This window comes from Eschscholzia californica, unplaced genomic scaffold (genome assembly GCF_041429995.1).
Source record: "Eschscholzia californica isolate CP2 unplaced genomic scaffold, dmEscCali1.0.p SCAF_1, whole genome shotgun sequence".
Classification (NCBI taxonomy): Eukaryota; Viridiplantae; Streptophyta; class Magnoliopsida; order Ranunculales; family Papaveraceae; genus Eschscholzia; species Eschscholzia californica.
This window is the reverse complement of record NW_028238198.1, coordinates 21313863-21458041: the sequence shown is the minus strand read 5'-3', so window position 1 is coordinate 21458041 and position 144179 is coordinate 21313863. Positions and strand designations below refer to the sequence as shown.

Sequence of the window (144179 nt, the reverse complement as noted above, 5' to 3'; positions counted from 1 at the left end):
GCTCTCGCCATCTGAGCTAATGGACCAATGTAATTATTATTTAAAAATTATTCATGTTATCACTAGCTATATTAGATTAATATAATAAAATTTTAAACAAAATTTTGGCCCATGCAGGTTTCGAACCTGCGACCTTCACTTCATATCAAGTTTAAGTGACGCTCTCGCCATCTGAGCTAATGGACCTATGTAATTCTTAATTATAAATTATTCATGTTATCACTACCTATATTAGATCAATGTAATAAAATTTAGAACAAAATAATGGCCCATGCAGATTTCGAACCTGCGACCTTCACTTCATATCAAGTTTAAGTGACGCTCTCGCCATCTGAGCTACTGGACCAATGTAATTCTTAATTATAAATTATTCTTGTTATCACTAGCTATATTAGATCAATGTAATAAAATTTAGAACAAAATAATGGCCCATGCAGGTTTCGAACCTGCGACCTTCACTTCATATCAAGTTTAAGTGACGCTCTCGCCATCTGAGCTAATGGACCAATGTAATTCTTATTTAGAAATTATTCATGTTAGCAATAGCTATATTAGATTAATATAATAAAATTTAAAAAAAAATTATGGCCCATGCAGGTTTCGAATTTGTGACCTTCACTTCATATGAAGTTTAAGTAACGCTCTCGCCATCTGAGCTAATGGACTAATATAATTCTTATTTAGAAATTATTCATGTCATCACTAGCTATATTAGATTAATATAATAAAATTTAGTACAAAATTATGGCCCACGCAGGTTTCGGATTTGCGACCTTCACTTCATATCAAGATTAAGTGACGCTTTGCCATCTGAGATAATGGACAAATGTAATTATTATTTAAAAATTATTCATGTTATCACTAGCTATATTAGATTAATATAATAAAATTTAGAACAAAGTTATGGCCCATTTAGGTTTCGAATCTGTGACCATCACCTCATATCAAGTTTAAGTGACACACTCGCCATCTGAGCTAATGGACCAATGTAAATCTTATTTATAAATTATTCATGTTAGCAATAGCTATATTAGATTAATGTAATAAAATTTTGAACAAAATAATGGCCCATGCCGGTTTCGAACCTGGGACCTTAACTTCATATCATGTTTAAGTGACGCTCTCGCCATCTGAGCTAATGGACCAATGTAATTCTTATTTAGAAATTATTCATGTTATCACTAGCTATATTAGATTAATATAATAAAATTTAAAAGAAAATTATGGCCCATGCAGGTTTCGAATTTGTGACCTTCACTTCATATCAAGTTTAAGTAACGCTCTCGCCATCTGAGCTAATGGACTAATATAATTCTTATTTAGAAATTATTCATGTCATCACTAGCTATATTAGATTAATATAATAAAATTTAGTACAAAATTATGGCCCACGCAGGTTTCGGATTTGCGACCTTCACTTCATATCAAGATTAAGTGACGCTTTGCTATCTGAGATAATGGACAAATGTAATTATTATTTAAAAATTATTCATGTTATCACTAGCTATATTAGATTAATATAATAAAATTTAAAACAAAATTTTGGCCCATGCAGGTTTCGAACCTGCGACCTTCACTTCATATCAAGTTTAAGTGACGCTCTCGCCATCTGAGCTAATGGACCAATGTAATTCTTAATTATAAATTATTCATGTTATCACTAGCTATATTAGATTAATGTAATAAAATTTAAAAGAAAATTATGGCCCATGCAGGTTTTGAATTTGTGACCTTCACTTCATATGAAGTTTAAGTAACGCTCTCGCCATCTGAGCTAATGGACTAATATAATTCTTATTTTGAAATTATTCATGTCATCACTAGCTATATTAGATTAATATAATAAAATTTAGTACAAAATTATGGCCCACGCAGGTTTTGGATTTGCGACCTTCACTTCATATCAAGATTAAGTGACGCTTTGCCATCTGAGATAATGGACAAATGTAATTATTATTTAAAAATTATTCATGTTATCACTAGCTATATTAGATTAATATAATAAAATTCAAAACAAAATTTTGGCCCATGCTGGTTTCGAACCTGCGACCTTCACTTCATAACAAGTTTAAGTGACGCTCTCGCCATCTGAGCTAATGGACCAATGTAATTCTTAATTATAAATTATTCATCTTATCACTAGCTATATTAGATTAATATAATAAAATTTAAAACATAATTTTGGCCCATGCAGGTTTCGAACCTGCGACCTTCACTTCATATCAAGTTTAAGTGACGCTCTCGCCATCTGAGCTAATGGACCAATGTAATTATTATTTAAAAATTATTCTTGTTATCACTAGCTATATTAGATTAATATAATAAAATTTTAAACAAAATTTTGGCCCATGCAGGTTTCGAACCTGCGACCTTCACTTCATATCAAGTTTAAGTGACGCTCTGGCCATCTGAGCTAATGTACCAATGTAATTCTTAATTATAAATTATTCATGTTATCACTAGCTATATTAGATTAATATAATAAAATTTAAAACAAAATTTTGGCCCATGCAGGTTTCGAACCTGCGACCTTCACTTCATATCAAGTTTAAGTGACGCTCTCGCCATCTGAGCTAATGGACCAATGTAATTCTTATTTAGAAATTATTCATGTTATCACTAGCTATATTAGATTAATATAATAAAATTTAAAACAAAATTATGGCCCATGCAGGTTTCGAATTTGCGACCTTCACTTCATATCAAGTTTAAGTGACGCTCTCGCCATCTGAGCTAATGGACCAATGTCATTCTTAATTATAAATTATTCATGTTATCACTAGCTATATTAGATTAATGTAATACAATTTAGAACAAAATTATTACTCATGCAGGTTTCGAACTTGCGACCTTCACTTCATATCAATATTAAGTGACGCTCTCGCCATCTGAGCTAATGGACCAATGTAATTATTATTTAAAAATTATTCATGTTATCACTAGCTATATTAGATTAATATAATAAAATTTAGAACAAAGTTATGGCCCATTTAGGTTTCGAATCTGTGACCATCACCTCATATCAAGTTTAAGTGACACACTCGCCATCTGAGCTAATGGACCAATGTAAATCTTATTTATAAATTATTCATCTTATCACTAGCTATATTAGATTAATGTAATAAAATTTAGACCAAAATTATGGCCTATGCCGGTTTCGAACCTGGGACCTTCACTTCATATCATGTTTAAGTGACGCTCTCGCCATCTGAGCTAATGGACCAATGTAATTCTTATTTAGAAATTATTCATGTTAGCAATAGCTATATTAGATTAATATAATAAAATTTAAAACAAAATTATGGCCCATGCAGGTTTCGAATTTGTGACCTTCACTTCATATGAAGTTTAAGTAACGCTCTCGCCATCAGAGCTAATGGACTAATATAATTCTTATTTTGAAATTATTCATGTCATCACTAGCTATATTAGATTAATATAATAAAATTTAGTACAAAATTATGGCCCACGCAGGTTTTGGATTTGCGACCTTCACTTCGTATCAAGATTAAGTGACGCTTTGCCATCTGAGATAATGGACAAATGTAATTATTATTTAAAAGTTATTCATGTTATCACTAGCTATATTAGATTAATATAATAAAATTTAAAACAAAATTTTGGCCCATGCAGGTTTCGAACCTACGACCTTCACTTCATATCAAGTTTAAGTGACGCTCTCGCCATCTGAGCTAATGGACCAATGTCATTCTTAATTATAAATTATTCATGTTATCACTAGCTATATTAGATTAATGTAATAAAATTTAGAACAAAATAATGGCCCATGCAGGTTTCGAACCTGCGATCTTCACTTCATATCAAGTTTAAGAGACGCTCTCGCCATCTGAGCTAATGGACCAATGTAATTATTATTTAAAAATTATTCATGTTATCACTAGCTATATTAGATTAATATAATAAAATTTTAAACAAAATTTTGGCCCATGCAGGTTTCGAACCTGCGACCTTCACTTCATATCAAGTTTAAGTGACGCTCTCGCCATCTGAGCTAATGGACCTATGTAATTCTTAATTATAAATTATTCATGTTATCACTACCTATATTAGATCAATGTAATAAAATTTAGAACAAAATAATGGCCCATGCAGATTTCGAACCTGCGACCTTCACTTCATATCAAGTTTAAGTGACGCTCTCGCCATCTGAGCTACTGGACCAATGTAATTCTTAATTATAAATTATTCTTGTTATCACTAGCTATATTAGATCAATGTAATAAAATTTAGAACAAAATAATGGCCCATGCAGGTTTCGAACCTGCGACCTTCACTTCATATCAAGTTTAAGTGACGCTCTCGCCATCTGAGCTAATGGACCAATGTAATTCTTATTTATAAATTATTAATGTTATCACTAGCTATATATGATTAATATAATAAAATTTATAACGAAATTATGGCCAAGATTTCGAACCTGCAACCTTCACTTCATATCAAGTTTAAGTATCGCTCCCGCCATCTGATCTAATGGACCAAAGTACTGCTTATTTAGAAAATATTCATGTTATCACTAGCTATATTAGATTAATATAATAAAATTTAGAACAAAGTTATGGCCCATTTAGGTTTCGAATCTGTGACCATCACCTCATATCAAGTTTAAGTGACACACTCGCCATCTGAGCTAATGGACCAAGGTAAATCTTATTTATAAATTATTCATGTTATCACTAGCTATATTAGATTAATGTAATAAAATTTAGACCAAAATTATGGCCCATGCCGGTTTCGAACCTGGGACCTTCACTTCATATCATGTTTAAGTGACGCTCTCGCCATCTGAGCTAATGGACCAATGTAATTCTTATTTAGAAATTATTCATGTTATACCTAGCTATATTAGATTAATATAATAAAATTTAAATCAAAATTATGGCCCATGCAGGTTTCGAATTTGTGACCTTCACTTCATATCAAGTTTAAGTAACGCTCTCGCCATCTAAGCTAATGGACTAATATAATTCTTATTTTGAAATTATTCATGTCATCACTAGCTATATTAGATTAATATAATAAAATTTAGTACAAAATTATGGCCCACGCAGGTTTCGGATTTGCGACCTTCACTTCATATCAAGATTAAGTGACGCTTTGCCATCTGAGATAATGGACAAATGTAATTATTATTTAAAAATTATTCATGTTATCACTAGCTATATTAGATTAATATAATAAAATTTAAAACAAAATTTTGGCCCATGCAGGTTTCGAACCTGCGACCTTCACATCATATCAAGTTTAAGTGACGCTCTCGCCATCTGAGCTAATGGACCAATGTCATTCTTAATTATAAATTATTCATGTTATCACTAGCTATATTAGATTAATGTAATAAAATTTAGAACAAAATAATGGCCCATGCAGGTTTCGAACCTGCGACCTTCACTTCATATCAAGTTTAAGTGACGCTCTTGCCATCTGAGCTAATGGACCAATGTCATTCTTAATTATAAATTATGCATGTTATCACTAGCTATATTAGATTAATGTAATAAAATTTAGAAAAAAATAATGGCCCATGCAGGTTTCGAACCTGCGACCTTCACTTCATATCAAGTTTAAGTGACGCTCTCGCCATCTGAGCTAATGGACCAATGTAATTATTATTTAAAAATTATTCATGTTATCACTAGCTACATTAGATTAATATAATAAAATTTTAAACAAAATTTTGGCCCATGCAGGTTTCGAACCTGCGACCTTCACTTCATATCAAGTTTAAGTGACGCTCTCGCCATCTGAGCTAATGGACCAATGTAATTCATTATTATAAATTATTCATGTTATCACTAGCTATATTAGATTAATATAATAAAATTTAAAACAAAATTTTGGTCCATGCAGGTTTCGAACCTGCGACCTTCACTTCATATCAAGTTTAAGTGACGCTCTCGCCATCTGAGCTAATGGACCGATGTAATTCTTAATTATAAATTATTCATGTTATCACTAGCTATATTAGATTAAGGTAATAAAATTTAAAAGAAAATTATGGCCCATGCAGGTTTTGAATTTGTGACCTTCACTTCATATGAAGTTTAAGTAACGCTCTCGCCATCTGAGCTAATGGACTAATATAATTCTTATTTTGAAATTATTCATGTCATCACTAGCTATATTAGATTAATATAATAAAATTTAGTACAAAATTATGGCCCACGCAGGTTTTGGATTTGCGACCTTCACTTCATATCAAGTTTAAGTGACGCTTTGCCATCTGAGATAATGGACAAATGTAATTATTATTTAAAAATTATTCATGTCATCACTAGCTATATTAGATTAATATAATAAAATTTAGTACAAAATTTTGGCCCATGCTGGTTTCGAACCTGCGACCTTCACTTCATAACAAGTTTAAGTGACGCTCTCGCCATCTGAGCTAATGGACCAATGTAATTCTTAATTATAAATTATTCATCTTATCACTAGCTATATTAGATTAATATAATAAAATTTAAAACATAATTTTGGCCCATGCAGGTTTCGAACCTGCGACCTTCACTTCATATCAAGTTTAAGTGACGCTCTCGCCATCTGAGCTAATGGACCAATGTAATTATTATTTAAAAATTATTCATGTTATCACTAGCTACATTAGATTAATATAATAAAATTTTAAACAAAATTTTGGCCCATGCAGGTTTCGAACCTGCGACCTTCACTTCATATCAAGTTTAAGTGACGCTCTCGCCATCTGAGCTAATGGACCAATGTAATTCTTAATTATAAATTATTCTTCTTATCACTAGCTATATTAGATTAATATAATAAAATTTAAAAAAAAATTTTGGCCCATGCAGGTTTCGAACCTGCGACCTTCACTTCATATCAAGTTTAAGTGACGCTCTCGCCATCTAAGCTAATGGACCAATGTAATTCTTATTTAGAAATTATTCATGTTATCACTAGCTGTATTAGATTAATATAATAAAATTTAAAATAAAATTATGGCCCATGCAGGTTTCGAATTTGTGACCTTCACTTCATATCAAGTTTAAGTGACGCTCTCGCCATCTGAGCTAATGGACCAATGTAATTCTTAATTATAAATTATTCATGTTATCACTAGCTATATTAGATCAATGTAACAAAATTTAGAACAAAATAATGGCCCATGCAGGTTTCGAACCTGCGACCTTCACTTCATATCAAGTTTAAGTGACGCTTTCGCCATCTGAGCTAATGGACCAATGTAATTCTTAATTATAAATTATTCATGTTATCACTAGCTATATTAGATTAATGTAATAAAATTTAGAACAAAATAATGGCCCATGCAGGTTTCGAACCTGCGACCTTCACTTCATATCAAGTTTAAGTGACGCTCTCGCCATCTGAGCTAATGGACCAATGTAATTCTTAATTATAAATTATTCATGTTATCACTAGCTATATTAGATCAATGTAACAAAATTTAGAACAAAATAATGGCCCATGCAGGTTTCGAATTTGTGACCTTCACTTCATATCAAGTTTAAGTGACGCTCTCGCCATCTGAGCTAATGGACCAATGTAATTCTTAATTATAAATTATTCATGTTATCACTAGCTATATTAGATCAATGTAACAAAATTTAGAACAAAATAATGGCCCATGCAGGTTACGAACCTGCGACCTTCACTTCATATCAAGTTTAAGTGACGCTTTCGCCATCTGAGCTAATGGACCAATGTAATTCTTAATTATAAATTATTCATGTTATCACTAGCTACATTAGATTAATATAATAAAATTTTAAACAAAATTTTGGCCCATGCAGGTTTCGAACCTGCGACCTTCACTTCATATCAAGTTTAAGTGACGCTCTCGCCATCTGAGCTAATGGACCAATGTAATTCTTAATTATAAATTATTCTTCTTATCACTAGCTATATTAGATTAATATAATAAAATTTAAAACAAAATTTTGGCCCATGCAGGTTTCGAACCTGCGACCTTCACTTCATATCAAGTTTAAGTGACGCTCTCGCCATCTAAGCTAATGGACCAATGTAATTCTTATTTAGAAATTATTCATGTTATCACTAGCTGTATTAGATTAATATAATAAAATTTAAAATAAAATTATGGCCCATGCAGGTTTCGAATTTGTGACCTTCACTTCATATCAAGTTTAAGTGACGCTCTCGCCATCTGAGCTAATGGACCAATGTAATTCTTAATTATAAATTATTCTTCTTATCACTAGCTATATTAGATTAATATAATAAAATTTAAAACAAAATTTTGGCCCATGCAGGTTTCAAACCTGCGACCTTCACTTCATATCAAGTTTAAGTGACGCTCTCGCCATCTAAGCTAATGGACCAATGTAATTCTTATTTAGAAATTATTCATGTTATCACTAGCTGTATTAGATTAATATAATAAAATTTAGAACAAAATAATGGCCCATGCAGGTTTCGAACCTGCGACCTTCACTTCATATCAAGTTTAAGTGACGCTCTCGCCATCTGAGCTAATGGACCAATGTAATTCTTAATTATAAATTATTCATGTTATCACTAGCTATATTAGTATAATGTAATAAAATTTAGAACAAAATAATGGCCCATGCAGGTTTCGAACCTACGACCTTCACTTCATATCAAGTTTAAGTGACGCTCTCGCCATCTGAGCTAATGGACCAATGTAATTATTATTTAAAAATTATTCATGTTATCACTAGCTATATTAGATTAATATAATAAAATTTTAAACAAAATTTTGGCCAATGCAGGTTTCGAACCTGCGACCTTCACTTCATATCAAGTTTAAGTGACGCTCTCGCCATCTGAGCTAATGGACCAATGTAATTCTTAATTATAAATTATTCATGTTATCACTAGCTATATTAGATTAATGTAATAAAATTTAGAACAAAATAATGGCCCATGCAGGTTTCGAACCTGCGACCTTCACTTTATATCAAGTTTAAGTGACGCTCTCGCCATCTGAGCTAATGGACCAATGTAATTATTATTTAAAAATTATTCATGTTATCACTAGCTATATTAGATTAATATAATAAAATTTTAAACTAAATTTTGGCCCATGCAGGTTTCGAACCTGCGACCTTCACTTCATATCAAGTTTAAGTGACGCTCTCGCCATCTGAGCTAATGGACCAATGTAATTCTTATTTATAAATTATTAATGTTATCACTAGCTATATATGATTAATATAATAAAATTAATAACGAAATTATGGCAAGATTTTGAACATGCAACCTTCACTTCATATCAAGTTTAAGTATCGCTCCCGCCATCTGATCTAATGGACCAAAGTAATTCTTAATTATAAATTATTCATGTTATCACTAGCTATATTAGATTAATGTAATAAAATTTAGAACAAAATAATGGCCCATGCAGATTTCGAACCTGCGACCTTCACTTCATATTAAGTTTAAGTGACGCTCTCGCCATCTGAGCTAATGGACCAATGTAATTATTATTTAAAAATTATTCATGTTATCACTAGCTATATTAGATTCATATAATAAAATTTTAAACTAAATTTTGGCCCATGCAGGTTTCGAACCTGCGACCTTCACTTCATATCAAGTTTAAGTGACGCTCTCGCCATCTGAGCTAATGGACCAATGTAATTCTTATTTAGAAATTATTCATGTTATCCCTAGCTATATTAGATTAATATAATAAAATTTAAAACAAAATTATGGCCCATGCAGGTTTCGAATTTGTGACATTCACTTCATATCAAGTTTAAGTAACGCTCTCGCCATCTGAGCTAATGGACTAATATAATTCTTATTTTCAAATTATTCATGTCATCACTAGCTATATTAGATTAATATAATAAAATTTAGTACAAAATTATGGCCCACGCAGGTTTCGGATTTGCGACCTTCACTTCATATCAAGATTAAGTGACGCTTTGCCATCTGAGATAATGGACAAATGTAATTATTATTTAAAAATTATTCATGTTATTACTAGCTATATTAGATTAATATAATAAAATTTAAAACAAAATTTTGGCCCATGCAGGTTTCGAACCTGCGACCTTCACTTCATATTAAGTTTAAGTGACGCTCTCGCCATCTGAGCTAATGGACCAATGTAATTCTTAATTATAAATTATTCATGTTATCACTAGCTATATTAGTATAATGTAATAAAATTTAGAACAAAATAATGGCCCATGCAGGTTTCGAACCTGCGACCTTCACTTCATATCAAGTTTAAGTGACGCTCTCGCCATCTGAGCTAATGGACCAATGTAATTCTTAATTATAAATTATTGATGTTATCACTAGCTATATTAGATCAATGTAATAAAATTTAGAACAAAATAATGGCCCATGCAGGTTTCGAACCTGCGACCTTCACTTCATATCAAGTTTAAGTGACGCTTTCGCCATCTGAGCTAATGGACCAATGTAATTCTTATTTATAAATTATTAATGTTATCACTAGCTATATTAGATTAATGTAATAAAATTTAGAACAAAATAACGGCCCATGCAGGTTTCGAACCTGCGACCTTCACTTCATATCAAGTTTAAGTGACGCTCTCGCCATCTGAATTAATGGACCAATGTAATTCTTATTTATAAATTATTCATGTTGTCACTAGCTATATTAGATTAATGTATTAAAATTTAGAACAAAATAATGGCCCATGCAGATTTCGAACCTGCGACCTTCACTTCATATCAAGTTTAAGTGACGCTCTCGCCATCTGAGCTAATTGACCAATGTAATTATTATTTAAAAATTATTCATGTTATCACTAGCTATATTAGATTAATATAATAATATTTTAAACAAAATTTTGGCCCATGCAGGTTTCGAACCTGCGACCTTCACTTCATATCAAGTTTAAGTGACGCTCTCGCCATCTGAGCTAATGGACCAATGTAATTCTTATTTATAAATTATTAATGTTATCACTAGCTATATATGATTAATATAATAAAATTAATAACGAAATTATGGCCAAGATTTTGAACCTGCAACCTTCACTTCATATCAAGTTTAAGTATCGCTCCCGCCATCTGATCTAATGGACCAAAGTAATTCTTAATTATAAATTATTCATGTTATCACTAGCTATATTAGATCAATGTAATAAAATTTAGAACAAAATAATGGCCCATGCAGGTTTCGAACCTGCGACCTTCACTTCATATCAAGTTTAAGTGACGCTTTCGCCATCTGAGCTAATGGACCAATGTAATTCTTAATTATAAATTATTCATGTTATCACTAGCTATATTAGATTAATGTAATAAAATTTAGAACAAAATAATGGCCCATGCAGGTTTCGAACCTGGGACCTTCACTTCATATCATGTTTAAGTGACGCTCTCGCCATCTGAGCTAATGGACCAATGTAATTCTTATTTAGAAATTATTCATGTTATCCCTAGCTATATTAGATTAAAATAATAAAATTTAAAACAAAATTATGGCCCATGCAGGTTTCGAATTTGTGACCTTCACTTCATATCAAGTTTAAGTAACGCTCTCGCTATCTGAGCTAATGGACTAATATAATTCTTATTTTGAAATTATTCATGTCATCACTAGCTATATTAGATTAATATAATAAAATTTAGTACAAAATTATGGCCCACGCAGGTTTCGGATTTGCGACCTTCACTTCATATCAAAATTAAGTGACGCTTTGCCATCTGAGATAATGGACAAATGTAATTATTATTTAAAAATTATTCATGTTATCACTAGCTATATTAGATTAATATAATAAAATCTAAAACAAAATTTTGGCCCATGCAGGTTTCGAACCTGCGCCCTTTACTTCATATCAAGTTTAAGTGACGCTCTCGCCATCTGAGCTAATGGACCAATGTAATTCTTAATTATAAATTATTCATGTTATCACTAGCTATATTAGTATAATGTAATAAAATTTAGAACAAAATAATGGCCCATGCAGGTTTCGAACCTGCGACCTTCACTTCATATCAAGTTTAAGTGACGCTCTCGCCATCTGAGCTAATGGACCAATGTAATTATTATTTAAAAATTATTCATGTTATCACTAGCTATATTAGATTAATATAATAAAATTTTAAACTAAATTTTGGCCCATGCAGGTTTCGAACCTGCGACCTTCACTTCATATCAAGTTTAAGTGACGCTCTCGCCATCTGAGCTAATGGACCAATGTAATTCTTATTTATAAATTATTAATGTTATCACAAGCTATATATGATTAATATAATAAAATTAATAACGAAATTATGGCCAAGATTTTGAACCTGCAACCTTCACTTCATATCAAGTTTAAGTATCGCTCCCGCCATCTGATCTAATGGACCAAAGTAATTCTTAATTATAAATTATTCATGTTATCACTAGCTATATTAGATTAATGTAATAAAATTTAGAACAAAATAATGGCCCATGCAGATTTCGAACCTGCGACCTTCACTTCATATTAAGTTTAAGTGACGCTCTCGCCATCTGAGCTAATGGACCAATGTAATTATTATTTAAAAATTATTCATGTTATCACTAGCTATATTAGATTCATATAATAAAATTTTAAACTAAATTTTGGCCCATGCAGGTTTCGAACCTGCGACCTTCACTTCATATCAAGTTTAAGTGACGCTCTCGCCATCTGAGCTAATGGACCAATGTAATTCTTATTTAGAAATTATTCATGTTATCCCTAGCTATATTAGATTAATATAATAAAATTTAAAACAAAATTATGGCCCATGCAGGTTTCGAATTTGTGACATTCACTTCATATCAAGTTTAAGTAACGCTCTCGCCATCTGAGCTAATGGACTAATATAATTCTTATTTTCAAATTATTCATGTCATCACTAGCTATATTAGATTAATATAATAAAATTTAGTACAAAATTATGGCCCACGCAGGTTTCGGATTTGCGACCTTCACTTCATATCAAGATTAAGTGACGCTTTGCCATCTGAGATAATGGACAAATGTAATTATTATTTAAAAATTATTCATGTTATTACTAGCTATATTAGATTAATATAATAAAATTTAAAACAAAATTTTGGCCCATGCAGGTTTCGAACCTGCGACCTTCACTTCATATTAAGTTTAAGTGACGCTCTCGCCATCTGAGCTAATGGACCAATGTAATTCTTAATTATAAATTATTCATGTTATCACTAGCTATATTAGTATAATGTAATAAAATTTAGAACAAAATAATGGCCCATGCAGGTTTCGAACCTGCGACCTTCACTTCATATCAAGTTTAAGTGACGCTCTCGCCATCTGAGCTAATGGACCAATGTAATTCTTAATTATAAATTATTGATGTTATCACTAGCTATATTAGATCAATGTAATAAAATTTAGAACAAAATAATGGCCCATGCAGGTTTCGAACCTGCGACCTTCACTTCATATCAAGTTTAAGTGACGCTTTCGCCATCTGAGCTAATGGACCAATGTAATTCTTATTTATAAATTATTAATGTTATCACTAGCTATATTAGATTAATGTAATAAAATTTAGAACAAAATAACGGCCCATGCAGGTTTCGAACCTGCGACCTTCACTTCATATCAAGTTTAAGTGACGCTCTCGCCATCTGAATTAATGGACCAATGTAATTCTTATTTATAAATTATTCATGTTGTCACTAGCTATATTAGATTAATGTATTAAAATTTAGAACAAAATAATGGCCCATGCAGATTTCGAACCTGCGACCTTCACTTCATATCAAGTTTAAGTGACGCTCTCGCCATCTGAGCTAATTGACCAATGTAATTATTATTTAAAAATTATTCATGTTATCACTAGCTATATTAGATTAATATAATAATATTTTAAACAAAATTTTGGCCCATGCAGGTTTCGAACCTGCGACCTTCACTTCATATCAAGTTTAAGTGACGCTCTCGCCATCTGAGCTAATGGACCAATGTAATTCTTATTTATAAATTATTAATGTTATCACTAGCTATATATGATTAATATAATAAAATTAATAACGAAATTATGGCCAAGATTTTGAACCTGCAACCTTCACTTCATATCAAGTTTAAGTATCGCTCCCGCCATCTGATCTAATGGACCAAAGTAATTCTTAATTATAAATTATTCATGTTATCACTAGCTATATTAGATCAATGTAATAAAATTTAGAACAAAATAATGGCCCATGCAGGTTTCGAACCTGCGACCTTCACTTCATATCAAGTTTAAGTGACGCTTTCGCCATCTGAGCTAATGGACCAATGTAATTCTTAATTATAAATTATTCATGTTATCACTAGCTATATTAGATTAATGTAATAAAATTTAGAACAAAATAATGGCCCATGCAGGTTTCGAACCTGGGACCTTCACTTCATATCATGTTTAAGTGACGCTCTCGCCATCTGAGCTAATGGACCAATGTAATTCTTATTTAGAAATTATTCATGTTATCCCTAGCTATATTAGATTAAAATAATAAAATTTAAAACAAAATTATGGCCCATGCAGGTTTCGAATTTGTGACCTTCACTTCATATCAAGTTTAAGTAACGCTCTCGCTATCTGAGCTAATGGACTAATATAATTCTTATTTTGAAATTATTCATGTCATCACTAGCTATATTAGATTAATATAATAAAATTTAGTACAAAATTATGGCCCACGCAGGTTTCGGATTTGCGACCTTCACTTCATATCAAAATTAAGTGACGCTTTGCCATCTGAGATAATGGACAAATGTAATTATTATTTAAAAATTATTCATGTTATCACTAGCTATATTAGATTAATATAATAAAATCTAAAACAAAATTTTGGCCCATGCAGGTTTCGAACCTGCGCCCTTTACTTCATATCAAGTTTAAGTGACGCTCTCGCCATCTGAGCTAATGGACCAATGTAATTCTTAATTATAAATTATTCATGTTATCACTAGCTATATTAGTATAATGTAATAAAATTTAGAACAAAATAATGGCCCATGCAGGTTTCGAACCTGCGACCTTCACTTCATATCAAGTTTAAGTGACGCTCTCGCCATCTGAGCTAATGGACCAATGTAATTATTATTTAAAAATTATTCATGTTATCACTAGCTATATTAGATTAATATAATAAAATTTTAAACAAAATTTTGGCCAATGCAAGTTTCGAACCTGCGACCTTCACTTCATATCAAGTTTAAGTGACGCTCTCGCCATCTGAGCTAATGGACCAATGTAATTCTTAATTATAAATTATTCATGTTATCACTAGCTATATTAGATTAATGTAATAAAATTTAGAACAAAATAATGGCCCATGCAGGTTTCGAACCTGCGACCTTCACTTCATATCAAGTTTAAGTGACGCTCTCGCCATCTGAGCTAATGGACCAATGTAATTATTATTTAAAAATTATTCATGTTATCACTAGCTATATTAGATTAATATAATAAAATTTTAAACTAAATTTTGGCCCATGCAGGTTTCGAACCTGCGACCTTCACTTCATATCAAGTTTAAGTGACGCTCTCGCCATCTGAGCTAATGGACCAATGTAATTCTTATTTATAAATTATTAATGTTATCACTAGCTATATATGATTAATATAATAAAATTAATAACGAAATTATGGCCAAGATTTTGAACCTGCAACCTTCACTTCATATCAAGTTTAAGTATCGCTCCCGCCATCTGATCTAATGGACCAAAGTAATTCTTAATTATAAATTATTCATGTTATCACTAGCTATATTAGATTAATGTAATAAAATTTAGAACAAAATAATGGCCCATGCAGGTTTCGAACCTGCGACCTTCACTTCATATTAAGTTTAAGTGACGCTCTCGCCATCTGAGCTAATGGACCAATGTAATTATTATTTAAAAATTACTCATGTTATCACTAGCTATATTAGATTCATATAATAAAATTTTAAACTAAATTTTGGCCCATGCAGGTTTCGAACCTGCGACCTTCACTTCATATCAAGTTTAAGTGACGCTCTCGCCATCTGAGCTAATGGACCAATGTAATTCTTATTTAGAAATTATTCATGTTATCCCTAGCTATATTAGATTAATATAATAAAATTTAAAACAAAATTATGGCCCATGCAGGTTTCGAATTTGTGACATACACTTCATATCAAGTTTAAGTAACGCTCTCGCCATCTGAGCTAATGGACTAATATAATTCTTATTTTCAAATTATTCATGTCATCACTAGCTATATTAGATTAATATAATAAAATTTAGTACAAAATTATGGCCCACGCAGGTTTCGGATTTGCGACCTTCACTTCATATCAAGATTAAGTGACGCTTTGCCATCTGAGATAATGGACAAATGTAATTATTATTTAAAAATTATTCATGTTATTACTAGCTATATTAGATTAATATAATAAAATTTAAAACAAAATTTTGGCCCATGCAGGTTTCGAACCTGCGACCTTCACTTCATATTAAGTTTAAGTGACGCTCTCGCCATCTGAGCTAATGGACCAATGTAATTCTTAATTATAAAGTATTTATGTTATCACTAGCTATATTAGTATAATGTAATAAAATTTAGAACAAAATAATGGCCCATGCAGGTTTCGAACCTGCGACCTTCACTTCATATCAAGTTTAAGTGACGCTCTCGCCATCTGAGCTAATGGACCAATGTAATTCTTAATTATAAATTATTGATGTTATCACTAGCTATATTAGATCAATGTAATAAAATTTAGAACAAAATAATGGCCCATGCAGGTTTCGAACCTGCGACCTTCACTTCATATCAAGTTTAAGTGACGCTTTCGCCATCTGAGCTAATGGACCAATGTAATTCTTATTTATAAATTATTAATGTTATCACTAGCTATATTAGATCAATGTAATAAAATTTAGAACAAAATAATGGCCCATGCTGGTTTCGAACCTGCGACCTTCACTTCATATCAAGTTTAAGTGACGCTTTCGCCATCTGAGCTAATGGACCAATGTAATTCTTAATTATAAATTATTCATGTTATCACTAGCTATATTAGTATAATGTAATAAAATTTAGAACAAAATAATGGCCCATGCAGGTTTCGAACCTGCGACCTTCACTTCATATCAAGTTTAAGTGACGCTCTCGTCATCTGAGCTAATGGACCAATGTAATTATTATTTAAAAAGTATTCATGTTATCACTAGCTATATTAGATTAATATAATAAAATTTTAAACAAAATTTTGGCCAATGCAGGTTTCGAACCTGCGACCTTCACTTCATATCAAGTTTAAGTGACGCTCTCGCCATCTGAGCTAATGGACCAATGTAATTCTTAATTATAAATTATTCATGTTATCACTAGCTATATTAGATTAATGTAATAAAATTTAGAACAAAATAATGGCCCATGCAGGTTTCGAACCTGCGACCTTCACTTCATATCAAGTTTAAGTGACGCTCTCGCCATCTGAGCTAATGGACAAATGTAATTATTATTTAAAAATTATTCATGTTATTACTAGCTATATTAGATTAATATAATAAAATTTAAAACAAAATTTTGGCCCATGCAGGTTTCGAACCTGCGACCTTCACTTCATATTAAGTTTAAGTGACGCTCTCGCCATCTGAGCTAATGGACCAATGTAATTCTTAATTATAAAGTATTTATGTTATCACTAGCTATATTAGTATAATGTAATAAAATTTAGAACAAAATAATGGCCCATGCAGGTTTCGAACCTGCGACCTTCACTTCATATCAAGTTTAAGTGACGCTCTCGCCATCTGAGCTAATGGACCAATGTAATTCTTAATTATAAATTATTGATGTTATCACTAGCTATATTAGATCAATGTAATAAAATTTAGAACAAAATAATGGCCCATGCAGGTTTCGAACCTGCGACCTTCACTTCATATCAAGTTTAAGTGACGCTTTCGCCATCTGAGCTAATGGACCAATGTAATTCTTATTTATAAATTATTAATGTTATCACTAGCTATATTAGATCAATGTAATAAAATTTAGAACAAAATAATGGCCCATGCTGGTTTCGAACCTGCGACCTTCACTTCATATCAAGTTTAAGTGACGCTTTCGCCATCTGAGCTAATGGACCAATGTAATTCTTAATTATAAATTATTCATGTTATCACTAGCTATATTAGTATAATGTAATAAAATTTAGAACAAAATAATGGCCCATGCAGGTTTCGAACCTGCGACCTTCACTTCATATCAAGTTTAAGTGACGCTCTCGTCATCTGAGCTAATGGACCAATGTAATTATTATTTAAAAAGTATTCATGTTATCACTAGCTATATTAGATTAATATAATAAAATTTTAAACAAAATTTTGGCCAATGCAGGTTTCGAACCTGCGACCTTCACTTCATATCAAGTTTAAGTGACGCTCTCGCCATCTGAGCTAATGGACCAATGTAATTCTTAATTATAAATTATTCATGTTATCACTAGCTATATTAGATTAATGTAATAAAATTTAGAACAAAATAATGGCCCATGCAGGTTTCGAACCTGCGACCTTCACTTCATATCAAGTTTAAGTGACGCTCTCGCCATCTGAGCTAATGGACCAATGTAATTATTATTTAAAAATTATTCATGTTATCACTAGCTATATTAGATTAATATAATAATATTTTAAACTAAATTTTGGCCCATGCAGGTTTCGAACCTGCGACCTTCACTTCATATCAAGTTTAAGTGACGCTCTCGCCATCTGAGCTAATGGACCAATGTAATTCTTATTTATAAATTATTAATGTTATCACTAGCTATATATGATTAATATAATAAAATTAATAACGAAATTATGGCCAAGATTTTGAACCTGCAACCTTCACTTCATATCAAGTTTAAGTATCGCTCCCGCCATCTGATCTAATGGACCAAAGTAATTCTTAATTATAAATTATTCATGTTATCACTAGCTATATTAGTATAATGTAATAAAATTTAGAACAAAATAATGGCCCATGCAGGTTTCGAACCTGCGACCTTCACTTCATATCAAGTTTAAGTGACGCTCTCGCCATCTGAGCTAATGGACCAATGTAATTATTATTTAAAAATTATTCATGTTATCACTAGCTATATTTGCTTAATATAATAAAATTTAAAACAAAATTTTGGCCCATGCAGGTTTCGAATTTGTGACCTTCACTTCATATCAAGTTTAAATGACGCTCTCGCCATCTGAGCTAATGGACCAATGTAATTCTTATTTATAAATTATTCATGTTATCACTAGCTATATTAGATTAATGTAATAAAATTTAGAACAAAATAATGGCCCATGCAAGTTTCGAACCAGCGACCTTCACTTCATATCAAGTTTAAGTGACGCTCTCGCCATCTGAGCTAATGGATCAATGTAATTCTTATTTATAAATTATTCATGTTATCACTAGCTGTATGAGATTAATGTAATAAAATTTAGAACAAAATAATGGCCCATGCAGGTTTCGAACCTGCGACCTTCACTTCATATCAAATTTAAGTTACGCTCTCGCCATCTGAGCTAATGGACCAATGTAACTCTTATTTATATATTATTCATGTTATCACTAGCTATATTAGATTAATGTAATAAAATTTAGAACAAAATAATGGCCCATGCAGGTTTCGAACCTGCGACCTTCACTTCATATATCAAGTTTAAGTGACGCTCTAGCCATCTGAGCTAATGGATCAATGTAATTCTTATTTATAAATTATTCATGGTATCACTAGCTATATTAGATTAATATAATAAAATTTAGAACGAAATTATGGTCAAGATTTCGAACCTGCAACCTTCACTTCATATAAAGTTTAAGTACCGCTCCCGCCATCTAATCAAATGGACCAAAGTACTGTCTATTTAGAAAATATTCATGTTATCACTAGCTATATTTGATTAATATAATAAAATTTAAAACAAAATTTTGGCCCATGCACGTTTCGAATTTGCGACCTTCACTTCATATCAAGTTTAAGTGACGCTCGGGCCATCTGAGCTAATGAACCAATGTAATTATTATTTAAAAATTATCCAGGTTAATATAATAAAATTAACCTTCACTAGCTATATTAGATTAATATAATAAAATTTAAAACAAAATTTTGGCCCATGCAGGTTTCGAACCTGCGACCTTCACTTCATATCAAGTTTAGTGACGCTTTACAATCTGAGTTAATGGACCAATGTAATTATTATTTAAAAATTATTCATGTTATGACTAGCTATATATGATTAATATAATAAAATTTAGAACGAAATTATGGTCAATATTTCGAACCTGCAACCTTCACTTCATATGAAGTTTAAGTACCGCTCCCGCCATCTAATCTAATGGACCAAAGTACTGCCTATTTAGAAAATATTCATGTTATCACTAGCTATATTAGATTAATATAATTAAATTTAGAACAAAATTATGGCCCTTGTAGGTTTCGAATTTGTGACCTTCACTTCATATCAAGTTTAAAACAAAATTTTGGCCCATGCAGGTTTCGAACCTGCGACCTTCACTTCATATCAAGATTATGTGACGCTCTCGCCATCTGAGCTAATGGACCAATGTAATTATTATTTAAAAATTATTAATGTTATCACTGGCTATATTATATTAATGTAATAAAATTTAAAACAAAATTATGGCCCATGCAGGTTTCGAACCTGGGACCTTCACTTCATATCAAGTTTAAGTGACGCTCTCGCCGTCTGAGCTAATGGACCAATGTAATTATTATTTCTAAATTATTCATGTTATCACTAGCTATATTAGATTAATGTAATAAAATTTAGAACAAAATTAAGGCCCATGCAGGTTTCGAATTTGTGACCTTCACTTCATATCAAGATTAAGTGACGCTCTCGCCATCTGAGCTAATGTACCAATGTAATTATTATTTAAAAATTATTCATGTTATCACTAGCTATATTAGATTAATATAATAAAATTTAGAACAAAATTTTGGCCCATGCAGGTTTTGAACCTGCGATCTTCACTTCATATCAAGTTTAAGTGACGCTCTCGCCATCTGAGCTAAAGAACCAATGTAATTCTTATTTATAAATTATTCATGTTATCACTAGCTATATTAGATTAATGTAATAAAATTTAGAACAAAATCATGGCCCACGCAGGTTTTGAACCTGCGACCTTCACTTCATATATCAAGTTTAAGTGACGCTCTCGCCATCTGAGCTAATGGATCAATGTAATTCTTATTTATAAATTATTCATGGTATCACTAGCTATATTAGATTAATATAATAAAATTTAGAACGAAATTATGGCCAAGATTTCGAACCTGCAACCTTCACTTCATATAAAGTTTAAGTACCGCTCCCGCCATCTAATCAAATGGACCAAAGTACTGCCTATTTAGAAAATATTCATGTTATCACTAGCTATATTTGATTAATATAATAAAATTTAAAACAAAATTTTGGCCCATGCAGGTTTCGAATTTGTGACCTTCACTTCATATCAAGATTAATTAAGTGACGCTCTCGCCATCTGAGCTATTGGACCAACGTAATTATTATTTAAAAATTATTTATGTTATCACTTGCTATATTAGATTAATATAATAAAATTTAGAACAAAATTTTGGCCCATGCAGGTTTTGAACCTGTGATCTTCACTTCATATCAAGTTTAAGTGACGCTTTGCAATCTGAGTTAATGGACCAATGTAATTATTATTTAAAAATTATTCATGTTATGACTAGCTATATATGATTAATATAATAAAATTTAGAACGAAATTATGGTCAATATTTCGAACCTCCAACCTTCACTTTATATGAAGTTTAAGTACCGCTCCCGCCATCTAATCTAATGGACCAAAGTACTGCCTATTTAGAAAATATTCATGTTATCACTAGCTATATTAGATTAATATAATTAAATTTAGAACAAAATTATGGCCCATGCAGGTTTCGAATTTGTGACCTACACTTCATATCAAGTTGAAAACAAAATTTTGGCCCATGCAGGTTTCGAACCTGCGACCTTCACTTCATATCAAGATTATGTGACGCTCTCGCCATCTGAGCTAATGGACCAATGTAATTATTATTTAAAAATTATTAATGTTATTACTGGCTATATTATATTAATATAATAAAATATAAAACAAAATTATGGCCCATGCAGGTTTCAAACCTGGGACCTTCACTTCATATCAAGTTTAAGTGACGCTCTCGCCGTCTGAGCTAATGGCCCAATGTAATTTTTATTTCTAAATTATTCATGTTATCACTAGCTATATTAGATTAATGTAATAAAATTTAGAACAAAATAATGGCCCATGCAAGTTTCGAACCAGCGACCTTCACTTCATATCAAGTTTAAGTGACGCTCTCGCCATCTGAGCTAATGGATCAATGTAATTCTTATTTATAAATTATTCATGTTATCACTAGCTGTATGAGATTAATGTAATAAAATTTAGAACAAAATAATGGCCCATGCAGGTTTCGAACCTGCGACCTTCACTTCATATCAAATTTAAGTTACGCTCTCGCCATCTGAGCTAATGGACCAATGTAACTCTTATTTATATATTATTCATGTTATCACTAGCTATATTAGATTAATGTAATAAAATTTAGAACAAAATAATGGCCCATGCAGGTTTCGAACCTGCGACCTTCACTTCATATATCAAGTTTAAGTGACGCTCTCGCCATCTGAGCTAATGGATCAATGTAATTCTTATTTATAAATTATTCATGGTATCACTAGCTATATTAGATTAATATAATAAAATTTAGAACGAAATTATGGTCAAGATTTCGAACCTGCAACCTTCACTTCATATAAAGTTTAAGTACCGCTCCCGCCATCTAATCAAATGGACCAAAGTACTGTCTATTTAGAAAATATTCATGTTATCACTAGCTATATTTGATTAATATAATAAAATTTAAAACAAAATTTTGGCCCATGCACGTTTCGAATTTGCGACCTTCACTTCATATCAAGTTTAAGTGACGCTCGGGCCATCTGAGCTAATGAACCAATGTAATTATTATTTAAAAATTATCCAGGTTAATATAATAAAATTAACCTTCACTAGCTATATTAGATTAATATAATAAAATTTAAAACAAAATTTTGGCCCATGCAGGTTTCGAACCTGCGACCTTCACTTCATATCAAGTTTAGTGACGCTTTACAATCTGAGTTAATGGACCAATGTAATTATTATTTAAAAATTATTCATGTTATGACTAGCTATATATGATTAATATAATAAAATTTAGAACGAAATTATGGTCAATATTTCGAACCTGCAACCTTCACTTCATATGAAGTTTAAGTACCGCTCCCGCCATCTAATCTAATGGACCAAAGTACTGCCTATTTAGAAAATATTCATGTTATCACTAGCTATATTAGATTAATATAATTAAATTTAGAACAAAATTATGGCCCTTGTAGGTTTCGAATTTGTGACCTTCACTTCATATCAAGTTTAAAACAAAATTTTGGCCCATGCAGGTTTCGAACCTGCGACCTTCACTTCATATCAAGATTATGTGACGCTCTCGCCATCTGAGCTAATGGACCAATGTAATTATTATTTAAAAATTATTAATGTTATCACTGGCTATATTATATTAATGTAATAAAATTTAAAACAAAATTATGGCCCATGCAGGTTTCGAACCTGGGACCTTCACTTCATATCAAGTTTAAGTGACGCTCTCGCCGTCTGAGCTAATGGACCAATGTAATTATTATTTCTAAATTATTCATGTTATCACTAGCTATATTAGATTAATGTAATAAAATTTAGAACAAAATTAAGGCCCATGCAGGTTTCGAATTTGTGACCTTCACTTCATATCAAGATTAAGTGACGCTCTCGCCATCTGAGCTAATGTACCAATGTAATTATTATTTAAAAATTATTCATGTTATCACTAGCTATATTAGATTAATATAATAAAATTTAGAACAAAATTTTGGCCCATGCAGGTTTTGAACCTGCGATCTTCACTTCATATCAAGTTTAAGTGACGCTCTCGCCATCTGAGCTAAAGAACCAATGTAATTCTTATTTATAAATTATTCATGTTATCACTAGCTATATTAGATTAATGTAATAAAATTTAGAACAAAATCATGGCCCACGCAGGTTTTGAACCTGCGACCTTCACTTCATATATCAAGTTTAAGTGACGCTCTCGCCATCTGAGCTAATGGATCAATGTAATTCTTATTTATAAATTATTCATGGTATCACTAGCTATATTAGATTAATATAATAAAATTTAGAACGAAATTATGGCCAAGATTTCGAACCTGCAACCTTCACTTCATATAAAGTTTAAGTACCGCTCCCGCCATCTAATCAAATGGACCAAAGTACTGCCTATTTAGAAAATATTCATGTTATCACTAGCTATATTTGATTAATATAATAAAATTTAAAACAAAATTTTGGCCCATGCAGGTTTCGAATTTGTGACCTTCACTTCATATCAAGATTAATTAAGTGACGCTCTCGCCATCTGAGCTATTGGACCAACGTAATTATTATTTAAAAATTATTTATGTTATCACTTGCTATATTAGATTAATATAATAAAATTTAGAACAAAATTTTGGCCCATGCAGGTTTTGAACCTGTGATCTTCACTTCATATCAAGTTTAAGTGACGCTTTGCAATCTGAGTTAATGGACCAATGTAATTATTATTTAAAAATTATTCATGTTATGACTAGCTATATATGATTAATATAATAAAATTTAGAACGAAATTATGGTCAATATTTCGAACCTCCAACCTTCACTTTATATGAAGTTTAAGTACCGCTCCCGCCATCTAATCTAATGGACCAAAGTACTGCCTATTTAGAAAATATTCATGTTATCACTAGCTATATTAGATTAATATAATTAAATTTAGAACAAAATTATGGCCCATGCAGGTTTCGAATTTGTGACCTACACTTCATATCAAGTTGAAAACAAAATTTTGGCCCATGCAGGTTTCGAACCTGCGACCTTCACTTCATATCAAGATTATGTGACGCTCTCGCCATCTGAGCTAATGGACCAATGTAATTATTATTTAAAAATTATTAATGTTATTACTGGCTATATTATATTAATATAATAAAATATAAAACAAAATTATGGCCCATGCAGGTTTCAAACCTGGGACCTTCACTTCATATCAAGTTTAAGTGACGCTCTCGCCGTCTGAGCTAATGGCCCAATGTAATTTTTATTTCTAAATTATTCATGTTATCACTAGCTATATTAGATTAATGTAATAAAATTTAGAACAAAATTATGGCCCATGCAGGTTTCGAATTTGTGACCTTCACTTCATATCAAGATTAAGTGACGCTCTCGCCATCTGAGCTAATGGACCAATGTAATTATTATTTAAAAATTATCCATGTTATCACTAGCTATATTAGATAAATATAATAAAATTTAAAACAAAATTTTGGCCCATGCAGGTTTCGAACCTGCGACATTCACTTCATATCAAGATTAAGTGACGCTCTCGCCATCTGAGCTAATGGACCAATGTAATTATTACTTAAAAATTATTCATGTTATCACTAGATATATTAGATTAATATAATAAAATTTAAAACAAAATTTTGGCTCATGCAGGTTTCGAATTTCTGACCTTCACTTCATATCAAGATTAAGTGACGCTTTGCCATCTGAGTTAATGGACCAATGTAATTATTATTTAAAAATTATCCATGTTATCACTAGCTATATTAGATAAATATAATAAAATTTAAAACAAAATTTCGACCCATGCAGCTTCCGAACCTGCAACCTTCACTTCATATCAAGTTTAAGTGACACTCTTGCCATCTGAGCTAATGGACCAATGTAATTCTTATTTATATATTATTCATGTTATCACTAGCTATATATGATTAATATAATAAAATTTATAACGAAGTTATGGCCAAGATTTCGAACCTACAACCTTCACTTCATATAAAGTTTAAGTATCGCTCCCGCCATCTGATCTAATGGACCAAAGTGCTGCTTATTTAGAAAATTTCATGTTATCCCTAGCTATATTAGATTAATATAATAAAATTTAGAACAAAGTTATGGCCCATTCAGGTTTCGAATCTGCGACCATCACCTCATATCAAGTTTAAGTGACACACTCGCCATATGAGCCAATGGACCAATGTAATTCTTATTTATAAATTATTCATGTTATCACTAGCTATATTAGATTAATGTAATAAAATTTAGAACAAAATTATGGCCCATGCAGGTTTCGAACCTGGGACCTTCACTTCATATCATGTTTAAGTAACGCTCTCGCCATCTGAGCTAATGAACCAATGTATTCTTATTTAGAAATTATTCATGGTATCACTAGCTATATAAGATTAATATAATAAAATTTAGAACGAAATTATGGCCAAGATTTCGAACGTGCAACCTTCACTTCGTATAAAGTTTAAGTACCGCTCCCGCCATCCAATCTAATGGACCAAAGTACTACCTATTTAGAAAATATTCATGTTATCACTAGCTATATTTGATTAATATAATAAAATTTAAAACAAAATTTTGGCCCATGCAGGTTTCGAATTTGTGACCTTCACTTCATATCAAGATTAAGTGACACTCTCGCCATCTGAGCTAATGGACCAATGTAATTATTATTTAAAAATTATCCATGTTATCAGTAGCTATATTATATTAATATAATAAAATTTAAAACAAAATTTTGACCCAGGTTTCGAACCTGCGACCTTCATTCCATATCAAGTTTAAGTGACGCTATCGCCATCTCAGCTAATGGACCAATGTAATTCTTATTTATAAATTATTCATGTTATCACTAGCTATATGAGATTAATGTAATAAAATTTAGAACAACATAATGGCCCATGCAGGTTTCGAACCTGCGCCCTTCACTTCATATCAAGTTTAAGTGACGCTCTCGCCATCTGAGCTAATGGCTCAATGTAATTATTATTTAAAAATTATTCATGTTATCACTAGCTATATTAGATTAATATAATAAAATTTAAACCAAAATTTTTGCCCATGCAGGTTTCGAACCTGCGACCTTCACTTCATATCAAGTTTAAGTGACGCTCTCGCCATCTAAGCTAATAGACCAATGTAATTCTTATTTATAAATTATTCATGTTATCACTAGCTATATTAGATTAATGTAATAAAATTTAGAACAAAATAATGGCCCATGCAGGTTTCGAACCTGCGACCTTCACTTCATATCAATTTTAAGTAACGCTCTCGCCATCTGAGCTGATGGACCAATGTAATTATTATTTAAAAATTATTCATGTTATCACTAGCTATATTAGATTAATGTAATAAAATTTAGAGCAAAATTATGGCCCATGCAGGTTTTGAACCTGCGACCTTCACTTCGTATCAAGTTTAAATGACGCTCTCGCCATCTGAGCTAATGGACCAATGTAATTCTTATTTATAAATTATTCATGTTATCACTAGCTATATATGATTAATATAATAAAATTTATAACGAAATTATGGCCAAGATTTCGAACCTTAAGTACCGCTCCCGCCATCTAATCTAATGGACCAGTGTACTGCCTATTTAGAAAATATTCGTGTTATCACTAGCTATATTAGATTAATATAATAAAATTTAGAACAGAATTATGGCCCATGCAGGTTTCGAATTTGCGACCTTCACTTCATATCAAGTTTAAGTAACGCTCTCGCCATCTGAGCTAATGGACCAATGTAATTATTATTTAAAAATTATTCATGTTATCACTAGCTATATTAGATTAATGTAATAAAATTTAGAGCAAAATTATGGCCCATGCAGGTTTCGAACCTGCGACCTTCACTTCGTATCAAGTTTAAATGACGCTCTCGCCATCTGAGCTAATGGACCAATGTAATTTTTATTTATAAATTATTCATGTTATCACTAGCTATATATGATTAATATAATAAAATTTATAACGAAATTATGGCCAAGATTTCGAACCTGCAACCTTCACTTCATATAAAGTTTAAGTACCGCTCCCGCCATCTAATCTAATGGACCAATGTACTGCCTATTTAGAAAATATTCGTGTTATCACTAGCTATATTAGATTAATATAATAAAATTTAGAACAGAATTATGGCCCATGCAGGTTTCGAATTTGCGACCTTCACTTCATATCAAGTTTAAGTGACGCTCTTGCCATCTTAGCTAATGGACCAATGTAATTCTTATTTAGAAATTATTCATGTTATCACTAGCTATATTAGATTAATGTAATAAAATTTAGAACAAAATTATGGCCCATGTAGATTTGGAACCTGCGACCTACCTTCACTTCATATCAAGTTTAAGTGAAAACAAAATTTTGGCCCATGCAGGTTTCGAACCTGCGACCTTCTCTTCATATAAAGTTTAAGTGACACTCTAGCCATGTGAGCTATTGGACCAATGTAATTCTTATTTAAAAATTATTCATGTCATCACTAGCTATATAAGATTAATATACTAAATTTAGAACAAAATTATGGTCAAGGTTCGAACCTGCAACCTTCACTTCATATAAAGTTTAAGAGACGCTCTCGCCAACTGATGTAATAGATTAATGTACTGCTTATTTAGAAAATAATCATATTATCACTAGCTATATTAGATGAATATAATAAAATTTAAAACAAAATTATGGCCCATGCAGGCTTAGAACCTGCGACCTTCACTTAATGTCAAGTTCAAGTGACGCTCTCGCCATCTGAGCTAATGAACCAATGTACATTTTATTTAGAAATTATTCATGTTATCACTAGCTATATTAGATTAATAAAATAAAATTTAAAACAAAATTATGGCCCATGCAGATTTCAAACCTGCGACCTTCACTTCATATCAAGCTTAAGTGACCCTCTAGCCATCTGAGCTAATGGACCAATGTAATTCTTATTTAAAAACTATTTATTTCATCACTAGCTATATAAGATTAATATAATAAATTTTGAACAAAGTTATGGCCAAGGTTTCGAACCGGCAACTTTCACTTCATATAAAGCTTAAGAGACGTTATCGCCATATGATGTAATGGACTAATGTACTGCTTGTTTAGAAAATATTCATATTATCACTAGCTATATTAGATTAGTATAATAATAACAAAATTATGGCCCATGCAGGCTTCGAACTTGCGACCTTTACTTCATATCAAGTTTAAGTGACGCCCTCGCCATATGAACTAATGGACCAATGTAATTATTATTTAGAAATTATTCATGTTATCCCTAGCTATATTATATTAATTTAATAAAATTTAGAATAAAATTATGGCCAATGCAGGTTTGGAACCCGCGACCTTCACTTCATATCAAGTTTAAGTGACGCTCTCGCCATCTGAGCTAATGGACCAATTTAATTATTATTTAGAAATTATTCATGTTATCACTAGCTATATTAGATTAATGTAATAAAATTTAGAACAAAATTATGGCCCATGCAGATTTGGAACCTGCGACCTACCTTCACTTCATATCAAGTTTAAGTGAAAACAAAATTGTGGCCCATGCAGATTTTGAACCTGCGACCTTCTCTTCATATAAAGTTTAAGTGACGCTCTCGCCATCTGAGCTAATGGACCAATGTAATTATTATTTAGAAATTATTCATGTTATCACTAGTTATATTATATTAATGTAATAAAATTTGGAACAAAATTATGGCCCATGGAGGTTTGGAAACTGCGACCCACTTTCACTTCATATCAAGTTTAAGTGAAAACAAAATAATTGCCCATGCAGCTTTCGAACCTGCGACCTTCACTTCATATAAAGTTTAAGTGACGCTCTCGCCATCTGAGCTAATGGACCTATGTAATTCTTATTTAGAAATTATTGATATTATCACTAGATATATAAGATTAATATAATAAAATTTAGAACAAAATTATGGCCAAGGTTTTGAACCTGCAACCTACACTTTTTATAAAATTTAAGTGACGCTCTCACCATCTGAGCTAATGAACCAATGTATGGCTTATTTAGAAAATATTCATGTTATCACTAGCTATATAAGATTAATATAATAAAATTTAATACAAAATTATGGCCTATTCAGGTTTCGAACCTGCGACCTTCACTTCATATCAAGTTTAAGTAACGCTCTCGCCATCTGAGCGAATGGACCAGTGTGCTTCTTATTTTGAAATTATTCAACTTATGACTAGTTATATTAGATTAATATAATAAAATGTAGAATAAAATTATAGCCCATGCAGGTTTCGAACCTTTGACCTTCACTTCATATCAAGTTTAAGTGACGCTCTCGCCATCTGAGCTAATGGACCAATGTACTTCTTATTTATAAACTATTCATGTTATCACTAGCTATATAAGATTAATATAATAATATTTAGAAAGAAAGTATAGTCAAGGTTTCGAACTTGCAACCTTCACTTCATATAGTTTAAGTGACTCTCTCGCCATCTGAGCTAATGGACCAATGTACTGCTTATTCAGAAAATATTCATGTTATCACTAGCTATATAAGATTAATATAATAAAATTTAGAACAAAATTATGGCTCATGCAGGTTTCGAATCTGCTTTCAACCTGCGACCTTCACTTCATATCAAGTTTAAGTGACGCTCTCGCCATCTGAGCTAATGGACCAATGTACTTCTTATTTTGTATAGAGATAGAGAGATAAAAGAGATACAGCAATAAGGTCAAATTTAATACAACTGGAGTGAGACAACTCGAACTTTCTTTCTAGGGTTTCCGTTTCGATGAGGAAGAAGATGAGATCCCTTCGCGTGGTTTATGAAAAATTGTAATACTCAAAAGTTGTAATTCACTTTATTAAGCTTTAATTGATCGTCACAACTACAACTAGTAACCTTCCTCCTTTTATATAGTTTTACTATAACAGAAAGTTTAGAGAGAGAAGAGAGAAGGTTTAGTGAGAGAGAGAAAGAACAAATAACCGAATAAGTTGTAACTAACTATATTAGTTAACAACTAATTCATCTAAGGTACACCACACGTGTGTGAGACGAGTGCTTCTAAAATCTTCAAACAGTTTGTGTAAGACACTCGTGTGAAACTCTTTCTCTTAAGTCTGACCGGTAATTCGGTTATCTTCATCCTTTACTCTTCTTCATTTTCAGCTAGGGTTAACTCTCTTTTACATCCCCCCTCAAACAAATAGTTCACAGCAGACTTAACCATGAGTTTGCTTCTTATAAAATCAAACTGAGAAGAGAGTAATCCTTTAGTATAAATGTCAGCCAAGTTTGCTTCAGATGGAACAAATTTAATGTCCAATGTAGAATCCATGACCAAATCTCTGATAAAATGGAAGTCAATCTCAATGTGTTTTGTTCTTGCATGAAACACAGGATTAGAGGCAAGGTATTTTGCACCCATATTTTCACTAGACAAAACCATTGGTAGCTTAGATGAAATGCCCAATACTGCAAGAAGATATGACAACCAAAGCAATTCTGAAGCGACCAGAGAGAGAGAACTTTATATTCTCCTTCTGTTGATGCTCTTGAAACAGTAGTTTGCTTTTTAGATGACCAAGACACCAGTGTAGATCCCAAAAAAATAAAATAGCCATTAGTAGACCTACTAGTATCTGGGCAACCTCCCCAATCAGAATCGTTGAACCCAGACAGTAAAGCACAATCACCTGACTTGATTGAAATACCTGCTCCAATAGTTCCTTTGAATATCTCATTACTTTCTTTAATAAGACGAGATGACTTGATCGTGGCTGATGCATAAATTGGGATAAGTAATTCACACTGAATGTCAGATCAAGCCTGGTCATTGTAGCATATTGCAAACCTCCTACCATACTCCTATAAAAGAGAGAGTTATCAATAGGATCACCATCTAATTTCGACAGTCTTTTTCCTACTGAAACTGGAGTGAGGCTAGGTTTCGAATCTGAGAGACTAGCTTTTTCTATGAGCTCAAGGATATACTTAGTCTGAGTAAGAAGTAAGGAAGAAGAAGACCTTTGAACCTCTATACCCAGGAAATAATGAAGATCACCAAGCTTTTTCATTGCAAACTCCTGAGCCAAATCAGATAACAATTTATTAAGGAGAGAAAGATGAGTGCCAGTGAGTATTATGTCATCCACATAGAGCAAAAGTATCATCCATTTTCTATTAGAGTGATATACAAATATAGAAGTGTCTGAAACACTCTTTCGGAAACCCCACTGTTGAAGATATTGAGCAATCCTATGAAACCAAACTCTAGGAGCTTGCTTAAGATCATAGAGGGCTTTTGAAAGATGACAAACATAATCAGGACACTGAGCATCTTTAAAACCAGGTGGTTGCTTCATGTATACTGTCTCATTAAGCTTTCCATGAAGGAAAGCATTGGACACATCTAATTGGTGAATAGGCTATTTCTTAGTGATTGCCAAAGTCAGCACAACCCTTACTGTCTGAATCTTGACAACAGGACTGAATGTCTCCAAATAGTCAATACCGTCTTGTTGGTTGAACCCTTGAGCAACCAACCTTGCCTTGTACCACTATAAAGTCCCATCTGAATTGTACTTAACTTTGAAAACCCACTTACAGCCAAGTACATTCATACGAGGAATCCTTGGTGTTAAAGTCCAAGTTCCATTCTTTATAAGAGCTTGGCATTCTTCTTCCATTGCTCTCTTCCAATGGACATTCTGAATAGCTACTTTATAGCTTGTGCGTTCAACAAGCTGAGTTGTAGATGTGTCAACAGATAGGGCATGAGGAACTGAATAATGAGCTACATGATCAGGTATACTCATGGGTTTTAAGATACCACTTTTCAGTCTTGTTTGTATAGGATGTGCATTCAAGGTTGGCACAGTAGAAGTGGATATGGTAGGCGTCTCAATCATTGGCTCAGAAGAACGAAGTGGAAGGGAACTACTTGATGATAAGGAAAGAGGAGGTGGAGATACTGAGGAGGGTGAAGTAGTGGGTGATGGAAGTACCTGATCATCCAAAGAATATGTAGTGTGATAAGGTGGTACTGAGTCATTTACAGTACTTGGTAAAGATGGTAAGTGAAAATATTGATAAGAAGAATGTGATTCAGGTACTACAGGTGAACGAGATGGCATAATAGACTTAGTGGAGAAAGGAAAAGTGGACTCATCAAGAATAACATGCCTTGACACATATTCTTTGTAGGTGTTAACGTCTAGGCACTTGTAGCCCTTGTGAATAGGACTATACCCAATGAACACACACTGAGCTGATTTAGGACTCAATTTATCAGCTTTAAAGTACCCAAATATGGATAACATAGCGACCCAAAGACCTTAATCATAGCATAATCAGGACAAGTCTGAAAAAGGACTTCATATGGTGATTTATAAGAGAGTAATTTACTTGGAGTTCTGTTGATTAGATAAGTAGTAGTAGCATAAGCATGAAACCGGAACTCCTTAGGCATAGATGCTTGAAACAATAGAGTGTTTTTACCTGCCTGTTCTTTCTTTCTGCCCTTTCATTTTTCTCTGGGGTATAGGGACAAGAGCTTTTAATCGCTATGCCATGTTTGTCAAGATGAGTCTTAAACTCTCCTTTCTGTAACTCCAAGGCTCCATCACTCTGGAAACACTTGACTGGGAGAGAGAATAATTTCTCATTTTGAGTTTGAAAATGCTGAAAACATTGAAGGTTTTCTGATCTTAACTTCATAGGGTATATCCAGAAGAATCTACTATAGTCATCAAGAAATAAGATGTAATATCTAATTTCAGATTTTGTTGTAGTAGGTGTTGGACCCCATATATCACAGTGAATCAGTTGCAATGGCATAGATGAGCTGCTGATTGAGATGGGTAAAGGTAACCTCTAACTTTTACCCATCTGACGGGAAGAACAAACATCTTTGAAATTTTTGGAAGTAATTTTAATCTTGTTATCTCTTTCTAGAGAAAGGATAATCTCTTTTGAAGCATGCCCAAGTCGATTGTGCCAAATTTCAGCTGTGGCTTTTGCTAACGCTTGTTCATGTTCCTCAACCTCTGGAAGATAAGGATCCATCTAAAAATTGATGCTATAAAGATTGTTAACCATGGGTCCTTCTACTAAAATATCCTTTGACCATATCTCTGATTAAGAATCCTCATGGTAGGAACTCAACACTATAAAAATTCTCTTTTGTGAACTTTGAGATAGATAATTGATTCTTCTGAATTTTAGGAACATATAGAACTTTTTTCAAATTAAAAGTAGTTGACCCAGATGCTAATGTTGTTGATCCTGTACTAGCTATGTCTAAACACTTACCATCACCAATCATAACACCATTAGAACCTTTATAAGGTGTGTTAGAGATCAAATTGGTTTTGGTATGTGTCATATGACTTGTTGCTCCAGTATCTGCTATCCATCTTTCATCTTTATTGATAGAAGAAGTTAAGTAGGACCTTTCAGAAAAAATATCCTCTATTACTGCCCCAAAGTGAGCTTGTTCTTCCCCATTTTCTTGCTGTTGTTGAAGCTCTTCCTCTTCATCATCATCTTCTTCTTCTTGTAAATGAAGATTAGCAAAATTTCTTTGATTTGATTTGGAAGATTCTGAGAAGTCTCTAAACCTCATTATGCATTGTCTTGCTGTATGACCCCATTTATAACATATTCCACAAGGTACAGTGGAGAAATCAAAGAAATTATTTCTTGCTGAAGTTGAGGGTTGTCTTGAATTGAGTCTGAATTGTGTTTTCTGACTTGATTCATTAGTTGTGAATCTTGGATTGGGTGTTCTTGAAATACCCTTATTTGCAAGTTTCTTGACAAAGTAACTCTCACTTGAATCCTTAACTGGTTCTTGTTCTTTTAACCATTGTTCATGGTGGATTAGTCTGCTTCTTAATTCAGCAAAACTAAGAGCACCATCTCTATTTTGTATAGCAATAACAAACTGAGAGTACTCTTTTTCTAGACCTTGTAGGGCAATTCGACTTAGTTCAGCATCACTAACTCTATCACTAACAGCTACAAGGGAATCAGCAATAGTTTTGATTTTGCTTAAAAATTCAGACACAGACATTGATCCTTTCTTGATATTTTGAAGTTATTTCTTAATGAAGACTTCTGCGCTTCAAATTTTTGAAGGAAAATTGTTTCTAAGTAACACCAAATTTCTCTAGATGTTTTAAGACCTAGAATATCAGAGGCAATGGAATGAGTGATGGTGGCTTTGATACAAGCCTTCACGAAACTATCGTTTTTCCGCCATTGTAGATAAGTTGGATTAGCTATATCTCTTCCTTCCATAACTGTTAATTGAGGGGGTTCACCATAAGTGCCATCGATGTAGCACACTAGGTCATTTCCTATCAAGGCATTTTCTACCTGATCTTTCCAAACAAATTGGAACCATGTAACCTAGCAGATATAAGATTAGTAAGATTTTGATTATAAGAAATTTGACCTTGATTAGTGTTCATTTCTGATGTTTGAAGAACTAATTGGTGATGAAGACTTTATCTGTGATTCTTTGATGACAGAAGATCAACTTCTTCTTCATGTTTCTTGAATCCAAATTGAATTTTGGAATTCGATTTCTTGAATCCAAATTGATGTTTGGAATTCGATTTCTATGGTTCTTTGAACGATACGAACTGGCTCTGGTACCATGAAAATTGTAATACTCAAAAGTTGTAATTCACTTTATTAAGCTTGAATTGATCGTCACAACTACAACTGCAACATTCCTCCCTTTATATACTTTTACAATAACAGAAAGTTCAGAGAGAGAGAGAGAGAGAGAGAGAGAGAAGGTTTAGTGAGAGAGAGAGAAAGAACTAATAACCGAATTAGTTGTAACTAACTATATTAGTTAACGACTAATTTGTCTAAGGTACACCACACGTGTGAGACGAGTGCTTCTAAAATCTTCAAACAGTTTGTGTAAGACACTCGTGTAAAACTCTTTCTCTTAACTCTGACCTGTAATTCGGTTATCTTCATCCTTTACTCTTCTTCATTTTCAGCTAGGGTTAACTCTCTCTTACAGTTTAGAAGGCTCCTGATGCTGCTTTTGATTCCAAGGCATAAACCCTTAATTTTAAGAATCCAACTCATGAGGTATCACAATCAAAATAAACATTATTTAATTGAATTGAGAAACCAATGCTATGTCCCCATGGCGCGTCGACATTCCGTGGGGACCCAAGCCTGTCATAGCATCATTGTTGATATTTATATGATGAAGACCTATTTTTAGTGTTTGTGTTGCCATCTTTATCGTCTAAATTCAAAATCACAATTCAATAAATCTTACCAAAAATATATTCATTTAATATAGAGACAAATCATGTGGAATGGTATTCCAAACATACATTACACTATTTTCAATAGAAAAATATATATTAGGTTGCTGTAAATTGACACAGAAAACCAGACAATACTACTACATTTTTCAACAATTTTTGTCACTAGTAGACAAGTTGAAACCTAGAACATTTGTTTGGAACCATTTGTTTTGAACAACTTAGATCTTTATTAAACTCTCTTAAAGTACTGGTTTGTCTTAGAATAGAAAAATAAAAACAAAGATGTAGAGCTATAACTAAATAGATAGTCAAGAAATGAACTTGTAAAACATTTCTTCAAAAACTTCCAACTCCTTCATAGGAAGAGAAACAAAAACATTAACACCTTTGTGCCTCACTTGTCTCACATCTTCAAGTAATATCACAATGTTGCTCCATTGATGAATTGTTGGACAAGTAGTTTTTGCTTTCCCCCATGGAAACTCAATATCATTTAGCCCTAATTTCCACCAAGATGACAATAATGTATCACCATGAACAAACCCATTATGTAATTCTCTCCAATCAATTACGGATCTCACGTACTCATCTTTCACCCTAGACGATCCTTCCCCAATTTTCTGCACAATAGACGAGAATGCTCGCCCTTCTAGTTCCCCGTACGTTGCTATACTATAGCCATTAATAATACCATTACCTGTATAAGAGGGTGGAAGACGGGGTCGTAGCCTTGATCTTATATTAATAGGAAACAAAATCGACGATAATTTCTCTTGATCTAAATTCTCTTTTGTTTTTCTTATTATTGCCATGCATCGCCAAATATGTGCAGTCAAAACGTTAAAACCAGTGATTACGCCATAACTAAATTTCTTGTTATTGCTAGGCATATTATTTGCTGCTTTTTGTTTTAAATTGATAATGTCTTCGCTACTTACATAGAGACACTTACGAAGTAGGTTATCAGATTTCGATACGAAAATTTCAGCTGTGTTTGTATCAAAACCTCGGGATGCGTTTTGACCTAGGTTGACGAACTCAGGGTGTCCAAATGTGACACGTGGCGGAGATCTAGCATCTAAGAGTTTACGATCATTGCAAGGAAGGTAAATGAGATTAGGTTTGTTTGAAGCATGGGAAGCTAAATGATCAAAGAAAACTTTAAGACCAATTCCATCAAGGGCTGTGTGATTGAAGTATATGCCCAATGCCATTCCACCACACTTGAATGATGTTACCTACAAAATGAAAAAGTAGGTGGGTAAAATTAATCCCACCTATAAAAACATAATGAAAAATCATTTCTAAATGTATAAAATATTAATACAGAGAGATTTATATAAGTTTAAAGTTAAAAAATAATAGTACTTAATAATTACACGAGAGGGTAATACAACCGATATATATGTAAGTGTGTCCTCAAAACATCTTTACCTAATTTGTTTTATCCTCAAAAGCACATTTAGCTATTGCTTTTTTTCGGTGCAAATAAATATCAACTACAATATATGGTATGGACACGATGTGACTTCCTTAAAAAAGACATGATGTTTGGTACTTCAGACATTTCTGCTCATTATACGAATATTTTTCAACTTAATGATATTTTTAACAAAATAATACCTAGTTACCTTCCTAATAGGAAATAACCCTAATGACTTTTGTTTAGTACAAAAATGTGAACAATTTTGAAAAGTTTCACTTAGTATAAAATTATATGCAGCCTTCATGGAATGAAATGGAGTATGATTAATTAGTATAGTTATCTTGTTCTTGGGTATATCATTCTCATAAAAATGAGAAATTTTTAATTATTTGCTCAAGTATTCGCAAGGAATATATACTTTGTATATGCACATCAATATCTCTCTTCAAAATTAAAATGTGTACGACATAAAAGTTCATTATGATGTGCACGTAAAGTGTTGTCGTTTTTCTACGCAAATTTTAATGTTTGCAAAGTTATTATACTATAGGTTCCTCGCATTGATGAACCTACTTTTGGTTTCCTTTTATTGTTATTTTTTTCTTATTATAGAGTTCATCCTTACTTATATGCTTTCTTTCTAAACCACTTAAACCCACCATTTCTTACTCTTTATGGAAACTAGTTAATTTATTGTCGAGTTAAATGTTTTGCAAACGGGAAGGGACTGAAAAATAAAGATATTCTTTTAGAGATTTACTTGTACTCTTACTCAAAGATGATATGGTACTACTAAGACTACGAATGGAGCTCTTAGGTTGTGCTTGATAGTCTTCATTCTCTAGAAGTACGTACTTACATTTAACGCGTTGATGAAATAATAGACGACATACTTTCTCTTGTTTGGGTGTAATTTTAATTTCATGGAAGTGTAGGCCCATTAACTTAAACTGTGACAAAAAGTTTAGTTTTAAGATACTTTTAGGCTTGCATTCCACTTCTCTGATTCCCCACGAAGTCAATTTCACAAAATTCGTGGAAATGAACGCACTTTCGGAAACCACATCTCTTTACTCTGTGTATCAAACACAACCTTAGTCATTTATACTACAGGAGTAATTGGATCACATCCTAGAGATAGTTATATACCTGGAGTATGATGAGTGGCATGTCTTTGGGCCATATCTTGTCCCATTTTCGAGTAACCAGTTGATCAAAATCAGGACTAGGGCACACTATATCTCCAATCTCAACCATTGACAACTTACTCGAAGCTGTAACATATCCAGCTCCTGTTGAGTTGCATTCGATCTCTAGTCGACCTTGCTCAGGATTCCACTTTAACCTTCCTGCCAAAAAGTCATAGTGAACAAGTACTTTTCTATATGCAACTTCAAATCTTTGGGTCATTACTTCTGGTGGAAAATCTGGATTAGCACTGAAAAACATTATTCCACCAGCATATATGTTAACAGCTTGGTCTGTGTTTGAAAGGAACATTGTCCTTCTTGCAGTTTCCCCCTCTGGTATTATCATGGTGGAATTGCGGATTTCGACCTCGAGGTCCATACCAACATGTGTATCCATATCTGTTACAAGGGCCGATAATGGTTCTAAGACTTGGCTCCGACCCGGACGGGCCCATGAAAGTCTAGATGGGTTTGGGCTCCAAACCGACCGACAAGGGTTAGCTGTAGATAGAAGAAGATAGTGTGGCTTTTTAGCCCTAACTAAGTTGCAGTCTTGGAGGGAAGTAAGACATACTTGGCTAAGAGTTCCCATGAGAAGTATCTAGGTTACAAGAATGTTTTGGGTGTGCAAGTACTTAGAGTGAGTTGATTTTTATAGAAGGGAAGAAGTACAAGGCTATATGAGAAGTTGTGGTCACCAAGTTTTGGTTTCTAGTAGGTTAGGTAGAGATAAATGCAGTTGTTGATGAGGCTCTTGCTGGGCCGTGCATGTGAATTTGAGGGTACTGTGCCAAATTTAAATTGAGCCCAAAATCTGCTGCAGTCGGGCTCTCAGTAGACCGACCGTTATGCTGAGAGAGAAATGACCTGCTCAATGGGAGTCAGCCGTATCAACGTTCTGACTATAGTTGGCTCCATTTTTCGGCCCATTTACCATTTCTGTAGTATTTGGTGGGTAATTTGGGGAAATAAGAAAATTATCCGGGGTCGAAAATTTTAAAGGGAAGACGTGAATTTTACGAATTTTTCGGGGTGTAAATTTTTATAAGGAAACAAGTCATCTTCTTCTTCCTCATCTCTTACCACCAACTCGGGCTACCACCACCGACTCCGGCCACCACCTCTAACTCCCACCACCATTTTTTCTTTTTCTTCTTCTTCATCTTCTCTCTTCCTATAAAACAACAACCTCCATTTATCTTTCTTCTCTCTACTCCTCCCTCTCTCAATTTCTCTCTCTACTCCTCCCTCTCCATTTCTCTCTCTACTTCTCCCTCTCTTTATTTAATCCGGCGAAGGGGAGGATCCCCTTTGTCAGAAAGTCAAATCATGCTAGTGGTTTGAGGGTCTCCCAAACATGAATGGTTTGGGAGAGCCCCAAACCACTACACTGGTTGGGGATTCTCCGAACCAGTTCATACTGATTTGGGGAAAACCCCAAATCATAGCTGTTTTTCGGCGATTTTTTCGCCGGAAAACGGCTAGATAGTAAGAGAGAGGGCAGAGAAAGAGAGAGGAGAAGAGAGAAAAAAAAATACTTCACCCAAAATGGTTTCCCTGTAACAATTGAAAAAACAAGTGAGTCAATTAGAACTGACTAATTTTTTAGAAAGTCTTTGCACTCCGAATATTTTTCTTATTTCTCCAAATCAGCCACCTACTATTAACTTTTTTTTTTTTTTTGATGAAAGCACCTACTATTAACTTATTCTACTGCAAAGTTTTAATGATATTTCATGCTAGTAAGCATTGAAATAATATGTCTAATTGTTTTTAGACTATTTTATATTAAAAAGAATTACGGAAATACCCCCATCAAAACTTCACGGCTTCACCTTCTTTGTTCCTTTTCTCTTTCTCCACCTTTTTTAATGGTCTCTCTAAAGAAATCAGATTGATTTTTTTCCCATTATTATTTACATTGTTTGTTCTTGTTGATGATGATTATCTTGTTTCAGATTGATTTCTTACTTTAATATTCTGAACATAAAAGAGATGAGTGGAATTTCACCACGTGGAAATGGGTATAAATTGAGTTTAGAAGATTTGCAAAACCAATTTGCAAAAAATAACTGAAAGAAAATCATCCTTTCTCGGTTTGTATTTATGAGAAAAATGTATAAAAGTTAATTTTGTTTGAAAGATAATGAATTTTTTTCTAAATATATAATTTTTTTACGAAAAATTATCGTTTATATGGGTTTGTTATTCTTGTTTGGAAAAAATATAGAAGTTGGTCTTGAATAACATTGTAGCTCTTGTTTGCAAACAATATTATCTTTTCTGGGTTTATTATTCATTTTTGTACTTCATTTGAATGTTATTTTAGTTCAAATACTTAAAACCCCAATATAAAATTTATCTTCGTGAGTGGTCCAATTTATCCCTACAGAGGCCCCATAATCATTCACAACCACACTACATAGTACTAAATCTACCCCATTTAAAGCAAGTGGTTGATAACTTAAATGTGAGTGAGACTGTGTAGACTCCCCAAGAGCAAACATTTGCAAAATGTTCCAATTTCGACCTTCAAAAACACCAAATCAAAATATTAGGTACCCCTCATTGAGCACTTCATAGAACTGGTAACTCAGACCAATTACTGGACCAATATCTTGGCAATAGATGTACCTGGTTCATTTGGAAAATTTGATGCAAGCTGATCTTAGACAATTCCAGAACTTAACCTATGTTGGAGCAAATATGGTAATCTTCTTCAATGAAATGATTCTTAGGAGATTCCAAACCAAAATTTGAAGTCAAAATCTTACCTAAAATCCTCTAATATATAATCTAATAACTTGCCCAAGAATTTAATTTTTTTTTTTTTTTTTTTGATGAAGAGCCCAAGAATTTAATAAAACTTAATTTTGATGGTTCTTTAATAAATGAAGATTCAGTACATGAGCGGTGTGGTCGTAGTCCTGTAATTGCTAGAAATGAAACGTGTCGAGTCAAGAGGGAATGTTGTTGCACTAGTTGGGGTAACTTATATGAATGTGAGACTCTACAAAATCACATTAGCTGATACCAAAATTTGTATTCCTGGAATAAGTCAGAATGTTGGGACTGCTACGCTGTATCCCGCTTAATTTGCTCCTCACTATCTGGGGTTGAAACCTGTAAAGTACTCAGAAACCTCTCCGACGCTCAAGAAAATGCCCTCCTAGTTAGAATATTGAGTGAACTCGGATTTATGGAGTTGTTGTGTTGTACCTTGCTCAAGGCGAAGCTTTATATAGGCTTCTTTGACCGACTGCTGATAGGCGGTATTGGTGAGGCAATTGAGATCCACCGTGTTGGATTCAAATTACTATTCCATAGTCTGAAAATATTATGATTCGTCTTTGGAATTATCCCGTATCTTTAGTATTTAAAAGTTACCTTTGTCCAATGACACTTGGTAGATTGTGTTTCCGATCTTGTGGATTCTTTAGGAGGTGATTCCTCTTTGCGGGACTCTTGACGTCTAAGTTTAATAAATACTTAAGATCTTCAACAGCAAGATCTAAGTTTGTAGGTAAAACACTAGACGCGCTTCTACCCCCCCCCCCCCCCCCCCCCCCTTCTCTTTCACATGTTTCGCAATAGAGCTATCAACCGTACTTACACGGAGTCTTCTCTTTTAATGCAAACGTGATGGCATTTGAGCCAAGGCAAGCCTTAGGTTCCTAGGAAGATCCACCCCGTAGTATTGGCCTTGAGTGGCAAACCTCTTTTAGATTCAACCTCCATGTTGACTTGATACAGGTTAACTCCGTTGGCCTTTCAGTCAAGGGCGGAGCCAGGATCCACACCTAGACCTGGCTAGCCTATAAATGAAAAAACTGGAAAAGAAAGAAAAGAGGTAAAAGAAAAGAAAAATAACAAATAAAGTAATGGGGATGGAGGGATTCGAACTTGCGACCTAGGACGCGTGCATCCAAGCCTAGGACCAACTGAGCCGAACCACATTCTTGGAAAATATTGCCTTCAAATATACTTATGCGATAGCTAACCCTTGCTTTCAGTCATATCTTAACATATTGACCATAGTCAACTGATCACCAATTTTTGGATCATCAACATCTCCGCGCCTTTATCTTTTGTCAATTTTTTTCTTGTTTGTTTTGCTTCTAAAACTACAAGCAACCAAATGGGTGTCAATGCATAGCTGCAGATAATGCTCCCTCATTTATTACCTCGTCCTCATCCAGTTATGATCTTCACGGCAATCTAATATTTTTTCAAGTATTTGCCTTTGGTCCAAAACCCCATCCCATTTACACCCACAATCTTCAGCAGGAAAAAAGGACAGTTCCTAAGTTAGTGCTTTGTCGATTTTTTGTAGGTCGGATGGACATATTTGCACAGTGCAACTTGTGGTGTAAAATCATGTTCTTCTTCTTTTCTCTCTCTCTCTCTTTGGCCCAAACCCCGTCCCGTTTACTCCGGCGAACTTCAGCAGGGAAAAAGAAAGAATGGGGCAGGAAAAAGAAAAGAATGGGGCAGGTCCATTTAAGTCCATATCCACAACGCAACTTGTGGTGTAAACTCCGTCCAGAATACACTTTTTCTGACGGATGTCTTTCACTGGAAATAGCTTTTCTATGTCGGATCCCTCACAATTTTTTTACAGTACTACTTTCGTCGGAAAAGGCTTGTTCCGACGGAATTCCACTATTCTCGACGATTTTATGCCGTCAAAAATACCCTTCATTTTTGTAGTGAGGACTATCGTTTTATTTTTCTCTCTAAAGTTTCTTCTTCTTCGGTGAAAAACACTAACAAATATATATATATATATATATATATATATATATATATATATATATATACATATATCTGCCCTGAAAACCTAGATCTGAACTTAGAAATTTAGGGACATGGGTTCGTTTTTAGGTTCAATGGAGCTTGAATATGAGAAGAATTAAATCTTTTTTATGGTGAAAGAAGTATATTTGAAAATAAATATTACTAAAATTGTTACCTTAAACCCGATCCCGACTCATTTATTGTAGCAGATATAGCAGGTACTAGCCAATCGGAAAATCAGGTGTTTATCGTGCACTTCATATCTGAAAAACGAATTAGGTATTTAGGTTGATTGTTCGTAGTCTAAAACCGCCCTCCAATTCGAAGTTGTGCCAAAAGCACACAAAATCTAATATCGAGATAACACAATATATGTTGTTAGGAGTCGAGCGAGAAGTGCCACCCATATTGTAGATAGATTGGGATATAGCACGTGCCCATAGGGCACAAGTTTTTTCTATAAGTATGTTATGAGAGAGAACTAAAAATAAATTAAAAATAATAATTGTAATTATTTTAAGTTTGGAGATTTTATTGGGTTGTTTGAAGAGAAAAGATGAAAGAGAAAAAGAATCTTGTGAATTTGAAGTTTTAAGATAGGAAAGAGAAAAATAATGTAAAAATGTATAGAAAGTGTATAGTTATTTTGACTCGTAAATATTATATAAGACTCTTTAAAAAGAAATGTCAAGATTTACTTAAGATATTTAAACCCCCGAAATTTATAGATAGAAGTTATGACATAAACTCACTTGTTAATTGATATGCATTATACACGAGACAATATACTTACCAAATGTGTATTGGTTAGGATGAGGGTTGACTTGTTTTCGGAGAGGCTAAGATCTAAGGAGTGGAGAGACATACATATTACAACTCAACTAAAGGTGAACTTCACAAAGAGAGCCCACTTTCTAGTGTTGTTAAGAAATGGGAACTTCCTATATGCTTTTTCAAGGATTCTTTGTGAAAAAGTGAATTCCTAAACTTCACAAACTGATTACATTACCATATATTAATCTTTAACCAATCAAGTAAGAGATTATATACTTCAAAAAAACAAAGTTGGACACTAATTTCATCTCATGGAAACTTGTGTAGTTGTGTTCATTTCTTGTGATACAAAAAGCATGAAATATCATACTACTATTAACTTCGTGGGTGAACCAATTAAGCTGAAGAATATGGCCGGATGGTTAAGTGCTGGCGTAGACTATTGGGTTGCCCAAGTTCTAAAGGCGCCCACATAATTGCTACAATGCCCCCATTCCACCAAAAAAAATTATTCTCTTGGTGGATGGTCTGATTTTGCCATTTATTTATATAATAATGGGCGAGGGTATCTGTTTTACAGTATGTCCTCTTTGGCTAAGATTACATCTTCCAAATTTATAGTTGAGATTACATCTTCAAAGAAATACTTCTTGACCAAAAGGTGGATATGTGAGATAATAGGGGATACCTACTGAAGACTATGTGGTTTTCCCCACTTGAAGTCCCTCGACAGGGTCGTTGTAACTAGTATGTCAAAATAAGTCATCTAGTATCTTGGGGCAGCTGTTATGGAAGATTTGATGAAGATAGAAATGAGAAAGAAAAAAATGAGAGACAAGAAAAAAAGAGGGAGAGCCTAAGAGTATGAGATGTCAAAGAAAATAGAAATAAAAAGTTTGGAAATACTGAAAACTAATCGTAAACTAAGGAGTCATATGGGAAATTTGTGACAAGATATAAAGCACAACGTTGAGATAGAAGTTAAACTTTCTCGTAACAAAACGGTTACTTAGGGAGCCAAGAAAGTAAAATGCGCAATCTAAGGGTCGAACCTGGTGAGTTGATTACATTAGGGGACCAATTGAGAACTAACCCTTCACCTTGCCTGTAAGATGGCTTAAGCGATCCCAGCTGTTCCATAAATAGGCTTGGGCCCTATAGACCCCCCAAGTTAAGCATATTGGCCCAGCCTAGCCAGTCGAGTGACCAGCCTCTCTCGGGCCGGACTCATCTATCGTGGGCACTGGACGCGACTACATGAAATTGGCATATTTTTGTGATGTGCATCTAACTATTTCGTTCGTGTCGATGTTCTGATTGCTATAACAATTTCAATAAGCTATTCTGATTTTCTTTTAGCATTTTCTATCAAGAAAGTGAGCCATGTGTTCTTTTGAACTTGCTTCATTTATTAAAGTACTAAAAATATCACATTAAGAAAAGATATTAGAAACAAAATTGTAAAAACAAGTGAACTTTTTCACTTGTTAATACTAACAAAAAACTATATCAAACATAAATAGAGATAGAGATTAGCTCTTCTTGCCTTCATCACCACCATCTTCTAAATAAGCTTTCTTTCTTCTATGAGCACCATCAAGTACACAAATCACAAGAAAACACATGGCGTAAATCCCATGAACCTTCCAACTAGTCTTTGGTGATTGATGCAAAATAGCTCTATGAAAAACATTCACATAATAATGTAAGCCCACAGAAAAGCCCACAATAGTTTGGACCAAGCCCAATAACTTAAAGCCCAAGCCCATTTCAACAGAAAATACTACAACCAAATACATAATTAACAATAACAAATAAAAAACATAACCAAATGTTTGTAACACTTGTAACCCAACATAACTTGACCTAGATATTGTGTAAAAAAAGTTTAAAGGTTCAAGCCCTGTTATCAAAGAAGATAGAGAGAGAATTGAGAAGTAAATTGACAAGTAAACTTGAATAAAAATCAAAATCTTTTGGAGAGAGAAATAAGATTTGAATTTGTGAAAGATTAGAGAGACTAAAATAAGAGGAATAAGAATGAAGATACAAGAAATTATTGAAGCAATTGTGGATGCATATTTGTTACCAACAAATGGTTTAAATCCCTCTGTAATTTCTTTGTTTGCTTTAAAAATATAAGCTTTGGAAGTTATTGACATTTTTTCTAGATCAGGTAACAGAGTTTGATGGAATTTTGTTGGTAAATCTCTGAATTCAGAAACAAAATCATCATTAAAATCCATCCAATCTGAAATTATGGGTTTTTTTTGAGTTTTTTTCTCTGTAAATTGGGTTTTGATTTCTGGGTTTTTGGATTTAATCTCAGTGGGTTTTTTCTCTGATGACTTTTTTGGTGTAATTGTAAACTGGGTTTTGTTCTTGGGTGTGGAAATTTTGGTTAGATTTGAAGAATTCTTGGTGGAATTTGAAGTGGAATTGAGTTTCTTAACATGGGTTTTGAGATGAGTAATGGTAGTTGTTGAATTCTTTGATGAATTTTTAATGGTGGGTTTGACTAGTTTGGTTTGATTTTTTATAGCTAATAAGTTGATTTTCTTCTTGGGTTGTTGCACTATTTCATCACCATTTTTTCTCTCTAGAGTATCAAGTTTTAACATTCTTCTTCTCATACCCAGACTCTGTTTTCTCTGTGATTCAATGAATTCAGAAGAAACAGAATCAGAAAGAAAGATAACAAGAAGAAGAATAAGGACAAGTAATTTTCTGAAACAGAGGTAGAACTGATTTGATGAAGAAGCCATTTGAATTTGTATACTAGGTAGCTCTGATTTTAACAGAGGAAACAGAGTTGAACTAGATTTGATAAGTGTAAGAGAGAGAAAGAGACATTTTAGTAGAGAGAGAGAGAAATAAGGGAGAGAAGAAAAGGATTTATATAGAATTGATGATAAAAAGAGAGAAATTGATGAGAGAATTTAATGGTGGAAGTGAGAAGAAGATGGGGGAGGGGAAAGAATCACATGGGTTGCAACTAAATAGGACCCCCCACCTGCAACATAATATTTTCTCAAGAGTAAAAGACCTTTTTTTCTTGCTTCTCCACTTTAGGAGCTTTATTATTGCACCTATCTTATCATTAATAGCCATATATCATGTGGGTCTACATCCATAATCTATGTAACTCAACATGATCTAAAGGCTAAAGGAAAAAAAAGACCGGAGACCAACAAATACAGCGTGAATTTAGCGCGAATCTCCGTCCCGCCATTGGATTCACACCACTCTCTCTCTCTCAATGAAAATATGGTGAATGCAAGCCATTGGATGGAGATTCACGACAAATTCACGCTGAATTTATTGGTCTCTCTATCACGGTTAAAGAAAAAAGACAGGAGACCGACAAATTTTGGGGAATTTGCTACGATTCTCCATCCAACCATTGGATTCACGACACTCTATCTCTTGATGAAAATATGGTGAATCCAAGCCATTGGATGGACATTCACGACAAATTCACGCCGATCTTTCTATCGTGGTTGAAAGGTTAATTTTATGATGCTTTTCCTACCATTTGCTCGTGACATAAACATATTTTGTCTTCAAACTAGGAATCTTGAAACAAGGGAAGTGTAGGTTAGAGTAGTTAAAACATTTCGAAAGACCAAGTGCATTGGAGAAGGACAAGTATGGGGTTTTATATTCGGTGAAAGTTTCAGAAGGTTGAATATATATTTGATCACTTGCCTCCAACAATAAAGAACAAGAAGGCTGAGGTTTGTCGTTAACAATATAAGAGTTTTTCCATCATATTGTTCTCGTTTTTTAGATCTGAACGGTGAAATTGAACAGGTATGTGGTTTATATTTGTTGAAGGTTTCACAAGCCTACCTAAATGGTATTATCACATACTAAGTCTAAGCATACACTTATAGTTTGTACTTTGGATTCTCGCGCAAATGACGTGCCAGTATCACATTACTCCGTTTTTGGTGACGAATTGTCCTCCACCCTGACACATTTGTCACATGAGGCTCCAAAAATTAACAATCATCTATATTATTCTCCTTTGACACTTATGTCCAAACCCAACAACCAAAATATATCATTTTCATACAACACATAACACTATCTTCTAGTGTGAAAGGGGGAAAGTTTGTATCATGTGACCTCCCACTTCAATTAGATTAAATTGATTAATGATCTGACGGTGGTTATATAATCAAAACCGTTAAAGACTATAAAGTCAAAATTGTATTCTCTGAGTTCAGACCAAGAGCTTGTAGTTCAAGCTTAATTTGAATTATCCAACAAAAAACAAGAAAAAGCGAACAAATAATCAAAGCACAAAAAAGTTGTTGCAACCTTGACGTACTAGCATGGGTTTTGTTATAGTTCACGTCATATTCCCATGTCCGAAAATTACGAGAAAAAAAAAATTAAAAATTGAAAATGACATGTAGGTCATGCCTATATGTCCATTGTTTTGCCAATGACACTCTTCAACCCCCAGTTTTTTTTTTTGAAAAGATAAGCAGATTAAAAAAAAACCAAACCATTACAAGAAATAAGTCAAAAGGAAAAACAAACTACAAAGGCTAGTTAGCCCCATCCCTTCCTTAACTTTACCGGTCCTCTCGTTTGTGGCTCTATTATGTTGACTAGATTCGGTGGTAGTCGATCAATAGATAGTCTTTGTTTCTCAATTTGGAAAGTTCATTTTAGTAAAAAAAGGGAAATGATAGAGTGCCCAGCAATTTTGCCCATTAAAATGCCCAACTTTCCTTATTTAGAAATAAAAGCGGTCCCCACCGTAGTCAAACTTTGAAAAACCCTTGTCTTTTAGTGATTCCACATCAGCTGGACAATTTAATGGGCTAAAAACTGGGCACTCTAGCATCTCCCAAAAAAAAATCTGTTGTTTGATTAGTTTCTCTATAAATATTAGAGATCGTAACGCTTCTAAATTTTTTTACTTTGTTCCACAGCCGACGCGCCTTCCATGAGATTGTCTTCAACCCTAGTTACAATAGGGGTCGATAAACATATCCAAATATTTTAAGTTAGGCACGAATTTTAAGAATCTAAAGAACTAAAATCATTTTAAAAATATGAGGGAGTCTTAAGTATTTTATGGTCTTTGGTATAGGAAGAGCAATTTTTAGCAAAGGTAGTGCATTAGATAGGAAGAGCATTCTTTTTAGAATATGGAGAGATAAACTATTTTCTGAAATATCTCAACTTTAAACTTTGGTCCCTCCCCTCAAACTATTTTCGACCAAAAGATAGAGAAGAGAGAAAAATCATGTTTGACCAAAAATCTGTTCGTCGATCAAAGGGAGAGAAGAAAGATAAACACCCTTAAAACCTGTTCAACCAAAAGAGAGAAAAAAACCTAAATCTGTTTGTTTCGATCAAAGAGAGAGAGAGAGAGAGAGATAAAGATGGAAACCTAAATCTTTTAGATGACTAACCCAACACTCATCTCCATAGAAGGTTTGTAATTCTCGTTATTGTTTGATTTTTCCATAGATTTTTAAGATTTTAACAATGATTAAAGTGACTTTTGAAGATTCACAAAAGAAATTTCGTTTAGCATAAATAAAAATTCATGAATGATTATAGTGAAGATTTTCATCCTGAACAACTGAAAATTTAAACATATTTCGTCTAGAGCGGATGAAAAAATAGACAATTTCAACCGGCTCGGCCAAAATTTATTATTTTTTTCAGCGGGCTTGACCGAAATTTGTTGTCTTTTTCAGCCGTCCCGATTGAAATTTGTTGTCTTTTTCAGTCGACCCAACCGAAAATCCTTTACGAAACAAAAACGACCTAACCCCCTAAAACGTTTGTTCAACCATAGAGGAAGACAAGAAAATAATTTTTTTCTTTACTTGAGACATATTATCTTCATTGTATATGTTTTTGTTTAAATCGATATCTTCATTTAAGTCGATATCCTCATTTAAGTCGATGTCCTCGTTTAAGTCGATGTCTTCGTTTAAGCCAAAAGACTCTTCTTTCTTGATGTAGGTTGTCTCCTTCTTCATTAATGGCGGTTCCTTATCCATGAGATCTTGAGGCATCGTTAAAATCTTGAAACTAAGACTATAATGATGGTAAACATTGCAAGTTCTTTAACACTAATGGTGATGTTGATAGTAGTGACGATATTAGGGTTGGGTTGTTTATGTGAGAGAAAACTACAAGTGAATGGAATATTAGATTTATTATTAATTTTTATCAAAATCCTTATATTTTAGCACTATTTATTAAATGACCCTTATAACGCCCTCCTTAAACTAATTTGCTAGAGGAAGAAGAACAAATGCATAAATTGACCTTTCTAACGCACTGCATTTACTAAACATTGATCTTCCTATACGAAAGGCCTATTTTATCGTTCAATCACATTTGGTTAATATACTCATCGAATCCATAAACGGTAAGAAAGATAGTCTAGACCATAATATCTGTTACCATGGATGTTAGATCACAATTTATGGGAAAAGATTCGGTTGAACCACATAGTTTTGATGCTTTCTCTCTCAATTTACATCATTCGGTTTTCAATTTGGATAGACTATTGATATTGGTCTCTATGATGGTGCCTGCCTTTAATAGGGGAGAAATTATTATTTATTTTAAGGGGAGAAATTAGAGGTTTTCAGAACACAACATAATTTTTTGATGAAGGGAAGAACACAACATAATTTACTAGAGATATAGCATCAATACACCATTTGGTTTAGAAAAAATTTTAGAGAAAAATAGGTGCCTGCCTTTAAACACCTAAAAGTCCACTACGAATAATAGAAGTTGATGGCTGGTAAGTTAGATCAACCAACATAAAAGAAAAAGGATTTTTTGACCTTACCCCCTCATCACTAATTGGTAATTAAATCCCCCCCCCCCCCCCCCCCTCAATAATGGGTAAATGAGCGTACCCCTTCAGATTTACTATTTTTAACAAAGACACAAAGATTGGGTTTGGCATACGTGAAATAAATGTGACTATCAAGAGCAATTATCCTTCAATATAATTCCTCGTAGTTATTTCACCTTTATTGTTTGATTTGATCCGTAATATGATTAGCAAGGATTGATTTTGTTTGTACATTTTTAAATTTATGATGTTATTATCCCATGCCAAACATGTCTTTAGTAACTTGCCAAAAAAATTAAATTCAATGAGGTAAACTCAATTACTAATTACTGAAGGGGGTAAACTCAATTACTAATTAGTGTTGAGGGGATAAGCTCAAAAAACCCTAAAAAAAGAACTCAGCTTCCTCTTAATTTTTCTCCCTATCTACCCCTTCTTCACCGTCACCAATCACATGCCCCACAACCATCATCATTCACCAACCTCCAGAACCAACCACACCACCATCACCGACCACCACACACCGTCTCTTTCCACTCATTTCTTTGTTTGTTGTCTCTCTCACATGTATATACATTTTAAATCAACAAGAATTTCCATTCATTTCGAGTTGTCTTTTACAATCCCAAATATGTTGTAGGATGGTGCGGACCAGCCTTCCGGGCTGCTAGTGATACTCTCCGCTTTGGCACACTTGGGTCTCACGATTTTAAAAGGCCTCACTAGGGAAGGGTGCTTAACCTCTTAAGAGGAGCACCACACTCCTGTCTCCCACCAATGTGGGATTGCTTTACAACACGCCCTCCCAAGACCACATCATAGTAGAGCGAATCGTGCTGATAACGTGTTGTAGGATGGTGCGGACCAGCCGTCCGGGCTGCTAGTGATACTCTCCGCTTTGACACACCTGGGCCTCACGGTTTTAAAAGGCCTCACTAGGGAAGGGTGCTTAACTTCTTAAGAGGAGCACCACACTCCTGTCTTCCACCAATGTGGGATTGCTTTACAACAAAATAGTATTTTTTTTGTTTTTGGGGGAGGTGCAGGTGGAGACAGTAGAGGCTCAAATCCTATAATTTGGGAATAGAAACTTATGAATTGTTTTATAATATGTTAAAGGTTTCTAGCAATTCAACCTTTGAATCAAATTCATTAAGCCGTGAACAAGGGGAGATGTCCAACTAGGAACATCCATGCCCAAATCGATATGTGCCTGTCACAAGGAAAATATGCCAGATTCTAGGAGTGTTTATCTCTAATATTAGAAAGTACCAAATAAAAGAAATTGGATTTTCAATTGTTTTTGTTTCATCATTGTAACTATATTTATCTAAAAATATATTATTATTATTATTATTATTATTATTATGTGGTGTGTTCTAAAATGTGTGTGGGCTTTGTAAAAGTCCTATCGGTCTAGTGGGCCTTAATCATGTGTGAGCCAAGTAAGAATCTTGTGTACCCTTAAAATTTCCTTTAATGGTTTTATTGCCTGCTTTTGCCCTATCAAGGCTGAGTAGCCATCCCAAAAGGCCCATAACACCATCCCCCTGTTCTGAAATCCCCTGAAGGACAATCCCTGAATCTTTTCTACAACCTACAACTCCTAGTTTTGAACTTTTGATGAAAAAAGAAAATGAATATTTCACCATGTCATTTACTCGGTAAGGAAGACTTTATTTTAAGAAGTTGGACTTCTCAAGAACCATTTCAAGACCCAAACATTCAGTCAGTAACCTAGAATTGGTAGAGGGGCAGATAAAAATTTAAATCAATAAAATAAATAAGGAAAATGATCTCGTCACAAAAAATTCAAACCAAAGGGAACTCAAATGAACAGTCCATATCGAATCATTAACTTTCTCTAGAATTGTATTGCAAATCGTGAAGAAATCTCGGCCATTGATTTGGGTTTCTCTCAAACTTATTTGAGGCTTCAGTGGTTGTATCATAGTTAAACAAAAGGAGAAGTGTTGTTAGGTAAATTTTGTTTTTGAGAAATGCCAAATATACAAAAAGTTTTGATTTAATTTATGACTTGCTAACTCACTAAAATTCTCCGTGAGAGACTTATGAGGACGATCATTCATCTTTAAGGGTGGCCATATAGGCGCCCGTTATTGCTTTTGGCACCTGCAAAGAGGCTTTATGTATAGTTGGAGGGCCGGGAGCAATTTCACAAAAGTAACACGTGGGACAAGTCGGATCCTTTGTGCTAAATCTTGTGGGTCCCATTCCTTTTCACATGATTACGTGATTTGAAACGAACAGTACAGATTAATTTAATAATGAATTTAGAAACGATTGCCACCATTAGTGGATCATTTGATGGGATAGAGAATCACCGAAAGCTTGGCACCACCATTTTAATGGTTGAGATCTGTCGTAGTATAATTAGTACTGATTAACAGCCGCAGGATTAAACAATAGTGGGACCCTCCATAGGAAAGGCTAGTAATAGTATATGGACGCCACTCAGGTCAACGCCAACAAGTGTGAATAGACTTTTATACGAATTAAAAAAACTCCAAAATTTTTGTTCATTCCAGATTGTTCATCAACTCTAGGGTTTATTAACACTAGTTTGAGTGGTACGAGTGCTATAATGATAAAATTCTTGATTTAACGATTCGTTTTCACTAAAAAAATAAAGTGTTTCAAGGTTTGATTTTGACTGTTTTTTTACCAGTGTGTCCATCGAGTCACCGTTCTGTTACCCGTGTGACCATCGAATCAAGGATTTTGTCAAAAATCCTTTGTATACTTAACATTTCCAATATTCTGATTCAATAATGTAGCTCGCTTGCAGCTGTCCTCATCTACAATAAAGTAATTGTCACATATTCTTTTAGGTCATAGCTAAACTTATCTATCAACAGTCAACCATCAAGGCATCAACAATTGAACTTGACCAAGTTACTTTAACATGCATCAACAATTGAACTTGACCAGGCTACCTTAACATGCATGAAAAGGAAAGGTCGAGATGGTTCGAAAACGTTGTCAGAATATGGCCCTAAAGAAAACGTGATTGTTTGCAGAGTGGAAAATGACCATACTACATTATCAGTCAGATCGTTTTCGATGAAAATTCATAGGCCATGTCGCACCCCTCCCTTGAAAAAGAAAAGTTGGTAGTCAATCCTCATTCTTGTAAAACAATCATCTAATATCGAGTTTATGATGAAGAGGTTAGTGTAAATAAGACATTTTTATAGTGTGGATATATGAGTAATAGTATCAATATGATTGGGATCAAACACTAAGATGTGATTTCTTTGATTATTAAATAATCAATAATACTATAATACCCCTGTGATTACCTAATTATATCCTAATGAAAAGGTTACCCTAGATCAGATATAGTGTTGTCCACTACTGCCTTTACAAAAATATTCCAACAAAATAGAAAATCAATTATATATTTTTATTGCTCCTCTCTTCCTCTAAATTGTCTTAAAGTGGTCCGACATGGACCGAAGTTTTAGCCCGAACAAGGTCCGAGCGATGGTGCTACATGGCCCGAAGTTTTAGCCAGCAGTTCAAGTGGTATATGACAATGCTCCTTTTCTACTCTGACATACCACGTCATCACCAGGGGCACACCCGGTCTAAATTATAAACCAAAATATTACTTCCTATAAAAATTTTGGAAAATGTTATTTGGCCCGAATTCAGATTGTAAAATTATGCCCTTTCCTACCTGAATGTCCTCTCTAATTACTCTTCCTATACCCATCAACAAATAAGGGAAACAATACATATTAATCAATGACAATGAAGAATTGAAGAAGACAAAGAGTGAAAGAGGAAACTAAAACCAAGAAACCCCCTTCTATTCATGCCTTTGAAAGAAGACAAGGATTTTATTTCATTCTTGTATGGGTTTATCTTCTTTCTCTCCCTAGACATTTCAAAAGCTATTAGTAAAATTATAGGACTAAGCAAGAAAAATTAAGGAATTTATCATAATCTTCTTTAATATAATGTTTATATGGATACATGTCAATACCAACAACAACAACAAAAAAAAACACCAACAACAAAAATAATTTCAATTCTAAAATGGCAATATCTGAACCCTAATCTCTCAAGTGATATACCTATATATTTACACATATGACTAGTTAACTAAATTAATTATGTAATAAATGATATTTAAATTAAATATCTTTTCATTCAACGGTGATGCTATGTCCGGGACCTATCACGAGTCAAATCTCAATCGAAGTACGTGTCCAGTCAGGATGTAGAGACTTATCACCTATCTCAATGGAATCCCAACCGAAGTATTTGTACGATCTAGAGAGAAAGTAAGCATTGTGACCAGACACATACTCTTTCTCATTTAATTTTCTCTCTCTCCCAGTCATCTCCCATTTTCTATCCCTACTTATACCTATCAAGAACAGGAAATGGATTCTTCTTAATAAGAAGAACAAGTCCATGAATCAACCATACCTTCCCTCTTTGACTTCATTTATTGTTGAAGACCCTTTTTCTTGATTAAAATCCGACGACGAACCTAAATAATTCATATTTTTACATCCATTAACTCTTTGATGATGTAAATTACTATAGTTTCCATTGAAAGTGCTTAAAAAGTCTTGATCCCCATTAGTAGAATTATGATGATCACTTGTCATCGTTAAGCTCCCGTCCGATGTACCTCCGTTAACCTGCCTTCCAACTGCATTCTCACATCTAAAATCATTTACTACTCCGATTTTAAGCCTCGAATCGACCCGAGAAGGAAGTGTAGTTAATGGGTATTTTGAAGGAGGATTTGATAGTAGAAAAGATTGGTAAGAAAGATCAGGGGGTGGGTTATTATGAATGTTTAGTAGATATTGATTAGATAATTGTTTAGGAAACCCTAATTCAGATAGAAGTTGATAGTTACTAGAAGTTGAAGTATCAGGGTTTATAGTAGTACTATTAGGGTTTGTAGTAGTAGTAGAAGAACTAATAGTATTATCCATGATGGTAGAAGAAGATGACAGAAACAGAGTTGGATTAACAGTATTATCCAGGTGACTGGATCGGAAGGTGGAAGAACTATTGAATAAATCAAGTCGTGTACGAGAAAAGGAAGAAGGAGAAAACGGTGATGCGGGTATACCGGTGAATTCTTGAACCATAGCTCTGAAATTTGAAGTGTCTGTTGTAAGTATAGTTGTGGGTGCCCTACGTGAAGCTCTTGATCGTTTTTTAGGGTTCCGACTTCCGATGACCGGTTGATGGCTGGGTAATTGACTGGAAGTACTAACATGCCCGGGGATAGATCGTGGAGGATCGGAGATTAGTTGTGGTTGACTGGAAGAGGATGGGATTTGATGGTGAGAAGAGAAGTTGTTGGAAATGGAGGAGGGTTCGGATCTTAGGGTATTGGATCCGGGTTGAAGCATATCAAAATTTAGGAAAGAAGATGGGTTGTGGGTTGTTGGTGGTGGAGGGTGAGCTAAGGGATCAACAAAGTTTGAGAGATAATCAAGGTATAGAGAAGGTGATGGTTGGTGGTGTTGGTGTTGGTAGTGGAGGAAAGGAAGTGGTGGTGGTGGTTGTTGGGAGCCACCAACATGGTTAGTAGTGGTGGTGGAAGAGGGTAAGAGAGCAGAGAACTCTTCATCTTCACCACTTGATGACTGCATACTTCCACTATTACCAGAATCCATTTTGAAAAAGAGAGAGAGAGAGAGAGAGGTAGCTTGAATAGACAACAATAACAAACAAGTTTTCTAGGTATTTTCTAGTTCTCTAACATGGAGATGGAGGATTGGAAATTAATTAACAAGGAAACTGGAAGAGGTTGAGTTGTAGAGAAGTAGTTAATTAGGGTTATGGATGAAATGGAGAAAGGGAGACAAGGTAGATGAAAGGGGGTGAAGGAGAGAGATTCTTCTTTAAAACCTTTTTAACTTTTCTTCTCCAAAAGAGAGGCGGCTTCCTCTCAAGTTTCCCACTTAAAAGATCCTCCACAGATTTTTTGTGTGGGGTCTCCATTGTAGAGATGAGAGATAGAGATGGTGAATGTGAGAAAGGAAGAAATTGATAATTGCATTTTTGGTGGTGGGAAAGCAACCAAATTACAGTTGATGGTGGTTTTTTTTTTTTGTTGAAAGAGTTGACGGTGGTTAAAAGTTTTATGTATCCAAGAAACTATTTTATCTGTGTATTGGATGGTTAGCCATCTAGGCTTCTGCCATTGCATTGGTTTTTTCATTAATGATACTATTTTATCTTCTCCAAAAAAAAAAAAATGGTGGTTAAAAGTTGTTTTTTCTACTCTTTGTAATTTTTTAAATTTGAGATAAGTTTAGGCAAGAATGCTAAAATAGTCACAAATGTATGAACAAGGGAAATTTTACATGTCAGCAATTTGTCAGACCATTCTGGTTGAGTTGATCAGGCCAAATAGCCATTTAAGTTATAACAGTCATTTTCCACATGGCTAAATTTCGAATTTTACAACAAAGACATTGTTTGTTGATTCGCTCAAGGAGCGTGGAATAATATTGAGGAAGTTGAGGAGCATCTACTAACATTGAGGAAATTGATTATGACCCCTACGTATATAGAAAGATGGTACCAAATAGAAAAAAAAACACTCAAAAAAATTAACCTCAAAGAAATATATTTTTCAACATTTTTTAAATTATTAACAACGTATATAATTACGTTGTTAACAAGACAGTCTTATTTTTCTCATAATTTCTTTTTTACCCTTCTATGTTGACAACATATATAAATATGTTGTTATAAACTGTTGACAACATATATAATTGTGTTGTTACAAACTATTGACAACATGTGTAATAACTTGTTATAAAATGTTGATAACATATATAATTGTTCTGACTTGTTATAAAATGTTGATAATATATATAATTTGTTGTTAACAACATATATAGTGTGTTACCTAAAATATTACTTGTCCGTTAATGAGTTTGTTAGAGACAAAGGAATGCATAATATTTTAATTTTTGCAAAAGACAAATAAAAAATGCATTAGTCTAAATGTTTGTCGGAAGCAAAACAAAAAATGCGGAAAAAATTTCTTTCTTCACAAGACAAATCGAAAACTGATTTAGCTAAAATGTTCCAGTATGTGTTTTTCAAATACAAAACTTTTTTGCAAACCAAGTTTTGAGCAAAACACAAACTTGTTATAAAATGTTGATAATATACATAATTTGTTGTTAACAACATATATAGTGTGTTACCTAAAATATTACTTGTCCGTTAATGAGTTTGTTAGAGACAAAGGAATGCATAATATTTTAATTTTTGCAAAAGACAAATAAAAAATGCATTAGTCTAAATGTTTGTCGGAAGCAAAACAAAAAATGCGGAAAACATTTCTTTCTTCACAAGACAAATCGAAAACTGATTTAGCTAAAATGTTCTAGTATGTGTTTTTCAAATACAAAACTTTTTTGCAAACCAAGTTTTGAGCAAAACACAAATTTGTTCAGAAATTTACAAAGTTGTTGAGAGCAAACTAAGATTTGTTAAGAAATTTTGAAAAATATTTTTCACGATGATTTCTTAGGTTAAAGGAAAATACAGACCCAATACATGCAAGTCAAAACACAGTTGACCCATTTGACTTTTACCTAATAGGGACACACATGAGGACATCAAAACTAAAATAAAACTATTATAAGGAGATTCGAAAATAGAAGCAGTGGGGCGGAGCAATTTCCATCCTGGGTGGCGCTGCCTACTGGTGGCGGTTTTCCGTCCTAGGGGAAGCGGTTCCAGACGGTTTTTAGGGCAATTTCATAGTATTTTCTGATTATGATCAATCGTCTCTACTGATTCTTCTCCATCATCATTATCACTCCCATTTTCATTCTCTTCTCCTTCAATCTCTGTTATATATTTCAATTTTCTTCCTTTTCTTTGATTTTGGAGAACTCTTGGTAGAAGGTTTCAAGATCAACAGATCCGATGAGGCTTTGAACGGATGCTTGATTCTGTCGAGGGTCCATAGATCCATTACAGATTTGAACCAAACAAGGGTTTGTATATTTTTCCAGTTAGGGTTAGAATCCGGCGAAAAATCACAGATCAAGTGATGGTGGTGCGACAGGATCTGGTGGTAGGTTTCGTGATGGTGGGATGGTGGTGGTGTAGGTTCTGTGGTGGTGTTAGATGATGGTGATGGTATGATGGTGATGGTATGATGGTGGTGGTGTTGGTGAGGTGGTGATGGAATGATGGTGGTGGTGTTGGTGAGGTGGTGATGGTGGTGCGACCAGGATTTTAGGGCTTCTGGATGGTGGTGTGGTGGAGAGTTTCATGGTGATGTTTAATGATGGAGGGGGGTGGTGGTGTGGTAGTGACAAAGAGGGTTGTGGTTATAGGTGGTGGTGGTGAGTTTTGGGAGGTTTGTGGTGGAGATGTGGTCTGCAGTGGCTTGCAATGGTGGTGTTTGATCGTGTGGTCCGTGGCGGTGGTGGTGGTACGGAGTCATATACAAGAGAGATTATTTAGTATCTCCATATACTTAGTAAAATAATTGGCGGTTCCTTAGTGGTGGCGGCGACTTCCTGTAATGACGGCGGCGGCTCGCTCAGCTAGGGTACTTCAGTCTCAGTTATGCTATTGTCGATCTTTAGGGTCTTTTCATTCTCGGCCTTTAGGGTCTTTTCATGCTCGGCCTTTAGGGTCTTTTTTTTGTTTGTGTCTGTATCTTGTCAATTTTATTGAGTCTGTGTCTAGTCAATTTCTTTCTCTTCATGAGGCACTTTACCTTTAAAGGTATGTAACTCTCGTGAAGTTTTCAGAGGAGAGAAATAAACAATATCATCCATGTAACATTGTGATTTAATTACTTATGAATGAAAATGGTTCGCTTGGTTTAAAAAAAAACACTAAAATAAAACAAACTTTTTTTTTATTGAAAGAAAATAAAACTAACTTGGGAATCATTACGATTTCTTCTTCTTCAACAACCAAACAACAACCCCCATTAAAGTTCTTCATATCACAACACTAAAAGCAACCTGAAACATAGAGAAAAAAATGGAAGATCTCTAACTCTTCCATTATTTTATGATCCAAACCGTTAATAATGGACGACAAAAGCTTAATGGATTTGGTTTATTGATCTATTTTGGATTTGTGTTGATTTGTCTTTACACCAATTTCTGTTTGATCTATCTTCCATTTCGAAAACAAATTTGTTATGATCAGTTTTATTTAACACTTTTTGTCTAGTTTGAGTTGTGTTTGATTTATGTGTTAATGCATTGTTTGATTTCAAACGACCTGTTCTACTCCAAATTAACTTTCTTGCCTATGATTTGTGTTTAATTTATTGATACACTTGTAGTACGGTAGAAACAAGTTAATGTCTATTTTTGTACTTTACGTACTTTTAAGTGTGTGTCTAATTAATTCGCTGCAACTGTTAACATTTCGATCAAAGGACTTATGCTTTATTGGAGGGTTAATGAGCCTTGGTCCTCTTCATCCATTTTTCGCATTGGATTTTCTAATTGGATGCAGTAATTCATACGATTTTTTTTTTTCTCTGAGTGCTTTAATTTTCCCTTTGTAATTGCATCCTTAGGAATTCTTGGATACAATTCTACCTTCATCCAAAAAAAGTGCGATATACACTAAACAATCTTATTTTTGGTTTATTCCGAATTTTCAATTACATTAGAGTAAGAGAAGAAATTAACTATTAACCATATTATTCGGCCCTATTGATATGATTGGAGAACTTTTAGATTAAAATCATGAGATCATAAGATCATTGTGGGGTCACGAGCATTTCATCCAAACAATGAACATAAACCCAAATAATTTTCCTATTTATATATAAAAACACAAATATTAAAGTTTTTACCAAATTAATTTTAAGTTATATTTGTGTATATAGTATATTATATTCCTTGAGAATGTGAATGGTTTTGATGGAGATAAAGATTGAACTATGTGGAATTAGAATTTTTCTCAAGAGCCCACTAAAGAATAATGCCCTTTATTAATTTTTTTTATTTTTCTTTTTCGATTAATCGTTCATTTAGAATCAAACAACTCAGACATTGCTAGGAAGTGATTCTCTTTTTATAAAAAAGAAAAGAAAGTTAGATGATATGCCCCCATAACATCAAAGGGCAGGTTTTTCATTCGCAAAACTTATATATGTTTATGTGATTTCAAACAATTGCGGATGATTAGACCTAAAATGTGCAATAACACGATATATTTTTGTCGGTAATCCTCTAGAAAACTGAATTAGGGTTTGCTATTATTAGAATAATGTGTTAAATTTGTGGCATGATTAATGCAGAAATAGCCAAGAAGGTTGAATATGCTAATCAAAGTTTACCTAACCTTGATATTTTCTCCTTAGGTATCATTGTGATGCATCATCATAATTTTGTCTCTTCTATTTTTCCTATCCTTTACCTTTCTCTTTGATGTGTGAAAGTATTTTGATTCTTTTTCATCCTCATGAAATAACCCCTAAAATGAAGTAAATTGCTTTAGGCACGAATATATAAATTCGCAAATCATTTCATGTAAACCCACTAATGTTCCTTTTTAGTTTGACTTATAAAGTCGAAAAGAAAACACCAAAAAGAATTACCCTTTTAGCTTGTTACGCAAATTCTCTTCTATAGTTTTTACGACTTTGAAGTCGAGGATTCTTGGTTATAATGGGCAGACTAAAATTCCCTTACCCAATTTTTTTGAAACTCAAAATCAGAGAAATTAAACAAAACTTATCTCGTTGGTAGAAAGCCTCAAATGAGGCAAAAGGATAAAACCGAAAATATTGTGACTTTATCAAACTATTTGTGTCATGTAATATGACAATGTCATAAAAGGCAAGCCCAAAAATTTAAAGGCCCTCTAACGTATTACTTTTTTTTTTCTGACTCGTTACATCAGAACATGACTGTTTTCACATCATATGCACTGGTTACATGATTACAATGGAATAAACGCATAAATTGGAGTATAACGTTAGACTACAAATTTCTGAGGAACTAATTTTGAGAAGTCATTATAGATACTTACTTTCTTTTACACCGATCAATTACATGTAATAATATTTGAGACAAATTGAGTATATCCCGAATATCTATTCCACAGTCTATTGTGTTTATTGCGTTTTGGGCCAACAGTTCGATCCAGGAGTTATCACTGAGGCTTGTCAGCACAATTATACCTACTACGTTCTTCTCTTGCTGGTAATATCTCTCTACTTTTCCATCGTTACGTTGGTGCGGTTTTGTGTCAGCTTCGAAATTCTTACTTCACGTGTTGATGTGATCCTTAACCTTTTTATCGTTACTTCGGTGCGATACTTATGTGTCAGCTTTGAACTTCTTACTTCAAGGGTTGACGCGATCCCAAGTCCAGGAGTTTTCTCTTTGATCTTGTTTTCAAGATCTCGAAAACTAATGGTCTCTTTATTGAGACGTCTGGGGGATAATCTTTTTATCACTCTTTCTCTCTGCGATGAATTGAGTTTTCACAGTTTGGTAAGAGATTTGACAGTCAAGAGATATCACATGATTGGTTATATTTGTGCTTACAGTGGAGTCCAACTTATGGTTCGTGTTCGGCAACGACGTTCTGAGAAGATCTATTTTGCGACTTTTCTTTTAGTCGTGAGAGCTATAATAAAGAGTGTGTGTTTAATTTGTTCTTATTTTCTTTTCACTCTGACATTGTGTTTGTGTTCTCTTTTTGTAAACTCTGAGTTATAAATAATACGATGTTTACAGATTCTAAAAAAAAACTAATAAAAATGGCATGAATTGCCTAATAACTTGAAATTTGCACGTGACATCATCATGATGATAGTAATTTGGCTTTGTTGGGCCATTTGGACCAATTCTCCCGGTCTTTCGTTTCACCCCTAGTCAAAGTGGCTTAAGGTGCCTATAAGATTTACTACCTAAAATAGAACAATAGATTGGGTCAGAGTTGAATCCATGAACATTAAATAGTTACAGGTATTGCACCAAAATTTCTAACTTGTACATGGACACGTTGACTACACATGCAAACACGTGTCATTTCATGTACAAATTGATAATTCTTTCACCGTAAGAGCAGAAAGCAAGAAGGAACCTACAGAGAGAAAAAAGAGATGTGGAAGAAAGGGTTGATGAAGGATTGGTTTAAGAATGGGTATACAAAATTAAGTAATTTAGTGAATAGAGAAGACCCAAAAAACAGAAACTTCCCAGTTTTAAAAGGTCACCCAATTGCTCAAGAACATGCAGAAGGTGTAGTTGAGATGCATGAAACCCTAAAAGAGAAGTCAACTAGCAGGGATCCTCTTAAGAAGGAATTCAAAATATATAGATGGAACCCAGATGTGGGAGAGAAGCCTTATCTTCAATCATTCTTTCTTGACCTAACCACCTGTGGACCCATGGTACTTAATTAGGGAAAATAATTTAGGCACACTAGCTCAGACAGAAATCTATGTGGTTTGTTATGATTCGTCTTTTCAATATTTCTGATTCACTAAACTACGAATCACGACAAATCACATACAAATTTCAATTCACTGAATTGTGAATCACGACAAGTGTTACAAAGAAATTCTGCCTAGTGTGGGCTTGATTTTTCTTTTAAAGAAAACCAATGTCTTGTTTCTCTCGGTAGAACTTTTTTATCTCTCTGTGGAATACATGACTTAGTATGTATGTAATGAAAGTGGTGCAGGTTTTGGATGCATTACAGAAGATAAAGGGAGAGGTGGATTCAAGTTTGAGTTACAGAAGATCATGTAGGGAAGGGATATGTGGGTCATGTGCTATGAACATTGATGGGACAAATACTGTTGCATGTTTGAGACCCATTGATACTGACACCACTAATCCAACTATTATTACTCCTCTTCCTCACATGTTTGTCATCAAGGATTTGGTTGTTGATCTCACTCATTTCTACCAACAATACAGGTATACCCACTTGCTTGGTTACTCAATTGATCTTTTCAGAGTTTGAACTTTTGTCTGGGCCCCCAAGGGTCTGTCCTGGTCTAAGTCAGTGGCTTGGACCGAGATTGGGGCCTGGACCCGAGCCCGGACATGACCCATGGTCAGGCCCGAGGCTTGGCTCGGGACCTGGCAGTGGCGAGAGGTCGGAAGTCACCGTACCCGCGATAGCTTTCGGACCCATTGGTCGGACAGAAGTGACCTGACCCAGGATACTTGGGGCTCCGGACTCGTTGGTCGGCTTGAAGTGACGACTCGAAAGTGACCCGACGCAGGATAACTTCTGGATCCGTTGGCCAATCGGAAGTGACCCGAACTGGGATAGCTTAGGGCTCCGGACTCGTTGGTCGGCTGGAAGTGACCTGACTCGGGATAGCTTCAGACCCGTTGGTTGCCCACAAGTGACCCGACCTGGGGTATCTTCCGGAACCGTTGGCCGGCCAGAACTTACCCAACCCGGGATATCTTCCGGACCCGTTGGGCGGCCAGAAGTGACCCGACCACCCGGGATAGCATTCGGAACCGACCCAAGATAGCTTAGGTCTCCAGACCCGTTGGCTGGTTGGAAGTGACCCGACACGGGATAGTTTCCGGACCCGTTGGGCGGCGGGAAGTGACCCAACCCAAGCTAGCTTTTGACCCGACCCGAGATAGCTTGGGGCCTGGGGAGGCACCCATCAGGGTGATCGAAAGTGACCCGACGCGGGATAATTTCTAGATCGATTGGCTGGTCTAAAGTGACCCGACCCGGGATAGCTTCCGGACATGTTGGGCGGTCGGAAGTGACTCGACCTGAGATAACTTTTGAACATGACCAGAGATAGCTTGGGGCACCCATTGGTCGGAAGTGACCCGATCCGGGATAGATAGAGGGGGTTTGAAGATCAGTGGTGATTGGTTAGGTGGTGAGAAGAGAGGTTGTTGAAAATGGAGGACAATTCGGATCTTAGGGTATTGGATCTAGGGACGGATCTACAACCAGCCCAAGAGGGGCCATGGCCCCTCTTGGCTGGCTGCAAATCCATTTAAGATGGCTCACTCGGTATATTAAATAAATACTTTGCAAGTCAATAACTAGACAACTATGTGGCACGGGCGAGATGGTTATGAGGGGCGTTGGAGTGTGAGGAACTTGAGTTCGAATCCTTGCGAGACTCAATGTTTCTAATCTTTTAAAGGTTTTTGGTTCAAACCCAACAAAAGCAATTGTTGTTGTTACTTTTTTTTCTTGTAGTTTTTCTTCTTAATGTAATACTTTATTACATACAAATTAATTAATCAATTTTATCTAATGAATCAATTCTAAAATAAATGAAAATTCATATAAAGACACAAATTTTTCATATTTCGATTGTGTTTTTTTTATTCAAGTAAAAAATTTAGACTGTTCATTTTTTGAAAATTTTTGAAGAGACAAATGAAATATAACAAAAAGTTATTTATTTTAGTTCATAAAAAAGTTTGCACTTCCTAGGACCAACAAATTGTGAATTAAATGGTGCTTTAAAATTTAAATTTAATCGTATAAGTCCATGAATATTAAGAAATATAGTATAATATCGGCCCCTCTTGACTTCTAGTCCTGGTTCCGTCCCTGATTGGATCCAATCATCTCGGTAGAAGCATATCAAGATTTAGGAAAGAAGATGGGTATCAAGATTTAGGAAAGAAGATGGGTTTTGGGTTGGTAGTGGAGGGCGAGATAAGGGATTAACAAAGTTAGAGAGAGAATTGACGTATAAAATATGTAATCTGAGAACTCTTCATCTTCACCACTTGATGATTATATCCACTATTGCCAGAATCCATTAGAGAGGGAGGGAGGAGAGGGAGGGAGGGTTAAAAGTCAGATTTGGGTGGTTAGCAGATTTGGGTGGTTAGAATGATGGTACAAACCTAAGGTGTTACTCGTATTGTCCTCACTTTACATAATTACATACCTAGTCCCTAAAGGACACTCTCTTAAAAGATGTGGGACTATCACAATCCCAACTCATTGAAGGCGAATCGTCGTCGACTCTTATACTAACGGCCCAGCCTCCGTAAATATTTTTATATATATATTGTTCCCGCTATGAACTCACAGGTCTCGTCACTTAAGCCTAAGAATACACCTATAGCCTAGGCTCCAAATTCCTCCGGAAGCAATCGATGTAGTAGTATCACATTAATGTCATACCCACATTGGGTCTATGTGCACGATATCGGATGACTCATTCTTTAAAAGAGGCTAAATGCAATAGCATCTCGGTTTGATACAATAAATTGTCCCCCCCCCCCCCCCCCCCCCTACCACTATTAAGACTTGTTCTACTTCTAGGTTCCTGGGTGTATTAACTTCAGACTGATTTTTAAGCACCCCCCACCTCCTTGCACAATGGGTCTACAGCTAAAAGAAACATGCAAATTGCCTTGCCGTAGATTTCTATAGTCAATGTGTGAGATCACTACTCCGGTCTCCCACTCTAGGTAGAAGTAGAGGTAATTGTAGTGAGTTGTATTGATCAGGTCAATAGAGCCTTGGCTAAAGACAAAGAAGGAAGCAGAAGGAGGAAGAGAATATAAGCAGAGCCCTAGAGACAGGAAGAAGCTAGATGGATTGTATGAATGCATATTATGTGCTTGCTGCAGTACTTCATGTCCTTCCTACTGGTGGAATCCTGAAGAGTTTTTAGGTCCTGCTGCTTTGCTACATGCTTACAGATGGGTATCTGACAGGTATTCTAGACCTAACTTGGAATTCATTAAATTAACATTCTTGTTTCTTTGCTTTACGCATGGGTTGGTGTTCTTTTATTGTCCGGTTTAGATCTCTATTTGACTCGAAATCTGGATTGCCTCGAGCTGGATTGTACGATATCTCGTTTTGGAACGCCTGACTCGTCTAAATGGTTGATTCTGAGTTTAATTGGAATTGGCATAAAATTAGTTTGAATTGAGATACCATAGTCTAGAATAGCTTGAAGTAGGACTATTGTGCTCTTGACTGGAACAACTCAGGCTCTATGAGTTAGTAATTTGTTCAGACCTAGTCTTGTATGATGTACATATCTCCAAACAGTCGTGGAGATATCTTTGTGCACACAAGTTGAAGTTTAGGTTTATGTAGTACTCGTAACTGATTGTCTAGAGCGGACCCACCTTTGGGCCATGAGGGGGCACGTGCAGCCACAGCCGAAGGTCGATTTTTGAGGGTACCCTTTATTTGTAAGGTTGTCACCCACAAGTGACCACCCATGAAATTGCCTTTAACGCATATAACGGCGCTTTTAACCTTCCAACTTTCCATTCCTTCAATCGAAGTATCGAACCATATTAGCGTCACTTTGATTTTGGTCCCTAATTTGTGTCCAAGTTAAATATTTCCTCTAATATTTGTCTGAACAGCATATCTAGATCCTAAGCAAACAGATCTGATATTAAGTTTATGATTTAGGTTCCTTCTGCCAGACTTACCCCTATTCTGTACGATTTTTGCCTTAAGTAGTCAGTGTCTTAGAAACATAAGAGAAAAAAGAAAGACAATGAAGTTATAACTACTGTATATACTATTTTCCAAATGTATCCGCCACGGACTCGAGCGGTGTAAATTAAGACAGAAAACAAGATAAGTTACCTTTCGTTCTGTTGAACCGGTTTTCGATTCCGTGGGTGCAGTAAACATTTGTGAACACCTACCTATCCTTGTGCTGGACTAAGTCGAAGTTCGTAAACTTCTAACTGAGATGGGTAGTCTCCCATATTATTGAAACATTTTTTTTTTGTTTGGCAGCCGAGACGATTTTACAGAGGAGAGATTGCAAGCATTAACGGAAGATCAGAAGAAGTTGTATAGGTGCAGGACAATAAAGAACTGTACAGCAACTTGCCCCAAGAGCCTAAACCCTGCTAGTGCTATCAACAAGATGAAATCTATACATCTTCTCTCTCAACCTGTGGACAAGGTCGAGAGTGAGAATATTCATACTCCTTAGGGTCACTTCTAAATCCTTTCATTAAGGTACTTACCTGCCTGATCAGTTCCTGAGTTCTAGTATGTTTTTAGTATAAAATTCTCTGTTTTAGTCAAAAGTGAATTTGGATGTTTAAAAGTTAGGTTGAAGTTTTCTGATTTCCAAACATCAAATGTGAAGTACTGGATGTTCAAACTGTTCAGAATGAGATGTAGAAGGTAATTCAGTTCTAAAGACAGATCCTAAGAGTAATTGGTGTCTGCCCATAATTCAATTTTGCCTTGAAATTATGTTCTCAAACTTTATCATAGCTTTGTTTTGGTCTTTTTGTGTGACTTAACTTTGTCGGTGTACGTATGAATTTACGATTCATGGAGCACAGTTGGTTTTACTTCGAGTCCGTTTATAAATATTTTCTACAAAATGACAAGGAATAGTTGATAGACGTATAAATTTTCGGCAAAATTAGTTGCCTGCATTGTCCAAATTAGTAATGTTTCAAGATGTTGATTGTCCTTTCACTACAATTATTAACTATTTTTAGCAAACCACACATGTAACTACAATTATTCCATATGTACTGAATTTCGTAAGAGTAGAAAATAAACGAAGGAGAGTATTGAACTTGTGACCTCAAGCTTGTTGTACAAAATATTACCAACTAAGCTACATCCACTGCCCTAATTGGTCTCAAAGACCAAACAAATGTATTCAAGCCAAAAGTCAATGGAACATCAAATATGAACTTTTAAGTGGGAAAACAAAAGAACAAAAAGGAAGTAAGAAAAACTCACTCACCATGATGCATGTGTTCCATTAAAGCTGATCAAGTGTTCCAACTCTGACTCATTGAAAATGGATCTGATCTTAATCCACCAACAACCCAAGTCTCCTTCTTTTGATAATTAATATGAGAAGAAATTTTTGGAAAATCAGAAGCATGGCACTTTAAGATCACCCTCTCTTTCTTCTTCTTCTTCTTTTTGGTATTTTCTTGTTCCAAGACCAACTTTACTTTCTTTTCTTTTCCTTGAAATTCTTGTTCTTGTAACCTATTTTTTATAGGCAAAGATTTGCATCTCATTAACAAGAGAGCATTAGAAGGAGGTGGAGAAGGAGGAACAGATCTTGTTCCTACAAATTGATCATGATCAGTATTAAACCCATTTCCATTTTGTCTCTCTTTCTCATGATCATGTTTCTTACTTTCTTGTAATATCATAAACCACTTTGGGAAAACTCTTCTTCTTCTAGATGAAGAACTACAAGTACTACTACCAAGTTCATGGGTTTTCTCTTCTTTTCGATGATCTTCTTCTACTACTATATCCACAGATGGAGTAATACTACTTATACTAACATCTGATTCTGACTGAGGCGAACCGAAACAATGTAAATTTAGTCGAGTTCTTCGTAAATTAGTCAAGAACTGCAATAAATTTGTTGTGGGTTGAATTTTGTTCTTGTGGTTTCTAGTGTTGGGCTTGATTTTGATTTGACCGGCACAGGTGACTTTTGGTGAGCTGGGTTCGTTTACAATCTCAGATTTCATGGTGTGGTTTGTTTTGGCCCGGAAGAGAGGACTGGCTTGACCACTTCGAAAATTGTTGAAGTGGTGGTGGTGGTGGTGAGTGCGAGGGTGGCGCTTGGTATGATCTGTGGGATGACCTGGGCTGCAAATTGGCTTGTTGGGCATGAGGCTTAGGTTTGATCGAGATGGGAAACAGACTAGGAGGTCTGCTGGTGGAGCTTTTTTGCCTTGTCTTCCCTTCATTCTCTCTCCATCCCCCCCTCTCTAAAAATTTTTGTGTGGTGTATATATAGGATTGTGGGGGGGTCAGTCTTCCTAACTACTAGTGATATTGTCTGATATGACACTTAAGTGTGGATAAGACAGATAAGTCAAGGGTCATATTTCCTCTCCCCCAGTGTAGGACTGACTTACAATAGCTGTCGTCAGACCATATCATAGCAGAAACCACGAAGATAAAGTTCTCAGGATTGGCCTGGCCAATCTTACTGTCTGTTAGTGATATTGTTCGTTTCGTCACTTCAGGTGTAGTGCCTTAAGTCTTAGTATCGTCTTCACTTTTGAAACTCGTGCCAAAGTTCAGTAGGCATTATGTTCCGCTCTTGGCGAAGGCTCCAAGCTCATCTTAAAGCTTTTGACACTTTAGTAAGTTTGAGCATGCACTTGTAGTGTGGGACTAACAGTTCTCCATCTTTGGAGACGGCTGTCCGGACTTTGGCACTACCTGTAGTGCTCAAAGACTTAGTGTTCATAATCCCTTATAAGGACAAGTAAGGCACCACTCTTTGCATCCCACCAACATATATGTTGGAGGGGAAAAGAACTTGATATTTTCCTTTTTTGAACTTTACTAATTATTTTACTTACCCACTGGGGAAAACTCGAGTATAGGTTTTTAACTTGTTTGACCCATCTACTATATTCCTTTCAAGAATTATTAATCATGATGTTGAATTGGGAATTTATTAAAGTTGGCCGGTTGTTGAAGATTTAGTGTGAGTTTAATTTATCCTAATCATTTGCAACTAGCTTAAGAATGTAGAATCGTTGAGTGGAACTGTTAAACTCCAAGTATGTAAATTCGGTAAACTAGTATAGTGAACAAAAATTATACTATAAAGAAACACAATTTCTGACGTTTTTATTTCTACTTTGTTGATTTCTTGTTTCTCGTCCCCTGGTAGGTCGGCTGCCTCGGCACTTGTTCTCTCCATATGTTTATGCACCCACATGTTTTGTTACTTGGTTGATTACAAATTTACGTTCATTCAAGTTTGGAGTCGTTCTCTTCCCTATTCTTTATTAGTTGGTCGATTACATCGATTTCAGCTAGTTTAGCCCTTTTCATAAAGCTTTTCTAACTTCTATCTTGGTCAGAGAAGAAGCTACGTTTTATAGACTGCATCGGCATCTCCGGTTTATCGTGAAGCCAAGGTCAAGAAAGTTTCGACTCTCAAGTATTATTGGACTTTTTCAACAACAAAAAAATTATTATTGGACTCTGACTTGTTCGCCTCATGACAAGAAATCTACTGATTACAAATGGAAGTGGATTTCTAAATATTAAGTACGGCTGCTTTATCCAACGTCAAAAAATGCGTCTTGTTGTCAAGTAGTATGCCTTCATTGATTAGAGTTGACTCTCATGACTTTTTCTCACATGTTGCTAAATTAGTTGTGGTGTGTCCTATCCCTTATTTCTATTTGGTGATTTTCTTCTGAATGTAAAGAATTTTGCAACAAAAAAAGAGAGAACTAGATGTAACTAATGGTTTTCCCCAAAGCGATTTGGAAAGGAAGTGTATATATATTCTTAAAAGAGAAAAGGAGGAAGAGTCGAAGCAAATAGAGAGTACTGTAATTTCAGATAATATCGTCTTAGCATTGTTGGAATATGAGTCGATTTCGGATCGGTTCAATGCGTCAAACTCAGAAACAAAGTATGGCATTGCGTTCGTCTCATCAAGCTCTTAAGTTTAGAGCCAAGAATCACTCAAATCCGATTCCGGATGAATGAGATATTCGAGTCTGAAGTTTGGACGGAAATTGGTTAAGTTAGGGACCAAACGGCAATGAAGAAATGTTGGTTTGATGGCCATTTGCGCAAGGAGCAGACGTTGAAATCTAACGGCGTGCGTTGAATCCGCGCTCATCCAACGGTCGATCTAACTCCTGTCGGGCACCATCGAACGGAGGGCGTTCCTCCCGAGCTTTTGAGCAAGATCTGCCGCTCCTCATTGCAGCCGACGTGATCTGTAGGGAATTAAGTGAACCGTCACTTGTTTCTATCAATAGATTTGTCCCTATAAACCAACATACATGTCCCTAATGCATGTGTCTATTCGAAACAAATTACTCAACCGAAAGTAGGACGTGAAAACAAATTACGCCAAAAGAATAAAGTGTCCCAAAGGACTGGAAAATCCTTCCTTGTGGACATCTTGTAGTTATAGCACCAAGTCAATTCATGTGTTCTAGATAATATTTGCATTTCCAATTAGAAATGTCATAGCTCACTAACCCATCTAAACTTAACCCCAATCATGTGGGTGCACGATCCCCCGACGCCCCAGCATTGGTCCACCTCTGACACAAATGGAAGAGTTTTCGCTGTCAACATATTAAGATGGTATCGTGATATTTTAAAAAGAATCTCTCAGGCAAAAAGTTTTTAGGAATATGCCGACTCAATATTAGGCTGAAACCCTGATATATTTTTTTGAAGTGAATCCATCTTCGTGTTGTTTGTCTTCACTTCATCTTCATACATCATCTTCTTCATCTTCTTTTTTTCACCACCACCGCTACATGTATCTCTCCCTTATTCCTCCTCCCTATCCCTTCAGTTGCGGAAGAGGAGTCTTTCCGCTCATAAGTACCACGAGCTGCCAACAACAAAGGCAGCCCATTGTTGTCCCCAAAGAAAGAAATCAAAGATAAAAAGGACCAAAAGTAAAACATTTGTTTACTTCTAGGTCCATCAAGAAGGCTTTTAGCAAAATAGATTCAAATGGTTGATTAAATATTTTAGACAAATCTACCATATACATAAGAATTCCATTATGCATCCCGTGACGTCGTACTTTTTCAGTTAACTCCATTTCGAACGCCCCAAATTGAATCGTCATGGTCTATCTCTATGCTTATTCTCCTTTGACAAGATCAAATAAGTTTTTGCATAATAAAATGATAAATCCAATAAAATAGTTTTAAAGAAGTTGAAAACAAACATAATTACTTATTATAATCAATAAACATATAGTAAAACATAGAATGCTTCTCTCAAGTCTCAACCTTATACTAATTTTATACTACTAATAAGTTTCACAACATTAATATGATGATCTCACCATAGCCGTCGGATCAACAACAATAGTCAAATTTATTAGACAGATGAAACCCTAGATTTAGGGCAATAATTCCTGATAGCAGTAAGATTATAGGGAGACCTATCAAGAGCAAGCCACTGATTAACAGTAAAGAGTTTCTGATGACAAGGAATATGGGCACCCGTTGTTGTAACTTCAACATAATTAACATACCACCCATGACCCGAACCCGATCCATCTGAAGTGAGGTTCATTGCGCACACCGGCGTATTTAAGCATTCACCCCTACCACTGAAAATATCTAAGTTTCCTCTTTCAAAATAATCATGGCCTGGTTCCATTAATCCACCCCATATCTCAATATTAGGTATTTCAATGAAATTACCATGGGAATTGTAGAGTTTAAGGCTTATGATTGAATCTGTCCCACCTTTTATGGTGTTACTGGTTCTTATATACACTGTGTATACACAATCATCCTGTAAACAAAAAAAAGAAAAAACATCAATTCAATTTTAAGTAATCAAATTCAAATTCTAGAGAGAGAAAAAAGAGAGAGAGAGAGAGAGAGAGAGAAAAAAAATGGATGGGTTTTTTTTGGTGTTAAAGGGGACCTGATGATTTGATGCAGTTGTGTGAGTTATACTTTTGGATTTGGAGATGATGGGGAAGGAGAGAAGTAGAAGAGAGAGAAGGAAGAAAGAGAATTGATTCACTTGAATGGCCATTCTTTCTCTCTCTACTAATTCTTTTGGTTGTGGGTGTTTTTGTAGTTGAAGAGAGAGAGGAGAAGATTTATAAGTCAAAAATTGGTACCAACTTTTGGTATAATAGTATCTATTTTTGCCTCACGTTTGGCATTCTTTTTATTAATTTAGAGGGTATATTTTTGTCCAATGAAATGAGTACATATGCCCGAATGAAAATGGATAAGTGGCGTGGAACTAGGATTTCAAATCAGGGGCAGTTTCTATCTAATTTGAAAGCTATATAGTTTCGGGGGCGTGAAGTTTTGGGTGGAAACAAAAAAAAATTGATTTTTTTATTTCCCCCAAACAACCAAATCCTTTTTAGCTTCTTCTTCTTTTCTCCGGCGACTCCACCATCTCCGACGACAATTTTTTGTTTTTTTTTATTCTCCATCTCCGGCGAAGGGGAGGAGCCCCTTCGCCGGAGGTCTGGTTTCCAGACGAAACCAGATCTGGTTTCGTTTGGAAACGAGACGAGTCTGGTTTGAAGAACAAACCAGATGAGCTCCGGCGAAGGGGCTCCTCCCCTTCACCGGAGAGAAAGAGAGAGAAAGAGAAGAAAGAGAGGGAGAAGAGAGAGAGAAAGAGAAAAGATGGAGAAGAGAGAGAAAGAGAAAAGAGGGAGAAGAGAGAGAAAGAGAAGAGAAGATGGTGAAGTCGCCGGCAACATCCGGCCGGCGACTTTTTCCGACGACATTAAAGGAGTGTTTGGTTTAATTTTTTTTGTTTTGCACCGTCTTCCCCGAAAACTTTAATGCTTTCCCCAAAACAGTGGCCTTGAAGTAAAATATTGTGAGTTCAACAAAATAAGAAAGTAAAATATTGTGTGTTTAGGAAGGAGTCGCTAATGTATCATACTTATGGTTGCAATTCATATAGTCTTGTAATAGTCAAGGAAGAAATAGTTTAATTGAGGGGGTAAATTCAATTATCAATTAGTGACGAGAGAGTAAGCTCAAAAAACCCAATAGTTAATTGTGAGGAAAAACTTTACTTATTGAGCCAACTTAGGGAAAAGCCCAAGATCAGTTGAGAGACAAAGAAAGTATGAGACCTTGCCCACGACTAATATCAAAGTCTAAGATTACAAAAGTTTTTTAGATCCTATTTTAGAATGTCTACCAGTCCACTCTGTGAAGGGAAATATTATTAATGTCTAGTCCTACACTAGTTGTGGTAGCAATGGTGGTCGCTTTACAAGTAAGAAGGTAAATCTTACTTCTTGTTTATCACATATTGATGATGTATTAATGTCTTTAACCTTCCAAAAAAGACTTAGGAGAGACAAAAGAAACCCAAAACTACACCGCCATCTTCTACCTCAAAAAGTATGTTACAAAACGGCTTTCAAAAATCATTTTGCACAATTTGACGCGCGAGCGGTGAAGGAGCTATCCAATATGAATGGTTTTTCTTATATTGGAGATGATTTTTATTGTTGTTAAAGTTTAATTCTATCTTTGGTGGCCAAAATAAAGTTTCGTTTTGTTTATTTTAATCCGTGTACTGTCGTTTGCAATCCTAGAATATATGAGGCTTTTATATGTTAATCTGAAAAAACTTCAAAGAGTGTTTATTATGTGCTTATAAAGTGTTGGGCACTTTTTAAATATTGTGATCAATATTGAAGTGTTTGTCTTATCCCATAATTAGTGCATTTTAGTATCTAAAATGTCCACTTAGAAGTATAATTCAAGAAACACTCAATATGACCAAATCCTATAGGTAATATTTCTCTAATAATGCCTTAACAAGAGGCTCCTTACCCAGATTGGATTGGAGTGCTTACACATATGCACTAATTAGTTGTGAGTCATATAAATACAAACACCTTGAACTTTCAAGTTTACTTTTTGTTGAAATTTGAAATTATAAGGTATGAAAAGCAAGCAACATCCACTTATATAGTTATAATCACTTATAAAGGATAAGTACTTGTTAAGCAATGTCAGGGAACATGGTTTTGTCGTATGTCATATCAATAAACTTGGTCGCTATTCGATTGGTATCATGATTTGAAAAATGAAGAAAGAGGGTGCAAAAGTAGACCGACATAAATAAGAATCTGTGGTCTATTGAAGTTGAAGAAATCAATCATATAAGAAAAAAGAGTTTACTCAAAAATTGAGATTGTTGAATTCGTGTAATTATAGTATAGACTTTGACTTGTATTCTCTTCTAGTATTATTCTTATAATTTTTGTTGTACATGAATGGTAGGAACTTGAGTTAATATACAAAATAAGTAGTTGGGCGATTTTAAAAGTGGGTACAAGTGTCAAAATAGGAGTTATTGATATTAATTAGTGGAGAAGATTAAGACACCCATTCACAATTGGTGATCTATATAATTACATGCAACTTCCTTTTATGTGCATTTTATATATATCAGACATTATATTATACTCTATTCATACACTAAAATGATTGACTAAAATAGTATAGTGGGTGCTTACAACGAATGTCTTGTAAGTCAAATCAGATCGACCAAAATTTTTATGTCTTAGAGATTTTTTATGTCTTAAAACCGCGACCTTATATTACATCGTACTGAAATATTAAATCAATAATAAGATCATATGACAATTTCAACAAAGAAAAAAAAAGATCATATGACAAGTGCTCACATAATTAACATTGTAAACTAGTTAAGTTATTATGACGGAAATGAAACTTAACACACATTAGTTAGAAATCCACAACGAAACTGCATAATATTTTGATTCGATCTGAACAATGTATACATCGAATTGGATGGATTTAGATCGGTCAATTTTGTCTATTTTCCCAGACCTATATCCTTGTCTACTTCAGTATGAACAGTTTCGAAAAGTGAAAAATCAGTAGAAACAGATTGGAGTCGGGTTGTGTAACCCGAATCCGTCTAGCTACTTCAACCAGTTGGGTGGGCCTATTTGTTTCAGCTCTAATGAAAACTTTATTAGCTGTGGTGGGCCCGGTAGAAAAACTTCTCTTTCACGTGGGGTCAACTCTCAAGCGTGTGGGGACCCTAAAACTTTAAGATAGGGGAAGAGTACACTGGAAAGTTGGCACGTGTACCAGTAATACGTCTTTGGTGTTTGGTGTTTATATCAAACGAATATTCAACGTGAATATCCCGGCCGACAACTATTTAGCGAGTTATTTGTTCGTCTATTAAAATTTGTAAGTCACAAATTCGATTCACGATAGAAGTAGAATATGTTGTTTTAATCGTGTTATAAGATAAATAAAGTAGTCAACAGTTGGTAGCCCAAATAGTTTTAAGGTGTTAACATAAACTCCAGAAATTTTATGAGGTCCCGCGTTCGAATCCCTATCACGACATACGTAGATCGTAGTCGTCTTCCAAAAAAATAAATAAAATACATAAAGTAAAATAAAAACAGATTTTTATGCCTCTAGGTGTTGGATGACTTTGAGAGTCTTTATATGTGACTTTTAGTGTAAACCGTCAAGTATGTCTTTGATGATATAGTTTTATTCAGTTCATATATTATTCATTCATGGCGTATATATACCATATATATATCTACCTTCATCAAAAAAAATATATACCATATCTAATGTAAGGACTCTTGAGTCTTGAAATCACGTTTTTTTATAAAACATGAATATGCGTCACATGTCTGAATTCTCGAATTAGTTTAGCATTTTTTTATCTCAAACGAATCTTTAGTTAATTTTATAAGAATATAGTTTGTTATCATGTGTACTCTTTGTTCGATAATATCTCATAAAATTCTATGATTATATGTTTCTCTTCAAATATCACGGTTTGAAATAATGAATAATATACACTCACCCTATTCCTTAGACCTAAATATATTTATTCAGAACGTCCTTGTCTCATTTTCTTCAGCCAACTATTTCGATAATAGTTTTTAGCTGACAAGAAAATCAGTACAACTGTCATTTTTATATATTGACAATAATTTAAATCACTTCCATAATAGTAAAGGGATTTTTTATGATCATCCAATTTATTTAGGAATTACTAATCTCAAGGTTACAAATGCAACAGAGATGATATCATGATAGCTGTCGGATCATATGATGAAGATGATGATCAAATCTCTTAAATATTAGAAACTTCAGGGCAATAATTCCTAAAAGCAGTAAGTGAAAAAGGAGGTGCATCAGATGCGATCCACTGATCAACATTGAAGAGTTGTTGTGAACAAGGGATATGGGGCCCCGTTGTTGTTACTTCAACATAATCGCAAAACCACCCGCTACCGTGACCCGACCCGCTTGAAGTCAGGTTCATTGCGCACACCGGGGTACCCAAACATATACCCCTTCCGCTGAAAATGTCTAAATTACCGATCTCGAAGTAATCGTGACCTGGTTCTAATAAACCACCCCATGCCTCGAGATTCGGAATATCAACAAATTTGTTATACGCATTGTATAGTCTAAGACTGATGATGGAATCGGTCCCACCGCTTATTACATTTCCTGTCCTTATGTACACCGTGTATACACATTCAGCTGCCACGTCATTGAAAGTACCATTGACCTGGCCGATAAAATTGAGTCAAGATGTTGGATGAGGAAAAATATCATTGGGTTGGAAAACTAAAGCCGACTACATCCACAAAACTGATGTAACTGACACTCATTGGAGAGTCAATGCATAGAGAAATGATCGTTTTCATAGGTGTCAACAATTTTCGGCCCAATCTATCTAATTATGTCTCGCTAAAGTAGTAATATGCACTCTTGTGTGAAAGAAGAACTTAGATTTAAATCTTCCACAGTTTTTTTTTTTTTAAGAAACCGACTACGATACTACGTTAGTCATAGTAACAGGAGAATTGTCAGTTCTAATAATACTATCGTCGGTACTAGGACGAAAGAGAACCTATTGGTCTAGATAGAATGTGCAATTCCCCTCGAGAATTTGGACAGATTTATTGTTGTTTCTTTGACTATTTACCGATCAATAAATTATTGGGTAAAATATGAATTAAGATTGACACTTATATTTTTCTACTCTATTTTAAACCAATATCTATAAATTTAAAGAGAGAAGGAAAGACGGCTTACGACAATGGATTGAGCACGGGAGACGATGAGGAAGGAGAAAAGTAGATGAGAGAGTAGGACAATTGATGAATGGTTGAATCCAATAGCCATATCCTTTACACTATATTCTTTCTTGATGTGGTGGTGTTTTTGGGTGATGGTTCCATTTAGTTTTAGTTTATATAGACAAAAAGGAGGATATGTAGCTAAGAAAATAAAAGACCATAGAATGGCCGTTTCTTTTGTTACAAATCCATAGAAAGGTTGTTGGGACACTAGGATTATTAGGTTACCTTTTGAATGGTATAGAATGTGGAAATAACATTAGTTGGTAAAAACTTTTTTGTCGAAAGAGTTGGTATTCATTTGTTGTGACATAGGGAAATTACACCCTCTAAATTCTAACCCCAGCTAAGACTAGCAGTAACTCACACAAAGACGCTTATTCTGAGCTTGAACACACACCCATAGCCAAGGCTATGGATTATATCCCCCAAACTCTAACACCTGATACTTAGAGCTAGGGCAACTCTACTGATATAAACAAGTGAAGAAATTTGCAAATCAGTTCTGAAATATAGAGGCTAAACATAAACCAAGATTTCAAGTGTTAAATTGATTCTGCATTCAAAATTTTCAGTACACACGTTTTACATTACAGAAACGATGCAATTCTTTTACAGATGGACGTAAAATATCAGAACAAGATCCGATTAAATGAGTAGCAGGAATGATATTAGGTCATCTACTACCACTGGAGAAGCATTTTCTGTCGTTTTAATTATAACAGGCTCTGGTAATGTAATCTAAAATTTAGCATGGTACTGCAGTTGGATTCACTCCTCCATGTCAGCTTCATCGGTCCGCTTACTTCCATTTACATCTTCACTCTCCGCCATGTCAACTTCATTGCTCGGCTTACTATCATTTACGTCTCCACTTTCAGCCATGTCAGCTTCATCTTTAGGTTTATCTCTGTTTACGTCATCACTCGCCACCAAAGCTTCATCATTCGACTTACTTTCAGTTACTTCTCCATTCTCTGTAGGAGCCTCTTCAATGGCTACATCTTCATCCTCTTCGGGCTCAACATAGGCTGGACCTCCGCCATACTGGGTAATCATGAGTCGGGCCTAATACCAATAAAACTAATCAATTTTCTAACTCAATGAAGAGAGAGAGAGAGAGAGAGAGAGCAGAGGAAGGAGTAAAATAAGAGTACTGCTTTACCTGGTAAATCTGGTGCATTTTGTGATTAACGATACTAGCCATCTCTTCGGTGCTGGTTATCTCATTTGTTCCTCTAACAAAATGGATCCTTCCAGTGTCTCCAACAGTTCGTTCTGTATATGAAGAGGTCTCATCGAGATTCAAGGCGAGTTGATCAGGTCTCTGAAGCAGAAGTTGGAAGGTAGGTTGTAGTTCATAGCATTGTTCGAATAATGAACGACGGCAAAAGACATACATTCCAAATCGTGCTCGAGACATGGCAACGATCAATCTTCTAACATCACGGAGATGACCAACAAAACGAGTTCGAACTAGAGATAGTAAAATAAAGTCATTTTGCTGACCTTGAAACTTGTCAACAGTAGTAACCTGCCAAAAAGATTACCACACAATGCATCATCAGTATGCGTGTCAATTGATATTCGAAAAAACTCTATTTGAATTTGTATATAATTACTAGAAAGTAATCTCGAGAATATTGTTACCGGATATCATCCCTATCAAATTGAGATTCCAATACGACAACATCCGATAATTATCGGTATTCAGTTACAATAGATTACATATTTATAATAACCATAGGCTTAGACTAGTTTCATTAATCTATCGTAGAGCTTAACAAAGCTTATAGACAAAAAATATATATATTATGTGTTCTTCAATCAGATATCAAATTCGAATAAAAGAACTCGGAATCCGTTGGATATCAATTCGAATTCGCATATTGGAGAGCTTATCGGATACAAGGTACGGATACAGTCATATTCGATCTAATACTCTACCTTGTATACCCCTATTTTAAGATATTCAAAAAAAAGAACAGCTATAATGAATTCGTGCACCAATACGGAAGTTTCCAGCAAGAACTTCGACAACTAAAACCCACATGCGTTAATAATAGATTACAAGATAATTTAATTAGCAAGAACTAACCTTGTTAGGTGGACCAATGAAGTCATATGGTGTGCACCGTCTACTGATCACATCACGAATCAGAAGTTTCTGTCCGTTGTAAGTGGTTAAGATCGAAATCTTACTTGCTGGGTATCCCAATAAACGCATATATATGTATACACTGACAACATACTCGGCCTCCCCTTCGTTTTGATAAAACCAAGGAGAAGGGGCACTTTCACCTCGGCCGTGATGGTCAGGAACATCGACCAGCTGATAATCATAAGAGAATCCAGCATTAGCTTTTTGAAAGATAGCTTGATCCCGAACATAAGGAAGGTCTCCTAGTTCCCTATATCTCCAATTATACAGCTGGGCTATCGTTGGTCTTGCTCTACCTTGTGCATTGAGCTCAATGTAAGGGATACCCAGGCGAACAAATCTCGTGAATAAGCTCTGGTCCATATGGCTGTATTTCTGGAAAGCCATGTTCTTCACAACTGGAGGTAACTGGTGATGATCACCTATTAATATGCAGCGTTTTAGTCGTGCATAGCCATCTTCCTGTCTTTGAAGCAACATAGGAATGAAAGTCTCGATTTCCAAGATTTGGGCGCTTTCTTCCATTAGCAAGTTGTCATATTTAAACCCTACTTCAAGGAAATCCTTTCTCTTGAGAGCTGCATGAGTACAAGTCATAGCTACAATCTTTGCTTGCTTAGTCATCAGATAATTGGCTCGGTCAGCTGTTGACTTTAGCAATTCAAATGCCCTACACTCTTCCAGTTCTTGGAACATTGTTTTAAGATGTCGGAAGCAACCCTTAGCTGCACGCATGTCTTTCTCGAATGATTCGCCCAAGAACACTGGTTGAGGAGTGTCTGTGAAGAACTCATTAAAGGGAAATCGGTCTTTGATAAATGTGGGTTTATCTTGATTTTGTGCACAAGCTGCAAGGAATTGCTCCCACCGTGAGTAAACATGGAGCAGCCAAAAGTAACCAGCAGTTTCACAGGTATAGCCCACATCTTCTGGCAACTGGAGAGATCTTGCAAGCCTTTCTACTTCGGCAAGTAGCTCCAAACGTCTAACAAGCATTGCATTTACTCGGCCTTGCCGGCTGAAATCAAGATCAGTTGCTAGCTCTTGCTCTCCTTGACCTAGACGGAGGAGATATCTAGCTGGGACATCCCTCTGGAAGCGGAAGAAAAAAAAATTAATAGAAAGACAAATATGAAGTGAAGAAAGAACTTTCTACTAGGGAACTGGGCGATGTTTCCAATTACAAAGGAATTTAATGTCTCTATTGAATTTGAACAAACAAGAGCACCTGTAGAAACTAGAAAGTCATAAATTTATCAGAGACTATTCAAGACTGGTTTTAATTTGTCCTATAGATGACAGTCTTAGAATCAATGTAGAAATCCCAAGGGAAGCTTCTAGAATTTGGAAGTTCACTTGAGCCTCGATAAGGGAAATGACACTCTAAACTCTTAACCTTACCGCGCAAGCCTACAGACAATAATCCTTACACTAGATGTTTTAAAGAGCATAAACAAACCTGCATTATCTTTTCGAAAAGATCGTTCAGAGCTTGATTTGAATGAGTAATTATCAGTGTTCGCTGAGATGGACAATTATGATAAAGTACATTTAAGATTTGCACGGCTGTATCAGTCTTTCCAGTACCAGGAGGACCAACAACCATTGTTAAACCTGGCTGAATACCAGAGATAATAGCTCCAACCTGCAACACAGAAGAATGAATTTCTTTGTTAGTATTCAGATAAGTTTCAGAACTAGATAATTGATGGAACAACAATAGTTTTCAATAGTAACTCATTTATTGTTTTGATCGTTATATCCAAGTTGCGAGTTAGACAGTTTCCTGTATTGGTGTCAGATATAAATCACTCCAGTAAAAGTCACTAAGTTTACCCTGGTTTTTAAAACTTTACCTCCAACTATCAACATCACCATTGTTCACGCACTTGTTAATTTTTCAAGTTAGTGGAAAGGCGAACTGTTTTTTGAAGAAAAAAACTAAAAGGAGTTCTGTTTATCATTTTTTAATACTAGAAGAGTGAACTGAACACATTTGATTTTACCAATAACCATAGTTCCTAAATAGTGCATGAGAAGCGTACTCAAATATATAACATGAAAATACAGGAAAGTAAGTACCTGGGTAGGTGTAAATCTAACTGAGTTCTTTTTAGGCTGATTTTGGGGATATGGCCCCGGGTCAGGAGGGACATAGGCCTCAACAATGAGGTTTTCTTGCTCAGAACCTGCATCTACCATATTGACATCATTCAATGCATCTATAACGGGTTTTTTATTCCCTGGAAGTGCATGAACACTGCTCTTTAGTGTCTTTGGGAACTTAATCCGGAATGGGGGTTCTGGATGCAAGTGTTCTGTGCCTTCTTGATTCATAAAGGAAACCTATAAAATGGTTTAAACAATTAGAACGCATTCGGCAATAAGCGTAAGTGCATACCCTTCAATGCTAATGGACAAATAGTGAATAACAATATGCTTAAAATCCTTAAACCCACATTGTCAAGGAGATCGGAGATCAAAACTACCTGATAATTTGGAAAACACTCTCTTAGATGTTCGGCATCAATAAATGTGTCTTTGAAATCTACAGTATCGAGCAGATCAGGCATATTCGTCCACTGAGCAGCAGAAGGGTTCCCATAGCCCAAGAATATATTGTGTAACCAATCAGGAACGATACAAGATTCATTCATGAGGTCTCTTATTGACTCCAAAATTGCTTTGAAGTTGTTTTCCTTGGGTTTTCTCCTCATTAATATATTAAATGTCCCATAAACATCGTCCGCCCCCTTTTCTGCGATGTCATTAACATCCATATAGTATTGTGCTGTATCTAGGGCAACTGTTACTGTTCGCAGTTCACCTTTAGGGGGTTTCCATTCATCTCTTTTCACTCGACCAGTGAAATCGTTCATGAGACCTCCTTCCTCGTCACGGATCTCGATAACTTCACACCCACGTACAAATTGAAGACCAAGCCTCTCTGGCACAGTCGACTTCGCCGCTTCTTCTGAGCTTAGAGGCTCAAATGATGGACGAATTGAGAGTAGAAATAACACATCATGCTCCTTAAGTGAATTCCACTCTGATCGAATTTGTGCTTTGTAATTTGAAATACTGAATGTGACTGCTGCTGTAACAGATGATGGCTTGACTTCTCCGATATTTGGCTGCTTTACCTCCTTAATCCTGAATTCTCTGATTGGCACTGCCATCCTTGACCATCCACGAAATGAAGTGTCGCCCTCATTATTTATATACGCAAGAAGGTGAGGGATGGCTTCCTGAATATCTTCTCGAATCTCATATGTTGATTCAAGACGGAAAAGATTGAAATTCCTCAAAAGATAATCATGAAGGGTTAGAAACTGAAGGTTGAGCTTTGGAAGTGCCAGACACCCTTCTCCGGAGTAATTGATACTTGGTACAAGGCTCTCATCCCACATTATCTGCTCATTTGGGTAAAGTGGAAGAGCATTTATAGCTTCCTTCTGGGACTGACGTTTTTCGAAAAAGGAGACCATGACTTCAATAAGAAAATCGACCCTTTCAGCCCAAGGATCTCGAGTGGATACCAATTTGAGCTGTAAAGAAATTGATGTTAGCCAAGACACTTAGAACAGCTTAATGGAAAAAAAACATAAACAACTGTTATATATGCTTTATTACATACCTTATTGCAAACCACATCCTGCAGCACTTCAGGAGAAAGTACAGACAATTTCTTTGTTAGATCAGCACGTTTGTGAATCGAACCAATATTAGCCAATGCAATCTCTCTCATCTACAATTGCCACAAAACAATAAGTGACTAAAACTTATGTGAACTGTGATTTCTACTAAATCATCATCTACAAGTACAATACAATCCGCAAACCTTGGGAATTTTCTTAAAAGCCAATAACTGGAAAGCCTGAAGGCGGTAGTAGTGCCCAAGCAGCACATCATCATCAGACAACTGAGTCCCAACGTGATCATCAATCTCAAAACCTTCATAAAACTGTAGCAAGTCAACCAATTGTCCAAAAAGCCTCCCTTTTGGATGGTTATAAAGAGCACTTAAATGACATTTGGAAACAACAGCAACATCAGCAACAATGGGCCTCAGAAACCTGCAAGATAGAAATGACACTTGAATATAACTACCAATGAAGATCTATGTGACACGGATACTCCTTTTTACAATGTATTTTCGTACCAGATACGTCATACTTATATCAGCTCGGATACTGCATGAACTTCAGCAGGTATTATGCAAGATTTTGTATATGCATGTCGTGTGAACGTTGCACACGATCGAGTAAATTACTACTCTAGATTAACGTCTACAGTTTATAATGTGACAATGGGTGGTTCAGAAGTAAATAAATGTACGCCAAACTGGGGGATCTAACAAGTAACAACTACGACAAGAAAAGATAATGTATACAGTCAAATCTAGGATCCCCATATTGGCCTTTTTCCGCCTACTGTACTGAACGACTTGTACCAGTTTCCAATACTGATACTTGTATGAGGAACCATATGGTTGTTCAGCTAGAATATCCTGAAAATCATTTAGCGACCTATTTCCCGCGCCAACCAAAAAGACTAACAACATCCAGTTGGCAACATGAAATGAGTAAATAGTAATACAGGAGAACATTTTCAAGCAAGAAATTGTTATTCACATAGATAATGAAATTTTTCAGGTCAACAGTCTTGCCTAGATATCATAGATACATCTGTTAACCTTTTCGCAACTTATAGAAGTATACTTCCTCATGCCTCATAGTGAACTGAGCGAAGGGACATCGTGAAATAAATTGTAAAAAGGTGGAGTGCAGGGGAGGGTGTTATATCGCATTTAAGATTTAAATTAGTTTTTTGGCTCATTCAGACAAAAAGTAGCCATTTCAGTTGCGCAAAAGGGTAGACATTTAGACCCTGATTGACGAAAAGCAAAATAACAAAATATAGTTGGCTTAGTTTGCGACAATACCTCCTCGTAGGCAATTGGCTTAACAGATCAATTAGAAATTCCATAAATCTCTCGCAGTACAAGACAGAAGCATTATCAACTTGTCCATATCCACCAAGCAGATTATTTTCATGATCAGATTGCTTCTGTGGGAAGACATCGGAATCGAGTATCTACAAAAAAAAGTAGCATGTATGACAATCTTTTCATTTTAATAATCAAATAATCAGGATTAAGCTTGGGATATCCTCATAGAACTATGACTACATATTACGGCATTAGCTTAGAACATCAAAAAGATACCTCCAGAAATTCTTCAATTAGATTCTTCATGAATTTCACTTCCAGTGTACTTGAAGGGTCAAAAGCCTCTCCATGTTTCTTGGCCTCTTTAGCTTCTTTTTTAGTCATCTTTTTCCATTTCTTCAATAAATTAGGATTGAGGCACAGCTCCATCTTCAGATGAAAAAACAAATTAAATCGTCAACCAAAACCATTATAGAATATGCGGTTAATTTGCATCCTACACTTCCTACTAAACGGAAACCAAGGAATTGATTATACCTGAAATCGGCCATATGACAAGCAATGCCAAGATTGCAGACTTACTAACTTTAATACAGTCTCGCTAACAATCTCATCTTCCAAACTCTGAATCAAGAATCAAGAGTAAAATGTAAAATAAGGTCGTTAGGATCAATTTCTATTAAAGTTCTTCAATTCTTCAATTTAAATGAGCAAAATATTTCCGCCTCCATAGCAACCGAAATTTAACTAAGTTTCTGAACAATGTCTTGTCAATGAAATAAATTTCAAATATTTCGGTCATTTCCATGTTTACCAAAATTTCATTCCTTGGTTAGAGTAACTGTTAATAACATAATTTTTTTGAAACGTTTAACTGTTAATAACATAATGCATCTAAAAATAAAAAAGGCACAAGAAAACAAACTCAAGCATATAAAATGAAACATAAACAGCAAGCAAGTACCAAAAAGGATCAGTTAATGTGTTATTGACCTATAAACTTATGATTTGACGCAATTCTAATTCATCGTCCGAACACACAATCTACTTCAGCTATGTGTAAGACCAATGTCTCTACCAAAGTGTAGAATGTGAATAAATCACCCTCTATAGTTTGATTGCCACTCATTACGAATTATGTTTTTAATCAAAAAATTGATAACAATAGATGGAGCATGTTAAACAAATAATTTTTGGGTTCCTAGTCCAAAAATCTACACCTAAACACACATTTAGTCCACGCTAATATCAATATAGGATTTTAAGCCAAAATTATAATGGATATTTAGTCGAAATTGACCCATCTCTATAGAAAAAACAGATCTCTATCATTTGTATTTAATCATAATACCCATTAACACCAAAACTCATTTTGAAAACCAATCCCCAAAATTCTCTTTCTTTTTTTCTCGGATTTTTTCGATTGATTTCAAACTTACTATCTGTTTCGCAATATACACGTTATTTAGTATCAATTACATATATTCTATAACAAAACACATTTAGTATAGTCAAAGTATGTCTAGATGTCAAAGTTACAGTGTTTTTCTGATTATTGATTCTTGCTTTGTTTTATAAATAACGTGTTATTTATTGTTAAAGTTTCATACTTTATTTCATTTTATTTTATATGTGTCATACATAACACATTATGTATCAACAATGTTTCTTACAAAAGGGAAAGGGACTAAAATCCTATTTTCTGGGAAGATTGGACCTTAATCCCTTTTTGAATTTTATTTGGGCCTAAAACCCGTGGACCCTTAAACAAACTGGATTTTTATGAATTGAACAAACTGGATTTCTATGAAAATTGAAAATCCATTCCTGTAGGAGACTTATGAGTGAAATATCGAAGAGAGAATCACCACCGCGCCGAAGCTATCAATTTGTTCTGAAGAAATTCTTTAATATGTTTAGGATGACTTGATTTTCTTTCTAATTTCCTTACTACCTTGGTCATGTAACCCTCCTATTATCCAGAAGGCAGATAAAGCCAAGCTTATAGGCATTCAAGTCAAATAACAAGCACAACAAATGATCACGGCTTTAGCATAATATATCAACATATAATCACCAAAATCAAAATAACTATGATATATAGACAAACCAGCGTTGCCACAGTTAAAACCTCTATGAACTACATATAGTAGAATGAACTAAAGCATACCTGAAATGCGTTAATCATAAAAAGCAAGTAATTTGTCTTCTCTGCTATACTTAAGATTCTTCCCTACAACAACAAACAAAACCATAGAAACGAATATTTAAGTATCTAACAGAGATTGAGAGTCGACAAAGAAAACTAAATTGAAAATTTAGAAGATAATTTGGAGTCCCTCAAGTTTCTAATTATAATGCATACAATTCACACCTGTTCTTTAAGCGTAAGAACCCTCTCTAAGAATGACTTGAACAAATCTTTTTTATCATAGAAGCACATCCAAGCTGCCACATTCTCTCTAAACTGCAAAACAATAAGAACAAACTCAATTAAACTCAATTAAAACTCAATTAAACTCGCAAAATTGAAATCTTAGCATTAAGAACATTACCTTCTCATTGATCATAAGTATCATAGACATTATATGCTCGAAACCCGCTGTTTTTGGATCAAAATTAGGCCAAAGATAATTCTCCAAGTACTGACTAACCTCTAAAATCATAACCTTTTGTAAAGGAACAGTTTTATGACCTTCTCTAACTAAAAGCTCAGTTTCATAAATCTCTTTAACAAGATCAGGATTAAAAGATGAAGCTTTTGAATCACCCATTTTCGCCCAATTACTAGAAGCTATTTTTGTTAACTTATGCCCTTGGATTTCAACAAGTGAAATTGAATTCGAAATATTAGCACTAGGTTTTTGCTCAGGAGGTCTATCTGGTACAACTGGGTACTCAGCGACTCTGTGTCGCTTGAAATCGTAAGCTCCTGTACCATACACTTTCGTCATTTTGGGGTAAGAAAGTTTTAGGGTTGCTTTGTTATCAGGGTTTTTTCTAGGGTTTTGTTCTAATTTTACAAAACCTTGACTCTGATTCTAAGAGTAACAGTAACAACTCTTTATCTTTCTTCCTCACAACAGCTCCGGCCGCCGCAGTTACTATGGAGGTAAGTTCTCCGCCGCTACTTTCGCCTGCATCACCAGCGGAGAGAGAGAGAGAGAGAGGAGCGGTCAGTGAGAAGTGGTATAGAGAAGGAAAATCAGATCCGCTGGTGAGACTAGTAAATTTCAGTAGCACCGCCAAATCACTTCTATTTTTGACTTGGTCAATTGACCACGACCAAAAGATAAAAAAAGAAAAGAAAAGGGTGTGTGTTCATGTTTCATACTCTTGTGGAGTCAGGACCTTTTCGTCTAGAGAAGCTTAAGTTGTGAGTTATGAGGGAAAATGGCATGTCAAGATGCGCTAGAGCGAATTTAAACTGGAAGGGCGAAACATTAGTAGGGTCTTGAGGATAAAGCACTTGACGGGCGACGGCACACATTGGTTCGGAGGTCTACAAACGATTGCATTCATGGTCACGAAGTATGGGGCCAGATAGACAGTACTCACTAAGAAAACGATGTTTCCATGTGGAAATATTCTAGTGTAAATGTTCGTAATGTGGAGGGAGGTGGTTTCTCTCTTTACATGTGCCAACGGGCATGTCTCCTTGATCTTATGGACGGGGGAGTTCGTTTATCTAGCCAGTAGGTCGTGATTTATGCCAAAAATGGTTGAAACATATGTAGATTAGAGGGTTGAAACACATGTAGGTTCTTCAAGACATGGCAATGTACTAGTCCAGAGGAAAGGTATAAATGGGTTGCACTCGTGCCCAAGGAGTATGGGGCCGAAGGGGCAATATTCACTAAGAAAACAATGTTTCCATGTGAAAGTAGCCAACTTGTGACGTTATGGATGGGGAGGTCGTCTAGCTTAACTAGTAGGCATGAAAGTGAGAAATACTCTAGAGACGACTCCTACAGCCGCCCTAACACATGTGAAAGGGCATGTTGCACACGTTTCGTTGTCATAGGACTTTCATAATGCATTGTCATAATGCATTGTGGCCTCCATTAGTGGGAAAGTTCCACGTATATGGTGCTTAGTGCTTTAATCGAGCGTTATGAACAAGTGATTCTACTATCCGCAGGAGCTATTCAAGGGGGCAGTCCTTGATATACTTGAGTTGGACACAAAGATAAGATGGCATATGAAAAGAAAAATGGTTTTATAGCATAGTTTAAAAACATTGTGTGGTCGACCAAATGGTGTTTGACACTTGGTTGAGATGGAATTTTCTTTGAAAAAATGGAAGTTTAGGTTGCATGCTATTGCATGAACAGCAACTCGAAGTGGTGGAAACCAGAATCAGCTAAAAAGGATATTTTTCAGTCACCTGCATATTTTCTCCCAAGAATATTTTGAGCTGAAACCATGACTTATAGTCAGACATAGACTACAACATTAAGATGGAACATAACTAGTTTATGAAACCCCATAATCTCAAACTAAAGTACAGGCACAGAATAGCCGAAAAATATGTTACATGTCTAAGTTAACTTTCCCCTTTTTAATCGGGGTCTAACTAATCAAATTGTTGACGAAGCTGCATCTCAGTTTCACTCTTCCAAGTAGCATGAGATGATTGACCTTTCATTCGCTTGTTCTTTTCTTTATCTTTGATTGCCGACCCTTTTCTCTTTTCAGGTTCTTCGCTCTTCTCCACTGGAGGACGATCACCACATACAGGACAAACCATCCCTCTTGCATTGGAAAAGGTCTTCGGTATCCCACATTGTAAACACATCCTGAAACAGATTCGTTCATTTTTAGATATAAGAGTGCATAGATCGTTCATAAACTACTGTAGAAGAGTCGATGGATACGATTAGGATGTAGAATGAAGACTCTGTTAACTAGTAGAGTTTTCAGAAAAAGTGCAGAATGTTAGAACTGTTTTGGCCCATAGAATATCAAGAATTCTGATGTTAGTTTTTCATTTCTTAAGCAGAGTCGCAAACATAGTAGTTGGGATTTGCTGATCCACCCTAGTAACTTGTCGCCTAGTTCTATGTTACCGGAATGATTTGCTTATCCACCCTAGTAACTTGTCGCCTAGTTCTATGTTACCGGAATCTCTACCTCCCCCTACGTACCGCGTACCAGTTCTCCCGTACCCTCTAAATGTAGGTTCGTAACCCAGTACTCCAAATTTGGTGTACCGGAATTTTCAGCTTTAACTAATCCATGATTTTGCTAGTTAACCAGTAAAAACTTTAAGTTTTGTGGAGATAGAATGTCTGAGACTCTGGGAGTATGTTTAACTAATATATATATGCATCATAGAGACTATATATCGTCTATGAAAATAGCCCAAAATGTACCGAAACTGAAAATAGCATACCAAAGAGTATACCCCTAGCGTACCAGATACTCACATGGTAATGTATCATGTACGTACGGTGCCCATACCACTTACCTAAGCAAACTGCATTCAGGTAACATTGGACTAGATCGGCATAGGGGTAGCACGATTTTACCCAATGCCGAACACCCAACCCCCAGTTAGTTGTTACCTATGAATCTTGAGAAGCTTAATTTGAATTATTATGTAACTTTTGTGGCCTGTGTTTAAAAAATATCCTATACAGATATACATATTGATACACGTGTATATATTTGGAGGTACATATACACAGACGTATACGTATAGGAATTAGTTGTACTCGGCCGAGCGCCCGAGCCCATGTCAGATCCCGCCCAACTGCTTAAATCAGAAATGAAGAATTTCAATTGAAACAAAATGAAAATATCTGTAGTTTGTCCACACCAGTTTCAGGTAAATTTTGGAGGAACAAGAGTACATACCTCAAAAGATCAGCAGCATCTTTTGCATCTGGATTTGTTGCTGAAACCACGCGCTTGCCTTCAAGAGCTATTGTAGATCCTTTGTCCGATGTTGATGATGGAGGCTGGCCAATGTCGCTCCTTACTCGCTCACGAATTCCTGTAATTTGAGCTTTGGCCTCCACCACTACACCTAGAAAATGAAAAAACAAACTTCAGAATCTAAATGCTGTGCCAAACTTTCAATATCACAAAAGGAGCGAAGATACAAGAAAAAAGCGAGCGGAAAATGCAAGTATTAGTTTCAAGATATAGCGATATACAAAAAAATTGTTTCCTGCGTATACAATTTACATGTGGTGTCCACATAAAGTACGCAATGCTGGCGTAGAGTTTTTCATAAAATTGGTCATTCCCACAATTTAGTAATTCCATCAGAAAGGTTAAAACAAAAGTCCGTAAAGAACGTAGTAGGACTATCTCAACAGCCAACTAAATAGCTTATCAATAATAGCAACATTAGTTTAGTCAAGTTACATTAATATGTTCCAAATTATCTTGGTGGAAGTTTGACTCTGTTCGATATCTTTCACTAGAAAAGCTTCGACCAAATTGACAACACATCTTCTGGATCTTCATTATGCTGGAGTCTCGGTGGATGTAAAGCCAAACGGATCCATCTAGGAGAGGAAGACTCTGTTGGTGGATGGCGAAAGCTATCAGATTTGGATCAAAACGGAAGTGGTTGCTGAAAGGAGACAGGATACGTCGGTGTTATGCTCGTCGGATAACCAGGTCCCGGTACCGGAGAAGACGAAGGTTGATGACAGGGTCTCGAGTCCCAACAATCAGGTACATAACCCTACTGCTGAACCTATGGATACAGACTTACCTCAGGAAAAGGTGATGGAGACTGAAGTTGTCAAAGATAAGACAGTCGCGAGCCCCAAGAGAGATCCTAGAAAAGGCAAATCTAAAGTTGGTGAGGCTAAGGAAGTACGTACGGAGGAAGTAACCCGGAAGCTGCATGCAATGCCTGAAATGAGAGGGATAGAAATCAGACCAGACATGGTGGAGTCTATGACCAGGATAGTCAATGATTCAAACAAATGGACTAAGTCAATAACGTACAAGAGACTTAGGAAAAGTCATGACATGCACAAGAAAAAGTTGTGGTCCTTGGGAAGGGTCCCAACGATCAAAAGGACTATCTCCAAAAATTATAGGCGCCCCAAGTCATCTGGGCCGAAGAAGGGGGCAGAACCCGCTACTCCAACTGGTCAAGTTGAAAAGGAGAAGCCTGAAGCTACAGGCACTGATGAGGATGTTAGGATGGCCCAGTTCTTTAAGACTGCTAAGGAATTAGGGCTCTCGGGTTCGGATGACTATGAAAGGGTGATTCATTTGTTGGTAGAGCAGGATGTGGAGTTACAACACAGTAAGAAAAAGAGGAAGGAAACCCAGGAGGAGGAGGTCCTAAACACAACACCTCTTGCCATCATTAAGCCAGGAGGTAGTCAGGTGAGTAAGTCCAGTGGTAGCAAGGAGATCAGCTCTGGTTCTAAGGAGAAAATAGGGATGGCTATTGTTATTCAGGAAGAAGAAAAGGAGATCGGAGTCGAGAAGAAGGCCAGTCCAGGCAAGTTGAACAGGGAACTGAAGAACTTAACTTGGGGTCTGTCGGATCCGCCTTCATCTTTGGTCAGGTCGCGCTCAGCTCCGAGCATGGGGGATTTCAAGTTTAAATGCCCTAGAACCTCCTTAGTTGGAACATCAGGGGCTTGGGCAGTCCGGCCAAGCAGTTAGCTGTCAAGAAGGTTGTGAAGGATCTGTCTGTTTCTGTTTTGTGTCTACAGGAGACTAAAGTAGTAGAAGTGTCTGAGTCTCTTGTTAGGTCTGTTTGGGGTAAGGGTCGCTGTGGATGGGATGCCATCACAGCAGTAGGTTCGTCGGGTGGTATTTTGTGTGTTTGGGATAGTAATCTAATGGAAGTTAAGGAAGTACTTAAAACTACTTATAGTATGTCTTTACATTTCAAGAATCTTTTAGATGATTTTGAATGGGTGTTTTCGGGGGTTTATGGTCCTTGCCAAAGTAATCTCAGGACTGAGTTTTGGAAGGAGCTGGACAGTGTCTCAGCTAAATGGAGGTTACCATGGTGTGTGGGGGGGGACTTTAATGTTATTCGTTTTATCCATGAAAAAAAGAGGGGCAGAAAGTTAACTACTAGCATGAGAGACTTCGGTGAGTGGATTGATCGTCACGGCCTTATGGACCTTCCCAAACAAGGGATGGAGTATTCATGGACTAATAACCAAAGTGATCCGGTCCTCAATGTTTTGGACAGATTCCTTATCAGTGGTGAGTGGGAGATCAAATATCCTAAGGTGGAGCAGCTCATCCTTCCTAGGCCTATCTCGGATCACGCTCCTATTCTGCTGAGAACAGAGATTACTAAATCCAATCCGCCTCCTTTCAGGTTGGAGGAGAGATGGATGAGGGATCCGGAGTTTCTTGATCTAATTGCTATCTGGTGGGCCCTCCCTATAGGGTCGTCTCCAAGTAATACTTTTTGGAGAAAACTTCAATTTCTGAAAGGGAAGCTAAAAGGCTGGTCAAGGGAGAAGCACAACAAGTTCCATAAGACCTTCAAGCTTTTACAGTCGGACATAGGCTTGTTAGATAAGAAGGAAGAACAACAAACCTTATCTCTTCCAGAATTTGAAGATAGAAAAAAGATGAAAAAGGAATTAGAATGCCTGATGGCTCAGGAGGAGATTAGCATGCGTCAGAAATCTAGGGCTCTGTGGCTCAAAGAGGGCGACAAGAACACTTCGTACTTCCATAAAATTATGAAGTGTAGGGCGAGACAAAACAGAATCAGTATCATCATTCAGGACAATGGGGTCATCACTAAGGAGGAAGAAATTATGAAGGAAGCAGTCGCGTATTTCTCTAAGACCTATTGTGAACCGACTTTTTGGAGACCTGGCATTGAGGGGATGCATCTCCCACATCTCCTCCCCAACGAAGCGGACGTTCTAGAAAGGAGTTTTACAGAGGAGGAAGTTAGAAAGGCAATTTCGGATCTTGCTAAAGATAAGGCTCCGGGCCCAGATGGTTTTCCTATTTCGTTCTACAGTAGATGTTGGAACATCATAAAGGAAGAATTCATGGACATGGTAGAGGCTTTCTCAGGGTCGGCAGAGTTGGACTGGAGACTCAATCAGACATTCATTGTTTTGATTCCTAAGAAGAAGCAAAGCTCTTCCTTTGCGGATTTCAGACCCATTAGTCTAGTTGGAGGGACTTACAAGATCATATCTAAAGTCCTTGCATCCAGGTTGGCGTCGGTTATGGATAAAGTTGTTTCCCCTTTTCAAGGGGCTTTCATAGGAGGTAGACAAATTTTGGATGGGGTTATGATAGCGAACGAGCTGATTGACTCGAGAAGAAAGCAAGGTACCAGAGGTATTGTCCTCAAGGCAGACTTAGAGAAAGCTTATGATCGAATAAGCTGGGACTTCTTGTATAGTATCATGAATCGCATGGGTTTTGGTTATAAATGGAGGGCATGGATATATAAATGTATTTCGTCGGTTACCTTCTCGGTCTTGATCAATGGCCAACCATCTAAGGTTTTTCAGAGCTCGAGAGGGATCAGGCAAGGAGATCCTATATCTCCCCTTCTGTTTCTTCTAGTGGGAGAGGTCTTAAGCCAGTGCATGCAACAAGCAGAGCTCAGAGGATGGATAAAAGGATTCCAAGCTACTGCCTCGAGTAGGAAGATCAATCATTTGCAATTCGCGGATGATACTCTGTTTTTTCTTGATGAAGACCTGGAACAGATTACAAGGTTGCGTGATATATTGGTCTGGTATGAATTATGTTCAGGGCTGAAGGTTAACTTGAAAAAGTCTTTTATCTATGAGGTTATAGAAAATGAGAGAGGTCCAAGGAATCTGGAGGTTATGGAAGGATTCGGATGCCCGGTTGCTTCCCTGCCCACTTCTTATTTAGGATTACCTCTGGGACATAGATACAAGGCTAAGTCTCTATGGGATCCGGTTCTGGAAAGAGTTAACAGAAGGTTGGCTTCTTGGAAAGGTCATGTTCTGTCGAAAGGTGGGAAACTTACACTCCTGAAGTCGGTGCTGCAGGCATTACCAACGTATTTCTTGTCTCTGTTCTCCATCCCTATGGGTATATTGAGGGTGATAGACTCTAAGATGTGCCATTTTCTCTGGAGTGGAAAATCAGAATCCAAGAGGCTCCATTGGGCTGCGTGGAGCAAAGTGAAATTAGGCCGCCCCAAAGGGGGCCTGGGAATCAAAGATCTAAAGACTATGAACAAGGCTCTCCTATCTAAGTGGCTGTGGAGGTTCGAGCAGGAGGATGGTAAGCTTTGGAAGGAGGTAATCGGAGATAAATATGGTGAGGATTATAATAGTTGGGCAAAGAAGGTGAAGAACCAATCTTATGGATGTGGGGTTTGGAAAGGAATCCAAAATAATGTGGAAGAGTTCAAAAGAATCACCAAATGGAAGGTGGGTAATGGCCAGAAGATCTTGTTCTGGGAGGATACATGGTTAGATAACGAGAAGCTAAGTGTTCGTTTCCCTAACACCTACTCTGCTGTGGCGGAGAAGAAGGTGAGATTATGGGAGTTGTGGGACACAGAGGCTGGGGTGTGGGATATCCAAACAAGGAGGAGTCTGAATGACTGGGAAGTTTTGGAGTATGTGGAGCTTTTGCGAACTCTACAGGAGGTGCGGTTAAATGATGACCAGGACACGAGGGTTTGGATCAAGGAGGAGAAGGAGAAATTGTCGGTCAGAGCGTGTTATTCTATGATGGAATCAGGAGACCAAATCATGCATCCAACTTTAGTGAAAATCCTTCGTAGGAAGGGTATCCCTCCGAGAGTTGGATTTATGCTTTGGGCAACGTTCATCAATAGAGTTCCGACGGTGGATGCGCTCAGACGTAGGGGATTTGTGATCATCAATCGATGCATCATGTGTAAGGAAAGCGAGGAGTCAAGTGCTCATCTGTTCATACATTGTAAGGTTGCTCAAGGATTGTGGTCCTATTTTCTTAACTCGCTAGGCATAAAATGGTGTAATCCTTCTTCGGTTGCTGACCTCTTCGATCAATGGGAGAATACCCCTAAGCCGAGGGGCAAGAAAGAGGTTTGGAACCTCATCCCGGCAGCTATAGTATGGAGCATTTGGAAAGATCGTAATAACAAGACTTTCAAGGAAGGAAATGTAAACTCGAACCTAGATGTCGAGGACATTAAGTCAGTTATCCACGGTTGGGCTAAAAATCTAAATTGTATAGGCTCTGCTAGTTTTAATGATGTTGTTTTCAATTGGGAGGCGTGGATTGGTCAACATATCCGCTAACCTCCCCCCCCCCCCCCCCCCCCCCCCCCCCCCCTCATTGTATAGTTTTCTCTTTTAATGATTAATTCAAAGTTTCAAAAAAAAAAAAAAAACAATACCTCTAATTTAGTCAGTCTGCCGAGTAGGTATCTCTAACGATATTGGCCCCTAGAATCCCATCTTTCTACCAAGACGAGCCGATTAGTGCGTACATTTTCTCTTTGTAACTTTCATCAAAGATTTAGCATCTAAGTGAAATACTTTTAGCTCAAGCAAGACAAATTTGTTGTCTAATGCACCTTGTACCCATATAGCACAAACGTATTGATTTTTCTTCGATTGTCTCCTCTTTTCTCGTTTAAAAACCTCTCATCTATTTGTGCTACTAAGAAGTAAAACTTACAGGTAAAAAGAACTCTGACTACTAGAATTTCCATCGATTGAAGGACCGCGGAAATTCTATACATGAGTTGCAAACAAAACCCTAAATATTCTATCTTCACTCGTCTTCAAATCCAACTTCACATGAATGCAGGTGATACAATTTGAGTTTGGATTACAATCGAACAAATCAATTATAATTTCGAAATTCTAAACCCTAAAGAAGTAGAACAAATCAAACCCATGTCTGATTGAAGCTCAAAACTGATAACTTATATAGACATGAAGAATCAATTAAAATTAGGGTTTTAAACAAGCTTTAGAGACTTTACCAGCTGGTAGATCTTTCTTCTCCTTCCACATTTTATGACGACCTCGTCTCCCTCTCTGATCATTATTATTAGCAGGAACATGTTCGGCGACGCAATTGTTCAGAAACTCAGGTGGTCCGGCAACCTATAACAATTCAAACCCAAAATCAGAACACAAAAATCATACCTTTTAATCATTCATGTGAGTTTAAATTAGGGCAAAAGAAGAAGATGGGTGGGTACCTCAGAGAATACATCAAAAGCAGATGGAAGAATAGAATCTTTAGAAGGTATAGGAAGATCAAATAAGGGTTTTTGAATTCTAGAATGATTATTATAAGTACTAGGGTTTTCTAGTTGGTCTTCATCGTCACTGAATGAATCCTGAAATTTTTCTTCTTCTTCTTCTTCTTCAGCAGAAGAGTAACCTTGTAATAGTGATAAACTCATCTTCCTCTTTTCTTTGGCCGGAGATTCACAGAAGAAGAAACGAAGAAGACCAAATCGATTATGATGATGATATTCGAAGACTTTGAAGCTCTTAGATTTTCCTCGAGTAGTCAACTGATGAGATCTCGTGGACTTCTTGGCCTAAATATAAAAAAAATTCGTACCAAAACAAAAATACACAATTTTTAGAGAGAGGCTCGTTTTGGCAGAAACAAAGTGCATAAGGGTGTCGAGTGCTCGCAGTCTAGATTATTAATCGAAGACGATGAACACCTGAGATTATTGAAGGAGATGCAATGCAAGTCATTAAAGTTCACTCAACAATTAAATCAGATTTTTCTTGGAAAATTCAGTATATTATGTTTGAAATTCAGGAGGAATGTAGCTCTTAAGCTCAAACTACTACTAGAGTTTGTGGTTGTAATCGCAATCGAGTTTTGCATTGACTTGCTCGAAATACTTTTTTAGTCGAAATAGTTGGCCTCTGGGAACCCCGTCAGATCCCAAATTTCATTTTAAGTCGGTTGGAGGTAGATAAATCGAAAGTTCTTTCGGATATTTGTTTTGAATAAGTATATGATGAGCCCTATTTCGCAAAAAAAAAAAAAAAAAAAGTAATATGACATTCTAAAAGATATAAAATAACAATTTCAAAATTAAAATATTATATTAAATTATTGGTTAATTTTTTTTTTGTTGAAAGAATTATTGGTTAATTTGATGTCTAACATCCAATTTGGTTTTTATTTTTTATTTTTTTTTTGTCAATCAACTTTAACTGTTGAATTATTTTTAATTATCGGATCAAAATTCTTCCTTCCCTTTCCTTTGTCACTTTCCCTTTTCCATGTCACCGAAGGTCGGTCGGTTACTCGTCGACGAATACCATTGAAAGAAGACAACTCAACAGTTAAAGTTGACTGACGGAAAAACGAAAAAAGAGACCGAATTGAAAATTGGTCATCTTTAGAGAGTCATTTCGGACTTTCGGTGAGTGACCATCTTTAAGTAGCCAAATATTTCGTAAGAATGGACTTAAGGAAGTCTCTCCTATTTCATATACCCAAAAAAGGGATGATCCTGGGAGTGTAGATGAGAAAAACAGGAAAAAAAAAAAGATAAATAATAAAACAAAAAAACAAATTTACTTTTGCAAAAAAAAAAAGAGTTAATTCCTATATGGCCCCCTACTTTGTGACCAGCTTCCTTTATGGCCCCCAAATTTCTGTAAATTCAAATATGGCCCCCTATTTTCATGGAAATGTCATAACTACCCTTCCCATTAATATATTTTCAAAATAAAATAAAAAACAAAAACCTAAATTCCACCTCACTTCCCTCTCCACCACTCATCTCTCTCCACGTCACCTCTCTCTCCAACTCACCTCTCTCTCTCTCCAAGTCAGCACTCTCATGAAGGTCGCCGGCCGGAAAATTTTCCGGCCGGCAACCTTCAAACTTAAAAAAAAAAAAAAATTTTTTTTTTCACTCACCTCTCTCTCTCTCTCTAAGTCAGTATTATCATGAAGGTCGTCGGCCGGAAAATTTTCCGGCCGGCGACCTTCAAACTTAAAAATTTTTTTTTTTTTTTTTTTCACTCATCTCTCTCCCTCTCTAAAAATTCCGGCGAAGGGGGTTTCCCTTCGCCGGAATCTGGTCTGTTGAAGAACAGACCAGATCTGGTCTGTTCTTCAACAGACCTATTCTTCTCCAGTTAACCAAATAGGTAATGAATTTAGAAAAGCTTGACCAGGAAGACCTCCACCATTAATAAAAGATTGAGTCATAGAAACAAGAAAAAACCACTCTGTATCTGTAACTTCTTCATCTAGAGGATCATCTTCAGAACTAGCAGGTACACCTGAGATCAATGAGTGAAGATCTCGAAGAACTTGTTTCCGATGAACTTGTTCAGCTAACGACAATGGTGTTGTTTTCCTATTTGATTTATCAATTTCACCTTTGTAATAACCATCACCCCAACCAAGAAGAGAATCACCAGACATATTATGGAGTGTAGTTTTGAAACAGAGTTGGAAACCTGGTAACAGGTGGTCACCAGGTGGTTTGGGAAAGCGGTTTTCCGGTTAGAGAAAGGAGGAAGAAGGATGGTGGGGGAGTGAAGGGAGAGACAAGAAGATGTGTGGGGGTTGGGGGATGGACGGTTAGGTGAATGGATAGGTAGATAGATATTTGGGGGGAAGGGATCTTATTCATCTCGTTGTTGTAATGGTTCTAAGCTCTTCCTCTTTTATTCAACTCTCTCTCTCTCTCTCTACAATCTATTTGCACTTCAAACACTTCATCCCTCTTTCTCTCTCTAAAAAATTTATCTCTAGATTTTCTCTCTGTTTTAGTTAGTTCTAGTGAATCCCTGAAAATCTAATTGCTTTTTATCTTTCTTTCTCTCTAAAATCTTGTTCCCATTATTTATCTCTTTAAGATAGATAGATCATTAACTTTTCTGAATACTTTGAAATCAATGGATGTTACTGTTAAATCTGAAGTTCTAGAACAGGGAGAAACTATGGTTCTAAATCCAGAACCACTCTCCGTAGTCCCTTATACCCAGAAGAATACTAATAAATCTAGTTCCAATGAAGATTCAGAACAAGAATTTAATGGTAAAAGAACAAGGGTTTCTAATGATGAAGATGAAGTATCTCTTAAGAAATCAAAATCAGAACTAGAGTAATGAATTCAATAGTCTTTCTTCAACAGACCAGATTCCGGCGAAGGGAAACCCCCTTCGCCGGAATTTTTAGAGAGAGAGAGAGAGATGAGTAAATTTTTTTTTTTTTAAGTTTGAAGGTCGCCGGCCGGAAATTTTCCGGCCGGCGACCTTCATGATAATACTGGCTTAGAGAGAGAGAGATAGGTGAGTGAAAAAAAAAACTTGTTTTTTTTTTTTTTTTTAAGTTTGAAGGTTGCCGGCCGGAAAATTTTCCGGCCGGCGACCTTCATGAGAGTGCTGACTTGGAGAGAGAGAGGTGAGTTGGAGAGAGAGGTGACGTGGAGAGAGATGAGTGGTGGAGAGGGAAGTGAGGTGGAATTTAGGTTTTTGTTTTTTATTTTATTTTGAAAATATATTAATGGGAAGGGTAGTTATGACATTTCCATGAAAATAGGGGGCCATATTTGAATTTACAGAAATTTGGGGGCCATAAAGGAAGCTGGTCACAAAGTAGGGGGCCATATAGGAATTAACTCAAAAAAAAATCTTTTAATAGTTTCAAACATAGTAACGAACTAACGAAGTAATCTTCACATAACACTTTCCATTATTTACTTACCATTAGATGGAATTCAGCCCCAGAGTTATCATGAGGAAGAAACCATTTCAGTAAGATGACCTTCATTGTATCCCAATGGACATCATGGCGGCTTTTTATTAAGCATTCGACCTGTTGAAACTAAAATTCGATTTGAATTTTCTCTCGAATAGTGCAAATATTATAAAGATTATGAATCTTTCCGCATTATCTATATCAATCGAATAAAATTCTTTTAATGACAATGAATAGATTGCCCTGTAAGAATTAGAGGTGCCTATAAAAGATTGGTGTTGGAGAACTGCGTGGTGCCAAGAATTGGTGAGGGTCTGAATATAATGTGAAGAAAGATGGGGTGGCTATACATACTCACTTATTGTTGCTCATCATGGATGGTGCTTTTGCAATTGGTGATGTTTGATACCGAGTTGAAGAGAAGTGGTTGCCAATAGCATTGTGCTTTTCCGGATTATTGTTGGTGCATTCAGCGTTTGCATTCCAAGATAACGGGTGAAGTTTTTTTTTTTTCATTTTTTAATTTTCACTACAATCGTCATCATTTATACATCGATACGATGTGATAAGTACGATAGTTGTCGAATTATTACTGGTTTAAAGTCCTGACGAATTAATGGCCTAAAGCCCAATGAATTGAATGACCTAAAACCTACATAAACTAGTTTATTTATACCCTAGTTCCTCTAGATAAGGATCTAGTGTTGTTTACTGGAGCGCCAGTGTAGGTTTAGTCTAGTGGGTTTAATCTAGTGGTTATTTGGTTGGATTACGTATTAAGATTGATGGCACGGATTGAACGCTCTTCTGGTTGATGGAATAACATTTAATTATCTTTCTAGTTCGTGATTAATACACGTTATGATTCATTGATTCTTACTAACTTTACGGCGAGTACATAAAATCAATTACTACTCTGTGATCATGATTCTAAGTTTGATTTTACTTTCGGGCTAAACATAAGATCTAATGATCAATTCACGAGTAGTTAAGTCTCTTGTTGGGGATTAGAGATGAAGGCTTGATATGGTTAGTGTGGTTGATGACTTTCTCATGTTCGATTAAGCGTTTAAGCTTGTTTTCATGTCCTATGTCACGCATATGTCATAGTTACACCACTAGTATTGTACAATTATATTCTAAACCCTTCACAAAAAACTATATTCTAAACAGAAAAACTTGTGTCGGAACTTGGTTTTCACACTACTGGTACTATAAAACCAGTGGCGTGGCTGAGAAAAACGGGGCCCGGTGTGAAGTTTTATTTGGGGCCCTCTGATAATATAAGACGAAAAAATTTCTTATACGTATCATAGTTAACCAAAAAAATTTACTTTGGTTACTAAATTCATTTTTGATATATTTTAGATGAATGTGTATGAATATAACAATTGAATATGTTTGATGCTTCAAACTATTTAAGACAATTAAAAAAAATATTTATGACAAAATAACTTGCCAACCATTTATTTTTTTCAAGATAAAAAAACATTAATTTTAATTCTATACAAATTTTCAAGAATCATTTTTGAAAAAAAAAAAGACGAACACAATACTTATTAAACTTCCTTTGAATCATTAGTCTAGAAGCATATATTTGTAATTGATATTTAAAAAAGAAAAAAAATGAAGGTAGTGAGATTTGAACTCTTGACCTCTTGTTTGTAAAACAAGGAGGTTACCAAATGAGCTACAACTAAGTTATGATAAAGGTTTAGTCCTTTAAATATTTATACAGAAATAAGTTATTCGAGGGGGCCCCAATTTCTTCGATTTTTCTTGTCGTGTGAGAGGGGCCCGGTGCCGTCGCACCTATGGCACCCCCTCTTCCACGCCCCTGTATAAAACTATATTCGGGTAATGAATCTGCAATTAAGATTACAAACAATCAAGTACAGTATGACCTCTTCAACAAGAAAAAAGTACAATATGACCAAGCAAAACATGTGTAGATTGATGGAGATTTCAAATACAAGAAGTTAGAAGGAAAGATATCAAAATTTACCATGTTAAGACAACTTAACCGTTAGTTGATCTTTTGACTACGCTACGCGACTCACTTGTCAAGTTGGGCATTGGACATATTCATGCCCTAACTTGAGAGAGAATGTTGGTGCGAGTCGCGCATGACTCGTCCAACTTTACATGTCCATATAATGTGGATTTGATTTCGTTTCCTTTTCTATAAATAATATTGTAAGAATTTACATCATTATATATTCCTCCAACACATAACAAAAATACATGGCCATACTTCAAGATATTGTCAATAGAATGTTACCAATATATGTATATACATGAATTCTACTGGACCAGGGTTAATTCCTTTACTATTGGTTGTTATACAAGATTAACAAGAGGAAATGGAGGTCCCTTTTTATACACCAAGTCTTTTTTTAAGCACCATAGTTTATGTTTTGAGGTTTAAGGGTGTGGGGTTGCACAAATTATGGATTTATTAAGTGGAATTTCACTATTTTATCTTTACACATCTTAAAGAGCCAAGATTGTGAAATGTGCAGGGGAGTCATGTTACTAGTGACCCCATTAAAATATGGTCATTTTTGTTTTTTCACATAAAACTCTTGTTAGCCAAGTTGGATCCAACTCCACTTTCAACCTATTTTTTACTAGCTAACTCCACTAATTGGAGCTTTCCTTTCCTTATATTTCTTTTTCATGGCCTACTAAAAAAAGAATATGATATTTCCATCAACTCAGCCCACGAGAATGGAAAATAAAATAAAACTATTACATCAAAACCAAGGGAAATAGTGGTGGTTTTATTTTCCAAAGTGTTAGGGGCAAAATATATATGATTTGCATACAAAATAAAAGAAACAAAAATATAAATCAAGAGCATACACTACTTGTATACATGCATGTATCCATTTGGTGCAACTTTTGACCACATTAGAACAAATTCTTCTCTCTCCCTCTCTCTCTCTCTAATAGAGATGATGTAAAGGGAGTGTAAGAATGTAAGTCAATGTAACTCGGCTAAGTAAGAGAGTGCCTATAGAGAAGGGTATTTCTGTCTTTTCAGCTGAAGAGAAAGTTTGTTATAACAAACTTTCCCTCCAACTCCTTCTCTCTCTACTCAAACTATATAAACTCAAATGTATTGAGATTGATCATAATACAATAAACACAACTTCTAAAACTCAATCTCTCTCTCTCTCTAAATCTCACATGGTATCAGAGCTCTAGGGTTTCTTCGAACCTAACAATGGAGGAAACAAGCTCACACTCAAATCCTTCTTCATCTTCCAATTCAAATCATCTTCCTTCTTTTAATGTCACAAATTTTATAGCAGAGAAGCTAGATGAAACGAATTTTTTGCTTTGGAGAGATCAATTCGAAACCATTTTGATCAGTAATGATCTAATTGGCTATGTCGATGGATCTATAACTGAACCAGAAGCTTCGATCTATGAAAACGATAGAGAAATTCTGAATCCAGCTTATCAGATCTGGAGAAAACAAGACAACTTTGTCAAATCGTGTCTCAAAGCTACATTTTCTAGATCTGTTTCGTCAGATGTACTTGGATTAAAGACTTCTCAACAAATTTGGGAGTATTTGAATACAGTTTATGCTGAAGAATTCGAGGCTAAGCAAGATCTCCTTCGAAGAGAGATTCAAAATACAAGGAAAGGATCAGCTACAATTAGTGAGTATTTACGAAAAATTAAATCCTTATCTGATTCCTTAATTGCTGTTAATGATAAGATCTCTGAGAAAGAGATAATTATAATTGTTCTAGCTGGATTAGGAAAGGATTATAGTCAGTTTATTGTTGCTATTGATAATAGAACAACTAGAATAAACTTTCCTGAACTTAGATCTCGTCTTCTCCATCATGAGCAATGGCTGTCTGCTCAAGAGAAGTTTGATGAACAATCTGCCTATTATGTGAAGAACACAGATTATCATAAACCATCCACATATAATCAAAAGAACAATTATAACCAAAACAAGTCAAATTACTCAAAACCAGGCTATACTAGATACAATTCAGATAGATCTCACACAACAAATCAAGTAAAACAGAGAAATTCTTCTCAAACAAAGCCTCAAACATCTGAACCACAACATCCACTACATAACCAAAAGGCTGAGAATTTTGATTTCTCTAGCATTCCTTGTGGAATATGTCACAAATGGGGTCATAAGGCTAGCAAGTGTAGATTTCGATATGCTCCTTCTAGATCTTCAGACTCACCATCATTTGCTGGACTTCACATTGGAGAATCATCAAAATCTCCTCAAATTGATGGTGATTCTGAGCCATCTCAAGAGGAGTGTAATATTGCTGTCATTGAAGAAGGCTTCACTGCTAATCTACTCTCTTCACCTAACTCAAAGTCCTGGATAGCAGACACAGGAGCATCAAGTCATATGACACATGATTCAAAGGTACTTACACACTCTACTCCTTATCTTGGCAATGAATCAGTAATGGTTGGTAGTGGTAACACCATTAGTATCACTAGTACTGGTAGCTCCAAAATGATGTCTGCCTCACAAGAATTTGATCTTCATGACATATTACTTGTACCAAGTATTAGGAAGAACCTACTGTCCATTTCAAAATTCACTAAAGACAATGATTGCTCAGTAGAATTCTTTCCTTGGGGCTATAATATCAAGGACTTAGCTTCTCAATCTACATTGTTAGAAGGACCAATGGTTAATAATCTTTATCCTATTGAATTTACACCATGGTCTATCAACCAAATTGAAGCCTTATCAGCTAATTTAGTAGCTTCTCCATCTTTGTGGCATCAAAGATTGGGACACACTGCTCATGGTGTTCTTGAAACTTTACATAAGTCACATCTTATTCAACTTACATCTGAAGACACATCTAAGCTATGTGATTCATGTCTTTTGGGCAAAAGCAAGTGTCTGCCATTTGAGCCATCTTCTAGTGTGACTACAGCTCCTCTTCATTTAGTCCATTGTGACATATGGGGGCCTTCTCCTATACCATCAGCCACTGGCTTTAGATATTATATTCTATTCTTGGATGACTATAGCAGATTTTTGTGGATTTATCCATTAAAATACAAAAGTGACAGCTTAGCTTGCTTCAAGAAGTTCAAAATTACTACTGAAAACTTGTTATCCACAAAGATTAAGCTCTTTCAGACTGATGGTGCTCCAGAACTTACAAAAGGTGAGTTCAAGAGGTTTCTTGATGAGTCAGGTATTACATTAAGAATCTCTTGTCCATATACTCCTCAGCAGAATGGAAAAGCTGAGAGAAGAAATAGACAAATCACAGAGATAGGAAATACTTTGTGTTTTCAAGCTTCCATTCCTAAAGAATATTGGTTTGATGCTTTTGAGTATGCTTCTTATATCATGAACAGATTGCCTACTAAGATCCTAGATGGCAAATCACCTTTTGAGGTTCTCTTTGCTAAAGTACCTGATTATTCTGTTATAAAGGTATTTGGCTCAGCTTGTTACCCTCATTTGGGAGCAATAAGAAAGGACAAGCTCAGTCCTAAGTCAGTGAGGTGTGCTTTTCTTGGGTTTAGTCCTCTTTACAAAGAATATAGGTGTCTTGATGTTCATTCTGGAAAATTCTATGTCTCTATACATGTTGTGTTTGATGAGGGTTCCTTTCCTTTTGAGGACTTCAGTCTAATCTCTTCAAGTACACTTCCATCTGCACCTTCTTCTACTCAGGTTGTACTTCCTATCCCTTCTCCAAACATTTCTACATTACCTCAGCTACCTTCTAACAATGATATCTCTTTTGAGAATTCTATTCACACAAGTGGAGAATCTAGTTCATCTACTTCACTACCTGTTTCTGCACCTCTTGCTCCTCAACCTATCCATCATATGACCACAAGAGCAAGAGCTGGTATTCATAGACCCAAAATTCTTCCTGAATTTGTATCTCATCACACAGTGTTTCACCCACTTCCACAAGCTTATGTTACACTTTTACATCAATCCATTGATCCCACCTCTTACACTCAGGCTTCTAAGTTTCCTGAGTGGTGTCAAGCAATGAATGAAGAAATAGAAGCTTTACATAAGAATCACACTTGGTCCCTTGTTCCTGCTCTCCCTTCTATGAATGTGTTAGGGTGTAAGTGGGTCTTTAAGACAAAATTGAAGGCTGATGGGTCTGTAGAAAGGTATAAAGCCAGACTTGTGGCTAAGGGATTTCATCAAGTTGATGGTTTGGACTACACTGAGACCTTTAGTCCTGTGGTGAAAGCTACAACAATTAGAGTTGTTCTCACTGTTGCTGTTTCAAACTCTTGGTCTATAAAACAGTTAGATGTTTCAAATGCCTTTCTTCATGGCATTTTAGAAGAAGAGGTGTATATGAAGCAACCACCTGGTTTCTCTGATCCTATGCTCAAGGATCATGTGTGTCTTCTTCATAAAAGCTTATATGGCCTTAAGCAAGCACCTAGAGCTTGGTTCACTAGGTTTGCTGGTTTTCTACTTGATTATGGGTTTCAAAAGAGTCTCACTGATCACTCCATGTTTGTGTATACAGTTGATGATGACACAATGGTTCTTCTCCTCTATGTTGATGATATTATACTCACAGGGTCTTCTCCTTCTCTTCTTACAACTCTGGTTTCTCAACTTAGTTTGGAGTTCTCTATGAAGGACCTAGGAGCACTTCATTACTTTTTGGGTATTGAGGTTCACTCTGAAAAATCAACTGGTGGTTTGCTACTTACACAAACCAAGTACACTCTTGAGCTCTTACAAAAGGCTGGGTTGCTTGAGAGCAAACCCATCTCTACTCCAGTCCCTTTTGGCCAAAGAATGTCTGCACTTGATGGTGAATTGCTTGAGGATCCTTTATTATATAGAAGTCTTGTGGGAGGCCTACAGTATTTGACTACCACCCGACCTGACATTGCATTTGGGGTCAATTATGTAGCTCAATTCATGGCTGCACCTAGAACTTCTCATTTTCAAATGGTGAAACGTATTCTAAGATACTTAAAGGGTACTGTTGGGTCTGGAATCACCATCAAGCCTGGAAATTTATCTTCTCTTTGTGCATATAGTGATTCAGATTGGGCTGGATGCCCTGATTCTCGTCGATCAACTGCTGGGTATGCTGTGTTTCTTGGTTCAACATTGGTTGCCTGGTCTTCTAAAAAGCAACCAACTGTGGCTCGATCGAGCACAGAGGCTGAGTACAAGGCAATGGCAAATGCCACTTCTGAATTACTTTGGATATCCTATGTCATGGATGAACTGGGTTACTCGATTACTCATCCTTTTATTTTGCTCTGTGACAATATGGGTGCCAAGCACTTAGCTGCCAATCCAATCTTCCATGCTCGCACCAAACATGTTGAAATCGATTATCACTTCATTAGGGAGCTCGTGACCTCAGGTATTCTAAGAATTGATCATGTGGCTTCTTCGTCTCAGCTTGCAGATGTGTTTACCAAAGGCTTGGCTAATCCTCTCTTCACTTCTCTCTTATCCAATCTGATGTCTCTTATTCAGATTGAGGGGGAGTAATAGAGATGATGTAAAGAGAGTGTAAGAATGTAAGTCAATGTAACTCGGCTAAGTAAGAGAGTGCCTATAGAGAAGGGTATTTCTGTCTTTTCAGCTGAAGAGAAAGTTTGTTATAACAAACTTTCCCTCCAACTCTTTCTCTCTCTACTCGAACTATATAAACTCAAATGTATTGAGATTGATCATAATACAATAAACACAACTTCTAAAACTCAATCTCTCTCTCTCTCTCTAAATCTCTCTAAATCTCACACTCTCTCTATACCTAACACCCAAACTCTTCCCTCCCCTTCTGTCTTCTTCTTCTTCCAAGGTTTGAAATACAAAGATGTATTGGGTAGTTAGGGTTTAAATTCAAATGCTAAAAGACATTGTTTAGTTGATTAGTGGGGAGAGCCAAGAAAATCAACGAAGGCAGTAAGTGGATTGTTGTGGTTCAGAAAGATGAGACATGGGAGAGTGGAGAGAATTAAGGCGATGGTTTATTTGGTGAGGAACTTCGCCTCAAACAAACTTTACCCTACAGTCTAGTTGAACTAATTTCTAATAAAAAAAAATAGACAGTCAAATTTATCTCCAAATAACCAACTGACATTTTCATTATATAAGATTTTTTTTTTTGTGCAAATAAAAATGGATCACTTTGTCACGGTTTCCAATCCGTGCATGAAAACCTAATTTTTTTTGTTTATTGCCTTTGACTTTTGGTGTGAACATAACAATTCACTTGGTCTTGGTCAATTGATCGAGTCAATTGCGTTGGTCTCTTTCCATTATAATTTTCATTTTTCTATACTAATATATTTGATATTTGTTCAACAAAAAAATACATTTGATATTTCATGTGGGTCATACTTTCAAATCTTAAGTACCCAATTGTGTTCTATTTAGTTTCTTTCTCTTTGTCCTTTGTGTGTTTTTTAAGGTTAAGTTCATGTTTATTTCTATACATCCATTGGTCTAACTCCATAAGTTCAATTTTTTTTTGCTCATTTTCAATGTAGATGGTAGGGTTATAGCTTTTTTTGTTTGTAGAAAATGTAGGGTTATAGCTAGCATTAGTTATTTCTCTATTTTGCTTTTTGGACAAAAAAAGTAACTACCTAATATTTTTCATTATTGTGCACTACTATAGAAGTTCTTGATTTTTAACTTTAAAAAAGGGGTTGAATCAATCTTCAATTATTAATAGCCCTTGAGATATTTTCTTCCATATTGTCTGAAAGTGAGGGGGAAATCTTTCACACGTGTGGGAAGAGGAAGCACAAAGATGAGACACTAATATAAAGAAATTAAAATTTATATATATACTCTAGTATTGCACTAAGTATTGACCTTAATTAGATCAAACATAGAAAAGTATTAAAACATCTCTATCAAAGAAGTCAAGAGTTATGATATGATATGATATGATATAAACTCCTCAATTTCTTCATTAAGAAATCGAGTGTTCAAATCCTATGGCAAATTGTAGTTTGTCATTGCTTACCCAAAATCTCTCAATGAAGATGATAGACAAGAGCAGTACAAACCTTATATGTTACAATGATAAATAGATGTTATATATCACTTCGTCACGAAGTTGTACTTTGTTCACGTGGATTATCTTCTTATGCTTGTACGCATGTAATGATTATTGAATTTAATACTTTTCTTTTCTTAGTTTATGTGCCATAATTTGATACTTGGATCTAAGTCTAAAATCATGTTAATGGTATCCATATATAACTTGAAATCATTTGTTCAATAGTAGAGGAGTTATACTATGCACTTGTGTTCTTAGTCATGAAACTAACATCTACTCCTATATGGATAAGCATTAAAAAGAACTCCTATAGGGATATAGGCACACTATTGGAGCAGAGTGGATTTTAGGGGGAATAATTTATTAATGATTTATCTGTTTAGTTCTTTTTATTACTCTTACATTTTTTTTCTATTCTTTAAGATTTTCTCTAATGATGTTGTTGTCCTGATCATTAGAGTGGGTCCATGTCTTATCCACATCTACAATTTATAGGCCAATTAGAAATGGGTATGAATTTAAGGTGTTGGACAGACAATCATTGTAGGATTTTTCCAAACAAAGAAATGATATATTGGTAGATAAATGTCTCCATAACCATCTCTGTCAAAGATTTTCATTCGATATATCTCTACAAACTATCCTATTTGTTACTTGCATATGGGAAAATGACACTAGTGATTCATTAGGGTATACCGTGTCCTGAGGTGTGAGCACTGAGCGAACTATTCTTTCATCTTATACAGACAAAAAAAAGTTTCAAAATATAAGTGCACAATTTGTTCGTAACTGGATCACAATTAAAAAAATTGGAACTGAGTATTTTAAGCTACCAAGTCAAGTAAACATATTTTTATATTTTTGTAAAATATACAGACTCGTTTTAAAAGTGGTCAAGGTTAAATTTAAATCTTAAAAAGAGATTCAAATCCTAATACTTATAACACAAAACAAAACAGATTTTCTGGCCCAACATGAGAGCAATATCTATGTGTCCACTAATATATGGATATTTTGACAAGAAAAACAAAATTTTATGGTCCCAAAACCCATTTATCCCAATGTACCGATGGATCGGTCAAAGAGATGATCATTTAATACTTCGCCCAAGCCATTCATCCTTTCTCAAATTATAATACACTAGGATGTAGACCGTGCCTCACGGCATAGTGAAATTCTTATAGAATTTTTGCGCTTACATATTTTTGGTTTCTATTTTTTTTTTTTTAACTCTTACAATTTGTCTTATTTATTTCTTTTCCTTTACGTGTAAATTTTCCTCAAATTATCAAAGATATTATTTGTATGATAAATTTATTGCAATTATACAGTAAAGTAATAAAATTGTATTTATATGAATATAATTCTTAGTATATTTTTTATTGTCTTTTAAATTTAATTTCAAAATATTTCATTCGACTTGTTATGTCGCGCTTTCATGGATTAGAATATTATTGGAAGCCCCAAGCACACCAAGCTACAAAATTTCTATCAGGAGTGTTTAAACTCTCTAGCATTGTGTTTTAATTTAAACTTTTTTGAATAAATTGATTGTGCACCTACAGTAGATGGTTTAAATCACAAATCATACCAACGAAGATGATTTTTAGTGATTAATAAACCATCTCGATGCCATTATGATCACCAAATTGTGATTTGACTAGAATAAACCACCTCGATTAAGTTGATCAAGCTGGTGGAAGTGCTTAATTTTACTGATTAACTTGATGATAAACATGTGTACTTTATGTGATTGGTTGTGGAACTTACCTTTTTAGTCAAGTATTTGACCCGATTTGTTTGACCCATTTACAGAGTAGATGCGTTCCAAGCTTATTTAAGTACAAGTGTATCAAAGAAGACAAGAAATAAACTAGTACTATTTTTTTTTGTTGAAAGGGAAAGAAATAAACTACTAAATAAACAAAATTTATTTCCACTGTCGTAGAAATTATTGATTTTCGTGAAACCATAAGAGAATCTGAACGACTCAAATCAGTTTTTATAAACACATTAGAAGTTTACAGAGTCTTATTTACTGCCAGATCCTCCCACAATCATTTATGAACATAATTCATCCTGCAACAGTCAAATCGAAAAAGAAATATGAAAGTTTTTTTTGGTGAAAAGAAATAAATATAGGCCATATTTACAACATTCCTAGTCAAACATAGGAGCCTAAGCATAGTAAGAGACTCGGGGGCGGGGCAATAAGTTAACGAGTCTTTGAATCAAGACCAATCCCCTCGCAATATTGTCTGTTTTCTAATGTTCTTAATTAAACATACCGTAAGCAGTTTTACCGATTCAGTGTTTGTAAGTTAAAAACAAATAACTATGTCTTAACACGAGTCCTTAAGGCACGTAGTAGAAAGGAACCCTTTTCTAATAACAAAGTTGTAGTTTACACTTACTACAAAATTAAAAGTTTCTCACATTCCGATAACTTTCTTGTTACACTCCGAACATGTAATGATTTTAAAGACTAAATATTTCTTTGGTTTCCAAATTGTACATGGAAAGTACTTACAAAAGAAGGCTCTAAAGGCCAATTAGGGAAACATTAGGAGGAAGATCCTTTTTTTTCCTCCTTTCATTATCTCAAAGTAAAACGATACATATTATCTATTCCCACACTTCGTTTCTTCAATGGGTAGTTTTGTTTTTCATATTTACATCATCTATTTGCTCCCGGTTGTTAAGCGTTTCCACTCAACTAAGCGATGCAAGAAATCCATAACCTGTAATTAAATAAATAAATAATTTATAAATATGTAAGAATTTTCCAAGTATTAATTTAATCACATTAAACATAAAATAAAATAAAATAAGATAACAATTAAATACTTACGGAAATTAATAAATTTATTACCTCGGAAGGCTCTCTGAGAGAATAAGATGCATTGGTATCTTTTGGAATTTTAGATACAAGAATTCCAAACCCTTGCCCTCTCTCTCGCAAAACCTAATTATTAACCAACAATAATTGCAAATAAGTAATAGTGAATCCATTATTTTGTAATTTACATTAAAAAAACTACTTTTTTGGCATAATAATTAGCAATCATCTATTATTTTTATTTATTTAATTAATTAAGAAAGACTGTTACCTTAAACGCATCTTCGTCTGTCCTATCATCTCCAATATATAAAGGTAACACATTCTTACAATTTGCGTATCCTAAAAATAAATAAAAAATAATGTATTTAGTTATTTGAACAACAATTCTTTGAATTAAAGTTAGAATCTTGCCAAAAGACTTCAATATCATAGGAGAACTTACCAAGAGACTCCAACAAAAATTCAAGAGCATTCCCTTTGTCCCATTTAATTGTAGGACGAATCTCTAACACCTGTAAAAATGAGTAAATGACTTTAGAAATTCAGCCCTTTCACAATCATGCCCATACTAAATTATTTCATAGAGAATAGAGAGAGAGAGAGATTTTAGAGTGGAAAAACTCTAAATGGCCCGCCTGTCGAGGCTGACCACGACCTGAAAGGTGATGTAGACGGCTTCGATTGGTCAGGCCGTAAAGAGTGAGAAACATCTTGACCAATCGGAGCCAGTCACTTCAATTTTTGGGCCACGGTCGGCCCCAAAAGTCGGGTCATTTAGCCCAGTTGGAGAAAGAGAGAAAGTCCCTAACCTTTCTTCCTTGGGTCAATCTAAGCCTTGGGTGTTCCTTCAATACTGATTTAACTTCCTCAGCCAATTGACTCCATCTCTGTAAATTCAGCCATTACTCAAATTTAGAAAACCTTAAAATTTTAAGAATCTTAACAATGGGTATTTGAGAAATTAATCGTAAATTTGTATTATACCTTTTCGTCAACACAACGATAATGAACAGAGAGACAGAATTTATTGTTCTCCACTTTAGCTCCTGGAATTGATTTCGTTTTCTCTAATAATGTTTTATAAACTTCATTAATCAGTGGCAAGAACTCACTAGCTGGCTGACATAGAATACCTTCATTTCTCTGTGAAATCAAAGAAAAGAAATACTCCACATTTTAGAGAGAGAAACAGAGCAAGAGAGAGAGAAACAGAGCAAGAGAGAGAAAGAGAGCAATAGAGAGAGAAAGAGAGAGATTTTCATACTTTCTTGTATTTGGGACCTGTTGTTGGTCCTCTAATGTCCATACCATGGCTTCCAGCATAATACAAACCAGCTAAACGTACAAAATTGTAAACCTAAATAGAAAGTAGTACAAGAAAGAATTCATTACTATTTTGAACTTCAATTTTGATTAGTAATAAGGATTTTAGAGAGAGAAAGTACCATACCTTGTCTCTACATCTTCCACTAACAATAGCAGTTGGGAAATACCTAGCAACATCTCTAACAGCAGCTCTCATCTAATAGAGAAAATGAAAACCCTAAATGAATAACAGAGGAGAGAGAGAAAGTAAAAGAGGGGATTTTTTTTTTTTGAACTTACAGATTTAGACATGAAAGCACGATCTGGGTCTTCAACAATGGGAGAAAGGGTACCATCATAATCAAGAAACATTACAATTTGTTTTCCTTTTGAAGCTTCAATAATTTGATTAAACATATCTAAAGCTGAAGGATGTTGAAGCTGAAAAAACAAAAAAAATTCAAACTTTCAGATTCAAACCCAAAATCAGATTAATGAAAAAAACAGAGGAATCTTTAAATTTTAATACTAACATTCCAAGCTGAATCATGATCTTTAGTAGCAGCAATACAAGATTTCAAATGGGTAGGAGAAGAAGCTCTCATTGAATCAACCCAAGCATTAGTTCTTGTTCCTGCTTCAATTTCAAGTTGTTTTATTAACTTCTTCCTTGAAATAGCAAGATACCCACCACCACCACCACCACCATTTGGTGTTGCCAGTGGCTTAGGTGGTGCCGCCGCCGACGAGGGTTTCTTTGTTACTGATGAAAACAGATATGTATTTGACATAGCTTCTGTTATTGTACTCAAAGCTGAATTTTTCTCAGTAATTACCACATTTTGCTTAGTCATCTCAATCAAATTCACTACAAAAACTGAAAAAAAACCCAATAAAAATCAGAACTTTTTAATGACATTCAAAAATTAACAAATTTTAATCACTACCCATTAATTAAATCAACATTATCTAACAGTACCTGTAAATTTTTCGGGATATTTGGTTCAAAAGCTTAAGATGGAACACAAACACAGAGAAAGAGAAAGAGAGAGAGAGTAATGGATGGAGGAATTTGTAGAGAGAGAAAGAAGAGAGAAGAGTTTGTGGAGGTAAGTGAGTGAGGAAGTCGAATAGTCAATTTATAGGAAGTTGATGAACAGTAATGGACAAAAGCTTCTTCCTTTGGTCTGCTGCGACCCACAACTCCCCCCCGCCTCCTAAACCTGAGAAGCCACCGTGTCGGTCCCTCCCTCGGCTCTCCACTCTCCACTCTCCACTCTCCACTCTCCACTCTCCACTCTCCACTCTCTCTCTAGACTTACCCTTTCTCACTCTAGAGGGAGGTTGGTATTTACAGAGCTCTTAAGAACTATTTATAGAGCTATTTGTAAACACATATATACTTCCTCTCTCTCTCTCTAAAGGCCTAACTATTTACAAGATCTAACAAAACACTCCCACAACAAAAAGTTTTTGTTATCTTCTCCCGCCACCTTCTTCCATTCTTTCTTTGCCCCTTTCCTTCTCCTCTCCTACCTTTTCGTAGGGATGACGAAGTAGTTGCTTTGGCCTGAAACCAAATGAAGGATATCCTTTCATCGGAATCTAGAATTGGGACGAAGTGCGACTTCCTAAATAATAGAGTTGGCCCAAACATATTTGATGTTCAAAGCCAAATAAAAAACAGGTGCCTTTTATTATGGGCCGCTGAATGGAGAAATAAGAATATTATCAGATGTGAAAATTGTTAAAGGGAAGAGTGAAATTTAGTATATATTCCGGGGAAACAAATTTTAAGAGGAAATAAAATATTTCTTCTTCTTCAATTCTGGTCACCGTCTCTCTTTTTCCGATCTCATTTCTACATTACCACCTTATTTGATCATAAATTGTTCTGTTTTCCTTGATCGACATCATTCTCAACATGCAAATCAGTTTTCGATGAACGACCTCCTTTAACATTAACAGCTTCCAAACCAACAGTCCCATTTTCAACAACAACCATGATCAGAAAACTTTGATAGCGGGAAAAGAAAAGATTTAAAGGTTTCTCTTTCTCTCTAAAAATCTCCTCCCTGAGAATTATATCATTTGAAGTATCAATACATTTATGAAGGATAAAGAAATAAATCTGCCCTAAAACAAAAACAGAAAAGAAAAGATAAAAGAAAAAAAACAGATGAAGAAAACGACTTAATAAAAAATATCGTACTTTTTATCTAAACCAATGGAGTGATTATTGATTAAGATCACTCCATTTATCCACTTCCCTGAGATTGCCACAGAGAAGAAACGAAGTTCAGAAACAAATCCTAAAGAGAGAGAATGAGAACTTTTCTTCTCTTTATAAGTAGAAGAGGGAAAATTATGAAGTTTTTTTTAGAGAGAGAAAGCGATGTGATGATTTTTCGCTTTTACTCAATGAAGTTAATGAAGTAATTTATAAGTTTCATGAAGAACCCTAAATTCAATTTGATATCCAATTGACAAATGGCCAATTTATGATGATGGTGGGTGTCGGATTTGGTGGTCAAGAAAAGAGAGGTGGGAGAGAAAGATTTGAAAAAAAAATAATAATAATAAGGTTGCGGCAATGGCAGCTTACTGGCGACCCTTGCCTGTATGGAGAAGAAATAGTGTACAAAATTTTATTCCGATAACAATCAGAAAATGTAAGGGTCAACTTAAGTTGACCTGTTTTTTATGAAGTCTTTGCACCCTGGATAATTTTCGTATTTCTCCAAATCAGCGACTTTATTATATAAGAAAAAATATTAACATAAAATACTCAATATTATTTTAGGGAGAGATTGAACTATTTATGGAGCTATTTATTTACACATTTGTACTTTGGTAGCTACAGAGTTTTTTTTATAATCAATCCAACACTATCCATCTATACTTTCTCTCTCTAAGGGCCTAACTATTTATAAGATATAACAAAACACCCCCAGATCAAAAAGTCCTGGTCATCTTCTCCCGTCACCTTCCATTCTTCCTTTGCTCCTTTCCTTCTCCTTCCTATTTTTTCGTCGGGACGACGACCTTCGGCTGGAAACCAGATGAAGGATATCATTTCATCCAGATCTAAAAACCATACGAAGTGGGATTTCCTAAATTGGATAAATAACCCTTCTACATCTAGAGACCTTCTATTAGAAGCGGACGAAAATGACAACGTGAAAGAATAGAGAGAGAAAGAGAGGGAAGAAGAGGAATGGAGATGAGAGAAAAGAAGCGAAAAGGAAAGGGAGGAAGAGTGACAAAAAAGTAGGAAGAAAGTGACGCTAGTGAGTAGGGAGGTTTTAGCAGATTCGGAAGTGAAGGTGAAATTCAGAAATTCCTTTGTCGTCCTTCCCATGGGTAAGTTGATTTTTTGCCACTCATTTTTAGGTCCCTAAAATGATTTTTAACTAACAGTTTCTTATTAGGTGAGAATGTGTGAAAGACAAAACTTGAGCTCTCTGAATAGCCCAATCTGATCTGTAAATACAAGGGGTTCTTTCTGAATTTGTTTCTCTCTCTAAACTGGTTTTTCTCCCTATACCTTATTTGGCATTGGTTAGTCTGAACCGCCGTATACGCCGTCAACTGTTACCTAACTGAGAAATACACACGTGCGAAAGAGTTATTGGATGACAGTTGGCAAAGAAATGTCCACATCATCATCACCCACGGATTTGGGTGAGTTTTCTAAAACGGGTACGAAATGGGTTTTTAACCCGTACTGTATTATCAACTACCTCAAAACTTTCTGTAATTAGTTAAAAGTCCTTATCAGAATATAAACTTTTAAACTAGATACTGCTTTTCAATAAACGCCCCTTGTAATAAGTGCTTAATATAAAAGTGATTATATATATAGAAACAAATAAAAATTTCTTAAATATACAAACTGAAAGGTCTCTCCATACACGAGTTTCGAATAAATTATGTAATCCAGCGGCTTACAAATTTCCATAAAAAGTCCATTTGTGTACGGATTTTGTCTAATTTGTACATATAATACTTGTGGTATATATAAAACTAACAACTCCTAACCTAACTTGTTGCTACCAAACTAACAGCGTATTTGTTTTTCATTTAAAATAACAAAAAAGAGAAAGAGATTTTTTTAAGAAAAAGTTGAAATTCACAGTATCAGCTTTTTATACTTTTTGCGATTGCTTTTTCTTTCTTTAGTTTGTTTGTAACTAAATAATTGGCTTTTCGAAAATTATTATATGCGTCTAACTGCCTGGGTATCTCGATTCTTATGTTTGTTTATTCAAATCATAGTTCATTAAATCTTTATATAAATAAATAAGAGATAATTTATTAAGGTTAGGTTGATTCCTAAGTTATATATGTTTTTCTAAGAAGTGTGCTTTTCATGGAGATGGAATTGAATTCGCCAGTCAAAAGAAGAACTTAAGAAGTTCAATTCGACATGCTTAATTTGACTTATTGTCTTATTTATGTTAGGTTAAAGTTTAACTAGTTAAAATTAGACTTAAACAATGAACCCATTTCACATGTATAGGAGTTGGCAGATCACTCGATGTAAAGCCAATCTTACAGTTTTGAGGCTAATCTTAGAACTCATATGTAATAGCACGAACACAGTAATTCCAAACACCCAAGGTGCGACTCTACACTGAATGACTTAATTTCATATTACTCGGTAATGCAGTGCAACACTACCATCTAATCAAGGTATATATATCGTCTGATTTCTTGTCCAGATTGCATCCTTGCTACCACATTTTGGATACGTGCAACAAACTCAAAATTAGTTGTTCTTACATAATAAGGTAATTACTATTTTAAAGTCTAATGGGCCCAAAACATGTTACATCCAGGTATATCAAAACAAGTTGAACAAATTTTACACGTTTTTCTTCTAAAATTGCAATTAATGTTTTATAAACTAATCAAATTTAAGCCCACATGGAGAGTAAATTCAAGCCTATTCCAAATGTAGTTTGAAAAGAAAATGCTATTTTAATCCATAATAAACACCAAAAGAGATAAGATAAAATTATATAAAATATAAAACATTTCAACTTGCAGCAAATTAATGGAGAGAATTCTACACATTCCTCCGTTTGGTCCCTCACCCAATCCTCCACCAGCTACTCGTCTCTCAAGTGATATGCCGCTACATCAGACAGAGGGTCATTGTGAAGGACCAAATAGAAGGATAAATAGAATTTGTCGTCCAAAATGCAATACATTATTTTGATTGTATACATTAATGGGAATTTTAGGTTATCCCCTCACAACCAATGCCCAATTAAGACAGCCCTTTGTGGGGGTAAAAGTGAAGGAATAGATAGAATAAAGAATTAATGTACTTATTTATATATGGTATCTCCTTAGCAAAACCTCTACCATTGAGTGGGGGCTGTGTTAGAGAGATAAAATGAAGTTCAATAGATGAAGGAGAGAGATAACACGCGTTGGAGAGAGAGTGAACTAATTGTGTACCATAGAGAGCCATAGATAGGCCACCTGTCCTGGTAATATTGTCTTTTAATACATGTGAAAAAGTTACTACTAGTACTTTAAAGTTGGGAGTATTTTACAGTAGTAGGCCCAATAAAATGACCATAGAATGAGCACACACACATAACTCCTAGTTGTTTTTTTCCTTCCCTTTGTCAGTGACCATAAAGATATGACAGTACTTACTCTTTAGTCTCATAAGTAGTGAGAGAGAGAGAGAGAGAAAAAGAGACAGATGGAAGACTCATGGGGAAGGCAGAAGTACATTTCGTCTTTAAGCTAGCTCTTGATACTCTTTCATTTTTTTGTTGAGAGTGATACTCTTTCATTGAACCTACCTTATTTTTGTTCAAAGAATTGTTACTTGAGTTGGATGGGAGATGATAGAAAGAAGAAGAGTACATAGAGAAAGTGATGAGATGAGAGTCATGTAGAACTTTCAAGATAAATGGAGAACCTACTTTGATTCCATTACATGTGTGTCTTTCTACTCGAGAATATAAAAAGTTTTGAATACAAAGGGAAAAGGTAGTGAAAAGAAAATATTGGGTAAACATAACTACATAAACCTAACTAAATAAATGGGGTTCTTTCCCAAATGACCCCTTACTTTATGACCAGTTTTCCGCGTAGCTCTCTATTTCATCGAAAATACTTAGATGATTCCTTTTTTTTGTTTACCGTCACATGTCCGTTAAATTCTTTTTTCTTATCCCAAAACTACCCTTCCGCGTTGTCAACCTCTCTCTCCTCCATCTCATCACCTCTCTCTGCTACGTAATCTCTCTTGCCACCTCATCATCTTCTCTGATAAGGTCGTAGCCCGATCAAAAATTTTGGCGACCTTCGTACTTTAAAAAAAATTGATTTCTTCTTTCTTTCCCTCTCTATCCACTAGGATTTGGGAAAACACAAACCAGATCTGAAGCTTCTTCAACATATCTGGATTGGGTTTTTCCCAAACCCGATCTAGGGTTTGGGGAAACCCAAATCAGATCTAGGATTTGGGTTTCCGCAAACCCTAGTGGAGAGAGAGAGAGGGAGAGGGAGAGAGAGAGAGAGAGAGAGAGAAGAAACCAATTTTTGTTTAAGTATGAAGGTCGTCGATCGATCGCCGAAAATTTTGATCGGATCTTATCGGAGAAGATGATGAGGTGGCGAGAGAGATGACAACGCGAAAAAGTAGTTTTGGGAGAGAGAAAAAGAATTTAACGGACATATAACGGTAACGGAAAAAGAGAGTCACCTGAGTATTTTTGATAAAATAATAACCTACAAGGAAAACATCATAAAGTAGGGGGTCATTTGGAAAATATTCCAAATAACTTTTAAATTTTAAATTTTAAATTCATTCATAATGTAGAGAAGTCAAGTAGAAAATAAAATCAAACGGAAGAGAATGCTCTTAGAAAAGAGATGGCTTCAAGAAGAAACCATATAATAGTAAAATTCTTTTATGGTGCATGTCAGAGTCTTCAATACTCCGAAGAGTACAGTTCCCAATCTTGTTTCCACCACGCTTCTACAACCAGATTCCACCACACTTCTACCCCCGACACCATCGTGACTCCATCAACACCATTGCACCTTCACCACCACTACCATCACCACAACAATAACACCTCCACCACACCACCCCTCAACTATAACCACTATATTTCTTCCACGACCGCCCTACCTCCACCACCTTCACCATATATCTAGCACCGCCAACATACTTCCGCCCGAGCAGCCAATAAGACTGACCTGCATGGTGGTCCAAACTAGGTTTTGTAATTTTTATAGAGAAGTAGGGGCAATTTAGTATTTCACATGCTCAATATTTTTTTGTTGAGTGTCTCGTTCCGCGGGGAAAGCATTCAACTTTATACTGTGGGTTCCCATCTTTGTAAACTTGTATAGTGAAAGAGCTTGATTTCTTGACTGGATAAACTTGTCTTTTGAAGGCTTCATCTTTGAAGTCTGAAGGTTTTTTTTCTTTTTAAACTGCAAACATCGTATTATTTATAAAGCTGAGTTTACAGAATGAGAAGTAAAGTTACAACTTCTAAAAAAAAAACTACAAGATTCAAATTTAAGCACACTCTCCCAATTGTAACCTTCACGGCTTTAGTAGAAACCGTCACATAAAACTTCTCAAGACTAGCAGCCTCGCCATCTACCAGTGAAATTGAAGGTTTGATCTCCATAATCAACTTATACTCTTCATTCTATTATACATTTATCGTAAAATTTTGTTAATTTGAAAATTCTAATTTGTAGTTTTAGTTTATAGACTTTCTGTCTTTGGAGAACATAGGCAAATTGATTAATTACCTTCAACAACTAATATTGTTGATGGCCAACATCCTCAAAATCGAATTACTTTAAATAAACAAAGGGCCGGCCCTTTCAAATCCTGCCCTTGGTTTCATTACAATAAATTCCCCATATTAGTATGTAATTTTGTAATTGATATTCTCTTGTTTGTGTCAATTTTAAGCTGGAAAGAACAAACAAGTTTTCGAATCAGTTAAGTCCTTTGAAAGTGTTTATCATCCGGTTCTAAAAAATCTGAACTTTTTTTATCTAGTGTTTGAAAAGTGTTTATTGCTTGATTTGATATATTGATTTCGAGTTATTTTAGGGTGATTTATAAGTAGCAATACAGTTTCTGAAATCTAAATTTTTTTAAGTCATTTCAAACTATCCAAACTGATAGCTTAAGTCAGACCTCAAACTAAAAACCGTCCAACAATAAATTGGACTGGGTAGTCCAATAAAAAAATGTCTACAAAATTTTATAATCAAATTGAATTGAGTTAAAAAGTTTGGGCGCCTGAGCACACTTTAATTCTATGCTTTAGGCTAATACTTTTGTCCAAATTAATTTAACTGATTAATTAAATGAACAATCTTAGTTAAGAACTTCTAAGAGTTTGAATGGGACTTTCTCTCTCTAGGGTTTTTTTCTCGGCACACATGTTTAACAGATTCCAATGATAATGGAGAGAAAATGGAGACTCTCCACAAAGTTTGGTAATGTGTTAGATGGTGTTACCCAACAAGAAACATCAAACTGCTTTAATGTTTGTCAGCGTTTGTCCGTCCCTGTGTTCATGTCTTTATTTGGCGCCACGTGGACTATAGACATATTTAATGTTGGGGAAAGTTGTATAGGCGCCTATGGTAATATATTTCTTTTAGTTGAATCGCCTGTGGTAATTTAAGGCCAGCGCTTTGGGGAAAACTAAATAGTTTCCGGAGTATGAAATTTTAAAGGCAATATGTAGAATTTTAGAGATTTTCCGGGGAAATAAATTTTAAAGGGAAATAAAAAAAACAATCCACCTCACCTCACTCTCTCTCCACCTCACCTCTGTCTTCTCCGATTAGGTCGCCGACCGGAAAATTTTCCGGCCGGCGACCATGAAAAAAAATAATAATAAATTTTTCACTCTCTCTCTAGAAACTCCGGCGATGGGAAACCCCTTCGCCAGAGTTTCTAGAGAGAGAGAGAGAGTGTAAAATATATTTTTTTTTAATGGTCGCCGGCCGGAAAATTTTCTGACAGGCGACCTAATCGGAGAAGATAGAGGTGAGGTGGAGAGAGAGTCAGGTGAGGTGGAGAGAGAGTGAGGTGAGGTGGAGAGAGAGAGAGCTGAGGTGGAGAAGTATTTTGCTTTCCCCCTAAATAAAATTGTCAAACAAAATTGACCAATTTTTGACCAAGTCTTCACACCCCGGAAACTATTTAGCTTTCCCCAAAGCGCTGGCCTAATTTAAATAGGCTTCTTGTCAAAGCAAAGGTCGCGGCTTCGGGGAATAAAGAAAATTCTTCAGGGAATAAATTTTCGAGGGAATCCAGATTTTTTTGAAAGTTCTTCGGGGAATAAATTTTTATGGGGAATACAGAATACATTTTTTTGAAAGTTCTCCTCCATCTCATCTGTTCCCTCTGCCACTTCATCTTCTTGCCACCTCATCATCTTCTCCGGCGAAGGTCGCCGACCGGCCAATTTTCCGGTCGGCGATCTTCAAACATAAAAACAAAAATTTAAATTTAAATTTTTTTTCTCTCCAATTTTTTTTTCCTTTCCTCTCTCTCTCTCTAGAACAGAGAAAGAGAGGTTTCACGAACAGACCAGAGGGATTAAAAAACAACTTTCCTTGTTCAGTGAGAAATTTACAGGTATCTTCAGCTTTAAAAATCGGACGATTTTTATTATTATATCCTTTAGTAGCAAAAAGCATCGCCGTGAAAATTCCACCGACGCCAGTTCCAGCGGCGACGTCAATATAATCCGCTATTCTTGTGTCGGGATTACCTGATTTCTTTTTGAGAGATTGTTCAAGATAAACTAGGACTTTTCCAGAGAGGATTCCTTGCATTTCACCTCCATCATTGCTTAGTATACAGATCTTACCTCTTTGATTTTTTATCAATGAAACGCCATTATCATTATCATCAGTGGCTACAGTTTGTCCTTCTCCTGTATAATCGTATTTTGTGTCGATGATTGCTTCACTGATTTGTTTAGGAAGTCATAGCTTCGGATCATCGTAACCGAAGAGAAATTTGCTTTCGAGAATGGAGAAAATCTCGTAGCTGAGTTTAATGTGTCGATGCTTGGTTCTGGAGATTCTAATAAAGGACTCATATTACAAGCCATTATAGAAATTAGGTTAGAAATGACACTACAATTTTTTTTTCTCTCTCTCTCTCTAACTTCAATGAATTTGCATGCTCATTCCTCTTCAATCAATGTCATTGAAATTACAATGTCTCAAAGGTTTTTGGTTCGAATATCTTCTCCTTGAAGATTCCAGACTCAAATTCGTCATTCAAGCTCTAATTTCCGAAGTTTTATACAAATTAGGTTTAAGACAACATTGAATGATTTGGATTATCCTATTGAATATTCCTTCTTGTTTTGCTTTCTGTTAGGTTAGAAAGAAGAAGAAAGAGAAATTAAAAAAAAAAACGATAGATAACGTTGCTGTCGTTGAGTAGGATTTCTTGATTTTTTTTTATGTTTGAAGGTCGCCGACCAGAAAATTAGCCGGTCGGCGACCTTCGCCGGAGAAGATGATGAGATGGCGTGAAGATGAGGTGGTAGAGAGAGGCGATGAGATGGAGGAACCTTTTTTTATAGCATCTTCTAAAATTAGAAGCCCCTTAGCAATAAAAAGAAACATAAAAGTCAATCTTATATGACTAGTTTTAAGAAAAATCTTAATTCGTCGGAGAATTTTCTTTATTCCCCAAAGCCGCGGCCTAAAGCAAATTTGGAGAGACTCTGGTGTAAAAGGGGTGCTTACAACAATTATAAAGGGCGCCTGTAAATTGTGGATAGCGGAGGAAAACTTTGATACCACACGTGTGGTTAAGGTAGGTGCTTTGGAGAAACAAGAAAAGTTTTCCAGAGAAAAATATGGAAAACCCAAAAAACACCAACCAAACACACTCCTCAAGTCGCCGACATAAAGCCTCCGACCGACAGGCGATAACATGACGTCTTTCTCTCTCCTCCCTCTCTTCTCTTCTCTCACCTCTCTCTCTATCCCTCCCTCTCGTCTCCATCTTCTTTCCCTCTATCCTCTTTTCCCCCCTCTCTCTCTCTCTCCCTCTCTCTCGTTATCTTTTAAGTTCCGGCGGACATGATTAACCTGTGTGTTAAAGCCTCAGTTTTCCATGTCGAGTATGTACGCGTAGCCACAACCAATTGGCACACGACCTCGCTTCTTCAACGATTCCCAATGCTTTTTGATAAAGTCTGTTTTGACCTTTGTATTATTAATTACTTTACAACTCAGTCTACTCAGTAGTAATTGTGCTTAGAACAAGTCCTTCACTAACTGAGTTGGGTTGTCTCCTTCTGCAATATTATTCCTAAATGATAGTTGTTTTTTATCCTAAAAAATAAATAAGAATAGAGTAGAATTAGATATGGGTTTTAAGACCTCCTAAGATGGACTTGAGGATCTTCATATTACCTTTAGGGTCAAAAATGTTTTAATTAAACTCTTGGAGTCCAGTCCGGAAATAAGAAGACAGTACAATCTTTATGGAAGATAATTTTTATCAAGAAAGTCACCTATATAACCGAACAAGTAGTTGAGACTCAATTCTCGTTAAATTCAAATAGTCCATTTAAATCTAACTAGGATTTCACCGACATATCCCTCTTGGCTAACGGCGGAGATGACATTTAAATCAAAAATTTTAAGAACCTTCCGGAGATTGAAAAAGTAAGGGTTAATTCCGCTTTGGCCCCCATATTGTGTCCGACAGTTCGTTTTGGCCCCCCAATTGTGTCTGGCAGTTCGTTTTGACCCCAAGGGCCAAATTTTTTACCAAATTATCCTGGGGGGCCAAAATATAAATATTTCTGAAAAAAAATAATAAACATACAAACGCCACATCACCTATCTCTTTCTCCTTCACTTCACCTTATCTCTCCTCCATCACACCACATCCTCTCCACCTCACCTTTCTTCTCCGGCGAATGGTGACCGGCCGGAATAAAAATTCCGGCCGATCACCTTTAACATAAAAAAAATCTTTCTCTCTACCCTCTTCTTCTTCTCTCTCCCTCTACCTACTGTCCGGCGAAGGGGAGGATCCCCTTCGCCGGACGCCTGGATTTGGAGTTCCAGATGCAGACGAATCTGAAAAGGGAACTCCAGATTCGTCTGGAAACCAGACCTTCACGGCCTGATTTTCAGGCCTTCGAAGTCTGGTTTCCAGACCGTGAAGGTTTGGAAACCAGACGTCCGGCGAAGGGGAGGGAGGGAGAAAGCAAAAGAAGAAGAGGAAGGGAGAGAGAGAAGAAGAAGAGGAAGAGAGAGAAAGGGAGAATTTTTTTTCATTGGTAAAGGTGGCCGATCAGAATCTTTTATTCCGGCCAACAACCTTTCGCGGAGAAGAAGGGTGAGGTGGACATAGTGATGTGCTAATTGTTAGACGAGGTGGACAAAGAAAAAGAAAAATAATAAATTACAGAAATTTCATGGGGGTAGAATTGGGATATTGAAAAAAAATTGGGGTCAATTAAGAAATTTTTGGGGCAAAAACGAACTGCCGGACACTAATGGGGGCCAAAACTGCGAGTTGGTCACAAATCGGGGGTCAAAACAGAATTAACCCAAAAAATAATCAGTAATAAAGATAATGTCGATATGGAAAAGAAGATAAGGGGAAATAAATAGGGAACTCATAAATAAGTTGTCAATCGTGACAAAATTGTGAGTAGAAAAAGAAATACATGGATAGTAGTTATTGTATGGATATCCTAACATATTTTGGTCAATTTACACTAATGCCCTTCTATTTTGATTTAATTTATATAAAGATGATTTTATGCCAACAGTCGGATGAGATTTCTGTTAAATCCTAATAAACATGGACGGTTAGACTTATACCTCACATAGCCGATTGAACTGTTTTAATATAATAGAATTTTAGACTTCACGATCACAGAAATCTCATCCGACCGTTGGCATAAAATCATCTTTTTCTCTCTAATTTTTTATTCTGTTTTTATTTTTCTCATTACTAAATTGTAACTGTCCCTCTTCTTCCTCTTCATCATTATAATTTATTATAATAGATATAGGCCATTAAAAATGAAGTAAAACCTCTCATATATACTCCTTATTTTCTCTCTAACTTTTAATTTATGTTTACATTCTCCATCATACTAAATTGTAACTCCCCTCTTCTACTTCCTCTTCACCATTATAAATTACAATGAGCTAACAAATCATCTAAATTTCTTCCAGTGATATCTGTTTCTTCAAGGTATTTATTTGTCTCTTAGATATTGCGATATAGAAATACAAATTTACCTATTTTTCTGACACTATTATCTCTTGCAGGTACACATTTATTTCTCTCATATTATAACCCAGCAACTACCAATTGGTTTGTCCTTTTCTGATTGTTATTTGTTGTATAAAGGGATTCGTGGACCATGCACTTTCAAAGCAATGTATATGTAGTTAATATTATGTTTTTTTTTAGTCTTTATGTGCGGAGATTTTGTGTTTGTTATGGATTTTAATAGTTATGGTGATTTTTGTATAGATTTAAGGCATTTGGTGAAGTTGATGGAATTGAAGTAGCTTGGAACCAATAATAGGAAAGGTTGTACTTTGAAGTGTTTTCTTGATATGTCAATGTGAAATATAGAAATAGTTTATATAGAAAATTATGAATTTCTTTTTTCTCTAAATAATATCTATTATTAGGTTTGCAATATCCAAACTGATTTTTGTTTTCAAATTCTACAGGTAACACATACAATCTGTGTTTGTTCTTTTTGTATTTTTGTTTCTTGAGATGTACTTATTAAGAGATTCAAACTATTAACTGGGTGAAATATATGTTCTTTTTAATCGTGATTTGGGCTTCTCTCTGCAACCGAGGTGTTCGATAAATTGGGTTATTCATTTTAAGAAAACAATGAAATGTTTATTTTATTTTGTAGATTTTTTTAGCAGCTCCAGATTACAGGATTTTCAAGATTTTCAATCTTGATAATGTATATTACATACTTTTCCAAGTTTTTCGGTTAATAACTTCTCAACTTCCTCAGTTTTCTCTTATTTTTTTTTTTGAGAAATGAACGTTAGTTTTTATGTGCGGAGATTTTGTGTTTGTTATGGATTTTAATAGTTATGGTGATTTTTGTATAGATTTAAGGCATTTGGTGAAGTTGATGGAATTGAAGTAGCTTGGAATCAATAATAGGAAAGGTTGTACTTTGAAGTGTTTTCTTGATATGTCAATGTGAAATATAGAAATAGTTTATGTAGAAAATTATGAATTTCTTTTTTCTCTAAATAATATCTATTATTAGGTTTGCAATATACAAACTGATTTTTATTTTCAAATTCTACAGTACCACATACAATCTGTGTTTGTTCTTTTTGTATTTTTGTTTCTTGAGATGTACTTATTAAGAGATTCAAACTATTAACTGGGTGAAATATATGTTCTTTTTAATCGTGATTTGGGCTTCTCTGTGCAACCGAGGTGTTCGATAAATTGGGTTATTCATTTTAAGAAAACAATGAAATGTTTATTTTATTTTGTAGATTTTTTTAGCAGCTCCAGATTACAGGATTTTCAAGATTTTCAATCTTGATAATGTATATTACATACTTTTCCAAGTTTTTCGGTTAATAACTTCTCAACTTCCTCAGTTTTCTCTCATTTTTTTTTGAGAAATGAACGTTAGATTTTCGTATAGTCGAAAGGCTAAATAGTTTATGTCAAAAAGTGTAGATCAATTTCTAAACTTACTTCTTATCATCTATCTAATTTTCATTTGTGATTAGTATCATCTAACTATTAATTTTATAATTATTCGTAAGTTTTTGTTATTTTAGTTTAGAGAAGATAGATTTGCAGAGAGTACACCCATTATCACGGTTATCCGTTTTATATATCTCTAAATCATGACCATCTGATTCACTATCTTTAAATCTCAACCCTAACTTATCTTACTCTCACAAACCACTCATACAACTTCCTTTAAATGTCCTCTACTAAATGGTCATTATATAATAAATGTCATTAAATTTTTTATATAACTTCTACTCTCTCTAAAAAAAACTGAAAAGTTCAAAAAAATTCTACTATGATTTTTAGAGTTAATGATGATTTAGTATACCCTTTATACCCAGAAATACAAAAAGGTTCCATGATTTTTCATATAATAAAACATGATTTTTGAATTATGAGAAATTGGGTCAAACATATGGGAAATGGTGACGCCCAGCCTTTAGATGTTTAGAGTTAATAGTGATTTAGTATACCCTATACACTCAGAAATACCAAAAGGTTCCATGATTTTCATATTATAAAACATGATTTTTCACGCCGTTCAAAAAAAAAAAACATGATTTTTCACATGATATAAAACAACTAACCATCAATTATTTTATCTTCTAATCATAGCCATTAGATTGTTATTATTATCACTACTTTATATTTATATATAATAGATAGATATATGATATATATATATATATATATATATATATATATATATATGTCATTAAAATAGAAATAAAACCTCTCACATCTACTCCTCTTTTTCTGTCTAATTTTTAATTCTGTTTTTATTTTTCTCATTACTAAATTGTAACTGTCCCTCTTCCTACTCTCCATCATTAATATAATTTATTATAATAGATATAGGCCATTAAAAATGAAGTAAAACCTCTCATATATACTCCTTATTTTCTCTCGAACTTTTAATTTCTGTTTATATTCTCCATCATACTAAATTGTAACTCCCCTCTTCTACTTCCTCTTCACCATTATAAATTACAATGACCTAACAAATCATCTAAATTTCTTCCAGTGATATCTGTCTCTTCAAGGTATTTATTTGTCTCTCAGATATTGCGATATAGAAATACAAATTTACCTATTTTTCTGACACTATTCTCTCTTGCAGGTACACATTTACTTTTCTCATATTATAACCCGGCAACTACCAATTGGTTTGTCCTTTTCTGATTGTTATTTGTTGTATAAAGGGATTCGTGGACCATGCACTTTCAAAGCAATGTATATGTAGTTAATATTATGTTTTTTTTTTTTTTTTAGTTTTTATGTGCGGAGATTTTGTGTTTGTTATGGATTTTAATAGTTATGGTGATTTTTGTATAGATTTAAGGCATTTGGTGAAGTTGATGAAATTGAAGTAGCTTGGAATCAATAATAGGAAAGGTTGTACTTTGAAGTGTTTTCTTGATATGTCAATGTGAAATATAGAAATAGTTTATGTAGAAAATTATGAATTTCTTTTTTCTCTAAATAATATCTATTATTAGGTTTGCAATATCCAAACTGATTTTTGTTTTCAAATTCTACAGGTAACACACACAATCTGTGTTTGTTCTTTTTGTATTTTTTTTTTCTTGAGATGTACTTATTAAGAGATTGAAACTATTAAAACTGGGTGAAATATATGTTCCTTTAAACGTGAGTTGGGCTTCTCTCTGCAACCGAGGTGTTCGATAAATTGGGTTATTCATTTTAAGAAAGCAATGAAATGTTTATTTTATTTTGTAGATTTTTTTAGCAGCTCCAGATTACAGGATTTTCAAGATTTTCAATCTTGATAATGTATATTACATACTTTTCCAAGTTTTTCGGTTAATAACTTCTCAACTTCCTCAGTTTTCTCTCATTTTTTTTTGAGAAATGAACGTTAGTTTTTATGTGCGGAGATTTTGTGTTTGTTATGGATTGTAATCAGGGGCGGAGCCAGGATTCCGACTTACACAGGGCTAAGCTTTAAGTTCACGTTAGTGAAATTTTTTTTTTCCAAAAATCGGTAGAAATAAGTTTCTACCCATGATGCATGTAATAGGTTTTTACTTATAAAAGTGTTATTTAAAAGTAATTTCTAGTGATAAAATACATTCTTAATGATGCATTTCACATATATTTAATTTTTGATCAAAAAAAATTAAACATGAATCAAACATCAACCAATATTAGCCGACAATCAAATTAACTAAGTATGAATCAATAAACAATGTCAATTGATAATTAGACATCAACTAATTAACAAAATTTGAAACTATCTAAGATTCATAATTCATAATAAATTAAGAATTATAATTCATAAATGAGTAGAGAAAGACGAAAAAGGAGGAGAGAAAAATACATTATAGCTGAGAGAAAGATAAAGTGAAAGGGAGAAAAACAACTGTAAAAATAACAAAATTAAAATGCAACACAAGAAACACAAAATTGAAAAAAAAGACCAAAAAGAAATCCTATACACAAATGAGTGCCGAAACGGCAGTTAGTTTCAAATTTGGGTAAAGTCAGAATTTGACTAGAAATTGAGGGCCAAAAAGCAAATATAGTAGCCCTTCTCAAGCAGGTAAAAAATAAAACAAATCATCCCTACAGTGTGATTTGAACCCGGGATTTAATGGTTGCAAGCCAAAGCCTCAACCAAGAGGGCTACTTCAACTAATTGTTGTTGTTTTGGTCCAGAAAGTTGAAGACCTAACCCAGGCTGTAGCCTGGGTTAGTCTTCACATGCCTCCGCCCCTGATTGTAATAGTGATGGTGATTTTTGTATAGATTTAAGGCATTTGGTGAAGTTGATGGAATTGAAGTAGCTTGGAATCAATAATAGGAAAGGTTGTACTTTGAAGTGTTTTCTTGATATGTCAATGTGAAATATAGAAATAGTTTATGTAGATAATTATGAATTTCTTTTTTCTCCAAATAATATCTATTATTAGGTTTGCAATATCCAAACTGATTTTTGTTTTCAAATTCTACAGGTAACACATAAAATCTGTGTTTGTTCTTTTTGTATTTTTGTTTCTTGAGATGTACTTATTAAGAGATTCAAACTATTAACTGGGTGAAATATATGTTCTTTTTAATCGTGATTTGGGCTTCTCTCTGCAACCGAGGTGTTCGATAAATTGGGTTATTCATTTTAAGAAAATAATGAAATGTTTATTTTATTTTGTAGATTTTTTTAGCAGCTCCAGATTACAGGATTTTCAAAATTTTCAATCTTGATAATGTATATTACATACTTTTCCAAGTTTTTCGGTTAATAACTTCTCAACTTCCTCAGTTTTCTCTCATTTTTTTTTTTTTGAGAAATGAACGTTAGATTATCGTATAGTCGAAAGGCTAAATAGTTTATGTCAAAAAGTGTAGATCAATTTCTAAACTTACTTCTTATCATCTATCTAATTTTCATTTGTGATTAGTATCATCTAACTATTAATTTTATAATTATTCATAAGTTTTTGTTATTTTAGTTTAGAGAAGATAGATTTGCAGAGAGTAGTGGAGTTTCCTCTTCGAAGTATTTAGATTTGTAATATTTCTTATCAAGATCTCTCCCTCTCCCTATATACATAAATCTTATTTAGATATGTCAACACAAATATTTAATTTCATAGTTTTTAACGCGAAGAGAAAAGTTAAGGTCCTTTTGCTTTCTTTCTTTTTTCTAACATTTGTTAATATTAGTATTCGCTTTAATTTGTTCATTATACTAATTAGTATTATTTTTTATTTATTTTTAATTCGGTAATTTTATCCATTGAACTTCATTTTTTCCGAACTAACAACTCAAAATTTTATTTAGCTTAAAAATCCGGCTATTAGTTGTTTATAAAGATCTCATATACTACCAATATTAAAAAAATTCTACAAGTCTGTGACAACTAATGTGAAACCCTTTTTTTCATATGAAATTTGAAACAAGTGGCTGAACTTATATAACCTTCACCATAGTTCAATTTAGGATTTTGGTTTGCTAAACAAATAGCTATGACATGTTTTGATGTTGCACTTTATCAGGAGAAATTGAATGAGGTGTGGAGACATATATAAATAAATAAAACATACCTATTAATATTTGTGTATGTCTCTATGAATCACCTATGAAGTATTTTTTTTATCGATGAAACTAGACAAGGAATGATGCACAAATCAAGAACTATATGAAATAATTATGAATTTAGGACTTGAAAATAACATACAATCTTCAAACCAAGTAAGAGGATATTGTAAATTAATCAGAAACATGACCAACCCATCATGAACAAATGGAACATAAGAATACCAACATAGTGGACTGGACCTTTGTAGTTGCTATTACATAATGCGTCTGATAGTTTCGTCGTGCCGGAGGCACGGGCTATACCTAGTTTATATAATAAAACATAAGGGAAAACGATGACTGGGACAAACATCCTTTTTTTAATAAAGGATATTGTCTAGAAGTCCTTCTCAAAATTTAAAATATAGTCCTTCGTAGAAATAAAGTTACCTATTTAAAAAACAATAATCGTTTCCTTCTTAGAAATAAACTAACTAATTTAAGAAAAAAAGAAACAAAATAAATTTCAAAGGTTAAAAAAAGAAATTAAAATCTCTCTCTCTTTTAATAAAATAATAACTAATTTAAGAGAAAAGACTCAAAAAAATAATACAAAAAATAATAACTAATAAAAATCTCTCTTCTCAATAAAATATAACAATAAATTTTGTAGCATTTGATTGATACAAGTGTCCGTGCCTAGGACAAGGGATATACCCTAGTATCTAATATTTCATAAGTTTATTAAAAGCTATAAACATTTTGTTTTTTTAATAATTATTTTTCAAACTCTATAGTAAAAATTAATAAAATTAATGTAATCATTTTATTATTATATATCTTTAGTTTAAAATATAAATGTATTTTAAATATGAGTGGAATGTTTTATTAAAAATAAATATAATTAATTAATAATAAAAATAGATCATAATTAATGAACAATATAAATACATATGTACATGAAACTGATAATTCGGTATCAATATTACTTGATATCATGTAAGTTTATTAAAAACATTAAACTTTTGACTCTTTTAGTAATTTTTCCAATTTTTATAATAAAAATTAATGAAACTAATTTAATAATTTGATTATTATATTTATAAATATTTAATTTAAAATATATATATAAATCTTCCAATATAATTGTAATATTATTATAAATAATTAAATAATACATTCATTACAAAATTGTAATCGACCATCGTAAAATAATTAAATCAAAAGACAGAAGTTAGATAATGAAATGAAGTCGGTACTCAGTTTCATCAACGAACAAGACACATCTACTTTAATGGCTAAACTTTCTATTTCAAATGAGGAGAGTGCGCATCCGGAAATGAAATTCATATTGGTTAATGTGGCCGATTTTTAGTTTGATTGTTTACTAATGTTGATCTTAAGCTTCAATGTAAATCATGGAGTGTATTTTAATCTGGAATGAGAGAGTGGGAACGGACTATTGAGATTGATAGGTTTGTCAAAATATTACTTTATATTGAGAAGGAAAGATGTTATAAAACATATAATTTGTCACAGTCTTAATAAATATTTTTTTTTGCCAAATTAGTGATTGAAATAATAAAACATATAATTCAGTATCAACAATATATAATATTTCATAAGTTTATTAAAAGCTCTAAACATTGTGTTCTTTTAATAATTATTTTTAAAATTCTATAGTAAAAATTAATAAAATTTATTTAATCATTTTATTATTATATATCTCTAGTTTAAAATATAAATTTATTTTAAATATGAGTGGAATGTTTTATTAAAAATAAATATAATAAATAATAAAAATATATCATAATTAATAAACAATAGAAATATATCTATTATATAAAACAGAAGGGAAAACGATTGACTGGGACCAGGGACGGAACCAGGATATGAACTTAAGGGAGGCCGACATGCAAGTAGAACTTGATTTTTTTTCATTCATATTATAAGTTATGACGATTTTTTATTTGTTTCAAACTGTTTATTTTCACTAAGAATATAAGATAATGTTTTTAAATGATAATTGCACGTCTAATAAAAAAAAATTCTATCGTTAGGCACCAAAGGTGATCCTAAACTCTTAGTATGATGATACATATGCGAAAAATAGAAATTTTCATGCAAAGTGTCAAAGTGATGGTTTAAAATATTCGTTCTTTAGATCATTAATCAAATGGTTACAAAATTAAAGTAATATGCAACGATATACGACTCGTGGCACAAAGTCGTGTTTACGAAAAATAACTTAAGTGGTCAAAACTCGTATTTAATAGCAATAGTTGATGAGTAATTGAGATTTTATAAGATTTTTATGCTCAAGTTTAGCACCCAATAATATTTCATTGTGGCATCCCATTTCCTCGAGTATGTTTCCATATCGTTCTTGAATGCTAGATTGATTTTAGGGACATATTATGTAATCTTCAAAAATAAAGGGACCAATCATGGAGAAACTTCAACATAGATGTGCACTTAACAGTACACTACACTCAAATGTTGGGAGGGGCCATGGCCCCTCTTTGCCAAAGCATAGATCCGTCTCTGACTGGGACAAACATCCTTTCTTAATAGGATATTGTTTAGAAGTCCTTTCCAAAAATTAAAATATAGTCCTTCATAGAAATAAAGTTACTTATTTAAAAAACAATAATTCTTTCCTTCTTAGAAATAAAATAACTAATTTAAGAAAAAAAGAAAGAAAATAAATTTCAAGGGTTAAAAAAAGAAATTAAAATCTCTCTCTCTCTATCTTTCAATAAAATAATAAATAATTTAAGAGAAAAGAAACAAAAAAAATAATACAAAAAGATAATAACTAAAAAAAACTCTCTCTCTCAATAAAATATAAGAATAAATTTTGTAACATTTGATTGATACAAGTGTCTCTGCCATAGGACACGAAATATACCCTAATATATATATATATATATATATATATATGGGAGTGACTTTCTTTTGCCATTACACCCAAAAAGATCATTAGATAGACCAATTTACAGGAACCTGAAAAAGAAATAAAACGATAAAAACACCCAGACGTGACTGGTTTGTCCGTATCAGTGGGTATGACCATATAGGTCCCAGTGGAAAACGACATAACAGTCCAAGCACGTGTCGGCCCCACAAACTTCTTTTCATACGTGTTGTCCAGTCAGCGGGACGGTCCCGCCGTCCACGTATTCAACACGTACAAATTGGATCTCACCACGTATGCCTTTGGCATATAAGTTTTTTTCTTGGATATTCTTAACAATCTCTAAATCACTTTTCCTTTTCTTGATTTGGATCTAATTTTACTTATTGCATTGTTTAAACCTTGTGGGTTACCCATTAATTGAAATTACATTCTAAAGTCAATTTGTTAGATATTTATAAATTATATAAAGATATTATCTTCCAAGAATATTTGGTATTTGATTAATTGGACAAAGAAGCTCTTATGTGCTTATGAAAAAAGTAATGATCTTGTAGGGTAATAATGACTAGATGCTGGATGTTCTACCTAAAGATTTTTCTATAAAGTAGATTACATTTTTTTTTTAGTATTTACACTAATAAATAATTTGATTTTTCAATTTATAAAAAATCTATAATGAGTAATGGAAATAATAACAAAATGTAGACAAATATATTTCCAAATAAATCTCCAAACTTGTATCAAATAATACTAGGTCGAGTAATTATGATGCAATCTTTGTTAATTTTGGCTAATATTAGTTCCATTAACGGAAGAAAAATTTGGTCAAAACTCCATATAAATTTTTGGTTTTGGTGAAAAATGGCCAGTCAATTTTTTTTTAGTCTTCAGCTCCCTAGGTAGTCTTTAATTTGCAACAACTAACGATAAGTTTGCAACACTTTGCAAAAACATTGCAACACCTTGCGACAGTTTTGAACACTTTGCGATAACTTTGAAACACCTTGCAACATCTTTGTAGAAAATATTGGGGTTTTAAGCAAACAAAATACAAATATTTAGGTTTTTAACAAAAAAAAAATATAATTTTAAAGTTTTTTAACAAAAAATATAACTTGTCTTTTTAACTTAAAAAAGTTTAAAATTGAGTCTTAGGCTCAATTTCCTGTTAACGAAACACCAATCGAGAGAGGGAGGGAGAAAGAGAGAAGGAGGGTGGGGGGAGGTAACAAAATGAACAAATGACATATTTTCTAATTTACATACGGAACCAACCTAGACCTAGACGTGAGATGAGCTAACAAAAAAGAACAAACGACATATTGTCGAACATAGTTTTCCAATTACGACAAGAACTCTAACTCACATTAACGGAACGCCCAACCTTGACCTAAACGTACCCCAAATATATAGGTGAAACTTGACCCAAATGATCGACAAGGTAGGGACATTTGCGCTCCTGTAAAAGCCCGATTATTTATTTATTTTGTGTCTCAGTAGATAATTTCTAAATGTGTTGTGTTTACTTGTGTAACATGATTATGTTGTAAAGAAACAATTAGTATTTGAAGATATGTGAAACATGATTCCTATTGTACAATTAGAGATATTCTAAGAGTATTCTTTCGAAATATCTCTATTTAATTACCGCCACATTATATTAGAGAGTCAATTTGAGTTTTTCAGTGGAGACAACTTCTAAAGAAAACTCTAAAAAATTTACGAGACATTAAGACTTTCTAAGATTGTTTGTTGCACTGGAGATGTTCTAGCGAATTACATAGAGGGAAAAGGGTTCCTTAATGTAGACATTAATGATGTTGGGTCACTTAACTCCTTTTCATAAAATATAAAAGTTTTGGGGTTACTCTGATATTGGCTAGGAACTCATCAATAGATATTAACTTGACCCCAAATACTAAAACAACCCTAATTCATTCTTAAAGTATACAAGAAAATAGGAAGATATAAAGGAGAGGATAGAAAAGTTTGAAGCATGCATGCATGAAGTTCCTTAGCAGCCCTAGGCTTATCCCTCTTTCTCTTTTAATAGTATATCTTTTTAATATCTCTTCATATCTCATGAAGATTTTCTTCCTTGGTTCCTTAATCTCTCCCTCTTTCTAATATCCATATATATGGGAAAAGAAAACCTTAGTCAAAGACCCAAATCTACCCAAATATGCAAGATTGGAATTTCAATAGAATCTAAAATTTTGTAAAATTGGTATGTTTAGGGTAATCTTTTTATCACTAGTTATCAACTAGTAAAATGTGAACAGAATTCAACATGAAGTGCATAATTATGGTGGGTGGAAATTGGAAAAGAATATCAACCAAATTCAGAGGATTTGGCTGAATTTAATCTATATTGGTTCTTCTTTGATAAAATTATTCTAATCAAAATTCAAAAGGAAAATATGGTGAAGTCATTAGGGAATTAATTCTAGAGAGATGATACTGAGAACTTGGTACAAATTTGCTCTTTTTTTTTGGATTCTTTCACACTTTAGACCTCTATGCTATGCTATTGGAGTATTGGCTCCCATCCACAACCTCTCTCTCTATAGGCTATATATGGGGCGCCAATAGCAAGTATGGAGGGCCCTTAGAATTTCCCTTTAGATATTTGGTTGATGTATAAATGGGGGTTTGAGCTTTGAAAGTTCTTCTACCACCAATGGACAAACTCAAACCAATTGATGTTGGTATCTATTGATGCACTTTAGTTAGTTGCTTAATCATCTTTCCTTTTTCTTTTCAAAAAAAGGGCATGTTCTTAAGCTAAAATTAATTGTGATTTTACTGAGTATGATACATATTATTGTGATGAAAAAAATGGAAATTTAAATAGAACAAGATTCAAAATTAGGTTATTGTGCGAGAACGGTTGGTGGGATTGCCAGAGACATGGGCCTGGATGAAGAGGTGCAGTCGGTGCGACCGAACCACATTCTTCTCTAAATAACACCTTTTTTTCTGGGAGAAATAAACTACTAATTCATTCATTAAGGGAAATGTTAAATTCATGACCATTTTTACTTTGTACATCTATCCTTATTCACACTCACAGTATAAACCTATTTTTACATACGTACACTCACTTCTCTTTTATACATAGATACTTAGATGTATTGACCAAATAATTTCAAATCGATTGTTCATCTCTTTCCCTCTCTCTACTAGTCGAAAAGATACCACCGATGTGTAAGATATGGTGTCTATGATAGTCTAGTCGTCGGATACCAGAGTGCAACATTTGTTTACAACTTAGAAAAAAAATCGTCAGTAACAAACGGTATATTCTAAAAGCTTGAAAAGATACCACCATTGTGTAACTTATGGCATTGGTTATAGTACTATCAAGTATCAACAGATAATAGATAACAACATTTGCTTAAGATTTTGATAATTATCTTTTGGTACGATGAGTACCGATGTTGTACGTTAAGATTCAAGGGTCGAAAAAGATGCCGCTGATATGTAATGATATGTTCTCGGTAAATGTCTTACGGACATATAACAATATGCTCTCCATAAATGTCTTGCCTTCTATTTATATTACCTTCATTGTAGTTATAGAAACTATATATTTGTTTTTTTTTTACTTCCTTCTAACTAACTGGACAACTTTCATAAAAAAAAACTAACTGGACAAGATATATAAGGAGCTATGCTATATGAATAACGCGACGGATCAAAGTGACAGAGATTTGACGAGCCATAAAATTCAAGATATGTGAAAAATTTTCAAGTTATTTATAGAGTAAATTTGGTAATTATAAGAGATATCTTAGAGCATCTCCAATGCAAAACTCAAAAAGATCTCTATTCGTCCTATTTGTCGAGTTCCAATTGAGATTCTCACTCATAGGTGGCGAAAATAGAGATCTTTTTTGAATGTCTCCAATGCAAAACTCTAAACTTGTTTTTTTTACTTACGTGGCATGGTTATTTTTGTAAATAAATAATTAGTTATTTTGGAAACATACGAATACTTGATTTCTATTAGTTGAAATTTAGATATTGATGAGTTGGACAATTAGAGATATCTCAACAGGACACTCTATTTCTAGAGTGTGCTTTGAGATGTCTGTATTCCACCCTCAACACATCATCTTTGAGATCCTAGTTGAGTTTTGCATTGGAGATGATTTTTTAAGAAAAACTCAGAAAATCCTATGTGGCACTTCAAGTTTCTAAGATTAAGTTTTGCATTGGAGATGCTCTTAAATATATGAAACTCAATCAACAATATCTTCAAATATCTTAGAATATCTTCGAATATTTTGAATTTTTCTTGATCGTTCGGGTCTCGTCACCCGACCCATAGCGCATATCTCATTAATATACCAACCGCGATACAAGCTTCTCTGAATCATGTCCTTCCATGCCCTCGGTCCAAACTTGATCCAACAGTCTGGCACACTTATATTTTTTATATAAACCCATTACCTCAGAAAATTCAAGAGATCACTGTACCAAAAATTTGAAATTCAAAATCAACAAAAACTTTACAAAAGTATATATGCAGCTAATCTCCATCTTGACTATCAACTTGAATTTGATCAAACCACCATTTCTACACATAATCTATCTACTTGTCCTGCAATTTTCATATGCATTTTTAGCTGTTTCAATTCCCTGCCATATATCAACATACATTTTCACTGATGCTTCTGCAAATTTCGTCAACCCGTCAAGTGCCTTCGTCAAACTTTTATGTATGTTATTCAAATTTGATGATTTAACACACTTCTCATCTTCTTCTCTGTTGTCAACTTCTCCATTGTTTTCTGAATCTAAAAGTTCTTGTTTCTTCTGGTATCCGTCGACATTTTGTGGTACTGAACTTTGTAGTTCAGTAACAAATGCTTTCATAGCTTCTTTGAGCTCCTCTAATGGAAGATTTCTAATACCAACTGACCAATCACGAGCGAGAACAAAAATTGGTGGAGCTAGAGCTCTACGAGGAGAGAAAGACCTTCGTCCTCTTGAACGTTCTTGAGGGAGTATAATGCAGTTTTGAAGCCACCCATTTAGATCCTCAATGTAGGATTTATATGCACTAATCCAATCGGTGAAACTTGAATTGAAAAATTCGAGCTCGTGTTGAAGACAACTAACAGCCTGTTTATAGAACTCACCTTGGGTTGAGGCTTTTGTTGAGCTCTTCACATGGTAAGCTAATGAAATTGTGATGTACTGAGTGTGATGACATTCGAGCATCGCCTTCCACATTCGGATCAATCTACAAAAGTACCACATCAAGGTATGGGTTACTGTCGGATGCATCAATTTAGATATGATATCTGACTCAAGCTCTGATTTAACTAGAGTTAGACTTTAGAATGTTTACTTTTCTGACTCGTCTTAATGGCTAATTTGGGTCCATTTGAGGATGATTCGAATTCAGATGAGTCAGATTCAAATAATAAGGCAAAAAGAACAAACATAATGCAAGTCTGCCTAGTCTGAATCGGATTTGTTTTGGCCATGGGCAAAGTAGTCATTCAAATTTTTTAGTCAATTGGATCATAATTGAGGTGCATATTTGTGACTTAGTGAAGCAAAATCAGCTTGAGTCATCTGTTCCAGCAAGTCAGACGCACGAGTGAAATAAAAAAAACTTCTAATATCGGAATGGAGTCGCTTTAGATCTCGAATCAGATTTCAGAACTGAATTAAAAAAAACAAAGACTACCATAGATAATTTCAAAATGAAAGCCAGATCAGAGCCGTGGACAGATTATCAAACAAGTAAAAAGATAACTTACCCTCTTACAAGCTCTGCAAGTTGAGGTTGCAACTCTTCATCTCTCAATATTTCAATACGCTTAGCAATTGAATCAATAGCATTAAGAGCAACTCTAATACGTGAATGAAGATCTTTAACAACGGCTCGAGTTTTGTCTATCACATATGGACTTGCATCTCTAGCAAACAAGTGCTTGAGTTGGTTGCACTTCCGCTCGTATTCTTTTCTAATGAACTCACTAGCCTGAAAGAAACCATAAAGAAAATGAATGCCAATATCTGGTGTTTAATTTTCATTCATGATAATATTTGGTGGATGACCTTTTCAACATGAATATCATCATCTAAGATCAACCCATTTTGGATTTTGTAAAGTTTAGTGGATAAAAAGACCGAAGAATAAGCTATGAACCCTAACTGAAAATAATGAGTTCACACTCAAAAGTCCGCCAAATTTAAGCGTTGAACGGCTGAACCACAGGTTTTTGTGTTAAAACTATCACAGGGCAACTGAAAACCAACTACTCATTGTTTAACTAATCTATATTGCACCAAAATAACCTATATCTAAGTGAAGCCTAGTTACCAAACTAAACCTAGCCCAACTTTAAAAGATAAAATAGTGAAGTACGAAGCACAAAATTATTTTGTGGAAACATATACATTTGCCGTGTAATTGACATTTTTTGGCTGTAGACTTATTATTATCGAAGTGCTTCTCCGATTGTTTCAAGGGCATTGGTTTTTAACCGCGAAAAACAAGATTATTTTATGTTCAAGATGATCAAAAGGTGCAAAATAGATATACCTAAATGTTAGAAGTATGGACAACTTAAATGTTAAGAATGAAACCAATTATCAAGAAAGTACCTTCACTTCATCGTAGAGTTTTCTCTCCCAGGCATAAAGTCTTTCCAATGTGGATGAATGACTTCCTGCAATCATGCAGAACTCTTCGAGAAAATCACTCCCACTATCATCAACATCATCTTTAAATGCCGGAGCAAGAGGATTCTTAGATGAAGATGATTGTGAAGATGTTGATCTATTCCATGTTATTACTTTTGTCATGTTTTGAGGAGGTCCTAAAAAGACATTGACATATTAGACTGCGATATGAAAATATTATCAACACAATAGCTTAAACACAAATTGTGACCATACTTGACTATAATGAGATGGGAGAATAAGTATTCGGTTATCTATCCCCTCCTTAGTTAATCTGATAATTAACCAATGTTAATGTATGCTTTTCACGAAGTCACTTTGATAGCCTCATTAGCAATTCAATGTCTCGAGAGCAAAAATATATTAGCACGTAGCTAACCAAAATAATATATTGATACGTTTGTGACATCCAACTCAAAACTAATTGACAATGAGTGCACGACCCCTAGATATTATATTCTTGTACATGAGAGAACCCTTTTCCCTGTGGGACTATTCTCGCATGCCCCCCTCACATGTGGTAGTCTTACGCGTATCTTTTTGTTAAGTGACGTGAAGAATGTGTTCCCCTTAGACATAATGACATATGATGTGTAATCCCATCTCGATACCATGTTAAGTTTGTAGACACCAAACAGATAACAAGTAGTCAATGAGTGGAAAGGTCCTAAACACTATATTCGTGGTCATGAGAATACACTTTTCTGTAGGATTATTAATATCACGTAGTAGGAAAATTGACATAAATGCTGTTTTACTCTCGATAATATGAAAAGGGCATCCCTAAGATTTAGAAGAACC

General features: G+C 34.8%; 12 protein-coding genes and 1 pseudogene across 15 annotated transcripts in view; 1 reads left to right on the top strand and 12 right to left on the bottom strand.

Moving 5' to 3' along the window:
* Positions 1-34101: 34101 nt before the first annotated feature.
* Positions 34102-35028, bottom strand: LOC147565102 (uncharacterized). Its single transcript, XM_086646522.1, has one exon. It carries the CDS (start codon positions 35026-35028, stop codon positions 34102-34104), a length of 927 nt encoding a protein of 308 aa, XP_086502648.1.
* A 1232-nt stretch (positions 35029-36260) lies between these two features.
* LOC147565101 (acyltransferase GLAUCE-like) lies at positions 36261-39501 on the bottom strand. Its single transcript, XM_086651609.1, has 2 exons — positions 38832-39501; positions 36261-37494 (listed from the first exon to the last, which is right to left on the bottom strand). The coding sequence occupies exons 1-2, from the start codon at positions 39462-39464 to the stop codon at positions 36565-36567; spliced, it is 1563 nt and encodes a 520-aa protein (XP_086507735.1). The 5' UTR covers positions 39465-39501; the 3' UTR covers positions 36261-36564.
* Positions 39502-45831: 6330 nt separating this feature from the next.
* Positions 45832-47440, bottom strand: LOC147565100 (cell wall integrity/stress response component-like protein). The gene has a single exon (XM_086651608.1). It carries the CDS (start codon positions 47206-47208, stop codon positions 45976-45978), a length of 1233 nt encoding a protein of 410 aa, XP_086507734.1. The 5' UTR covers positions 47209-47440; the 3' UTR covers positions 45832-45975.
* Positions 47441-55234: 7794 nt separating this feature from the next.
* Positions 55235-57266, bottom strand: LOC147565099 (uncharacterized). Its single transcript, XM_086651607.1, has one exon. It carries the CDS (start codon positions 56966-56968, stop codon positions 55745-55747), a length of 1224 nt encoding a protein of 407 aa, XP_086507733.1. The 5' UTR covers positions 56969-57266; the 3' UTR covers positions 55235-55744.
* A 6121-nt stretch (positions 57267-63387) lies between these two features.
* On the top strand, positions 63388-68500 carry SDH2-3 (succinate dehydrogenase 2-3). Its single transcript, XM_086651605.1, has 4 exons — positions 63388-63708; positions 64002-64240; positions 66785-66994; positions 68049-68500. The coding sequence occupies exons 1-4, from the start codon at positions 63418-63420 to the stop codon at positions 68248-68250; spliced, it is 942 nt and encodes a 313-aa protein (XP_086507731.1). The 5' UTR covers positions 63388-63417; the 3' UTR covers positions 68251-68500.
* A 239-nt stretch (positions 68501-68739) lies between these two features.
* LOC147565097 (uncharacterized) lies at positions 68740-70050 on the bottom strand. The gene has a single exon (XM_086651604.1). It carries the CDS (start codon positions 70001-70003, stop codon positions 69056-69058), a length of 948 nt encoding a protein of 315 aa, XP_086507730.1. The 5' UTR covers positions 70004-70050; the 3' UTR covers positions 68740-69055.
* A 2928-nt stretch (positions 70051-72978) lies between these two features.
* On the bottom strand, positions 72979-73933 carry LOC147565096 (PLAT domain-containing protein 3-like). The gene is made up of 2 exons (XM_086651606.1): positions 73704-73933; positions 72979-73568 (listed from the first exon to the last, which is right to left on the bottom strand). The coding sequence occupies exons 1-2, from the start codon at positions 73815-73817 to the stop codon at positions 73146-73148; spliced, it is 537 nt and encodes a 178-aa protein (XP_086507732.1). The 5' UTR covers positions 73818-73933; the 3' UTR covers positions 72979-73145.
* Positions 73934-77801: 3868 nt separating this feature from the next.
* On the bottom strand, positions 77802-79048 carry LOC147565095 (PLAT domain-containing protein 3-like). Its single transcript, XM_086651603.1, has 2 exons — positions 78890-79048; positions 77802-78359 (listed from the first exon to the last, which is right to left on the bottom strand). The coding sequence occupies exons 1-2, from the start codon at positions 78977-78979 to the stop codon at positions 77916-77918; spliced, it is 534 nt and encodes a 177-aa protein (XP_086507729.1). The 5' UTR covers positions 78980-79048; the 3' UTR covers positions 77802-77915.
* Positions 79049-79469: 421 nt separating this feature from the next.
* EMB2765 (P-loop containing nucleoside triphosphate hydrolases superfamily protein) lies at positions 79470-89604 on the bottom strand. The gene is made up of 14 exons (XM_086651602.1): positions 88601-89604; positions 88420-88512; positions 88216-88278; positions 86583-86669; positions 86322-86474; positions 86040-86191; positions 84936-85170; positions 84732-84842; positions 83584-84642; positions 83177-83440; positions 82554-82739; positions 81032-82186; positions 80099-80467; positions 79470-80001 (listed from the first exon to the last, which is right to left on the bottom strand). Exons 1-14 carry the CDS (start codon positions 88997-88999, stop codon positions 79705-79707), a joined length of 4623 nt encoding a protein of 1540 aa, XP_086507728.1. The 5' UTR covers positions 89000-89604; the 3' UTR covers positions 79470-79704.
* Positions 89605-90455: 851 nt separating this feature from the next.
* On the bottom strand, positions 90456-98788 carry LOC147565093 (plant/protein). Of its 2 annotated transcripts, none has more exons than XM_086651601.1 (4): positions 98206-98788; positions 97984-98107; positions 91905-92076; positions 90456-90844 (listed from the first exon to the last, which is right to left on the bottom strand). In XM_086651601.1, exons 1-4 carry the CDS (start codon positions 98410-98412, stop codon positions 90622-90624), a joined length of 726 nt encoding a protein of 241 aa, XP_086507727.1. In that variant the 5' UTR covers positions 98413-98788; the 3' UTR covers positions 90456-90621. The 2 variants fall into 2 exon arrangements, 1 of the variants encoding a protein (XP_086507727.1); XR_015230108.1 differs by having other exon boundaries at positions 90704-91084; positions 91136-92076; positions 98206-98528.
* A 1324-nt stretch (positions 98789-100112) lies between these two features.
* Positions 100113-100418, bottom strand: LOC147565092 (transcription factor MYC2 pseudogene; annotated as a pseudogene).
* A 12804-nt stretch (positions 100419-113222) lies between these two features.
* LOC147565091 (putative trehalose-phosphate phosphatase H) lies at positions 113223-116249 on the bottom strand. Of its 2 annotated transcripts, none has more exons than XM_086651539.1 (11): positions 115876-116249; positions 115430-115773; positions 115197-115337; positions 115042-115113; positions 114856-114948; positions 114576-114734; positions 114401-114478; positions 114034-114103; positions 113860-113930; positions 113622-113714; positions 113223-113490 (listed from the first exon to the last, which is right to left on the bottom strand). In XM_086651539.1, exons 2-11 carry the CDS (start codon positions 115748-115750, stop codon positions 113431-113433), a joined length of 1158 nt encoding a protein of 385 aa, XP_086507665.1. In that variant the 5' UTR covers positions 115751-115773; positions 115876-116249; the 3' UTR covers positions 113223-113430. The 2 variants fall into 2 exon arrangements, with proteins under 2 accessions (XP_086507665.1, XP_086507666.1); XM_086651540.1 differs by having other exon boundaries at positions 115430-115764; positions 115876-116207.
* A 24845-nt stretch (positions 116250-141094) lies between these two features.
* LOC147565090 (bZIP transcription factor, putative (DUF630 and DUF632)) overlaps positions 141095-144179 on the bottom strand; it is a 5450-nt gene continuing 2365 nt past the window's right edge. For both annotated transcript variants that reach the window (XM_086651600.1, XM_086651599.1), the window contains 3 exons: positions 143301-143515; positions 142451-142674; positions 141095-141924 (listed from right to left, as the gene is read on the bottom strand). In XM_086651600.1, coding sequence (XP_086507726.1) covers positions 141267-141924; positions 142451-142674; positions 143301-143515 — 1097 coding nt within the window. In that variant the 3' untranslated portion in view covers positions 141095-141266. The remainder of the gene's footprint in view (positions 141925-142450; positions 142675-143300; positions 143516-144179) is intronic.

Bases quoted from the DNA above. Each gene is read 5' to 3' on its own strand.
- LOC147565102 (XM_086646522.1), bottom strand. From the start codon at position 35,028: ATGTCTGTGTCTGAATTTTTAAGCAAAATCAAAACTATTGCTGATTCC.
- LOC147565101 (XM_086651609.1), bottom strand. From the start codon at position 39,464: ATGGGAACTCTTAGCCAAGTATGTCTTACTTCCCTCCAAGACTGCAAC. The intron at 37,495-38,831 runs GTATATAACTAT...TTCATTTTGTAG, and splicing joins TGCCACTCATCATACTCCAG to GTAACATCATTCAAGTGTGG.
- LOC147565100 (XM_086651608.1), bottom strand. From the start codon at position 47,208: ATGGCTTCTTCATCAAATCAGTTCTACCTCTGTTTCAGAAAATTACTT.
- LOC147565099 (XM_086651607.1), bottom strand. From the start codon at position 56,968: ATGGATTCTGGTAATAGTGGAAGTATGCAGTCATCAAGTGGTGAAGAT.
- SDH2-3 (XM_086651605.1), top strand. From the start codon at position 63,418: ATGTGGAAGAAAGGGTTGATGAAGGATTGGTTTAAGAATGGGTATACA. The intron at 63,709-64,001 runs GTACTTAATTAG...AAAGTGGTGCAG, and splicing joins TAACCACCTGTGGACCCATG to GTTTTGGATGCATTACAGAA. The intron at 64,241-66,784 runs GTATACCCACTT...TGTATTGATCAG, and splicing joins CATTTCTACCAACAATACAG to GTCAATAGAGCCTTGGCTAA.
- LOC147565097 (XM_086651604.1), bottom strand. From the start codon at position 70,003: ATGAAGGGAAGACAAGGCAAAAAAGCTCCACCAGCAGACCTCCTAGTC.
- LOC147565096 (XM_086651606.1), bottom strand. From the start codon at position 73,817: ATGGCCATTCAAGTGAATCAATTCTCTTTCTTCCTTCTCTCTCTTCTA. The intron at 73,569-73,703 runs GTCCCCTTTAAC...TTTTGTTTACAG, and splicing joins CAACTGCATCAAATCATCAG to GATGATTGTGTATACACAGT.
- LOC147565095 (XM_086651603.1), bottom strand. From the start codon at position 78,979: ATGGCTATTGGATTCAACCATTCATCAATTGTCCTACTCTCTCATCTA. The intron at 78,360-78,889 runs GTAAGCCGTCTT...TTTATCGGCCAG, and splicing joins CCCGTGCTCAATCCATTGTC to GTCAATGGTACTTTCAATGA.
- EMB2765 (XM_086651602.1), bottom strand. From the start codon at position 88,999: ATGACGAAAGTGTATGGTACAGGAGCTTACGATTTCAAGCGACACAGA. The intron at 80,468-81,031 runs GTTAGTTCTTGC...TCTTTTTGGCAG, and splicing joins TCATTGGTCCACCTAACAAG to GTTACTACTGTTGACAAGTT. The intron at 80,002-80,098 runs GTAAAGCAGTAC...TATTGGTATTAG, and splicing joins AAATGCACCAGATTTACCAG to GCCCGACTCATGATTACCCA.
- LOC147565093 (XM_086651601.1), bottom strand. From the start codon at position 98,412: ATGAGTTTATCACTATTACAAGGTTACTCTTCTGCTGAAGAAGAAGAA. The intron at 98,108-98,205 runs GTACCCACCCAT...GAATTGTTATAG, and splicing joins CTTTTGATGTATTCTCTGAG to GTTGCCGGACCACCTGAGTT. The intron at 90,845-91,904 runs GTATGTACTCTT...AATCTGTTTCAG, and splicing joins GATGCTGCTGATCTTTTGAG to GATGTGTTTACAATGTGGGA.
- LOC147565091 (XM_086651539.1), bottom strand. From the start codon at position 115,750: ATGACTAAGCAAAATGTGGTAATTACTGAGAAAAATTCAGCTTTGAGT. The intron at 114,479-114,575 runs GTATAATACAAA...CTGAATTTACAG, and splicing joins ATCGTTGTGTTGACGAAAAG to AGATGGAGTCAATTGGCTGA. The intron at 114,104-114,400 runs GTTAGGGACTTT...TCATTTTTACAG, and splicing joins GATTGACCCAAGGAAGAAAG to GTGTTAGAGATTCGTCCTAC.